General features: G+C 43.4%; 2 protein-coding genes, 1 long non-coding RNA gene and 1 pseudogene across 5 annotated transcripts in view; 3 read left to right on the top strand and 1 right to left on the bottom strand.

Annotated features, from left to right (window-relative positions):
• Nucleotides 1-32,478: 32,478 nt before the first annotated feature.
• On the bottom strand, nt 32,479-97,185 carry GPAM (glycerol-3-phosphate acyltransferase, mitochondrial). 2 transcript variants are annotated; one of them, XM_079137303.1, is made up of 22 exons: nt 96,863-97,185; nt 67,146-67,244; nt 66,032-66,162; nt 64,010-64,132; nt 61,475-61,548; nt 58,750-58,863; nt 54,704-54,850; nt 54,005-54,101; nt 53,240-53,376; nt 49,719-49,818; nt 49,192-49,404; nt 47,422-47,535; nt 46,262-46,347; nt 45,231-45,346; nt 42,869-42,939; nt 41,681-41,945; nt 41,004-41,146; nt 39,834-39,911; nt 39,053-39,193; nt 37,918-38,107; nt 35,613-35,671; nt 32,479-34,982 (listed from the first exon to the last, which is right to left on the bottom strand). In XM_079137303.1, the coding sequence occupies exons 3-22, from the start codon at nt 66,131-66,133 to the stop codon at nt 34,866-34,868; spliced, it is 2,487 nt and encodes an 828-aa protein (XP_078993429.1). In that variant the 5' UTR covers nt 66,134-66,162; nt 67,146-67,244; nt 96,863-97,185; the 3' UTR covers nt 32,479-34,865. The 2 variants fall into 2 exon arrangements, with proteins under 2 accessions (XP_078993429.1, XP_078993430.1); XM_079137304.1 differs by lacking the exon at nt 96,863-97,185 and adding an exon at nt 67,987-68,130.
• On the top strand, nt 82,421-87,397 carry LOC306659549. The gene is made up of 3 exons (XR_013763332.1): nt 82,421-82,590; nt 84,399-86,441; nt 86,741-87,397. It is a non-coding gene; the product is annotated as an uncharacterized lncRNA (long non-coding RNA).
• On the top strand, nt 88,039-96,855 carry LOC306659645 (ADP-ribosylation factor 4-like; annotated as a pseudogene). Its single transcript has one exon. The product of its transcript is annotated as an ADP-ribosylation factor 4-like (transcript).
• A 44,088-nt stretch (nt 97,186-141,273) lies between the features above and the next one.
• TECTB (tectorin beta) overlaps nt 141,274-144,179 on the top strand; it is a gene marked incomplete at both ends in the record, with an annotated part of 12,948 nt that continues 10,042 nt past the window's right edge. Inside the window, 4 exons of the mRNA XM_079138434.1 lie at nt 141,274-141,349; nt 142,023-142,213; nt 143,509-143,651; nt 143,756-143,828. Of these exons, the coding sequence (XP_078994560.1) occupies nt 141,274-141,349; nt 142,023-142,213; nt 143,509-143,651; nt 143,756-143,828 (483 nt within the window). The remainder of the gene's footprint in view (nt 141,350-142,022; nt 142,214-143,508; nt 143,652-143,755; nt 143,829-144,179) is intronic.

The following is a 144,179-nucleotide window of genomic DNA, read 5'->3' as shown; positions in this document are numbered from 1 at the left end:
TTCCAGAAATCCCACAAGTGTTTGTTATCACCTCTGCACAAAGTGCTGGACCAGAGCTTTGAAAGCTTGACTCTATGATGACCCGCATTGCACAGTGCAGGAAGCATCACAGCTGTACATGAGCACGGTACTGAGAGGCCTGCTGCCGTCAGGCTAAAACTACCCGCAACCTCTTGGAAACTGAGCTAAGCTCACACACTTTTTCGGGACTTGCCTGGTTCCTTCAGCTTTTGCCACCAACTGCAGATTGGCAAGGCCTCTCTGCTTCTGGAGGTTGGCTCCTGGTGGCTCAGGGGCCTCACTGACATCCATGTCCTCTCTCCAGAGGGCAAGCTCTGACCTGTTCACAGGACAGAAGTAGCTTTCCAAGAAAAAGCTGAAGTGCACAGACTTCTTGAGGTCTAGCCTTGAAACTGACTATATATATATATATATACATATATATGTATATATATGTATATATGTTATATATTATATAATTTATAATTAAACATAATATATTATGTATATATTATGTATATTTAATAATATATATTATATATATAAGTTTTCGCAGATAATGGGTTTTGAAACCAGGCATGCTTTACTTCTGAACTATACCTTTAACTTTACTTCTGAACTATACCTTTGGCCCTTTTTATTTATTTTGAGACAAGCTCTTAGTAAATAATTGCCCAGGCCAACCTCAACTTGCAATCCTCCTGCCTCAGCCTCCCAAGTCACTGAAATTACAGGTATACACCAATGTACCCAGCAGACATATGACTTTCTTTGCATTCTATTGAGTAGAGCAGGTTGAAAGGGTAGCTCAAATTCATTAGGTGGCAAATAGACTCTATCCCTTAATGGGAGGAGCAAAGATGCAGTGTGAAAGGCCTAGGTTTGGGGAACACTATTAGTCTACCAGAGCTAATAAGGGATGAATCAACTTTGAATCCCAGGCAGAATAGATTCTGGCCCTCAGACCAACCACTGCATGCTCATAGCTTCTCATGCTCCCACCTACCCAGATCCCCTGACTCTAGCTTGATCAAACTCTTTCCTCACAACTTAAATATCCTAGGAACTATGTAAACATGTTCAATGCCACATCAGCAGATAAAAATTGACACCTGAGTCAACCATCCCCAAAACTGGAGCTAACTTAAGAAGGAAATACCTAAATGTTTTTAAAACCAATCTCAGTATTTTAATATCACCCAGCTAAACGTTATCATTGCTGAAACCCCAAGCGCCAACAATATCATGAACAAACTGTACAGGATTGTGTGCTAAATAAAGTGTTAGGAAATAAAGCATCCTTTACATTCAACTGTAAGAAGAAATCCTTGAATGGTATAGACTTTTTAGAATAGTTGCTCTCCCTTTGGGGAACAGAGGGTTCACCCAGAATGAAAAACCCAGTCTCTGGCTGACAGTTCAAATCTCAGACAGTCATTTCCAAGAGCATTTTCTCCCAAAACTCCATCTCATAGAGACTGTTTGATGTACTTGAACTCCCAGAACAAGCGCACTTCATTTTTCTTCAAATTACCTCCAAACAATCACATTTGTATTGCACTCATGTCCAGTAATCCAAATCCCGTTCCTTCAAATTGTCTGCAATATGAAACATGACTAACCCCTTTCCTGCGAGAGTATTATTTTCCCCAACATGTGTGGTGACATCTTTTAAACAGATTCTTGCAAACTGAACTTGTTCCACAGTGCGTAAGTGCTACTTGGGATGTGTGAAGAAGCCTTTGCTGCATCCGCCTGACAGTTCACCCCCAGGATCAATTCTTGCTCCACTCTGCATCTACCCTATTTGGACTATATTGACATTCCAGGATACAGCAAGACGCTTGGGACACCCATGCGTATCCCTGCCCCTGACACCACAGCCTCCCGGGGTCCAAATGCCAGTGAGATGCTATGGGATGAGTGTTCCCTTGACCTCTCACTTTTTCAAAGTGGAGAGAAATTCTGCTGTAGGAAAACAACTCACTCATCTTTGTCACATCTGCATCCTCTTTCCCCCGAATAAAAGTATGAAGAAAATATTGGACTTATTATTTCATTTGAACAGAGCAAGAGAGGAGGAGAAAGACTGAGTGAGGACTCTATTTAGCAGCCAAAAGAACTCAGAGGGCTTTGGATGACCAGGGACTTGAATCCTCTGGTGCTACTGGCATGTTCCTCAACCTAAACATTCTCTTCACGACCCTGCAGCAGGCAGGCCAGCTGCCTAGTTCCAAGGGCTCACCATTCATATTTTCCCCATACTGCTCCCTCCTGTCTCCACCATCAATCACCTTCTCACTGAGTACAGCCCCCCACCCACACCCCCAAACCTGCCTCTTCAGCATAGAGCCTGATACCTAAGTTCTCTTCTAATTTTTTATTTGTTCTAATTAGTTTAAGTGGACAAATAAAAATTGTATATATTTATGAGATCCAAAGTGATGTTTTGATAAGTTTGCAATGTGTATCAATTAAAGCAAACTAATCAACAAACGTACTACCTCAGATATGCACCCTCCTCCTGTGAAGAAGACACTTCAAATCTACTCAGCAATTTTGAAATATATAGTGCATGGTTATTTACTGTGGTCAGCATCCTGTGCAATGATCACTGAAGCCTTTTCCTCCTGCCCTGCTGAAACTTTGCGTTTTTGATCAACATTGTTCTTTTCCCCATGCACCCTCCTCCCCTGCTGCCAATTGGGGTCAAGGGTTGCTATATCTCTGCGGTTTGGGTGAACCTAGCACCAGCACCATTGAGGGAGCCCCTTCAGAATCTCCGTAGAGATGTCCTGACCCCTCAGATCTCATAGGAGAGGTGCTGGGTGGGCATCTGTACTTGTTAAAGTCTCTCCTTATCATTTTGATGATTGGTCAAGTTTAGTAACAAATTAAGCAGAAACCTTCAAAGAGCCAGATACTCCCAAACAGACAGAGAACAGAGGCTCCAACGTGGGAGACTCTGGTTCTCACAAAAGCCACTCTTCTCACGTACCTCCTGAGGACCCTGCTGGTCTAGGACACCAAGTCATTTTCAAGTGCACCAAACTTTACCTTTATTTAATCTTATATCTGGAATTGTCAGGGGCTCATAGAAAAAATCCTCCAGATAGAAGTCATATTCCAAAACAATTTTTTTTTCCAAATATCAGTCTATGATAAGCAATGACCAAGCTCCTTGAGCTCCTTCAGCTCAGATGAAAAGAAAGAGATGACTGCTATAAAATCCCACCATCAAAGTACAGGCCCCTGCAGGTGGTCATAGTAACACGTCAGATAGTCCTAGTAAGGCCTCCTGGACTATTCCCTAAGTCGCCTACAAAAGCCGATGTTGATTTTCACCCCAAAAGATATTTGGCAATGCCTGGAGACATTTTTGTTGGTTGCAACTGGGAATCTTCTAATATCTGTTGGGTAGAGGTCAAAGATGCTGCACAACATCCTCCCACACAGGATAGCCCCTCTCCCACAACAGAATGTCAGCGGTGGCAAAGATGAGAAACCTAGCTTACAACAACATTCTGCACAGTATTTAATTAGCAATTAACAAATTCAATTGAGCTCTGACTCAGTAAAAATCCTTTTCTACTCAGAGTGGAGTAGCCAACGTGACACAGAAACCTTTTATTTATTCATTCAACGACTGTCTTAAATACTAACTAGATGAGAGCAACATGCTGGGAAGAGGGTTTGAAAGCAAAGGAAATAAAGTCTTTGCCCTCATAAAGCTTACAGGGTTGCTGGGGAGATGAGCAATAGAGAAAGAATCACTTAGATCAGGGTGACACAAGGTAAGATCTCTAAGGAAGTAGTAGGGGGAGTAGTAGTGGAATTTCACCAAATCAGGGGTTAGGAGAGGCTTTCCAGAGGAAACCTTGGTTGGGAGAAGTTTTGATGTATTTGTAGGAGTTTACTAGAGGAGGAGAAGCAAAAAGAACTTTCCAGGCAGTGGGAACAGCACATCCAAGGGTCATGGAGGAAGGAGCATAGTACATACAAGAGACTGAGATATAGAGGTAGGTAAAGAAAATGCAAGTGGCACCAGAAGAAGCTTTGGTTTAGGGGACATTAAATGATTGGTCATTGTCTTAGTAACAATGGGAAATTACTCTGGTCTCTAAGCTGGGGGGGGGCGGGTTGTGAAGGACTTAGGAATGTCCATTGAAGGAACCCCCAACCCTGTAGCATATGGGAATTGCCTGGGGGACTTTTAAAAATTACACATGCCCAGGCCCCACCCCAGAACAAATGCACCAGAAACTCTAGGAGTGTTATCCAAGCATCAGTTACTTTTTAAAAGGTGGAGAAACAGTACCCTAAGGCATCACAAACCCCGGGTTCGCATATAGCTCTGTAATCTATCATTTTGCCCATAAAATGTTCTTGCAAATGAGCAAAGATTGAAAAAACTGTTACCCAGATGCCCCTAGGACCTACCGTTTGATGTGCTGGGTGCCTGTTAACCAAAGGCCCCTCTCTCAGCTAGATGTGGATAAGAGATATGATTCTAAGTCTTGCCTTTGCAAAACTACAAATAACTTCGGGGCCTCTAGAAAACAGTGAATCCCATGAATTTGGAAACCTGCAAAAACCAAAGATCCACTGTGTTAAGAAGATGGTAATGCAGAGGCAGAAATCAGAATTGCATGATGCAGGCTAACAATGATAAAAGTGAGAAAGAAAAATTGAACCAAACTCATCTGGGCATGTAGAAGATGTCAGGTTGTTGAATAGTTTTGGGGGAGCAGGGATGGAATTGTTTCTGAAGTTGGTAGTTTCAGTATTGCCTGGAATTACAAATAATTTATAAAGGTGTGCAAGATCCCTTAATATAGTACTCTCAGGCAAGAGGACATTGTCTTCTGCTGACTTAGCCCATTATGATACAGAATAGGCGATTAAACCAAAGTGAACATGACAGAGAGATAATTGCATATCATATTAAAACCTGCTCTAAGCACCCACAACAATAAAAAAGACCCAAATTTCAAACTAATAAAGGCAGGCACAGAAGTGGGACGTATTTCAACACAACTTATTATGCCAAACAGCACGGATAACTCAATAAAACAAAACTAGCTCTATGTCGTCAGCTTTATATCAGCAGAGAATTCATTTGCTCCAGTTCACCACACACAGCAGAGCACTGCTCATTACAGACACCTGGGAAATGCAGTGTGTATCAGTGGATTCATGAGTGTGGCTGCCAGTCAAGGCTCACTGGCAAAAATGCAGCGGGAGATGAGCAATAATTCCTGTGTTCCTGCTCCTGTTAGGGAAGTGGGGAGAGACAAGAAGGAAGGCAGGAGGGAAGCATGTGCCCTCTTGGGCCCAAAGCAGTCAGCTAGACCCAAGTGCCTCCAACTTTAGACCAGAGTAGGTTGTGAATCATTCCAGAAGATTCCATCTGGCAATGCTCTCAAAGTTCTTTGCTGAGCTAACATTCTATGATTCTGAAAACATCAGATATAGAAGATGAAGGGAAAGAGAGGAAAAAACCAGAAATGTGGGCTACTAAGAAATTGAGGATATTTTGACCAAAAAAAAAGAGACTGATTCTTATTTTTCTAATTCAAATTCATTATAAAAATCAAAACAGTAGAAACCTTTTCTTAATCAAGTGTTTCATGCTCATTCGTAAGTCAAATTGCACCAGTGAAATAAAGGCCATTCGCCTGGCATTCACCTCAGAGCTGGAAAGGGGACAGATCCCTGTTAGGGTGATAGCTTTTGATAAGCCACAAGCTAAATAAAAAAATCTCTCCAGGCAAAGGAAAACAGAATAAATATTTCATAAACATTCCTTGCTGTTTTTTTAACCAATCAATTGATCGATAGCGAGTGCTATACAGGCATTTTGGATTTTTATGACAAATCGTGACTTTGAGTATCAGTCAGGGAAATCCCATTTAATTCTGGCCTTCTGCAAGATGTGCATGTGTGGTGTGTTGCTCACCTTTAACACACATTCCTCCAAACTCAAGGGCAGATGCCCAAGGCATTTACAGAAGGCTTGTGCTATAAATTTCCAGACGATGAAATATTTTGTCTTTTTTTTTCTGATTAAATGTGCAGCTCCATTTGAAAATCAATAGATTGTGGGGGTGTTCTGTTTACACTTTATTTACAACTAGTGAAGCAAATAAGTGGTATGTTCCTTGAAGGGGCTCATTTCCCACACAAGAGGTCAATCTCCACTGTATTCAGAAAAGTTTATGCTATGAACCAAATCAATCACCCTGGTCAAAGATGAACTGAACGATGACCTTTTAATAAAACAATTGCCTGCATACTTTGTATTGCATATGTTTCTTGAATAATCAATTCTTAAAAGGTTTGGCAACCAGCACAGTGACACATGCCTGTCATCCCAGCAGCTTGGCAGGCTGAGGCAGGAGGATTGTGAGTTCAAAGCCAGCCTCAGCAAAAGCTAGGCACTAAGCAACTCAGCGAGACCCTGTCTCTAAATAAAACACAAAATAGGACTGGGGATGTGGCTCAGTGGTTGAGTGTCCCCGAGTTCAATCCCCTGTACCCCCCCGCCACCCCCAAAAAGCAAAGGTTTGGTTTTTAAAATATAATTTCATGATTTGAAATGTTTTCCTTTAAGTCAGGAAAATCAAGATCGCTTCCAGCCTGCCCTCCTGAGGAACCAAGAGTTCTAGAGTATGCAGGAAGTGCCGTGCCTTCATCTTCCTTTGCACAGAGGCCCAGAGCATCTCCTGGAAGATCATCTCTTATTTGCACCAATGGACACAGCTTCAGTGGTTTCCCGAGATTCACCGAGATACCACAGGAAGCTGTATCCCCTCTGTTAAGAGTCTACTGTTTCTCCTCCTCTGTTCTAGGAACTGAGGGTTAGAAAGATCAAACTGTTTTCAGCAGGCATAATCTAGTTGCACAGACAGAAGTAAGGACACACTGAGGTATTCCCTGTCTAAGGTGGAACCTTGTTCAGAACATCGTGGGGGTTCAATAAGCATTTGCTGAGGGCTTCCTATGTGCCAGGAGCTTTACATGACCTATTTCATTTAATCCCAAGAAGATTCTTGGGAACGAGGCACTATAACCTTCACACTTCAAAGAAAGTGAGAGACGTGGGCCTAGAGAGGTCAGTGGCTGCCCTGCATCTCACAGAAGATAAGCAGTGATTTCTGAGGTGTAGACTGGGGTTATCCATTTCCAAGTCCGCTGCTCTTCACCCCTCTGCAATAGAACCCCACAGAGAGGAAGGGATGAGTTTTTTACCTTGGATGGGGCTAGACAAAGAAAGCAGGAGGGCCTTATAGAGGAGGTGACTCTTCTAAGGAAGCGTAGAGTACACAGGTGGGCAGACAGGAGAGGCAGTGAGCAGCCCTTTGAGGAAGCTTATGGGCAAGGGCTGGAGGGGTGCTAAGTAGCAGGGAGGGGTCCACAGGGTCAGGCAGTGAGAGTACCATAAATCCATCCATGTTGGATCTGTGAGCAGGAGGAAGCCACCAAGGGTTTTGAGTGGGTGCATTAACATGGTCATGTAGACATTTTAGAATGATCTGGTGACAAAATGGAAGATGGATCAGAGGGGCATGTGATGGGGGAAAAGACCAAGTAGGAATGAATTCATGAAGAAAAAAATCACTATCTTAGCAGCAATGGAGGTGGAAAACGAGGATAAATTCAATAAAATCTACCCAGTAATGGTGATGAGGATTGAGTAGCCTTGGGAAGGGGTGAGGTACAGAAGACAACCAAAATTCCAATCTAGGGGATCAAAAGATGTCAGGTACTAGGTCAAAAAGCACAGAAGACACAGCTGGGGCAGAGGACAGCAGCAATGAACTTGCTTCTGAACATATTAAATACCAGGTTCCCATGGAGTGTTAAGTAGGGTGACGGAGATGGAGCTGCGCTCCTTAGAACAAGAGCATATCAAAAGCAATAAGGAGAAAAACAATGGAAAAGGACCCAGCAGGTTCCCCTGGAGGGTGACCAGGGGAGAAGGTGCACGCTCCCAGTTTCCCCACACAGAGGCAGCAGAGTGCCCTCCACCCTGGGGTCTTGCTTCCCCAACGCCTCATCTCTAATTAGTGGCCAGCACAACTGTGTTCCACCTGCAAGATGGTCCCAGAGGAGGTCCTGTCCAGTTGCCCTGAGCCCTGTCAATCAGGACACAGCCTGGGAGAAGCAGCTTTCTCTTCAGTGTGTTTATAAGTCCTGCCATCTGAGCCTGGGCGATAGCGAGGGTGACCCAATTCTTCTCTGTCTAAATGCATCTCCTAATGGAGACCTACAGGTGCCAGAGGTGAGGATTACAGAGGCTTCATGTCAGTAATTCCACATGCCCCTCCATATTTTTCTTTTCAGGCATTTTATAGTTTTAATTGCATTTGTATGTGACTATTTGAATAACATTTCTCTTGCTATTATGTAATGGTCTGAGCCTGTCTATGTAGCTCACTGCATCCTAGTTGACATTTAAATTTCAGAAAAATAATATTCAATGTCCACTATGTGTCAGACATCAAATTGTGTGATGGCTCAGGCATTATTGTCTCAGTTAGCTAAGGATACTGATTCTGATTCTGTTTAAAAGAAGCTCCCTCTGGTCTCCCTGCACCAAACTCTGAGGGCCTCACAGTAAAACCAAAGACAGTTCCAGGAGTGGGGAGCACCCACAAACCATCACACTAGGAAAGACCTAGAATAAATAAAGCACTCTGAATTGCTCTTATAAATAGTAACATTTTAGTTTGTAAAGAAGGAAGAATTCCTACTTCCTGTAGAGTCTCTTTTGCACCCATTTCCATTTTGGGCTGAAAGATGCTTCCCCAGTCCCTCATCATCAAAAAGCACTGCCCAACACTTCACAGAAGAAGATATGCAGGTGATCAACAAATATATGAAAAAGTGCTCATCGTCCCTAGTAATTAGAGAAATGCAAATTAAAACCACCCTAAGATTTCATCTAACTCCAATTAGAATGGTTATTATCAAGAACACAAGCAATAAGTGTTGGCGTGGATGTGGGGAAAAAGGCACACTCATACATTGCTGGTGGAGTTGCAAATTGGTGCAGTCACTCTGGAAAGCAGTGTGGAGATTCCTCAGAAAACTTGGAATTATCAAATGGTGACATTTGACCCAGTTATCCCACTCTTGGTTTATACCCAAAGGATTTCATATCAGCACAGTACAGTGATGCAGCCACATCAATGCTTATAGCTGCTCAATTCACAATAGCTAGATTGTGGAACCAACCTAGATGCCTTTCAGTTGACGGATGGATAAAGAAACAGTGGTATACATACACAAGAGACTGTTAGTCACAAAGAAGAATAAAATCATGGCATTTGCTGGTAAATGGATGAAGCTGGAAAATATCATGCTAAGTGAAATAGGCCAAGCCCCCAAAAACCAAAGGCCGAATGTTTTCTTTGATAAGTACATGAAAATATATAATGGGGGGTGGGGATGATGAGGAGAAAAGAAGAATGAAGGAATTTGATGTAGAGGAAAATGGGGTGGGAGGGGGTGGGGGACAGAAAGATAGTAGAATGAAACAGACATCATTACCCTATGTACATGTATGATTACGTGAATGGTGTGAATCTTCACTGTGTACAACCACAGAAATGAAAAGTTGTATCCCATTTGTGTACAATGAATCAAAATGCAGTCTGTAAAAATAAAAGATTCTAATAAAAAAAATTTAAAAATTAAAAAAAAAAGCACTGTCCATTTCCCAAAGCCTGCATGGTCTCGTGGAACAGCACTGTCCAAGTCAAGATTTACCTATTTGTCCTTGAAATTGGGAATGTTACATCTTTCTGCTCAATAGCGGAACTTTTCATAAATTAGCATAAAGAATTAGAGACCACCTTTTCTATCTGGTGGCCTCACCCCAGGAAGGAAGCACAGCAGGAGAGGATGGAGAAGCGACTGTCCTTGGGTTTGTGTGTATAACCTCCTTGGGTTACAAGAAACTGTGGGAATCACCTGTCGGGTGACACTGAAACCTGGCCTTCCATTAAGAACGTACATGTTTTTTAATACAACTTTATGCCCCTTTCTATAACATATATTGTATTTATCAGTATGCCCAACTTGTTAAAAAAAAAAATCCAAAAATCCAAAATCACCAGTTAGGATGAGGCTGTCATTGAACGGAACTGCCAATCCAAGCTTATGACAGAGCAGAAGGGAAATCTGAGGCCCAGAGTACTTGGTGTGACCACTGTGTGATCCACAAGCTCTTGACTATAGATCGTTATTCAACAGAGTGGAAAGTTGCCCATCTGAAGCCATCGTGGTCCCATGAGATTGCCCCTCCTCTGAATGAGGCCCCTCCCTTACTCTCAGGCCATGTAGTTGAGTGGGCCTGACCTGAACCCCAGTTCAGGGGAAGCACAGAACCCAGGACTACCAGCGAGCTCAAATTCAAGACTTTAGCTTGGATCGTTGAAAAAGAAAAGGCCTCTCTCCCTACAGACCTTGAATCTGGGCACACTTGGGAAACCCTGGCCCTGGGAGTGAAGTTCCTGTCAATCACTTTTGTCTCTTTTTTTCCGTCTTATTCAAAGCATATAAAAAGGCAAGTGCAGCAGGGAAAGCCACTTGGAAGGAGGTGGAAAGGAGAGGGTTCCGACGGCAGGACAGGTGAGACCAGTGCACGTCCTTCTGTCACTGGGGAGGAGAGCAGGAAAGGCTTCCAACTGGGAGCGTCCAGCCAGGAGCCCCTTCCTCACTCATCTCCCAGCAGCTGTGTTACAGGCCTGAGGCAGATACGGCTAGCAGGGCGGTCAGCTGCGACCAACCAGGACAAGGCCATGGACCACATTTGCATTTTCCTATCCTTCTTTTTAACAAGCGAAAGTGGGATCAGCCTTGAATTATCACGTGGAGGGGCCGGTATCTTGTATCTGTCTTTTGTTCATAAAGACCACCATCCAGACCAAAAAAATAAGTATGCCCCCCACACGTGTACACAGAAAGACATACACACACATATGCACAGACACACAACCACACAGAGACACACTCATACACACACACACTACACAGACAGAACACAAACATACACACAGACACAGGGGCAGTGCTGGTAAAGCTGGCCATGGAGGTGCCCCAACACCCTCTGTTCAGGGCGCACTGGAGGCCTCTCCAAAACCACCCATAAGGCCTTCTAGAAATCAAAGCAACAGTCTCTGCCTTCAGGGAATTTCGAATCTGGATAGAGGGGAGAAGCAGATTCCATGAAGAAAACATATGTAGCCCCTGAACATGGGGACACAGCCACCCTGAGGGCAGGGAAGAGAGCGAGGGAGCCTGGGAGGGCATGTGAGGAGGGCCCTTTATCTCTGTTCACCCTCCCTGCCTGGGCGGTTTCCTGACTTCAGTCTAGACCTCCAGGAGGCCCTGGAGCATCCCACCCTGGAACATGGGAGGGAAGGGCTAAGGCACTGGCAACCTCAAGGCATCAGGAAGGGTCCCTGCATCCGGGGTCCCCCCTCCACACCAGTGCCTGAAATTGAGGGGATTCCTTCCCTGCAGGTTACGGCTGGAGCCAGGGTTAGACTGTGCCATCCCTGGAGAAGGAACCTTTGGCCTGATTGGCTCTTCTTAAAAGGAAGAAGGCACATTTCACTCCAATGAGCATTCTGCAAAAGGGGAACAGGCTGATGGGGCATGGGGGATGTCCTTGTCACTGGAAGGACTTTGGTTCCGCTAGACTTGTGGCAGTGTTCACACATTGCCAGAGCATCAAACACAGAACTGTTCTGAGTTTTGGAGTCAAACAGAATCTGGTTCAAATTCTGTCCCTGCCACTTAATGGATATAAAAACTTTTGCACATTATTTAAACTTACTGAAGTAGATGCCTGATATCTTGGTTTCTCTGTTTATGCAGCATCTAATTTATCCCCTCTGGCTAACAGAACCATGATTTTCCTTCAAGCTAAGTGAACCCAACAAACCTATCCCCAATTCTAGAGGTGAGCACATAGCCCGTGACATCAGTCAGCGTATTCCGACCCCTCAGTCTCAGCAGATGAGTCAGCTTGGCCCAGAACTCACAATTAGAACCAAGAGATTCAATCCTAGGATTTGAGTTGAACACTAATCAGGAAAATCTCTCTTTCTACTCTAAGAAGTACAAACCTAAAGCTGCTGGGGCTGCCACATCAAGAGGGCCCACAAACAGAGTAAAAAGTAGAACCAAGGAATGAAATTGAATCCTGATGACAACATGAAGGTTCTAGATCCAGCCATACCTGAAACCCTAGAATTACTACTTACATGAATAATTCCTTTGTCTTAGATAATTAGACCTGAAGCTTAAACGCTTGCAATTGCAAGTTCCGTATAATACGCTCTCTCTCCACTTCTTTAGAGTAAATGCAGATAATACTAGTACTCGCCTCCGAGTTAGTAACCAGGATATAGTGACAAGCTAAGGTCTTGACTTTTAATGTCAGCTTCTCTTAAGAGACTGAACTAGATTTCAGGGATAATCAGTATCAGGTGTTTTTGCAGAAATTCTCACACACACCAAATGGACTATGAACAGCACTCAAAAGTGGAGTTTCATCCTCCATCTCTCTTAGCTATTGCCACAGGGACCCTGAAACTTCATGAAGTCACGGTGGCACTACAAAAAAAAAAAAAGCGGCCAGATTTGCAGAGTTACTACATGAATGACAGCTGCCAGACCCACGTGAGCTGGAGGAAGCCCCCGAAATGTGGAGTGACTAGTTAACCATAGAGTCATCTACCCTAGTCCTAAGAACGGCTTCTGCAGCCAGGCGGACAGAATGGCCATTTGCACCTCCCATGCAGAAGAACTCACCCAAGGAGATGGACACTCCACCCTCGAACCACACTTCAACCATGTCCTAATTTTTTCAGAGCAGCTGCCCATCCCATCCCAAAGCTCTACCTGAAATTTCAGAAGTACGGGGCAGGCCGGGGTTAGATGTCCACCACAGAGAATCTGCAGCTGGGAGGAGACTGGCATGGGCAATGCTTATCCAGTACCTAATGCTCTTAGTACCAGAATGTCCAACGCTGCCTCCTTCAGGGCCCAGATCACCCACTGCGACCTGGTTCCCGCAGGTGTTGGGACTAATGACGCGTTAACTAACTCAGGCTGACTCCTTACTCCCTGGCGAGTGAGCAAGATCAAGGCCTCAAAGGTGGTTTCCTAGTTAATGATGATGAATCGACCACCGTCAGAATTGGTTAACAATAGTTCCGCCAACGTGATCAGCTCGTGCTTGCCATATAGTCCTATGGGACTCTCGCCTGCGTGAACCTCCCTGCCTTGCTGACCTTTAAGCTGATTGGTTCCCGCCTGGCCCCCAGCCTACATAAAAGCTGTGTGACTTCCTTAAACGAGTTCCTGCTGAGATGGGTCTCCCTGACGTGTCTGATTGTCCTCCACCTGGAGGGCTGGGAGCGGGTGGTCAGTCGGCCCTACCTATCCTGGTCTGACCTTGTTGGGGAGTGTCCCCTTCCCTTGCCGCTGGTCGAGAAGAGCAGGGGGGCTTAAGACCCCAACACGCAGGCAACATGCTGCAGCCCTGCTCACCCTCAGTCATCACAACCCTTCTCCCCTGACTTTGGGACCATCCCACAATGCTCCAGTCCTGTTACTTCCTCTGGGCTTCCTCACATGCTGTTCCCTCTCACTCTCTTCACCTGGATGGTTTCTTCCAGGTTTCAGATCTCACCTTTTTGCTCCATTCTTACAGGGGGCTTCTTGACCATCCTGTTGAATGCAAGTCCCCAGAACCTTGTCCTCCTCAGCATCCCACGTGTTCTCTCCACCCTCCCCACCATACATTCTTCCTCTTTCTCTGCCATCCCCACTTCCTGTTCCCCTTCCTCTTCTTCCTGGTCATAGGCACAGCTAACACTGATTGGGTGTTTCCTGTGTGTGGTGTGGAACCATAAGCTTTCTGCATGGGTCATTTCATGTGCTGACAGCCCTGCGTACCAGTCAAATTCTTGACTTCACACAGCACAAATCAAGGCTGTCAACACAAAGTACTTTCACTGGTAGGATATTGAGTAGCCCACAGAAATCTCTGAAACACCTGGTGGCCCAATGTCCAGAATCCTGGCCCAGTCAAACCAGAGGCAGAAACTCCTACGAAGGATTTCTACCACTGCTGGACACAGGTCACTGCTGTTGTCACCACCATTACAGAGCCTAGACATCCCCTCTGCTGCCCGATTCATCTCCCACTGTCCGTGCACCTGAGGGACACTTGACCATTCAAGTTAAAGTGTTAGGCCAAAGCATCCAATTGTCCCAGCTAAAGCCAAAGTTCTTTCTTAGGCTGTCCTGGGGAGAGAAATACCATCTAGCCACTTTTAGACTTCATGAATGACAATGACCTGATGAAATGGCCACAATGGGCAATTCCCAAAGCATAATGAAGCACTCCAGATATTGTCCAGCTCCAAAACTAAGCAATGCCCACTCCCTCTGAGATAGAACATTCAGGTCATGATATTCAAAAATCCTTCCCATTACTGATGCCATCCCCACCAATGAGCTGTTGAACAAATACTTAGGGACTGCCCATTCTCTGGTTAATGCGCCCACACTTCCCATTCTGCTGAGGAGGGCTGGCTGAGAAGTTTCCCAGATAGACGTCTGCAGGCTGAGGGTCCTATGGTCCTGTGGGTTCTGACAGCGGAGCCAGATGGCTGAGCCCTCCAAGTCTCTGCAGGAAGCAGCAGGACCTGGAGCCCTGAGACATGCTGAGTCTCGGCCCCACAGCAGCCCTGGTCAAAACCTGTACTCTCACCAGATCCCCAGTGACTCCTGTGCCCCGGAAGTTTGAGATGTGCTGCCTAGAGCTGTGTCTCCACCTCACCCGCACGCTGGCATCACAAGGGCAATTTTACAGAGGTCTCACACCCCTCCCAGAAATCCCTTTGTAATTATTTCGAGGTGTGACCTGCACATCAAAATTTTGAAAAGCTTACCAGATAACACCAATGAGAAGCCCAGGCTGAGGGCCACTTAGACAGACGTGACTACATTCAATCCAGAACATCTTTGGAATGAAAATGACTGCGTAAAACCAGAGAATCACTTCTCAGCCCTCTCCTTCCTACAGGGTCACAGAGCCACGTCACTTGCTAAAGGTTCATTCCCAGGGGAGTAATTTCAAAAACCAAAGGGCTTTCATTGGTCACCACCACCCTGAATGGCGTACTCTCCATCTTGATGATTGAATTTGTTTATCCTACAAGCATTCAAGTTCAGTAAAGTAGCACAACAATCCCAGAGGTCACAGGTTCTAACTCTCTCATTTCACAGAGAGGAATCAGGCGCAGAGAGGAGGGGTGGGTTTTCAAGCATAATGGAGGACTCCTGCCTTCATGCCACATGCCACCTTCGAGGCAGTGAGAGCGTCCTGAGGAGAGCGTGCTGCGTGAGTGTGTGGTGAGAAGCTCGTCCCAAGACACTCACTGTGAGTGACAAGGTCCAGACCTTCCAAGCCCACCCAGCAGGGTCGGCGCCTCCGATTCTTTGCATTGGTTCTCATTAAGTACCAGTAGGTACAGTAATTGGTAACAGGCTGTCTGCAATGGGCAGGGCTTCCGGAAATGTGGAATCCTTTAATAGGATTCTGCCTGGGAAGAGTCGCTTCCACCGCCACGAGCATCCGGGACTCTGGCCAGGCTGGCCCTGGGACGAGGGAAAGGGCGCAAATCCAGGGGGTGGAAACAGGGAGGGATGGGATCACCAGGGACACGGGGAGCTATGGCCCCACCTGGATGATAAGCAGGGGCCCCTGTGCCCTCTGTGCTGGGTCGTTATTTGACAAGGGTCATGCAAGACCCGCCTGGCGTTGAAGTCACCCTTGGTGAGCAGTACCGGGCTCCGGGTGGACCCTGCTTACATGCCATCACCGGTGTGATCCCTGAAGCCAGTCTGAGATGGAAACCCTCACTTTGCAGAGGAGGAAACTGAGGTTTCACCAGTGGTTCGACTTGTCACAGTCACACAGAGAAAAGTGGAGCCAGAGCCCAAGTCCACCTCCATCTGAACCCAGAACTCTTGCATCCCCTCTGCCGTGCCGTTCACCGCCTTCCATGGGACAGCCTCTGACCCCAATGTCCTGCCTCATCCTGGGGGTGGGCAGAAGCACAGGGTTCCCTCAAAGCAAGTGGACACTGCAAGGAAGGAGGGGTCCACACAGTGACCAGATGCCCCTCTGGACAGCCCGCAGTCCTGGCAGCCACAAACCCAGGCATCTGCCGCAACCTGTGCTCACTGGGTTGGGACCCTGGGTCCTCCACCACTATTGGCACCATCTGGCCTTCCAGTTGCAGGCTGTGCCACGGGCGCAGCTGAGCCTGAGCCGAGCAGGCCTCCAGCAGACACCATTTAGCAAGTTCATGGCTCAGTGGTTCCCGAGACGGATTACTCGAAGCCCTCATGCTCTGGTGCCAGATTTTCCGCAAAGCCAGCTGCAGGTGGCTTCTCATGGTTGCCATCAGCCTTGTTAACAGGACCTGATCTGCAGATCATCATTTTCCCATCTGCTGCCCACCAGCTGGGCTGCTGGTGGCTGGGGAGTTGGCTCCTTAATCTCTCTCTATTTCTCTTTCTCTCTTACTCACTCTCTCCTTTTCTCACTTCTTTTCTTATCCTGCATTTTTATTCCAAACCAACTTTCTCATCAGTTCGAAACCCCATGCCCTTTTGACCCCATTCTTAGGCCCAACCTCAAGTTTGCTCTGCCCCCCTCACAAACAACATCATCCAAGCGTGAAAGTCTCTATCTTTGATTGGGGTGGTGGGATTGCATCAGCTGGTTGAAGTCCACCCTCCTTTTCCCCCGAGGTTCCCCAAAAGGTTCAGGAAGGCCAGTGCAATGCTGAGCTCTTGTGGGGAGCAGGGAGGAGAAGGGGTCACCCCATGTTAATGTCCTGGGCCCATGCAGGTCCACTTTTGGCCTCGTGAGTCTTTAGAATCAGCTGCTACACTTTTTCAATCAGGTTGGAGGATAAACCAAGGCTGTCCAGGGCTTTCCTTATGGAGACCCATTAAGAAGCCATTTCTTCTCCAAGGCTCTTTTGCCTCCCTGGAAAACAGAATGAGTCCTCCCAACTCACAGATCTCTCTGCCTCAACAGGGCTCAGCCTGGAGAGCAGGAGGCCAGCCTCTACCTGGGTGTCCGCGTACACAGCTTCCCTGTCTGCAGCCCTGAGAACCTTTTCCTAGTAGGGGTAGGAGGAGGGTGTTACTCTCAGGAGTCTTGGGTTTTACAAAATAATTCCCCTCCTATCAGAGTCATTTCTGTCCCCCAAGGGCCCAGGCTATTGAAATTCAAAAGCCCAGCAGCAGAGCTCCTTCCCTGTCTCCTTCCTGCTGTCACAGGGATGTGAGGAAGGGACGGGAAGGAAAAGGAAATGACAATAACAAGAATCAGTGAATATTTTAAAAATAGGATCCTATAACAGGGACTTAGAGGCTGCTTTTGCTGAAAGTGGGTGGGGGCAATCTCCTTTGCTACCTTAAGCTTTGGGACAGATACTTGCTCAACGGTGCACATAGACATAAATCATTTCAAGAGTGTCTGTCAAAAAACTGGTTGTAAGAAAAGGTCGATTAGTACTAAATTTTGCTTCTCCTCTCTCATCCGTCCTGAAGGCTGAGGACAGTGAGATAAGAGTAACTAAGGTATTCTCAAGATTCCAGAAGTATTGAACCTTGCAGGCAGATCACCCCATAGTGGGAACTAAGACTGTCCCTGCTAAGCAGGAATAATCAACCCAAGAAGGGAAGCAAATTGCCACTCTCACAATAGCGCTCTCCCCTGGAGCCAGCTCCTCAGAGAACGAGACCTGAGATGGTGAGCCACAAGAACAGGGTTTGGCCAATTCTGCTTGGCTGTGCCCACTCTCCTGCCTTCTGTCCTGCCTCTGCATATCCAGAAGCTCTTGGCAGCACTCCAAAGACAGGACTTAGGGTGCTGCTTCCGCTGCTCCTTCCCTGTGGGGCCACACTAAACAGAGAGCAATCCCAGCCGGTCTCAAGGCAGCAGGTGGCAGACCCTGGCCTGTGGGACCTTGCCAAAGTCAGGCTCTGGCCTAGGACTCTGATGCCAATCCTGACAGAAGTTAGAGACCAGGACTCAGAGGGGTGACATGTCCTACCAAAGACACTGAGTGAATGTTTGTGGAAGAACTTGAATCAGAACTGAGCACCAGGATTGGAGATACAGGAGAGAATTTCCTTCAGTAGGTCCAGCCGGGTTCAGAATCAGCTGGTCTCCCATGGGAAATCTGACTTTATTCAGAGCCCAAGAATGGTGCAGTGCTCATACTGAGTCTTTGGAAACCATTTCCAGACCACAAAGTTAAGCCCCAGAGAATACATGATCTCGCTGTCAGCTAGCTCACTCCAGCCTATAATCTACCTACCTCTAACGCTGATCCCACTGGTAACTAGTTGGCGGCATCTGGACTAGATCATGATGCCCAGTGCAGGGTTCGTCTGTCCTCCACCTGTCTACCTATCAAGGGAAAAGTTGTATCCACTTCTTCTCATTCGTAACCAATTTATTCAAGCTCCAAAACTGACCCAGGGGGCCCATAAGGTTGAGAGAAATAGAGAGGAGCCCCAGCCCAGCTGTGCCTGAATAAATACACAGTAACATCCATCCGTCTGGTCCAGGGCCTGTGTCCATCCATGTGTTTGGAGCAAACAGACCAAGCAGAGAAAAGCCAAAGACTGATCTGACCAGCAGCTCCTCTACTAGTCCTAAGGAAAGTACTAGAAAACATCATGAATTTGTTTATTTTTTTTTTTTTCTCTCTCTCTCTCTTTTTGGTCAACAAACCCTAACCGAGTGCCTCCTCCATGCCCGCCGCCCCATGCATGGATTGCGAGAGTTGAGAATGCATCATATTAGGCCTTTCTATGTTTTTATAGAAAGATAGACAAAATAGTAAATATGAAAATAAATAAAATAACTGTTAGATGTGAAAAGAAAGGGCCATGAAGAGAGCATGCACGAGGCTGAGCTGGAAGCAGTTGCAGAATTTTTTCAAAAAGGGACCAAAATATAAAGAATGAGGCCGAGCAGCTCATAGAGCACAGAGTCAGCTCTGCCTTTTAAACGCGTTCCATGGGTGGTCACGGAGGACACCCCGGAGGAGGCTACTGTTAAACTGAGCTTGGAGAGAGAGGACCTGAGGCCAGGAGACAGAGTCCCTGCAGAGCGCGCAGGAAGGCAGGGAGAGGCGGGCAGAGGCTGGTGAGGGAATGGGGGCACCTCTGAAGGACCCTGTGCATTGGCAGGGACCCACACATGAGGGCTCTACCCCTGGCCCTGAGAGACATCAAAATTGTACTCCAAGCGCATGGAAAACCATTCAAAGTGTCAAGGGAAGCACTGGCATAATTTGAGTGACTTTTATCTTAAATGTACCACCATTGTTAAAGCTGCTTTGCAAACCATCCTCTGTGGCACAGGAGACAGGAAGACAGCAGGACACAGGTCAGGCCTCACTGGGGTGGAAGACGGGGCCATTGGAGACATGCGTGGAGATGAAGCCGGAGTTCCTGCAGGATAGGGAGTGAGGGAGGAAAGGAGAGACTCCTGGGTGCTGGAGCAGGGTAGGTGGCTGGGGACAGGTGACCCTGAGGTGCTGCATTTCTAAGTGAAGGGGACTAGGGTGCCACAGCAGATGCAGCAAGTCATAAAAAGGACCAGCTGATCCCTGTGCATTCAAACCACCCCTGGCTGGTCACAGCTTCAGTCAGGCTTAATTAAGTCCCAACGGCATGCCCAACGGAGGCTGGGTTTTAAGGCCCAACGTGGAGGCGTAGACTGATAACTGAGGTCACATGCCTCCTCCCTGTCTGAATGACCATTCCCCCGGCACCCCCTAGCCTGTCTCAGGCTCCCAGACATCAAAGATCCCAAAGGGTAGCAGAGACTGCAGAGGGACAGCAATGACCTATCCAGCACTGCCCACATTGCTGAAAAAGCTAAAAAGCTTTAAAAAGTACAACTCTTAAATAAAGTGGAACTGTCACCTTTATGATCTTTAAGCAAGAGCTGGAGCAGATCAACTTCCTTAAATGCCGGGCTGCTGGAGAGCCTGAGGCGGCGATGGGTCTCTGCTTGGGCACCAGAGGAAGTAGGACCATCCAAGGAGGGCTGGGTTCTGGTCCTGCACTGCCACGGAGAGGAGGCCCAGGGTGGGTCCTGGGCGGGTTGCCCAACCTTGGCCTTGGGGGACGCTCTGCTCCCTGAACTGGAGCAGATGGTCTCAAGGCCCTTCTCACCCTGACACCCAGCATCCTGCCTGGGACGAAATTTCTGCTGGTAGGTGAAGTCCTTCCGCACAGTCGCTGGCCCACGGAGTCTGGCTCTTGTCAATCACAACCACGTGCCCTCTGAGAACTGTCAATCACAGACCATGGAGGAGAGTACCTTTCCTGCCCAGCGTCAGGGTCCTCCTCACTGCAAAGCAGAGCCAGGCTCTACCACCCGGTACATGGTGTGGAGCAGTCAGCACCTCCAAAGTTACAATAAAGGGGTGCCCTCCCTCACAGCACATCCTACCCCACGGGCCGTGTGTCCAGCCTTTATTGATCTCTGCCAACACCACGCCCCCTTCTCCTGCCCACACCCTACTGACCTTGCATTTGACCTCTGCACAGTCTCATCCCATGATATATGTCCACGTGTATGGATGTGGCATTCATGTGTTCAGTAAAGATTTACTAAGCACCTACTATGTGTCAGATATGATATTAAGAACTGTGTTCACAGGACTTACAAGACAGATAAGTGTGCCCATAAAGAGCTCATGATTGGGTAAGGGAGCAGGCCTTGTAATTTATTCAGAATTATAGCCTGCAATAAATGCTTGGGGGGGGAAGACAAAAGCAGAATAGCACGGGAAAGAATGGCAGGGCCCTATTTCTGATCAAAGCAGGATGGGGAAAGGGGTGTTTAGGTAAACTGATGTCTAAAGTGAGGACCATGGAATGATGGGGGACTGAGAAGCACGAGGCATGGCATAACATGAACCAGGAGCCACAGGACAGAGGGCGAGGGCCATGCTCGGCCTGGCGGCCACGCTGATAACTTTAGGGTTCATTCTAGGTTCAGTGTTAAATGCCATTTATTAAGAGTTTGGGTCCAAGCCCTACGGCTGCCATAACAAGGCCCAGCCACACCCACTGGAGGCTCCGAACCACAGGAACTCCTCTCAAAGTTCTGGAGGCTCAACCCCTGAAGCAAGGCGCCCACAGCGCCCTGCTCTGTGCCCCTTCCCAAACTCCAGTGGTTGTCACCATCCCTTTGTTTGTTGCTTACAAAGGCACCATGCCAACCTCTGCCTTGTCTTCATGTGGCTTTCTCCTCTGCCTCTCTGTGCCCTCTTCTCTATTTATAAAAGCACCAGTCACTGGACTTAAGGCCCACCTTAAGCCAGCATGACCCTATCTGAATCATACCTGCAAAGGCCCTTATTTCCAAATCAGGTCACATTCTGAGGTTCTGGGCAGATGCAGATATCAGGGCAGTGCTGTTCAGCCCCCGCAGCATCTTCAGTAGAGAACAGGTCGGTTGGGATTTATGTTTCAAAAATAGGATTCTGGGGGCAGCGCAAGGAGTGGATCTGAGTGGGGAAGGGAGGAAACCAGGGGAGGGCAGGGGGAGCAAGCAAAGCTGGGGCATGGCTGGAAGAGGTGCAGAGGAGGCTGTGGACCTGAAATCTGGGGCCCAGGTGGACATGAGGGGCCATGGGTTCCATGAGGGATAAAGAGGAGGGGCCTAGAATGCTCCCCAGTTGCTTGGACACCATGCACACTTTGAGGGCATGAGACAAGTCCCCTCTTCTCCCAGCAGATCGGGCACTCAGTAGTCACCTGCGCACTGGCACATGACTCAGAGCAAACTTTTCCGGGGCCAGGACCAGTACCTTAGAGCTCGTGGCCTCTTTCTCCACTCTGCAGGTGACACCTTCGGGCTCAGTGTCTGGCTTGCACAGTGATTTCCACCCATTCAGAGAGGCACAGAGCAACCTGCACTCCCGGATAGTCCCCAGCACTCGTCCCGTGTCCAGCGCAGGCCTGGGGGAGCACTGGCAGGCACTCAGGTCAACTGTTGTCTGTGCAGTTTCCATGCCGGACCCCGGGAACTTCGGAGGAGAAGCAGAGGTTCATGCCAGCGTTCTGCTGCAGGAGGCGGCAGCGGGAGGATCCTGAGGCAGACACCGAGAAGGCGCTTCTCCCACGGCATCCCAGGGGACTGCCCTCCACAAAGGAACACTTTCTCTTTGCTCCTTGCCTGCTCTTTGACAGGAACTCATGGCCAGGGCAGGAGGGGTGGGGGAAGGAAAGATAGCAGGCTAAAACAGACAGTAGCACCCTATGTACATGTATGATTACACGAACGGTGTGAACCTACATTGTGCACAGCCACAGAAATGAAAAGCTCTACCCCTTTTGTGTACAATGAATCAAAATGCAGTCTGTAAAGATTTTTTAAAATTTAAATTAAAAAAAAAAAAGAAGTCATGCCCGCCGGCTACCCTTTCTCCTCTGAGTACTTCCTAAAGCCTGTGGCCACTGGAGAGCACAGGTTTTTTGGAAGCACTCAAAGGGGAGAGGGTAGCCGGTGGGCACGGGCACATGCGTACACACAGGGGCAGGTGCGCGTGGGCTGCTCCACAGGCTGCCTTTTGATTTGTGCTTTCAAAATGCTGGCACTACAGAAACTCCAACCTGAACCTGTTCAAACCTTCAGAGTCACGCTCCAGGTTACGGAAATACAAGGAACAGAGGAATGTGTTAGGACCCCGCGGGATCCCAGGGATGCCAACAGCAGCACCAAGTACGGGAAAACCTGAAGAGAGGACCACAGTTTTTGAACAAAAACATTGCAAAGGAAAAAAAAAAATGGAGGGGATGAGAAATGACAGCTACAAAGAAACTCAGAAGACGTCACTGCATGCCGTGTGTGGATCTGCTCTGGAACCCAACTTGGAAAAACCAACTTAAAAAAAAAAAAAAAGAAAACAAACGAAGGCAACTGCACATTGAACACCGGCTGGGATTGCAGTTGTGTTTAGGTGTGATAATGGGACTGTGATCATGTTTTTTTAAAAAAATAAAAAGAGCCATTATCCTTTAGGGCTGCCTGCTGAAATATTTATGGATGAAATGATATGTCATGGGAGATTTGCTTTGAAACCATCCAGGGTGGGGAGGGGAGGAAGGGCTGGAAGGAAACTGGCCCTGAGCTGGCGATTGCGGAAGCCGAGGGATAGGAGTGGGGACTTCCCTTCACTCTGCTCTCCACTTTTGTACACGTTTGGAATTTTCCATGGTGAACAGGATTTTTTTAAAGAAGGAAAAACAAAAGGACTCTGCCCAGGAGACTCCCGGTTCCAGCACTGCCCAGCTGGGGCCTCCAGAACCCTCCTGGCCCTCCCTCAGTCTTCTCAGAAGTAATGATTCTTGTTTTGCAGGGACTGGGGTCTAGTAAGGGCTCCATCCACGGCTGTAATGTCTTTAATTTATTAGCTTCTGAATGTGTGCTTACTTGACATCCCACCTGGTAGAAGTGGGCCTTCCTCTGAGTCACCCTGACACTCCGTCTTCGCTTCCCACATTGACTGGGCAACCCCCATGACTCTGCAAGCTGTTCCCAGACCAAGGATGCACTAAGTTCTCTGTAAATATTGTTCAGCTGAAAGAATGAACTCTGGACCTCCATATCTTTGGTGTCCTATTTTCAGAAAGAAATTTGAAAGTCATGCTGCAAACATCTGGCTTCTGAGCCCTCGTTCTGTCTCTGCTCTGCTGTGTGGTTCTGCCAAGAATATCAACCTCTCTGAGCCTCCCCTCCTCTATAAATCACACTTAACTCATGACACACGCTGATACTGACTGGATCAAAATCTGACCCTTGACTGCTACCTACCGGCTTCAAGCCCTTTGTTGTGACACCACCCCTCTGTCCATTCTCATCACACAGTACTGTGGCCTGTCCCAAGGGAACTGCCCCAAATCCCAGCCTGCAGCAGTCACCACTGTCCCCAGCTGTGAGGCACCGCCACATCAACCCTGCCAGTCTCCCCTCTCCATTTGACACCACTCTGCACAAAGACCTAAGGCTCTGGACAACTCCATCACTAAGGCTCCTGTCGTGATGGAAATCATCCACCAGTGCCATTTAAAACAAATATATTAACATTTCAGACAAGCCCATTACACAACCAACCCGAGGAGGAGACCAGCAAGCAAGCAGCAGCCTTGGCTGCAGGGGAGACTCTACCTGCTGGGAGAAGAGAATCAGCCTGGCCATGTGGCTCCACAAACAGCCCCAGCAGGCCTGTAGCCCACGTGGGGAAGGCTGAGACCCCTGGGAGACCTTGGTGCAGCCTGTACCCAGGTCAGCAGTTCGCCCAGTCCCTGCAGACCTGCCACTCCAGACACCTCCGTGGACCCCAGGGGCACACAGGCCCAGCAGGACCCTGAGGAAAGGGCAGGAAGGCTGTGGCTAAACTGTGTCTGGACAGAGATTGTGAGGGGCTCTGACCGTGTGGGTGCCCCTGGCTCCTCCAGAGAGCTTCACAGCGGGGAGTGCACAGCCCAGAGCCAGGGTGGAACAGAAACCTTCTCCCTTCCTGGCCCAGAACAGCCCAGGGGAGAGGGCATAGGAAGCTGGGAGCACAGCCAGCTTCCTGGGTTGGTTTCCTGGTTCTGGAAAACAAGCCCAGTGGACCTGGTGAGGGCCAACTGACTGCTGGATTGCTCCAGACCCTGAGGGGACACAAGAGAACAAATGTGCCCAAGACAGCCACACTCTCTTTCCCCAGGAAACTCAACCTCCAGGAGAAGGCCAGAGAGACCTGCAGGCTCCTGAGCAGGCAGACCGGGCTACATGACCTGATGCCAACACGGAGCCCCTCCGGTGTTCACCACAGCAGCCCAAAGTCCCCAGGCCCGGGACAGAGGTCTGTCCCCCGACTACCCCAGGGGTCAGGCTGGCAGAGGTGGGGTCAGAGCTGGTTTTTGAGATGCCCAAGGAAACAGCAGCCACATTTGAGCAGCACAGGGAAGAAGGAGATTCTGGGGTTGCAAGGCGGTGTTTTCCAGGTACGTGGCATTTGGGAGGTCCCGGAGACACCCCAAACCTTTTACACTCTGAAGCCCCTCCAGCAACTCCAGGCCGCGTTGCAGGGTGCTGGCGCCCTCTAGTGGAGGAATCGCCGTTCTCTTCGGCGCTTCCTGATCCCCCGCGGCAGGGCCTCTTCCCTTCGCGCTGAGCCAAGAGTTGCAGATCCCAGGTTCTCGCCCACATCCAACAGGAACGCAGAACTCCTGCCACCAGCCCCAGGGTCCCCAGCCCCCTCCTGCAGCCTTCCCCGTCTTCTCAAAAATCCCAGACACGAAGTTACGCATTCTCCTTCTGGCCCTGCCCAGTTCACTGTTGGTCTCGCTAATGGGTACAATTTACACTGTAAATGATCAGACCGAAAGTGGTAGCCACAGTTTACAATCTCTGTTGGGAGTGCAGTCCCATAAGGTGACCTGGGCAGCAAGGAGGCGTTTCTGGATGGCAGGGGAGGCACCTACTCACTCCTGTACAAGAAAGTAGGACTGCATACTGTTTGACTCCTGACATCATTAGCATCCACTTTTCAGAAGTGAACAGGTATCCAGGTGGGCCATGAAGGCGGGAAAGAGAGACCCTGACCCAGTGAGACCAAACGGGCTTGGAGTCCCCAGGGCCCTCACGCCTCACTCGGCAGCCCCTGCAAGCATTCCTAGGTGCTCTTAAGACAGCAGGTGGCAGGCAGCCAAGGGGCACTCCTGTCCCTTTGAACCCGCTGCTGCCTGAGCCACGCCCACAGCTGCCCCTCATACCCGACCCGCCTCTTTCCCATTTCTCTTTCCTTCCCTTTCCTCCGTTGAAGAAACCATCCCAAGTCTCATTGTAGCACTCGGTGATAAGCCGCCTTGCTAAGGAGCACCCTAGGGTCGCCTGTCCTAGTCCCATGGTCGGGGAACAGAGGCCATGATCGCTTTTTTGCTTTTTTCTTTTTTTTCTTTTCTTTTTTTTTTTTTTTTTTTTTTCCCCCAGTCCTGGGTCTAGAACCACTTAATGAAGTCCCAGCGTCACCTAGTGGACAGAGCCGGAAAGCGCAGCGTGGCCCCACCCTGCCCCCGGGTACAGGTGGGGCTTGATTGAAGTATGTTTGCATCTGGAAATTCACCACCTTCAGAAAGACTGAGAGGTTGGAAAGCCACAAAGCACTAATCCTGAATTCGGATGGCCCTGCTTCCCCGGTGGCTTGGATACACGGTGGTTTGACCACGCTGGTCAAACACCGTTGGAGGAAGGAGTGAACAGGCAGAGGCAGAAAAAGCAGAGGCTCGTGCTAAGGTCTCCGGGTCATCTGGAGGCAGAACTCTGAGCAGAGAAAGCATCTACTACGTGGCCGACTCGGGGAGGTAGTTGGCAGACAACCAGGTGCACGTGACTGTTAAGTGCAGTGGGAAATTGAGCCCTCAGCCTTAGCCAGCCTGACACTGAGCAGGAAGCTGTAAACTCTGGGGCAGCAGTTACAGGAGCCAAGTTGTGCCTGAAGCCGCTGTAGACAGGTGGCTGCCCCACACTCCAGTGCTGGGTGGACCTCACTACTCAAAACTCAATGTGCTGGTGGTCCCCAGCCTGGCCCCTGCCCCTTTGTCCTGGGGCGGGTGGGTTTAGATCCCAAGGCAGACCCCAGGTTCTGGGAAGGGACTTTCCTTATTTATTTATTTGGTGATAATACAGTTCTATTTCTCAGAACATCACTGTCACTCTCTCCTTGCCCCTCCCAAGTGGAACTTAGCACACACCAACATCATGAAATCCAAGCATGCAAGGTCAAGGAAACCCAGGTTTGGTGGGAAGAGTGTGGGTTGGGGCACCCAGCTACCAGCTTCCCGGGAGAACTTCCCAAGACCTTCCTGCCTCAGTTTCTTCATCTGTAAAATGGGAAGTAGCTGAACCTGAAGTAGCTGTTAGCTTAATGACTAGCAATTAATTTGTGCTCAGTATTGCTATTTTTCCCCTGAAAAAAAACATTGCCCATCTCAAGACTTAAAAGACTTCTTTCCCCCTCTCCCCAGTTAAACAAAGATGAGAATTTAGAGGCATTACTCTCTATTTTGGAAAACAAAACACAACCGTACAGTACACGGCCAGTGATTAGATGATCCTTGACCTTGGCCTCCATGCCAAGGACCCTAGGGCAGGTGCAAATGGGGCAAAGGAAAAAGCATGTGCCCACCTGTTCACCTCCACCCAGGGTGCAGACCCTGGCCGCCAGTTCTTCTAGTAGCTTTAACAAGAGCTAGAATTTTATAGAAAATTCTTCTGACAGCCTAAACATTGACTCCATTGTTTTTAAAATTCCCATTCCCAAGCTGGGCAGGTCTGCCTGGCGCCACCAGTCACCAGTTTGTGTGGCCATCAGCAGGTTTTGCATATTTGCTCTTAATAATTTCATTGAACTCTCAGGTGAGGTTCTGAAGGGACTCCTGTTTCTGCTCTCTGTTCTTATTCTTCCTTTAAGACTCAAAGATTCTCTGCCAGGAGGCCCTCCATCACACCCCAGCTCCCAGAGCCTCAACCAACTGTTACACCTTTGTTAGGGAATCTGCTTGGGTGTGGTCCTGTGTTGCCTGGGAGCACAGCTCCAGGGTGAGGGCCAGGCACACCCTTTGTGTTATCTGTACCCCCCCAGTTCTCACTGTCCAGGTTGGTGGTTGGTAGCCGTAGCACTCCCTGGACATTTAGCACTCTGATTCTCAAATCACTATCCATAGAGGTGGGTCTTTCTCACTGGGGCCAGCAAAGGAACCAGGTCAGTGTCTACAGATCCATCTTCTAAAAGGGATCTCAACCTGCAGTGTTGGAATTGAGGGCTCTCTCTCTATCTAACTGCTCTGCAACCTGGTGTGACAGTGTGACCAAATATTTAAGTCCAACTGAACAGCTGAAGAGCTGCAGAAACTCCAGCTCTTCACATGACCGTAGCTCAGAATCTACTCTAGTGAACAGTCATGAGGACTGTCTTTCAGTTCCCCTAAAAGCAGCTCCAGAGACCAGAGTTTGCCTGCAAATCCTCTGTGTGTAATTTGATATCAGGAAGGCCCAGCAAGACAATGGAAAGGGAGACACATAACAGGAAACCAAGAAGTGGGTGGTAATGAGTGGGCCACTGTTAGACAAGAGCTTAGTACCAGCGGACCCTCCAGATTGCTGCACTGAGGAGCAACGAAGCTGGGCTGTTCCACCCTGCTTCCCGCTCCGTTGCTGGTTGAGGATCACCCTGGATTTTGGCTCCCCAGCACTTTGGACACAGTCTAAAAACAGCCTTATCAGCAGGGAGACACAGGAAGGGGGGTGGGGGGGGTCCAGGGGCGTCCACAGGTGATAGGTATCAGGTACTTAGGCCCAGGGTAACCAAGCAGAAAGAGATAGAATCTTTCAGAATCTACTACAAAACCCTGCCTCAAGAAAGCCCAATACAATGGCAGAAGCCCATCTTTACACTTAGAGAATAAATTACACTTTCAAAGCACCTTCCACTGGCTCAGTTGATTTTCCCAACATTCCCCATGACAGATGTTGGGCCATTGTTATGAGCCCTAATTTACAAAAGGAAGAGATCAGGTGTGTGCCCAAAGTCCCATAAGCAATTATGTACTTTCATGTATAGACTTGATGAACTACAGACCTTGCTATTACAAGCGGCAAGTTACATTTAAAAGCAAAACCTTTAGTCCTTTAAAATTATTTGGTAATTTTTAAAGTTGAATACAGCTTTTCAGGAATGCATCTGATGTGTGGCACCTCCTGTCTCTGGGTGCTTGGCTTCACTCCAGGAACCCCAAACTCCACCACGCTCTGGCTCCTCACCGTGCCATGTGACCCAAACCCCCTTTCTGACAATTGCTCTCTCAACCTTTCCCGGGTGCTGACAAGATTTTATTGTCAACAAAATTGAATTAAAACAACAACCATGGGCACACCATATAAGCTGACCCTCATGGGCCAATGGAAGAGAAGCACAATGAATTTTTATAGCAAAACATCCAAATGCAAGGGTATTGGCAATAAAAATCGTTTCATCCCGAACAGAAACAATGACTGTGTGCCATTGCTCATTTTAGACATACTTTCCAAATTAATTCACCTGCTTCGTGCCTGCCATAAAAGGGAACCTCGATAGGGGAAAGTTAATGAGGCAGGAGACTCCTCAAGCCAGACTGAAAACATTTCTGATCCAAAAATGGAAGCAATTTTCTGTGAATGATGGCTTCAAGCGTGTGGACAGAAAGTATTATGTAGTGGTGACCTGTTGGTACCATGCCACCCCATGCTGCAGGTCTGGGACTGATTCACGTAGTGCCTTGGAGGAGAGGGTTATCTCCTGACTGCAGACACAGGGGCCACGATGGCAGCGGGGTGGGAGAGCAGGGTGGATCTCTTCCCTTGGCCACAGGGGACAACTGCATTTTCCAATCCGGCATACATGGTGGGAGTTTGCAAAACCCAGAGAATCCTGATTGGGCTCCACACCTCCCAAATATGTGCCATCTCCAGACTCGATTTTAATGTCATGTGTTTTCTCTCTCAAGCATGGACCCAGCAGGGATGCTGATTGCCTCCACTGAGCCTTTGCAGAACCAGGGAACAGTCACGGTGCTCGCCAGCAGCATGACCTTGAGTAATTGCCAACACCGAGTTTCCTTTTGGGGTTGCTAAGGACCATCTAGTGGGCCACGTGGTACCTGGCCTATAGGGGATAAAAATATTATCACATGCTAATGATTGCTGAGTTGGGCTCATGCCACAATAGGAGCAATAGCGCATTCTAGCGCTTTCCAACTTCAAAGCCTATCTCCTGCTGACCAGTCTCAGAGGGGCTCTGCGAAGCTCCGAAGCTCCCTGCTTCCATTCTTCCACCCTTTGCGCCCATCCTGAGGTGATGCTCCCCTTTCTGCCCTGCTGTACCTCCCATGCTTCTGCCACTGGTCCAAGGAAAAAGGCAGTTTGCAAACCTCAGGAAGGAATGTGTCACAATGATCAAAAAGAAAGTTGAGCTCTGCCTTGGCAGAAGTCTTCTGAGAACTACTTCTTCACCAGTTTCCGTTTTGCCATTTATAAAATGGGGCTAATGGTACCTATCCCAGAGGGTGAGACGGATGTGTGCACATGCTTAGCATAGTTACCGACCTACAGGGCACAGAGAAGTCCTAGATGGCAAGGGAAGGAAAGCAAAAAGAATCCGGAGAAGAGAGGAAGCACAGTCCAAGGGTAGACGGGAGAAAGGACAATGGGGCCGTGAAAACTAAAAAAGCAGCTCGCAGCAGCGTCCACACCAGAAGTGCCATGGACGGCAATCACGATGGCGCCTCTAGACAAAAAGGCATGTTGGCGATTTATTAGCGAGGCATGCAGAAGACAATAAAGGGCTTAGCAAGGGACTAAGTGAGGACTGAAATAAGCTAAGCGTTTAGAGATCAGGCTTCAAAATGAATATCCACATGGCTATAAAAGTTAAAGAACTCACCTTCTAAAATAGCAAATAGTTGCTAATACCGAGGCGAGAACGACCACTGCCTAAGAGCGAGGGTAGTCCCAGCAGCAGCACCACGCAGGAAATGAGAAGGGTGCAGAGCAAGGGCTGGCTGGAGAGGGGCAGTCCTGGGCATTAGTCCATTCCACAGCTGGGCACACACCAAAGGGCAGGGACACCATCATCAGGCACATGTTTGCCACCATTTCCAGAGGATACACTTTTAGGGCAGGCTGTGCTTTCAAAGGATCCACAAACATCTGTGCTATGAGCAAAGAAATACTTTTCTTATTTGTCAAAAAATAATATTTTTTCAGCAACTAATTATAAACTAGTGAGAAAAACACTTCAGTGTACTTTTTATGAACTTATGAAAAGAAGCACCAAGCTTAATAGAATCTTTGTGGAAACCCAAAAAATATGTGATGTGCCATAGCTGAAGAGGTAGATAACTGTTTCCAAATGCTTGATCAGATGTGAAGAGATCTTGGTTAACACAATCATGAACTGTGGGCTCATAAATTTATGTCAGGTTAAATCTGCAAGCATTTCAATAAAGTTTTATGTAAAATCAAACAATTGTTTGTATAATGAATTGCATGGGGAACTTTTAACTACAAATCCAAGACATCAAGAATAAGGTTCATTTTTTGGTTTATTAAAACAAAACTACATTTCTGTGCTTCTCACATTATCAGGCATAAAAATCAATCACATCCAAGTTTCACTCACAAATCACTCAGCGTTACTTTACAATACTTTATAGTAATTCTTTTTACAACAATCTAACATTTCTCTGTACAACAGGCAATACTTTTAACCCCTTCCGTCAAGACATTTAGCCCTTTAACTGTTTAGAAATAAAGTGAAGAGTCTCTTTCAAGCAATCATTAGTTTACATTAAACTAAAATGCCAGATGGCAATTCCAGGTTCCTAAAAAGAGCATTTTAAAAAACAGATTTACATCCCATAGTAAGTCTTATAAACTTCAGTAGGTTCTACATTTCTAAATACTAGAACTATCTACGGATAAAAATCTGCATTCAGTTGTGCAATGTTTTCTTCTAGATCTGAATTGATCATTTACCATAATTAATCCTTGTATTAATTCTGCTACTTTCAGTAAAAAAGCCAGGGTCATTGACAGCTCATCTTCCCATCAAAGGAAAGCACTCTGGCCATCTATAGTACAATTTTTCTGTGCTTATTCTTTCCAGGGAAGGAAATATATACCATTCAACTCAACATCTGGTGGTACAAAATGCATGCGAATTCAGCCTCGGTGCCATCTATTCGTCACTGTTTTGTCTCCTTATAGAACTACATAACGTAGTGTTTCCCAAATGTTTTCCATAGGCTATTAGTGAGAGGTTCAGAGGTGTCCCAAAGGGGGAAAAGGTCCTGAGGTCAAAGAGTTTGGGAAATGCCAGGTTAAACAGACTGCTCGCTGCAGGAGGCTGAGCCCTTCTGCACTAAAGTGCAAGTTTCCATGTACAGTTGGCCAGCAACACTTCCTAAGAACACCGAGACACATCTCACATGGTACTCAGGCGACATGGAACTCTGCAGGCACTGCCCTCGCCCCTCCAGGCTGCAGGAAACTCCAGTCGGAGCTTCCATTCACTGCCGTCCCAGGACATATTTTGTCCACTCACCCTTGAGACTTCACGAGCCTTAGAGGTGTGACGAGGAAGTGCAGTGCCTTCTTGGTTCCTAGCTTTACACACTTAACACACATTTTGTCATTGTGTTAGAATTCTGAGAGCACAATCCCTTCCTGTCTTCTGAATTTCTTAGGACATTGTTATTTTTAAAAAAACAGGGTGCAGTTTCATATTGCTTATTACTGGGTTGTTTTTAAACTTGACTCACAGTCTTCCCCTGAAGGGCATGCATTTCAGTTTCACAGAAATGCAATAGAGTAAACTGTAATAAATTATTTACAAGCACCTAGTTGGTTTAACCTTACTTGGAAGCCATCCACTGCTGGAAAACAATGACAACGTGTCTATTAGTAAAACAGAGCTATCTGGAAGCCTTATTGTGATTTTTTTCCCCCTCAGTAATGAGGCACTAAAGAATGAGCTGTGCTAAAATTAACTCAAGGGTCAGCCTCTCTGGATGAGCATAACTTTGGTTGAGATTTTTCTTCCTTAAAAAAGGTTTTCAAAGCACCAGTTAATTACAAAAAGCATGCATATTTATCCTCACAGTGAGTTAAGTGGCAAGAGAGCTAGCAAATTGCATTCCCCAAAGCATCTGATCAAATTTCTTGAAAACAAACCAACCAAAAGGAAAAGTAAAGCAAGGGAAGTCATAGTTTCTCTGCTCAAGCTGGTAAAGCAGCAGCTCTTTGCAAAAGTGACAGGCAGAGCAGCAAAATCCACTGGAAAGCCAGTCCCAACCTTGACTTTCCAGCCAACTAACAGAGAGCTCGAATGATACTTGATTTACAACTTAGAGGACAGGAAAAGAAGAGACGAGTGTAGTATTTGATTCCCCGGAGAAGGACCATCCAAGGGAATGAGCAGGCTCCCTGGGTAGTCCCCAAGTGCTGCCAGAAGTGTTCCTCTACTCTAATCAGTAAATTGAAGGTACAAAGGTGACGTCTCACTCCACATCAGTTGCTACAAGTGACTGACTTAATGTATGTGAGTTCCTACAAGATAAAGGAAAGACATGTTTACGTACAGAATTAGAGAACAGTGGACGATCGCACAGCATAGTATTATTGCTACGACTCTCAAACAAGATGATCTCACAGAACGTGAACTATGCGTCAGTACCCCTCCCTCTCCCAATGCACACATATCCATGAGACACTATTAGTATTTAAAATCCAAGCTCGGGAAAGTATAAACTTAATTCTCAGTACTTTTATACTAAATTCAAAGAGTATGCAATACTCATCAGAAAAAATTCCTAGTTTCATAATATTATGGAGATAAGGGACAGTAAATGGTTAGGAAAATGTTTAACATTACATGATCTTTAAGAAATCACCATAATTACCACAGGTAACAAGTATGCTCCCTGCTCACAAAAAGGCACCTACCCATTACAAACAGACAATTTTTATAATTATTTGCCTCTAGAGGCATGAAGGTTTAGGCATACAAACCATGGTTTTTTCTCAAAGGTAAAAATCCATAAAAGCCTCTGGCTTTTCACCTAGCAATAGGGACATGCAGATACCGCACAGTTCAAACACTGCACAACTTGAGTGAGTACCAGCCACCCAGACTGGCGGCAGTGTACGACCTGTGTGCATATGCGAAAGCCCTGGGCCGGGAGCGTGCAGCCAGAGCACCGTGCGCTAACAGAGTCCATCAGGCTGAGCTAGTCAACTCGGTGCAGGTGCTATTTGGTTGAGGGTTTTAGAAGAAACAGCTGTACCTGTGAGTCAGGTACCTACCACCTGAGAGGTGAGAAGGGGTACAGACATAAAACAAAAGGAGTTTTTAAATACTTGCTGGTCATTTAAAACTCGATGGCACTTTCACGTGAGCAGAAGTTTTCAGTGCCAGTTTTCTGGCCAGGTTTACCTTGCATTTTGCCGGCCAAATTTACTTTCTGATGTTGGCTGTTTGATCACAATATCTCAGTTCCTGACCTACACTAATATGTCTGTTTTCATTTAGCTCTTTACACGTTTTCTAAATCCGACTGCAGAGGACAGCGTGGTCACACCTGGGTATGACATGCCTCAGCCCACTCCTCTGTAAAGCACTTTGGGATGAAAGGGCTCCCATTTAAAATTTAGCTACTACTGACAAAGGTAAAACCGAAAAAAGTGAAAGGATGACAATTATTTTTAAGGGGAGCATTAACGATTAATCAGAAAATATACCAATGAATTACTCCACTATGTATGTATACTATACAACATTCAGTTCTACAATACAACTACATTTCTGTTTCCATCACAGTAATTAGTCCTTAAAAGTTGTACTTAAAATGTAAATCTTTAATAAACTCCAAAATAATTTATTAAGATTTCATCTAGTAATCTACTGATTATGAGTTGCAAACAGAGGCTGAGGGCCCCCCAAGTGTTATCTGTAGGCTGCTGTGTCTCAGAGTTGGGAAGATCACAGGTCCACAGAGGGGAGAAGGCACTTGTCTTCCAGGTCACCTCAGTGCAGGACAGGCCGGGCCACGCGAGGGCACCTGCAACTCTCAGGACAAACGCTGGAGCCTGCAAAGGACTCATCTCCAGCCCTTCACTTGACAGAGGTGCCACAAGTTACCTACAGCACCACAAAACTCAGAATATATTCTAGGAGTTTTTGCCGGTTGCATTGAGGTAGGAAAGTGCTGTTCAGTTCTAAAATAGACACTCTCTTCTGCTTGGTCTCTTTGAAAACCTGAAGAGAAAGTGTAGAATCAATTAAAGGCAAAGGAGGGCATATCTGTTACCAACCCTGACCAGTGTTCTAGACCCCAAAGGGCAGCAAAGGCACCTAAAACCACGTCCTGCTTTAAACAGACAAGGACGCGCAGGTGCACGTGAGGCGGGAGTTGGGGACGCACGGTGCAACCAGCGCATCATACTCCACAACTGGAGCCAGAACAAAGTCAGTCCCTTACAGAGGGACATTTGTAGCTCCATGGGGCTCATATTCCACATGAGACGTGAAGGGAAATGACACCTGAGGAGACGTGTAGCAATACCAGTGAAAACACAGGGAAGTAACTGAGAGTCATGGGAATTAATGACTGAGCTCAGAGGAGCATCCTGAAACATTCTGATACCCGTTACGTGTAAAGAGTCTGGATGAATGTGAAACCAGCACAATTCTGGGACATCCAAATAAATCTATACAGATGGGCCTCACTATCACCGTGTCCCTCTCCAACACTCATCCCCAGAAATGCCTCCCCAGTCAACCGGGCAGAAGCTGCTGCTCTCAGGGCCCAGACCCACCAAACAGTGCACCGAACTAGGTCCACAGAGAGCCAGCGTCAACACGGCTTTTGTAAACATGCATACCTACCCCAATATCCTTAAACATTTTCACAGCATTCTTCACAAGACAGTAAGTGGCACTCTCAGCTGTAGAGAAACAAGAAGGCCTTGTCAGGGTTTAGATCCAGTGGAAAGGAAGCCCCAAGGCCGGCAGTAAGAAAGCAGGGGAGGCAGAGGGAGGGCCACAGCAAGTCACACACTGGCCAGCTCCAGTTCTGCCGCTGGCAACAGTGAGGTCTCTCAGATGATCTGTGGTCTCTTTAACCCCTTCTATCATCTATTAAGGAAAAAGGAGAGAGAGAGGGAAGGACAAAAGAGAAAGAAGGACAGACAATACCTAAAGCCTCCATTTTTCAGGGTCTCTGTAGAATCAAACAAGACAATATGTGGGGATTCCTGTAAACTACAAAGTAATGTGTAGATGGTTCCTACACACCTGTGCAGCCAGAAGGAGCACAGGCTACGGTCAGAAAGCAAGAATTCTAAACGAAGACTGTCCATTAACTAGCTGTATGATCCTGGACAGTTTCCTCACCATAAAGTGAGGTGATTAGACTTGATTATCTCTGGATACCTTTTGGCTCTACAACTTGATTCAAAGTAGTTTCAGTTCCAAACTCTAATCATGTGAAATGCTACCTCCACCCCATCCATCCTCTGGTGGAGAGACGTAGCTCTCCCATGACAACTGTAAATGGGTTTTTTTTTTTTTTTTGGATCAAGGATTTCTTAGGATTAAGACCTAGGTTCAATCATCATTTTAGCACCTTTGTTTCATATGCTAGGAGCTGAATTTTTTCCAAGTGCTGTTAAACTTGGGTTTACTCAGAGACACAGAAAAACAGCTCACAACTTAAAATACAGCAGAAAACATTCTATGCTATGGAAACATCCTTAGCTATGGTCTAAGGCTCCTTTGGTATAGGCCTTTGAGACAAGCTTGTTACTACATGAACTGCTTTAAATTTAAACATCTTCATAGCCTCCTAGTGTTAATATAATTTGTAGTATAATGATACCTAAAAATGTACAAACATTAATAAATATGAAATGTTTATGCTTACTGCTTTTATACAACTTTAAAACTGAAATAAGCTGAAAAATTAAACTGTCGTATCTAACCTTAAAAAAAAAGAAAAAGAAAGGAAAGAAACTGTCTAGCAGTATCTATTAAAGCTGAATATACCCATGGCCCATGACCAAGTAATTCTGTTTCTACATGTACGTCACATACATGTTCACAGATGCCCCCCAAGTGACATTTGAACATGTTCATAGCAATACTATGCAAAGTAGCTCTAAACTGCAAATGATTCAAATATACTTGAAGCAGAATGAATAAAATATGGTAAATACTTACATAATGGAACACGTCACAGCAATTAGAACAAAACTACATGTAACATGTATGACTCTCACAAATAATGTTAAGTGAAAAAAGCCAGATTTAAGAGTACATAATTACATCATCTAACTTATATGACATACCAAAGCAAATAGTAGTTAATAATAGATGGAGTTACAGGTCAAGATAATTTTACATTTTTCCAATTTCCTACAATAAGCAAATTTCTATAAAATTTCTTTAAAATTTTATAAATGGTCAAAGAATAAATGAAAACTATTCAACATCAACCAGGAAAAAGCAAATAAAAACTACACTAAGATTTCATTTCACTCTCATTTCATCAATGGCTGCAGTATGGCAGCCATAAGCAATATAAACAATAATAAACACTGGAGAAAATTCTGGAAAAAGAAGTTTTTACACTGTTTTTTGACACTGTTTACAGTGTTTTTACACTGTTGGTGGGATCATAAATTAATACAACCACTGTGAAAATCAATACGGAGTTTTCTCAAGACGAGGAATGGAACCAAAACTATGGAAACAGCCCAGGCATCTGTCAACAGATGAGTAGAAAAATAAAATGTGGAATATATAAATACACACAAAGGAGTTTTATTCAGTCATTAAGAATGAAATTATATCATTTGCAGGAAAATGGATGGAACTTGAGAGCATGATGTTAAACAAAATAAGCCAAACTGAGAGAGTCTAGGGTCATGTTTTCTCTCTTATGTGAAGGAAGAGAGGAAAAAAAGAGAAAAAAAAAAAGAGGTGCATTGGGGAAAAGGGGGTTTTCATGAAATACAAGGGAGACCAGAGGAAAGGGGAAAGGGACCAGAGCAGATGGAGAAAAATTATATCATGTGCATGTAATGAATATAGAGCAATGAATCCCACTATTGTATATCATTATAATACAACAAACTGTTTTTTGGTTTTTTTTTTAATTTTTAAAAGAAGTTGAAATAGCGATTTAACATACCATATACTGCAACGTTTCTTTCCGTTCGGTTGAGTAGATATTTGTGCAGCTTTTGCAGGTATTCAGGCTCCGGAACAGGACCACTGAAGTTGTGGACAAAGATGGCAGCAGAGCTGTAGGCCTCCAGCAAAGGCCCAAGCAGTCTCTGTAGGAAGGTGATGAACTGCTGGTGCTCCTTGGACTGGCTCACCTGAGTACAAAAGCAGAAAAATGAAGTCACCAGCAAGGGACAGAAGAAGTGAAGCAAGCTGATAAGGACTTTATTTGGAAAAAATTACATCTAATTGATGAACCTGAGTTGATGGATCCTTCCACTAACGCTACATAAAAGCAGAATACTCTTCATGCAGACAATCTCTGCTGTAAACAACTGATTCTAAAATGTGTTCTTTGTTGCAATCTTTCACTTTTATAGTATTTGAGGTTGTATTCAATGACCAGCCCCTAGAAGAAATTTTCAACATTGAATGATAATTATGATAGTCTCTCATCATAGCAAACAGCTGGTTCTGAGGCTGGGCCCTCTGGGGTTTGAAGCTTGGGCTCAACAGCCATTCAGTGTGACAAAAGGCCATCAGGTGAGACCACCAAGATCATCTCAGTCCTTCAGGTCCCACTTTATACCTGCCCCCCACCCCCACAGGCCTTCACCACATACAGCAGCTTGGAGAGGACGGGCACCATGAAAGGGAGTTCTATGTCCAGGGAGGCTCTCACTGTGCCCACCCAAAACAGAAGGCTCACTGGAGCCCCTCCAGAGTACGGAAGCAAGATCACTGCCCAATCTTGACACTAGGAATACTCAAATGTAAAGAGAGAGAGATTCTGAATATCACTTGAAATAAAAAAAATACTGCCTCCTGGGGAGCAGGTATGAGGGTGGTTGAGTAAGTATGTGCCCGCAGATTTCATATGACAGCAGTGACAGGGACCCCCATGGCTTTCTTCTTTCTGACTCTTCTCGTTTTCTTTTCTACTTACCAATCCCCAAACTGAGCATTTTGAGTGTCTTTACTAGATGGAGCTGGTTAGTGAGTATTCAGATATAAATGAGCTCCAGAGTCCCAATTTATCTAGTTGCAACATGAACCTAAATTATCACTATAATGTTCCCCTCAATTCTTCACCAAAGTACCTTAAGGTAGCAATCTCGCTGCTCCTCACCAAAATCGCTATCTTCGTCTTCTTCATCACTTCTCCAAGACAATGGTTCAGGAAGCTTCTTGTCCCACTGCTGCTCTGCAAGACCAGGACTGATTTCTTCCTGGTCATCTTGCTATGCCAAGGAGACCACCAACAGTAAACAAATACACCCAGGTACCCAAGTAACTGCCCAGCTGGACCAGAGAAGGCAGTCCTCTTCTCAGTCCCTTCTTGCCCCTTCTCTGTTAGCCTTTCCTAACACCAATCTACCTCCCTTTCCAAGCGAAACTCACTCAGGAGACAGCAGGGGAGGGAAAAGAATCCGGGCTTGGGTGAAGAGCTACCAGACAGAGCAGATGAGGGTGCTCTTATATCCTCTGAATTGACACCCACCTCCCCAGGCCCTCTCCTGTATACCAAATGTACCAAAATTTAAATCTCAAAAGAGAAAAGTACATACATGAAAGCTACAAGCACACTGATATGAACAGCATCTCATCATAAAATGCGACTTCTAGATGTCACAGAACCAGGTCAAAGTATGTCTTTAGACAACAGCACTTATACAAAAGGAAGCAACTTAAATAATTCCAAAAGACATTTATTCTCCCCATCTTTATTTTTCTCTTCTTTCATCTAGATATGACTACATGGCAAATGTAATTATTGGTTAAAATTATTGGTATAAATACTGGTTTATATAATTGTTGGAAAAGATAAGGAAACACAGCAAGAAACTCAAGAGACAAATAAAGGAAGGCTCTTCCTCTTACCTCCGCCACTGTAAGAATGCCATACTGGATAAACCTTCCTACTGTTTCATGGCAAACTTGGTAAAAAGTCTGGCAGGGCTAGAGAGAGAGAGAAAAAAAAAAAAAAAAAAAAAAGTCATTTACGTATAAATGTCACTGTTCCATAATTTTTAAAACAATAGGCACTGAACAAAGCAGCTGCCAAATCCTTCCATGTTATCACCTACTTCACTCCCCAGGCAAGTCATGATTTCTGATGTCCACCCTATTGATAAGTGCCTGGTCATGGACAAAGCCACAGACCTATTTACCTAGCTGGCAGGCACTCCTCATGAGGAACCACCTGCAGAGGGCGCTCCTGAGCTCAATTCTCTCGCAGAGTGGAGCAAGCCCTGAGAAGGGTCACTTCTCAGGCCCCAACCACCTGTTTGTTTAAAAGACAATCTCTCTGCAAAGGCCATCTTACAACAAAGAACGTTCACAAAAGTAGTGAATGAGAAAACAGAGTGTTCCGATAAGACTCTGGGAAAGGATGAGGCCAATCTTAAGATTCTTATCTGTCCCTCCCCTTCCCTGTCACACCTTCCAAGGTTCATGCAAAACGGTTCCCCAACAGAACCACCAATCACTGATAAACAATGAGAATGTACAGGGAACTTCTACTCAAAATACTTTTACCTGTGAATATCCCAAGACTTATTCACAGAAGGGGAAGAGATGACAGAATACAAATAAAATGTGAATTGTACTTGATTGAGAAGGAAATATTTATGGCTTAACATATATGTATCATTTTAAATATCTAAAAGTTCCAGGTTGTTATATAAATGCTCACTCATACTTCTAGGCTTCAGTTTCCTCATTTGTAAATTGACAGGGGGCCAAACAGGTGATTTTTAAGGCTGTTTCTCACTTCTCACCTGTGGTCCATCATCCACACGTGGGTGTGTTCATTACTGACAAACCATGACCTAGACCCTTACACACATCACTCAGTAAGGATTCACTGGGGAGGAGAGCAAGATACAAACCAAGATGGTCAATGCCACATTGGTTTGGTGATCACTGGCAGCAGGAGTGGAACAGAAAGCTGCAATAATGGGTCAAAATTTTCTATGAGAAAAACAAAGGTGGTTTGTTTTCATGCAAATGCTCAAGAGAAAACAGGTAACATGAAGAACCTTCACTCACGAGAGAAATGGTGCCTTCATTGGAGAGTAGATAGCACAGGCTGGCGGCCTTCCGCACCAGTTGCTCCTGGCTGATCAGGCTGCCGGGGGCACCTGTGGGTCCTCCTGAGCCCCTCTTATTTAGAACTGCATAGAGGCTGCAGGCTAGGGACATAAAAGCAAGAATGAAGTCACCAGCACTTGTTCTCCTTGACAAACTTAAACTGGTTCTAATAACTCAGATTACTTTAAGTGTTAGTATATCAAAAATAGTGGCCTGCATTTACTGAGAAAATCTCAAGGATTCAATTCTTATGATTCCACTTGGTCCTAACTCCATGAAAGACCTTCCAAAGGGCTCAGTCCTCTCTGCTCTCCCTCCTCTGTGCTCCCTTCATCACATAAGCCCTCCACTCTCTTCACTGCCCTGTGTGTGTCATGTCAATTAGAGCTTCAGCTCCTGGACAGCAAGACGCTTTTCCCCCTCCAGTGACAAGCGTACAGAAAGCACACAGTGATTCAGTAATACCTGCTGTAGCTGTAACCAGTAACATGGCAGCAGATTTGGAAATTAAAAATATAGCAATGCATTTCCTCCAACAAGAGGCTATCATCTAAACCAAAGTAGAGGCCACTAACATGTTTTAGGCACTGGTACTTTCCAAGAAAATACCTGAAAGTACTCCGGGCCTGACATACCTATGATGGCCTCCATGATGAAGACATGGAGCACCCCGTTGCTATAGAAGTTCAGTTCAAAGACTGATGGCACAGTCGTGCTGGGAGTGATAAAGAACTCATCATTCCTGCTCGTATGTGTGATCGAAACACAATTGCCCAGCAGCTGTATAGCATGCATGACTACGTCTTCTGAATTTCCTGAGAACCCCAGGTCAAAATCACGAGCCAGGACTTCCTCCTTCATCACAAAGAAGTCTTCCACCAATGTGGACAGATTGATTCCCTAAAGAGACAGAAATGATCTCATGACAGGGAAAACCGTCTTTCTAAAAGGCCAAGAAGCCAATATTCCCAGGATTTTCTTCTTGCTTTGGCTTCCCACAGCTTTCTGTTGGTACCTACAGAAAAAGCCCAGATCAGTGATGCAGAGCAAGTCAGGAAACTGCTTAAAAAGCTGGTCCCATAGGAATGTCACCGTATTCCACATGTTAGAGACCCACTCTAGCCACATCACATGATGAGTATATAAGATCACAAAGGGAAGGAAAAGTTTTCTGAAGGTGGGAAGTCTTTAGTTTTGAGGAAGAATTTCCTTCATTTTAAATATTTGTCTAACAAACATTTATCTGGAGGCTATGTACTGGCAGCATGCCTGGTGCTGAGAACATGACTGAACAGGACAGCCATGGTCTACCCTATCACACAGTTAGAACAAGCCTACTGTGGGAAGACAGAGGGGGACTCTAACAAACAAACTGGACTGGAAACCATTCGCTAATAGAAAACGTATCACAAGTCAATAATAATTTACATGAATCATATTAATCAAAGAATATCTACCACTGAGCCACATCCCAGCCCTTTTCGTTTTTTATTTTGAGACAGGGACTCACCCAGGCTGATCTCAAGTTAGCAATTCTCCAGTCTTAGCCTCTCAAGGAGTAGGAACTACAGGCATACACCACCAAGCCTGCCTTCAAAGAATATCTTATTACTATATATTTTAAGTAGTCTGACTTTTCTTTTATATAGATTCTTCCTTCTCCAAGTTTACAAACTCCTTTGGGCAGGGTCCCTAGCTTTTTTCACTGTTTATCTCATAGTACTAGCCGGAAGTGGGCCAAATCTATTCTGAAGATGCTTCTGAACAGCTGACAAAAGCTTCTCAGGCTTTCTAGTGCACTGTGGGCGACATCACGGACATACCTGCCTGTGTCTGTAGAGCAGCAGGCAGGCCACGATGTGGGTGGACATGATGGCACAGGATTTGCTAGCAGCTGGAAGGCAAACACAAAAGCTTTAGTTGCACTCTTTTACTAATACAGCTGGAACTCCTTTAAAGCACCTGAAACAGGAGTATTTAAACTACAACATTCCTCTGCCACATTTCCTATATCTGTGATTTACCAAAAGGAAGTTGCAGCACTACACCATGCTCTGGAAAAATGGAATTATTTGTCATGCCACCATCTAAGACAGGTCCACCTTCAATTCAAGCCAAAAGGTTTGGGATACTTATGACCGAGGGATACCTCTGTTGAAATACCAAGACCCCAAGTTTGAGCCTGCTTTCGGATTGTACGGGATACCATACTCTGAGCATCCTGACTTATACTTGGCCAGTCTATTAGAACTGAAACTCTACTTCACTCTTCTTGCAGGTACTCATCAAGGTAGAGTGAAGGTATAGCAAAAGGAAAAATGTGGATTGAAGTCAGAAAATCTGGGCTCAAATCCTAATTTCTACACTAATTAATTTTATGACTTGGAGCAAATGAGATAAATTCCTGAGCCTCAGTTTCAAAAAATACTATCCAATTCACTGGGTTGTATAAGAATGAACTGTTGGCCTGGCAAGGACGCACAGTAATAGGAGCTCAGTGTACCTTCATTTCCTCTTTTCACACTGGCCCAGGAGTCTACTTCTTCCCTTCTCTTTCTTTCTTTCTTTCTTTTTTTTTTTTTTTTTTTTTTTTGGCGGGGGCGGGTGGGGAATGTGGGGGGCAGTGCTGGAGATTGAAGCCAGGATCTCATGCATGCTGATCCAAATGCTTTACTGCTGACCTATACCCCTGGCCCCTTAACCTGGCCCAGAGATGGGCAGCAGGGAAACAGAAATACATTTGAGAATGCCTACAGTATATGACCCAACACTTTGAATTTATAGAAAATTATGTGAACATCCACGAAATATTTTAAAATGAAAATATAATCTGTAAGTTTTCTGACAAACAACAATGAATTCATGAATATGTCACTCATAAATGTTCTCCAGCGTTGATTTTAAAAAGTGTCCACTACCATATTTACAGTCATAAAAAGAGTATTTATAAAGAATTCTTAAAAACATTAATAAATGTGTTATAAATGAAAATCAAAACAGTAAAAAAAAACTGTAAAAATATTTTTAGAGATTAGACAGCAATGCTACTGGTTACCTGTAGTGGATTTTGCTGTCTATTTCACCTTCACTTTTCAACAATTAGGATGTACTATATTTTGCATCCAGCTCTTAGGCAAAAGATACACATAATCAGCTGTGCTTAAGAAAGGATCTTGTGGACTGGAAATACAGCTCAGTGGTAGAGGGCATGCCGAGCATGTGTGAAGTCTGTTGGTTCCATTCCCAGCACCAAAGAAAGGTTGGAAGGAAGGAAGGAGACTCGTCTGGCCCAGAGTCAAGCAGGAAAATGAACAGCCAGAGCAGATGGAGCAAGGTGATCCTGCCAGTCTGAGTACCTAGACACCATGGTGCTGTCCCAGGATTTTTTTTCCCCCAGTTCTGGAAACTGAACCCAGGGACACAGCTATATTCCCAGACCTTTTCATTTTAAGACAGGCTTTTGCTTAGGGCCTTCCTAAATTGCTAAGGCTAGCCTAGAACTTGTAATCCTCCTGCCTCAGCCTCCCAAGTCACTGGGATTACAGGCATATGCCACTATGCTCAGTGGCTGTCTTGGGTTTTTAAAGCAGCCTCTAAAACAGTACACAACGCTGCAACTTAGAACAAAGAAAGGCTCATAATACCCACAGCTCTAATGCCACTGTGACTTCAATTATTTGTATACAACTATCCCACCAAGAAGAGCAGAAGTTCTTTGAGCACAGAACCATTAATGATTCAATTTGTATTCCCTGCAGCTATAACAAAGCTTTGTGTGAAATAGTCACTCAATATTTACTGAATAAAAATACCCACAGTGTCAGAAGAGAAAGGAACATGCAACTAAAAAACTAGAGGCTGCACCACAAATTAGTTCAAAACACATTCATGAGCAAAACAAACAGGCCACATATCATTTTGACAAAACCTTTCTTAAAAAGCACAAGAAATACCACATGAGCACCTACTGCTTAACAGACACCAAGTCAAATGAATTGCTCATATTCCCTCAAATCCCCCCCAGTATCACCTTCTTTTTAATAACTAGTTTATCACCACCTGTTAATTAGGCAGTTGACCTGGAAGAAGAAAGTATAACCTTAGCAGATTTCAAAACCTGTGAGGTTTGTGCTGCACCATGCCAAATCTGAATCACAGATTTAAAGAGTGTGGAATTCTACTCACTGAATAGAATGTGCTCAGCCAGATTTGCAATCAACCTTCTTCGGAAGAATTCCTCTGCTGCACTTCTGGATTCATTACTGGATATTTCTGTACCTTCATTAGCAGCATCATTAGGTCTGAAAAGATTTTTTAAATCAGCCTTCCACTGCCCCACTCTTTTACAAGGCAAAGTATGTGGGACTAATCTATAAATTAAATCTAAATTTAATTAATTAATTTTTTATTTGTTCTAATTAGTTATACATGGCAGTAGAATGCATTTTGATAAATCATAGAAAAATGAAGTGTAATTTCTCATTTTTCTGATTGTACACATTGTAGGATCACATGGGTCATGCAGTCATATATGTACATGAAGTAATAATGTCTGTGTCACTCTACTATCCTTCCTACCTCCAAACCCCTTCAAATCACTAAGCATTTTATATTTCAACCACAAAAAGAGTATTTTATGGGTTGTTTCCCTCCATAATATACTTAATTATGTCTTGTATCATCTCCTGGACAAAATATGCTATTTAATTATGACTACAAATAGTTTGTCGGTACATCACTTCCAAAACCACTGGCAGACACAGCACAGAAAGCAAGATGTCATGTTTTAAAACATGTTTTCATGTCTGAAAACCCAACATTTTAACATATTAAACGAAGGGCTTCATATTCAATTTATTTGTTATAATTCAATTTGAATTCTGTAAAACTCAAATGGTAAAACCCTTTCACAAGCTTCACTTATGTATAATATGCACAATCTAAACTACTACCAAGAAGAATTCAGTTCAAATATTCAAAAGCATAAATCAAATAAGAACTCCTACATGATTCACAACACCAAAAAGATTTCACATGCAAATAAAAGCCTCCAAACTAACAGTTCAATATCCTTTATCAGATCATGAGAAAAGTCACTCAAAAACCAAGTGGAAAAGGAGCAATATGTTCTTAATAAGATTAACCTACTTTTCTATGCAATGTTAGAAATAATAATCATTTGGTAGTTAATATAAAAACATTTCCACAAATCTTACCGTGAAGGAAGTATAGCTGGTAACAATGCTTGCTCCAGAGAAAGTGGAGCAGACACAGCTTTCTGACTTTGGCTTTCTAAATATTCCTAAAGAAAAAAAAAAAAAAAAAACTACCATCAATATTTTCATTGTCTCACTTTTTTTTTTAATCAACATACAAAACCTATTTTGATCTTCAAAGAGTAAAATGGGTCATGCTATGGAGCTTGGGAATACTTTCTCTATCCTAAACTGTCTTTGGAAATCCAAAATGATTGATTCATAGAAAGTTATTAAACATAAAATCTAAGAACTAAAAAAATAGAACAGAAAGATGCTTAAATAAAATCATTGAAGAATTAAATGGAAAATGTTCACCTTTCTCAGATCTTCATGGAAATCATTCAACATTTATAGTAATCATAGAAACAACCATACTTTTTGAAGGAAATTTGGCAACCTAAAGGTCACATGATATCCAATACAACCTCAATCCAAAAACAAATAATAATAAGCTGTGTTGTAATTTAAAAATATAAAAAATAAAGAAGTGGCAAGAAATGACAAGGCTCCTCTGAGCTGAAAGTATTTAAGATCAGATAGTATGTGGCACAGCACTTAGAATCATCTAAGGTGGAGCCAAAGAAGTACAAAAGAAAGAGACATAACACCTCTGCTCCTGGTCCCCGGATTCCTCCCCCAATCCTCTTTGACCAATCTGAAGATCTAAGGAATTTAAGACAGCAAGACCTCATGGAACTGGCAGTCCCAGACTTTTAATGAAGATGACACCCACCTTGGGATAGATGGGTACTGAATTCCACTCAGCAGGATAGAGAATAACTGTCAATTTTACCCAGTGGGAAAGTGTTTTGAAAATTTTTCCCTAAATGCAATTTTAAGATATAAAATACTGACATATATCTTAAAGCAATATACAAGATTCTCATGAACATTTTAAAAAATAGCAACATTGAGCCCATTACTTCCCAAAGACACACACTCTCCTGTGTAACAGGCACATTTTGGTGGGAAAATTTAGGAAATGGTACTTCTGTCATAGTCTTTCCTGCAGGAGAGGAATCGGCGGCCCGGAGCACACACAGGTGGGGTTAGCCCCCGAATGAGAGCCCAGATCATCTACCTCCAGGCTAGCGCTTTCACACTTCACAGACTCTCACCTTTAAGGAAAATGGTTGTGCAAAGTCCACTCTGACATATCCGTAGTTTTTCCGTAACATTCTAATAACACCTCTTGCTACGCTCCAAAGGCTCTCATTTTTCTTAGGTTTACCCTAAATTCCAGCAGTGAAAAGATAACATGGTGAGAAATAAAGCTAACATACACAAATATTTTGTTTTCCGAAGAATAATTCTGTATAGAAACTGGAGCTTCATCTTGAAAGAGAAAACAATAATAAAGGAAAATAAGTTATTCATTAACTGAGACCTATCAGAAAGTGCTTCATATTCAAAGATACTAACAGAGGTGGTCACGTCCCTGGGAAAGGCAACTGAGCCAATGAAAAACATTTACTACTAGTTCCCTTAAGACAATGTTCACATCCTTCAAAACAAATGCAGCTGCAAGCTGGTGAGGGATAAAATGATGTAATACCCTGGAAAACTGTTCTTCAAGTTCGCAGGTAAAGATAAGAGGTCAAAGAGGCCACTTAAGAGCAGTCTGCCAAATCCTAGAGTCTGAATATCTAACTTCAGGTAACTAAATGCCAGTCAGCCTCACAGCAGCCTTTGAACTGATTATTCATCTAGATAGCACCGCCGGAGCATTTATGCCACATCAGGCACAAGTGAGACTGACACAAGAAGAAAGCATTCAGATGACAATCCAGGTCTGTTGCTTAATTTTTAAAGTCTGCAACTGTCAAGTGTCCTTGAACTTCTGACACATTTGAAGCAGTTAAGTGCAGTAAGTACTCTGCCCAAGGCTTCCACACTAAATAAGACCAAGACTAACTCCTCTGACACACTGCAGCACGAGTGCATGCTGGTAAAAACCATCTAGGTAAAGTGTTTGGCAGCACTGACTAAAGCTGAACATACGTGTACTTTACAGCCTACCGGTCCCACCTCTAAGCACATACTCCACAAAATAAATACCTACAGTTGCCAAGAGAATTATGTAAAAATGATGGCATAGAATAAATTATGGTTTATTCACACACTGGAAAACTATACAGCTATGAGAACAAATGAACTACATGCAGCAACATGAATGAATCTCAAACACCTGCTTGAGCAAAGAAAACCAGATGTAAAAAGAACATGCACTGCATTATCCCATTTATACAAAGCTCAACAATGGAAAAAACTCATCTATTCTGTAAGAAATCAGGTAAGTGGCTATCCTAGAGGGGTTATTGATAAGAGAGGCATAAGGGGATTTCTGGGGTCCTGATACTACTATTCCTTCATCTGGATGCTGTTACTGGTGTATTCACTGTGATAATTCGATCCACATGGTTATGATTTGTGTGTTCTTCGGTAACTACTACACATCAATAAAAAGTTTACTGAAAAGACCGCTGCCATTTCTCAGATCAACCTGTAGTTGTTCAGCCAACAAGACCCCACCAGTTCTTCAGGCGTAACTAAAATCTGCACGTAAACAGCAGGCGCTTGGGAGAGCAAACCACAGATAAGCTGCAAGTTGAGATGATGACTCAGTGACAAGTGCTCTTCCATTTTCCAGTCCCATGACCAAAGCCAGCACCGATACATCTGATCATGCCACTTCCAAGTGCAGGAGGACACCACATGAGTAGTACCCCCCAGTGACACAGGGTATGGTGGCTACTCAGCATGCCCCCAACCACGTTTCCCAGTGCTCTACAGTCAGGGAGAACCTAACAGCAAATCCACTCTCGAATGTTTAAACCTAAAAACAAGACTTGAAAAACGACTGACTTCCATGCAAGCAGAACCCTTACCAGCTGTTCTCCATTGTAGTGACCTTCAATGATCCGATCATAGGCGATTCCAACGGGTATGATCAAGATGTCCGGGATGGTATTGGTAGACAGAGTATCAACCACCACGGACAAGAGTCCTGCCCGAGCACAGGAGGTCTTCCCACTCCTTGAGCGCGTGCCCTCCAAGAAAATCTCTAAGAACTGCTGCTGCCGAAGTAGTTCCACTATGTGCTGGAATATAAAGAGAAAGCAAAACATGAATTCAAGAGCACTCAACTGAGAATCAGATCAGAAAAAGTAATCTTAAGGACACAGAAAAAACTACAACTTCACTACTGACAAAGTATTTTACCCACACCAAGAATAGCAAAGCAGCATTGCAAACATTGTATCTTGGTGATTAGACTCATCAGACTCATACCTAGGCAATAATCAAATTATTCAGAGAACAGTTTTTGTTTAAATCTCAGCTCCATCAATCTCTTCTCCCTTCCACTGTGAAAGCTAATATGATGACTTAAAGGATAATTACAGATCATACACACCCCATGCAACAAAGCTCTGTAGAGAATATCTTTCCGTCCATCTGGTGTTTCATCCAGCCTCCGTCGTATAAAAAAGCCCCCAAGTTTGTGGATCAAGGTACTATAAATTCAAGAGTGCATGAATTATTTATAAGGAAAAATATAAAAAGAATACTCCAATTCCAAGTTACTTCAAAACATTTGCAATCTGATGTCAGCCACACATGCAGTGAGTGCTGACCAGGCAGATAAAGGCAGTCTTTCACCTTCCACATTACTGACACATTTCATCTTTACATGAGTCACCGGTCTATGGATAACCACTACATATGACTGAAGCTCTATTAACGTCAGTTACAAAGAGGAACCTTATGATATACTACCTTGCAAAGGTGATGGCATAGATTTTAAGAGGATTATGGGACACTTCTAATATTTTAAAACCCTAACCAGGGTCGCAAGACACTGATCCCTAGACATACTGAAATTTGTTCATGGCAAATTTATAAATATTCACAAAATGAACATAGCCCCTTGGGGAAAATGTTCTTAAGTAATTATTGCTTAAACAGGTTTCCTTGAGACAAGGATAATTTTATCAAACTGAAACTGAGTATAATCACCTTTATAAAACATGAAACAAAAATTGATTTCATTTACACATACACAGGAATAAAACAATTCTGTTCACGATCCATGTCTCTTTCTACAAATTGATGAATTTTGACATGAAGTTGAAATTTTCGAAGTCATCTTTTCCAAACTCACAGCCTCTTCCTATTCTTTTCAAATACAGTAATGCTACTATAAAAGAAATATTAATGTTTATGTTAGTCTAAACAGTGATACTATATTTAATGTTATTTGTATGTGTGTTATCCTCCCCAGTTAGTATGAGAAGGCCAAGGTAAGATGTTACCAAAACTTAGTATCACTCTTTGAAATTAAAACTTTGCACAATAAATTCATAATGAACGATATGAGTCATTTACAAAAATAATGCACCCTGAGAAGTGGTTTGTGACTATGTAGACAAGAATGCAACAAGTTTTGCAAGCTGCACATAAACAGGCCAGGCGATGTGTGAAGGAAGGGTGAGCTAAGCAATGACTGGCAGTAAGTTTGTGATCAGGAAAGTTCATTCGTGAGAAATCATAAACATTTATTAAGCACTTTCGAAGATCCTAGATGAGAACCAGGCACAGAGGGACTGAACATGTGAGCTATTCTGATTACAAGAGACAAGGCTTTTCTAGAGGCCCTGTGAATGATCCTCTTTACTCTGAAACTGCCTTCCAACACCTCTGATGACTTTCTAATTCAGCTTCCCAGGTTCCCCGACACTGGGAAGCAGCGCTCTGGAGAGTCAACACAGGTATTCTATTAGAAAAACATGTCTGCTCTGTAGGTCCGCTCATACTATATTACAGCTAGTATTTATGTGTCTGCTATTTCTGCTATTTCATGGTAATGACATGTGTCTTATTCGCTTTTTGCCTAAATTCCTGCTGGATAAATACCATTAGTGAATGGCTCCTGCTAATCACGTAGACACTGCTATGACTTAGACATTAAATTCCTCCAAATGCTCAAGTTAAAGCCTTACTCCCCAGGTAACAGCACTATAGGGAGATGGAGTCTGGTTGCAGAAAGTAGGTCCTGGGGAGTGTGCCCTTAAAGGCTTTATTATATCCCCAGATTCTCTCTTTTGCTTTCTGGCTGCCATGAGGTAAGCAGCTCTCCTCCATTACACCTTTACACCATGAAGTGTAAAGCCCACTCACTCACCAAAAGCCCAGAAACAATGGAGCCAAGTGACCATGGACTGAAACCTATGAAACTGTGAGCCAAAATAAATCTTTCTTCCTTCAAGTTGATTTTCTGATATTTTGTTAGAGCAATGGAAAACTAGCACAGCTACAGAACTGGAAACCACAGGACACTGAGCCAAGGGGTTAGGAAGGCAGTCCTTGACATGGGGTTGAGGGCCAGACTTCACAGCACACAAAGGTAACGAAGGCTACCTGTTATGGCCTGGCTGTGAGGAGTTCCCCAGGAGCTCGTATGTGAGACAATGCCAGGTTTAGAGGAGAAATGATTGAGTTATGAGAGTCTTAACCCAATTAGTGAATTCATCCTGATAGAGATTTTCTGAATGGTAACTGAAGACGAGTACAGTGTGGCCAGAGGAGGTGGGCATTTGGGGCATGGCTTTTGGGTATATGTTCCGTATCTGGTGAGTGGAATCTCTGCATCCTTCCACTACACTCTCCACCATGATGTTCTGCCTCATCTTGAGTCCTGAGGAATGGAGCCAGCTGTCTATGGATTAAGACCTTTGAAACCGTGAGTCCTCAAATAAACTTTCCCTCCTCTACAATTGTTCTGGTTGGGTCCTTCAGTCATAGCAGTGAAAAAGCTGACTAAAACACTACCCGTGAGGCTCTACCTGCAAAACCTGCCGGCCCACTTCCTGTTCAGTCTCTCTCCAAATTCATCCTCCTCTTAAGCACCCTCTACTCACAGAGGTCAAGACCTTAGATATACTTCAAAGTTTAAAACTTTAGTTTCTCAAACCAGTTCAATCTACTCCTCACCAATTCCTCATTGGTGATCAGACCCACTATCTGTCCAGTTTCCTAGGTGGAAAACATCCAGAAGTCTCCCCTACTGGCTTTTTCCCCTCTATTGAGCCCCAAATCTGAACGAGCATTAAGTCTTATAAATTTAACTTATTAAATACTCTGAAAATTTATGCCCTTCATTCCAAGAGCACTGCTACACTTTCAAGTCCTCTTACCTTTTGCCCAAACTATTATACAGAATCAGAATTGATCCTACTCCTTCTACTTCAGAATGATCTTTCAGAATGTGATCTGAACATGTCATTTCCAAGGTTCAGAATGAAGTGTCAATTCCGATCTTAGAACTTGTGTGGCTCTAACTCTCACGCCTATGCAGCTACCAGCTCCAGCCTCCGACCCTCCTGTAGGCTTCCTATATTCTCACCTCCTCCAACCGTCCACCACTTCCCCACCACACCAGGCTCTAACTCTCCCTGCCTTTGCCCAGCAGTTTCCTCTAAATGGAATGCATTTCATTATCCTGAAAACCTCTAAAAAAACACGTTTCATGTTGTATTGTACCTTCTACATGCTTCTTGCTCTGTGAGGTCAAAGTCTGAGGAATGGTTATTCTTGTTTACCTTTCTACCACCACTTCGCCTCCCGACTGCCAACCCTGGGACGGTAGTTTACTATCTCACTTTCTAATTGCCTTCTATTCACTTGATAAATATTGCCCATCAAGTTTAGGAATTCACAGTTCATCCATATAAAATACATAAATAATGGTGATAGTCACATGATTCTTTGTACTACCCAAATTCCACACAATAAACAAGCACTACTTTTATAATAATAAAAGGAAAAAAAAAAAGCTAGTATCTTTTTAACTGGCAACAAAAGGTATACCAAAAAACACTCCAAAAATTCAAAACACAATCTTCTGAATAACTTAAATTCAAAACAAGCTGAACTTACCTGAAGATTGGGATGTTGAGATTATTGCCTGAAGCAATGTATGGCGCTTTGATATTATGGCAGAAGAGAATGAAAGTGAGCAGCAAATAGTCAATATGGGATCTATGGACTGGTAGAAATATAAGCGGCAAATTCGTCTAATAGAGAAAAAAAACATCAAATTTAAAATTCAAATGTAAATTCAATTACACTTTACAACTGCATATTTGGTTAGAGGCACTGAAACCCTGGCTACTCAGCAACTCACTATTCAAAAACATTTGTCAATAACATGAACTTCTTTCAAGTTTATACTGACACACCAAATAGAAGAACAACTACAACAACAGAAATGAGCTGGGCGAAGGAGAGGCATAATCAAGATTCAAGTTGGACCTATACCCCTCTGAGAGGCAGCCCTACACATGTAAAAAGAACACAGGTTTTTGGAGTCAGGCTTGGTTTGAAATTCTGAAGAAAATCACTTACTATCTGAGACTTGGGACAATTTCTTTATCTATGCCTCTATTTCCTTAGATAGGGATTGTTCTACTTGATTTTTAGGGTTGTTGCAAGGTAATTTACAAAAGGAACCCGACATATGCTGGTAGGTCCTCCTTTACCCCACATCCACCAAGACACACGGCTACTGCAGTTATCACAAAAGGGAAACCTTTCAAATGGGTTGAACTGCACAGTAATATACAAGAGACTATTTCTCAAAGAACTTTAAAATCACCTATATACAAGAGGAAAATGGAATAACAGATTCATAGAAATTCTTGCCTCAGCTGCAGCTTTAACCATCTCTAGTTGACCCTTGTGAATCTGAATGTTCCAAAAAAAGCTATTGAACAGCTTTAGCAGCACCCACCCAGTAAGTCTGAAAGGAAGAACAAAAATGTAAATGCATATGTGTACATTTATATATACATATAAATATGATCGTAGCTGACTTTTTTGACTTTGGTTTCTGAACTACAACCTTACGAGTACTTGTAAATTACTTCATGAGTGCATTGAATTGCAGAACTAGTGAGCTAACTTTAAATACATACTACTTAGAGAAGTATTCATTTATTATGAACTGAAACCACGTTTTACTCTAATAACACTGCATACTTCAAAGGTAAATGGCCAAGCTGATACTTAATGAGCATAATGCTCCCTCCAATGCACATAAACCACTCCCTTGAGACATGGATGTGAGACTTGGCTCACAACCAGTTGAGGACAACGGGTATCAGCAGTACTGCAATGGCGGTTATCAACTAGCAGAATTTAAAGCACCCTGAAACCTACCACAGTGCTACTTTCCATAGAAGGTGAATAAGAATATAAAGAAGAGTGGGACTTAACATAAAAATACATTAAAATATCTTTGTTCAATCAGCACTGTGCTAGGATAGAAAACTCCAATGGTTTAGTCCTACTTGCCCAAATAAGCTGGCTCCAGGTAAAAGGTTTTGCTTCAACTATTGATACCTGATCATTCCAGGTGAGACAGTGGCAACCATTTCTTGAAGGATCTTTTTGGCTTTCTTTTTCACTTTATGGATGGCTTTGGTCTGCTGCTGAGCAGAACCATCAGGGTTTAATTCAGCAGCCACTTCAGCAATGGCCTCTTGTACTCTGATTTGAAAATGGAAAGACAGACAACATAACTCGTATTACATTTCATTCCATTCCATATTCCATATTGCCTAAGCTGCAGTAATGGATGACAAAACCCACGGTAATATGAGAGAATAAGCTCAATTAGAAAACACTCAAGTTAAAAATGAAGGATATTATATTCCTAAATCAATGAATTCCTGAGGAATCTGGAAGGCAGACTTAAGAATTTACTTCAAATTCATGGGGTGACAACTATACATTTTGATGTTCCAAGTTTGGTGTGAGGGACAAAAGTTACACTCTAGCAAAAACAGAGAAAAAGGAATGTTATTCCTTTAGATATATAATTCAGAGGTACACAAAAAAAACACTGCCAAATAATGTGCAATTTTTCTTTAAAAATCCTAATTTACTATTGACTTTGTATTGGCACTCCATTAGTAGAACCATACCTAAGACTCTCTGGGAGGTATCAAAGAGAAATATAAATATTTATAAATTTTTATTCAAATCAATCTAATAATTTTTAAAAAGCACAGGTCAAGGTCAAAATAGCAGTGAGCAATAAAAAGCGAGATAAAAGGAAAAGTTTAATCCAGTTTTATAAATCCTTCACATGACTTAAGGGAGACAATATGAGGTTAAACCTCCTTAAACCACTTCTAATATCCTAGTTACTAATCAAAACATGTGGAACAAAACAAACTTGAAGTTTTTAACTAGAAAACTGGACATATGATAATCCAGTTTCAAATAATTGTGTTTTCTCCCACCATTGTTACTGAGTTTAGACCAATGGAGTACAGAGAAACTCCAAATCATATCATATTAATTAATATGAAAAGAACAATTCGAAGGACATAACACAACCAGTCTACTCCTTAATAGCATCTTTTGCATCTGGCCAAGAATGTCTTCACAAGTATTTAATGCATTTGTTATTATCAACCACTTGCTCATTCAAGTAATAAATATTACTTAAGTACCTACTATGTGCCAGTACTGTTGAGGTTTCAACAACCACACCACAGGGTCTGTGAATGGCCCTTAGGAATTCTAAGTAGTCTTTCAATCCACCCTATTTCCTGCTCCCCAAACCCAACTGGATCTCTACAATTGGCCACCCCAATGAAGTGAAACAGAATGACCTTCACCCAAACGCCCATATTCTAGAACATGTATGTCCCCCTGGATGGGGCTCAAAAAATCATACCCCAAAGTATGGTTTTGGCGCGCTGAGCAATTAAAATCAACTGGAAGCCCCTGAAAGCTACTTCAGAACCAAGTACTTCCTAATTGTGTTTCTTCCTGATCCAATTACAAGGAGGGGTTCTCTAGAATTCCCTTATTTAACTGAAGAAACTTGTAGATGTCATCTTAGCCAAAAGGCAAAGAAATGCTAAGAAATTTTTTCCAAAAGAAATGTAATGGTCTTAGTCTTAAAACCTCACTCCCAGAATCTCACTAAATAACCAGTGAAGAAAAGTCAGCAGAAAGGAGACTGAGAGTATTTACTATGTCCAGACAGACTTTTCATTCATATTTCTGAGGGCAGCTCCCACAGATTACTTGTGTGTCCTGCTAACTGCATAAGATACTCTGTTCCCAATGAAGTTCAGCCCCACACCTAACTTCCCAGAGCCCAAAAGCAGTTTGTCCCAAGCTACTTCCTGTTCTCCAGACTTATTCACAATCCCCTAAATGTCATTTACTATACTGAAAATTGCCTACATCCCCCTGCTATCCCCCCACAAAGAAGGCTGTATAAGTTTCTCAATCTCGTTGGGTTACTGGGTAATAGTCTTCTTGTGGTGCCCAAAGCACATTAAGAAACCCACATGCCTTTTTCTCCTGTTAGTCTATTGTCAATCTGTTCCAGGGAACCTTTGGAGATCAGAGGGAAACTCTGCCCTGTCCCTCCTCCCCACTTCATTTGGACCTGAGGCAGTCTCCCCTATTTACAAGCTCTTCTGAAAGTAAAGATAGTCTCTTACTCTCTTAAGATTTCTTTCTTTTGTAAGTTGTCAATGGACCTTTATTTTATTTAGTTAGTTATATGCAGTGTTGAGAATCAGCCCCTTTGCCTCACACATGCTAGGCAAGCACTCTACCACTGAGCAATAACCCCAGCCCCTCCCTAAAGATTTCTAACAATGACTTTCCACTCCAAGAATTCACACCTATGTACTCAATAATTGTTTGACAAAAATATCAACTCACTTCTCTTTGGACTATAAAACAGGATCCCTGACATTCATATTACAGAAAACAGTCCTGGAAACATTGGCACCTGTGAACCCCATAAGTCACTAGGTCAGTGATTCGTGACCTGCCTTGCACATAGTAGAAATCCACTAAGTATGAATCCTTAAACCAGGACTGATGAGGATCCAAGATGGCGGACTAGAGGGAGGCTGCACTCCTTGTCACTCCATAACATGGGTTTCAAGCAGAGGATATGTATTTCATGGTGAGGCAGTTTTTGCTGCTTATCGATCCCCTGCTGTTTACCCCATTTGTCTACTGCAATCACCTCCAATCTGCCAGCATATCGACACCTTTTTAGGTGCAGATTGCTCACTGTCAGGTGACTATCATCCACCATTTGCCTGCCTCTTGCCTGTCCATCACCTGCCTTTCACCTACCCATCAACCAATGTCCGAGGTTCACCTCCGATAGTCCGAAAGCAGTCAGCAAACTGACCACAGACCGCCAGTGGAGCTGCCTGCTGCCTGCTGTTGCCTGGAAGTTCAATCACAGTTCCTGCAGGATCCCGCAACAAGACCAACCACACCCCTCCTCCAGGACCCCTGCCTGACCACTGCACCCCACCCCCTCCAGGACCTCCAGCCGACCACGCCCACACCCCAAGCTGCAGCTCCCCATTTGCCAACACATTTCGAAGCCAGAGCGGCCATCTTGGATAATCTTAGAAGCTGTAGCTCTGATCTTTAGGTGGGGCAAATCCCACCCTGAGACTCCTGCTGGAGACTGGAAGCTCATTGTCAAGTACCTCTCATACATCAGGCTTCTGAAGACTGGGAGGTTTGAGTACTATATGACTGTTATAGTATAGGTTTTCTTTTTTCTCCTTATTGAAAAATTTTATGTTTTTATTTCTTTACTTTTCTTGCTCTCTTTTCCTTTTGTTTACCTGTTCCCTCAGAGTCTCTTTCTCCCTTTTCACATGCTAACAACCAACTTCTTTTGATTACAAGATCACTCTATTATCTAGAACTTCTATATATTCTTTTCTTATCCCATTAACAGGTGCATCCTATACCCCTCCACATCCTTTTTGTCCTCCATTAGAAACTGCAGAACTTATTGCAAATCTATTTGTTATACTGAGGATAATAATTAAACTCATTCTGCTTATTATGATAATATTGTTAACGTCCTCATAGGGGTTATTCGGTCTAGGGTTGCATACTGTCTGAACTGGACACTGCTAATATTGAGCTCCTCCTTAAAAAAAGGTTTTGGAAACCTATAGTCACTATAAGACTATAGGGGGGAAACTGCAGCACCCCAGATCTGCACTGCTAGAGGGGAAGATACATGAACAACATGAAAAAACAAGGGAAGAAAATGATCCAAACAAATCTAGATTCTGTTAATAGAAACCAGGGACAGTATGATAGAAGAAGTATCAGAAAAGGACTTCAGATTATACATGATTAAGATGATTCGTGAAGCAAACAGGACTGCTCTGCCTCCATGGCACCATTCACCAAAGCCACCATTCTTCCATCTGTCCTCAGTTTCCTTAATACTTAGTCTGAAAACACAAACACTTCTCGAGACAAAGTCTCAGAGAAATCAAGGGTTACTGAAGGGAACCACCTCCCACTCCCACTCCTACAAACACCCCTGCCTCTCCCCACCTTGACAACAGTGTCCCCACCCTCACCTGCTGCTGTTCAGGACATTTTCAGCCACATTGGTGGCAAACATGCCCTTATGGACATCTCGCTCTTGAACAAAAAGGACGTAAGAAAGGCGTCTTGCAAGCCATCCTCGGTGCCTGCAACGCAAAAGCCATTTAGAAGAACAGTACTCTAGAATACCTGTACTATCAAGTGGTTTCTCTCCCGTAAAAACAAAGCCTGCTGTCACCTATTCCTGAGATTTAGGGTTATTTTATAGCAAGTTTTCCTTAGTGTGTCAATGCTTAAGTACTCTTACTTTGCTCAATAAGAATCCTAATATAAAAACAAAATTTGATTTTATTAATACCACTAAAATGGCAAATACATTGAATGCAGTATATATATATAAGCTATTGTATATAGATATAGACAGGTAATCTATATAGCCTATAATATTATTTATGGGCTATAAAAAGAAAAATTTGGAAGTCTTTCTTAATTATGATAATACTTCTACAATAATCACCGACTCTCAACTGAATTAACAAAGTTGATGAGATGAGAGAAGTCAAGCATAACTGACCGAGACCTTAATATTTGTACTCATGACAGATTCTGGTCAGTGTCAGTAACTTATGAGATATTTAGATAAGGTCAACGGAGATGAGGGGATGCAGACAGGAAATTCAGAATAAGCATGCTGCATTAGGATTATTATGTAATAATTTGAAATCATTAGTGACAATCATATGATACTGCATTATCATTTCCTCCATAGTGATATATGTGAAAGAATTCAAATATGAAGTCATTTACTCTAAAAATAACCAAAAGCCTTCAATTGAGATAGAATAATTTGGAAGAGAAATGTTTATCAATCACTGTTCCTTCTCTTCTTTGTGCCTCTTTTTTTTTTTTTTTTTTTTTAACTTTTCTCAGTCTTCTGAAAATGTAGCCCAATGTTTAGTGTTCATTCTGAACTCTTCTTTCAGTAAGCATTTTCAGGAATATTACTGAAATATAGAGTCGGTTCTCAGTGAAATTCCTTTCCAATTGACTGGGAATATTATACATGTGTAAGCTAGTGCATATACGGGTGTGCATAAGAGAGAGAGAGAGAGAGAGAGAGTATATGTGTGTGTGTGTGTGTGTGTGTATGTGCATGTGTGTGTAAAGACAGTTAAATTTTGTTTCATATAATACAAACTAAAAACCTATATAGGTAGTTATTACACTGAATAGTTAGTTTCATATTTCAAAATCAATATAGCCAATGCTATTCTTAACTGCTTCTGAGAACAACAAACAAACCTTTTGACTTTATGTGTAAAATGTCAATTTCCATCAAGAAGAAAATAACCTACCTCTTTCCTTAGGATCTTAACAAAAAAAAAAAAAAAAAAAACACTTTAATGAACCAGCGTCTCTCCTCTCTCCTTTAAATATAAATTAAACAGAGAGAGAGAAGAGCAACCTAGAAATGGGAAAAAATAAATATGCATACTTTGACTTCAGTTCTATTAAAAAAAAAAAGCTTTAATATATAAAGAGGTATTGTCATTCTTATGTGATCTCATCATCTAATTATGAATAGTAACAATATCAGAAAGGCTTCTAACCTAAGTATTTGATTTCTTACCTTAATTTTTCATAGAATTTCAGCATTTCTAATCAGCTGAGCCTACTTCTTATCTACTTCAGTGGTTACTCTTAGAATTGCAAGAACTGCTAGTTTTTTTGGCTACTCCATCTCCTGCCTCATAGACATTCACCAACCTTCCTTCCAACAACCTGGACTCACAGAAAACAAAGACCTTTTTCTTTTTCTCTCTCTCCCTGGCACTTAGTAGCCTGTGCCCATGTACCTAGAATTTGAAAGTAAGAATTCTAAGAAATGTCTTAGGTAAATAAATGAAAGAAGATTTGCTCAACAGAGAAAAGTATCTTTCAATACTTTATGGAATGGCATAGTTTAATAATTCATATTTTTTTGAAGTATAACATAGTCAAACTAGATTAAGGTATTCAACCTACACCTCATCCCAAATACTTCTCACATTATGGCACACTTCATATGTAAAAACTAGCATACGAAATAAGTTAAGAGAGGAGATAACCACACGCCCCAGGGAGGTACTTGTAAGTGGTTAGTAGAGAACTCTCTTTCTGGTGGCTACCTGCTTCTGAATTTTAAATAAAGCCTTTGTGTCAAGAGCCCATCTGTTGGCAGATACAGTGGTACATGCCTATAATTCCAGTGCATCAGGAGGCTGAGGCAGAAGGACCGCAAGTTTGAGCCTCAATGAGGCCCTAAGCATGAAACCCTGTCTCAAAATAAAAAAATAAAAAGAGCTGCAGATCTAGCTCAGCAGTAAAGTCCCCATGGGTTCAATCCCCAGTACCAAAACAAAAATGAAACAAGAGCTTATTTGTTGGGCATGGTGACACATGCCTATAATCCCAGCAACTTGGGAAATTGAGGCAGGAAGATTCCAGGTTCAAAGCCAGGCTCAGCAATTTAGCAAGACCCTCAACAACTTAATAAGACCCTGTCTCAAAATAAAAAGTAAAAAGGGCTGGAAATAAATCTCAGTGGTAAAGCAGCTGAGTTCAATCCCCAGTACCAAAAAAACAAACAAACAAACAAAAAACAACCCTCATACTCCATTCTCTCTTGAAAATATAAATTTGCCTAAAAGTATATTGATGGATATTATGGAGTTTTTCTTTTGAGATTCATTAGCAGCATAAGAGAGTTCTTTTTACCTTGTGTGAGTTTCATTGATATAAATAACATTCCGCAAACCCAAAGACGGAATACTGGGGTTGAAAAATTTTTCCTGTATAAAACAAAATAAATATAGTCATAAATATGAAATTATGACATTTGCAGGTAAATGACTGAGTTGGAGAATATCACACTAAGCTAAATAAGCCAATCTCCAAAAACCAAAGGCCAAACATTTTCTCTGACAAGCGGATGCTAATTCACAATGGGAAAAATAGAAGTACTTTGGATTAGGCAGAGGAGAGTGAAGGAAAGGGAGTGGGTGTGGGGGTAGGAAGGACAGTAGAATGCATAGGACATTATTACCCTCTGTATATATATGATTCCATGACCAGTGCGATTCTACAACATGTACAACCAAAAAAATGAGAAACTATACTGCATTTATGTATGATGTGTCAAAATGTATTCTACGTTCATGTATAAGTAACTAGAGCACATTTAAAAAAACTGTATTAAAAAAATAATGGGACTAATTTAGGGGGAAAAATACACAACTGTATTGATAGTGAAAAGTTCACAGTACTAGTTCTTATTGACTTCTAAAATTTAAGCCCATAGTTAGGTATTGCTTCAAAGAAGAAAATATGTTTTGTTGAAAAGTAGCCTTCAGAGAAAGTCAAAGTTAAATATTTATTTTTAACACTTTAAAACCAAAGGAAATAGTGCTTGTCCCACTCCTCACCTTCATCCAAGAAAGAACTAATTACAGATTAGTGTAAGTCACTCATAGGGAAGTCAGGGATTTCAGTGTTCCCAAAATACAAAAATATCATGCTAAGTACCATTCACGAATCGTTAGATTACTAAATCTCCCAACACCTAACAATTATCACCCCCCTTTTATAAGTTAGGCAATTGAGACTGGTGGGAGGTTAGGATTCCATCTTAGATCTTCTTCTGAAGAACATGGTACCCTAAAATTACAGTCACTTAAAGAGAAAATGCACATGTACAGTTCACCCTCAGAACAGGTGCTCCTGAAAGATAATCCAAAGATGGTTCTGTTGAAAAGAAGTCTGTAAGTTTATCAATGTGGAAAAAAAGGTGAAGATGCCACACATAAAGGCTAAAACAATATGGCATACACTCAACCAAATATGTAAAAAAATGTTTAAGTGAAATCCCCTTAAAGAAAAGGAAAACAGATTTCACAGAAAGGATAGCATAATACCAAAAAGTTAATAAAGTGTTTTCAAACAAATTATTTTAAATAAACATGCCAAGAATGAAATTCAATTCAAGTTCAGTTCCATCAGGTGCTATACTTTGGCAAAATATCATCAACCACCAACACTAACCACCAAGTAGTTTCCTATACTCTGTTTTGACTTAAGAACACACTGCAAATTGTAATTGAGGTATTATTTTGGTCCGATATTATAGTTAAGGTATTGTTTTGAATAAGCATTCAAAATTAGATTTAGTGAGATGCCAGCTCTAAAAAGAAAATCCACATGACCTTCTCTTTAAATCTTTATTTCTACTGTCCTATGAATCTGAACTGGTCTTACTCCTAGACTAGAAATGTCCATGAGTCTTTAATTCTACCAAATTCTTACAACAAGGTGCTTGGTTGAGAAGCAGCAATATTTATAAGGAGACATTCTTGAGCAGACCTGAACATTTAATGTGAACTGCTTGTGCCCACACGAGTCACTCCAGTGTTAATAAATCCCTTTATACCAGACTCAGGATTCCACTTCATGCCAAGCCAACCCTGAGCAGAAAATTCACACAGCACAGTTAGCTAGTCACATAGGTTATAAGCAACCTCTATAAATGGCAGGCACTTAAGTGGCAGAATTTCCATCGCCCTGTGCAAGGGAGAGCTTAACATTCAGATACACCGTCTAAAAGGTGACTTTACTGTCTCAGCACACAGTAACATGAGACCTTCATCCCCAGGTTAGCTCACCCTTCTCCGACCTTTCACCCAGTCCCCGCTTCTCAAATGCTATACCAGAACGTGGAAGATACTGCCTGGCTTGCATATCTTTTCACTAGAACACAAACAACAAAGCTAAACACACTCTTGAATCTTCATTCTAACATTTTAGGGACTGCATGTATGATAAAACCAACATAGAGCCCTCAGAAACAGAAACTTAGCCAAAGTCAGGAGAAAGCCACAGCTTTAACTTCTGACTATCCCATGCTAGAATTTTAACGCTGTCATAAAGTTTAATAACTGGAAGGTATATCAAGGCTCCTGCCAACTACTTGGAAAAGTCAAAGCAAGATCTAGTTTTCCCCCTAAAATTATATTAAAATGCCAAAAGAATCAGAATAGTGTCTAGATTAACTGTAGGAATAATATTTATTAAATAAATTAATGAAAAAAAAATTAAGTCAACTTCTTTACTTATAATATTTTGTTTATAAACATGGTTCTCAGTTCTAAAAATGAGTTAAGTCCATTAAAACCAAACAATAAAAATTCACACAAAATTAGAAAACTGTCACAAATTTTACTCTATTTATTTACGGCCAACAAGCAGGAATGTACTTACCCAGCTCTGGGGAGTGCAGGAATAACAACATCTTCCAACAAAGGGCCTTTTCCGGCTCATTAGGCTTTCTTTCCATTTTAAGGTTGCAGATCTGAAGACGGTAGGTCTAAAGCCACACTCACCCTAATAAATAAATATTAAGGAAAAATAGTGTCTAAATGGCAAGAGAACTATACTTGCCCACTTGACCTCTAAAACTAAGATATTTCAGTGAGAAGATAAAATTATGACATATTCTCTTTTGGTGGCATAATTATGTGTCTTACATATTGATTTTCACTTATGGTATTCCCTCCCAGTATTAACACTTGGAAAAAAGCTTGGCACATAAACAAAAATTGATTACTTAAGAACAGTAACAGCTGCTAACAATCACTACATATTCAAATGCAGCACCTAAAAGTTTAAAAACTAAGTTGGGGATCCATCAATGGATGAATTAATAAAGAAAATATGGAATATACACACAGAGAGAAATAAATATTATGCAGCCATTAAAAAGAATGAAATCCTGTCATTTTCAGCAACCTGGATAAGCCTGGAGGACATTATGTTAAGTGAAATGAGCCAGGCAAAAAGGACAAACACTGCATGTTCTCACTTATATGTGCAGGCTAAAAGAGCTGATCTCATGGAAGCAGAGAGTACAACAGTGGTTACCAGGCTGGGAAGACTGGGGGTGGGGGTTCATAAAGAAAGACTGCTAAACAGGTACATGTGTGTTGAAATAGTACACTGTATCCCATGAATGTGCATAATTACTATGTCACTTAATTTTTTTAAAAATATAACAGACATCGATAATAAAACTTTTTGAAAAATGTAGATCAAAAAAACCAAAGTTGTAGAAGGGACTTTTGGTCAGTCTTGGCAGTACACACTAATCTCAGCAACTCAGGAGGCTGAAGTAGGAGGATTGCAAATTTGAGGCCAGCCTGGGGCAACTTTGCAAGACCCAAAAACAAAAAATAAAAAGAACTGGGGATGTAGCTCAGTGGAAGAGTACCCCTGGGTTCTAACCCCAATACCAAAAAAGGGAACTTCTGACAACAGGATAAGCAAATGAGACTCCTGGATCCCTATGCTGCAATCCTCCCACAATAAAACGTAAGGCCTGACATAGTGAGCAAGCTCTTTTATGGTTTAGAACATTTTACTTTAAATGAAAAACAAGGAAAACTCAAAAACATTTCTTTATCTATCAAAAGAGTTTAATGCCTGGAATTTAAATGATAGCTACACTGCTCAATTAGGGTCAAACCCTACTCCACTATCAAACTCTTTCTCTTCGAGTTCATTGTTTGCTCAAGTCTCAAAGTGTAACTTTTTTTTTTTTTTTTGGTACTGGCGATTGAATCCAATCTACATATCCAGCCCCCATTTTTATTTTGAGACAGTGTTCTGATAAATAGCTGAGGTAGACCTCAAATGTGGAATCCTCCCGCCTCAGTCTCCCAAATAGCTGGGATTAATGGCATGCACTGCCATGCCCAGCTTCACTGTATAAAATTCTTAAAAGTAGCCCAAAGAGAAACATTTTTATATTGAGATTATATTTAAAATATGCTATGTTATGTTAAAATACAGAAAATAATAAAAGAAAGTACAGCTTTTTAAATTGAATTTATACTAAAATCTGTTTTTAATTTTTTAAAATTTACTTCTGTTATAATATTCATGCTTATTACATACAACTTATGGAAAGTAGATGCCAAGAGAAAGAAAAAAAAAAAAATCTTTTTAATTACACTACCCAAAGTAACTACTAGATTTTCTGTAGGCAAAAGTGTTTTGCTTTTTAACATAATCACTGTATTTAAACTATTAAATTTTTTCTTTCCATAATACCATAAAAAATGTTAAATATTATTAGACTTCATAAACATAACTTCTAATAATTAGTTTCTGTAGCTATTAATCTCTATTTTTATGTTCTGTTGCCAACAATGTTTCTGTCTTCATAAATAATACAGAAATGAGCATTTTTAGGTTGAATGAATTTAGCTCTTTTCTTAAACTTACCAATTCCTCACTTGTGTGTTTGCATCGACCAAGGCTGTATTCTGATGAATTTGGCAGATAAGAAACATCTATTGTACCAAGGCTCAATGCAGATTCATCCATGTCATAAACTGTAATTCCCAAATCATGTGCTAGAGAAAATATATACCATATTAGTTAAAGAGGAACCCAGAAAGTAAATACAAAGAACTCAAAACTGATTTCCACATTATTTTGTTCCATAAAAAGGTATCAAATGAACTGCTGGACGTCTCTGTTGAGTAAGGGTAAAATTTACCCTTGATGTGTTTATATTCTCAGGCTGTCCTGACTGTGTTTGTGTGTGTGTGTGTGTGTGTGTGTGTGTGTGTGTGTGTGTGTGAGGGGCGGGGTGTCATGGATCAATAAGTGTATCCTAAGACTTTCTGAATATGGAATACGTAGACTTTCTGAAAATAAGAATTATGAACGGTCATTTGCAAGGGTAAATAAAAGCTTATTACAAGTATGCAACAAATAATTATTTCATTTTTGTTAGTCATTGAATGGTTCCTGGGAGAATAAAGGCATGAGTTTAATTCAGTATGTTACATGTATGCACACAAGAATTTTTAAAATTATAAGCAGAATTTTCACTCACACCTACCATGCAATGTAAAATAGATAAAGGCAACTGAGGCACTTTTAAAGTTTCCCTCTTAAACTAAATTGAGCTTAATTTCTTATGATGCTTTAAAAAAATATTTGCACTTTTAATACATTTACAAAGCTTTAAAGGAAAGGCACACCATTTGAGAATATTTAATTTATAAGTTTTCATCCTTTTCAATAAGCCTTTTCCTAGCCTAAGGGAAAATATTCACTGATATTAATGTAAAATATAAAATTTTTCTAACTTAATTTCTATTCTGTAGTTTAGCTTTTGGCTACTCAGACCTTAAATGATTCCTTTAAAATCCTGAAGGATCACCTCCAGGTAACAGTGTTCTTTAGAAGGCATATTCTGATTTCTTTACAATCCCCTATAGATTTGCTACAATTACTATTATCCTCAAAATAACTACACATGCCCTTAACAATATATTGTAACCATCTAAGGTAATAGGGCAGGGGAGAAAATAGTAAAGCAATGCACCTGGGATGAAAGTTCTTCTGTGATACAAAAGAAAAATTCAGCACTCAGCTATCAGTTTCTTCTGCAGACTGTCCACACAAGGAGGGAGCAAGCTGCTGCCTGAGAAAAGAAGTGATCAGGAGGTGAAAGAAGGAAAAAGACTAGTGCCAGTAGGAAGTCCATGCTATGCTCCTCCTTCCTCCCCAATGGTTTTACCCAAGGTCAAGGAGTTAAAAAAAAAAAAAAAAAAAAAAAAAAAAAAAAATTCCCAAAAGCTTTGGTCATTAGGACTGAGGCGAGCCAACTGGGGAATCTGAAATGGACAGGGTCAACTTTGACGTTAAATCCCCCACTGCCTACCATATGTGTGGATTTGGTCAAGTTAGTTAATTTCTACGCCCTCGCCTCTCCATCTGGAAAATGGGAATAATACCACACCATCTTATTTGGGTTGCTGGAAGACTGAATAATACACACGGAGCGCCCAGCACGGTGTGAGACACACTGTGAACACTCAGTCGCTGGTGGCTGCTGTTATTGGATTAGCTCCAGTGCCAGCAGCTCTCTGAGCACCCCAGCTGCCTCAACGTCCCCACTAGAGGGGATGACTGGCGGCCCCAGCCCCTCCAGAAGTTGCTTGGGGCACGAGTGCATACGGTGCATACGGACTTCCTCCCCCGCAGGGGACCCTATGCCGCAGCCTGGTCTTCCAGGAAGAACTGTGCCGACCCCCACCCCAGCACGAGCCCGGCCCATTTCTCAGGGAGAAAGCCGGAGCTGGAAGGACGGAGGACGGGGTCTCAGGCCGCCCGGAGAATGGCAGGCGTTGTGCCAGGTCCAGGGGAGAGGGGCGACCACGCACCTGTCCCGGAGCTGGCCGCCGAGCAGCCTCCCGCAGCCCGCCCGCCCTCGCCGCTCCGCCCCGCAGCCTGGCTCCAGCTGCTGCAGCTGCCTGCACTTCAAGTCCCGGCCAAAGCCTGCTGCAGCGTCGCGCCCTGATGACGTACCCGGCGCGCAGCAGTGACGTCTGTCGGGGGGCTACGGCCCCCTCCACCGGCGCCGAGGGCGGGGCCGAGCGCAGGAGGTTGGCCCGACGGCCTGACGCGCGGGCTGTGAGGGTGGGTGGCTCCAGGAGTGAGGTCTGTGCAGGCGAGAGTCGGGGGTGGGGGCGGTGCGAGTACGAGTGACTGAACAGATAGTTATGCTGCCTGGGGAGTGAGTGAGTGAGTGTGTGAGTGAGTGAGAGACTGTGTGTAAGTGTGTGTGTGTGTGTGTGTGTGTGTGCGCGCGCCTCCTAATCTTTAGTGTGAGCTTGATCAGGGGACAGGGAAGCAGGTGGGTTGTCTGTTTTTATGGCTATGTGTGTGTGAACTGCCCTTTATTGAGATTTGTAAAACTGTGCAGAATTTAATTGGGGGGGGGCAGGGATTTGGAAAAAAGCTACATTGTATAATTTTTGTGAAAGTAGCTGAGCCTCTAAGGAGGAAAATGAATGAAAAAAGAAAAGCTCGAAAGATACAAAGCCTCCATCAGGCAGAAAGATACATTTCTTTTTACTATGAAATATGTTGCTCAGAGTGGTGAACACGGTATTGTACGCCTAAGGATTTTTAAATGTACATTTCAAATGCTCTCACCAAAAAAAAGTGGTATTTGAGGCGATGGTATGTTAATTAGGTTGATTTAATTACTTCCCATTGTATTCATAAGTCATCACTTCGTGCCTCAAATATATATAATTATGACCCGTCGATTTACAATTAAAATGATTTTTTTTTAAATAGCTTGAAGAAATCTGAGTCAAAATTTGCCTCTCTTGAGCTGTTTAAACAAAATAACACTGAGCAGGAAGAGGCTCTTTCACAATATTTGTCATGCCAATGGTTATCAAGAGCATAGCGATTTAGAAAGAAAAAGATAATCTTTTACTTGTGCTCACGCAACAAACAACTAGGATCTGAAAGTGCAAAGATAAAGTCTTTGTCCTCCAACTACTGGTCCCTCTTGCACACACCAACCCTAATACTCTCTTAAATCTTTGTGCAAGTCAACCCTGATCAAGAAACATCCACCGCCCCCTAGAGTCCAAATGCCTGAACCTGGCCTATTCCGGCCTGCCCAGAGGGGTCTCTACTTTTCCCACTGCTCTCCAGCAGGAGCTCCCACCTCTCTGGTGATTCCAAAATAAGCCATGGGCACTGATACTCCTAATTCTGTGCATGCCATTCTATCCCAAATTCTATAGTTCTGTCCTGAACTAATTCTCCAGTCCTTCCCTAATCGCTCCAGCCTTCAATGATCACACTTTCCTGCAAAATCTCACAAATTTACTGTGGCACAACTTAGGGTCTGTGTCAGATTTCCATAAGATTACAAATTCATCATGTCATTGATTTGCCTCAGTCTCCTAGTTAACATTACAATGCTTTAGTAAAGTACTCAATAAACAATTGTCGAAACTGAGGAACAAGAAAAACAAGAATGTCTCCTCTTGAACTTTCTGCTTCTGTTTATAAATCCATCTGAAAATGCAAATATTACCCTCTTTTGAAACAACCCAAAACATTAGGAATGTATATTCGTATTTTAAAAATATTTTGATATTGAGGTCAAAGACCCTGTCTTTTATTCAACCCCAACTGCAACAAGCAGAAGTCTAAATACTCAAGGACAAAAATTAACTAGAATAAGATAAATTTTAATCCCAAAACATTATGAAATTTTGTGTGCAGATTATTGATCCCTGAAAAAGAAAGTTCAGGGAAAACAAAGAAAAGCCTTAGGGTTTGACTCATTGCTAAAGAGAAGGTAGGAAGAAATGAAGTAAAGAGAGCATCGGAGGACTTTAAAAATGTAAGCCAGAAGTGAGAATTATCTTACTAAAAATTCATTTGTAGGCCACTCTTCTGTAACACCGATTGCACAAGGGTGGCTCTACTTGTAAATGTGGATTGCCATGCCAGGAATTGCAGGTTACTAAATGTGAATTGTTTTGGAAACAAGTAACACCCTCAGCAATCTATTTTATCAACAGAACAATAACTTTATTGTAATCCAGTCTAGCCCGCCAAGATGGAGCAACAGGACTAAATGTATTGCCTTGCCTAAAACAACAAAAAATCCAAACCAAACAGGCAAATATAAAACAATGGCTTTCAAACACTGGACATCATGGAGCTCTGCGGGACTGCAGTCCCTAAGGGGAGGGAAACAAGTAAACTGAGTCCTATGAGTGCCTTGACTCATCACCCAGCTTCCAGGCTGCAGTACAGTAAGGGGAATCCAGGAAGACCTCCTTCTGTTAAGGAGATGGAACTGAGACCAGGCAGGCTGTAGCGACTGAAGCTGGAAGTATAGTACCAGAGAGAAGAAAGCTACACAAAGACAGAAGGAACCATGGAAATCTGCAGACTGCTCCAGCCTTCAGCTGACCAGCATATAGGCCAGGGAAGACCATATAAACAGAAGACAGAACAATCTTCAAAGCTTACGCAAGATGGGGAATTATTCCTGTTTCCACAAGTCAGAGCAGAAAGATACTCAGTGATCGTACAGGACCATGAATGGTGCCCAATCCTGGCATTTAGGCTGAAAAAACCTCATAATTCATGATGCAAATGGTCTTGCCTCAGTAGCAGGGCAAAATTAGACCTGCAATAAGTGCTACTCTGACTCTACTTAAAAAATCATAAAAACTCAGCCCCCAAAAGGATCAAACTACTTCAAAGAACAATCCAGAATTAAGAACACTTATAGGAAATAAAAAATATCCAGTATTCAACAAAGTAAAATTTACATTGGCATCAAAATGAAATGACCAGGCATGTAAAAAGAAGCTTCTGCCCCCTGCCTAGTGAGGAGGGGTGGAAAGAATCAGTCAATTAGTAAAGTCCTAGAAATGGCATAGATGATAGAATTAAGTAGACAAGGACATTTTGAAAGTGATTATAACTATATTCAAAATGTTCAAGAAAATAGAGGAAAGAGATTAAGCGAGCATGGTACATAGGGACAGGAAAATAATTTTTAAAATAGATCCAAACCAAACATCTAGAGATGGTGAAATCAGCATCTGATATTTTTAACACACACACATACACATTTATATAGGCTTAAGAGAAGATCAGACATTACCACATTACCAAAAGGGGGAGTGAAGAACTCAAAAATGTCATGATAGAAACTATTAAAAATGAAACACTAAAAAAAAAAAAAAAGAAAGAAAACACTAAGGGAAGAAAATGACCAAAAATTAAAATGAACACACTATCAGTGAACTCAGTATACATGCAACTGGTGTCTCTGGATGAAAGGGGAAATGGGAGGTGAGAAAGATGAGGGAGAACAGAAAGAAATAATTGTCTAATGGAGGCAAACTTCCCAAATGTGATGAAAACTATAGACTTGCAATGCAAGAAACTCAACAATGTAAGTAAAAAAGAAAAAGAAAACTCTGCCAAGGAACATTACTAGCAAATTACCTAAAGTCAGCAATAAAACCTTAAAGGCAGTCATGGATTTAAAAAGACATTATTGCATAGAACAATAGATAAGAGTGACAGCAGACTTCTCATCAGAACTCTGTAAACCAGAAAATAGTGGAGGAGTATTTTGTAGTACTGAATGGAAAAAAAATCTAGAATCTCATATATATATATATATATATATATATATATATGTATGTATGTATATGTATGTATATATGTATATATATATATATAGTACTGAATGAAAAAGAATCTAGAATCATATATATTGGTATATATATTTCAAAATAATGCAAAGACATGTTTTGACACACCAACACTGAAATAATTCATCACTGGAAGACTCACAATAAAAGAAATGTTAAAGTTCTTTAGGCAAAAAGAAAATACTAATAGATGGAAATCTGAATCTATATAAAGAATTTGAGATCTTAAAACAAATATGAAAATTAATACTTTTCTTATTTTAAAACACTATAAAAGACAAATACAACAAAATTAAAAACAGTATCTTGTGAGGTTTCCATCACTGTGGAGATACTACATTGAACAAGACAGTACTCTTCCCAGAGTTTACAATCTAGCATACTTACTCTACTCCCGCTTAATAATTATTTCCAAAAAGTTTCAAAACTCAGCAGCAAGTTCTTTGGCCTGTGGCATCTAGAATCCACTAGATGATTTGGAGCAGGCTCTGAGAATTGCCTGCCCAACATCTATTCCTTCTCTCTGATTTTGTTCAGGGTAATCTGTCCAGCCCTGAGGAAAAAATGCTTGAAGGTATCTAACACAATGGTGATCATCTTATTCCCTAATATTGCAACTGTTCCTGTAGCAAGGACAATCACATGACCCAGTTCTGGGCAAAGTGAAAGGCAAACTTGAGGACTTCTGGAATTTGTCTTTCCTAGTAAAAGAGAATAGACGTGGCAGGCACTGCTGCTTTCTTACTTTCCTCCCCTCTAGCTGTGTGACAACGTCCATTGATCATGCACCTCTGAATTTTGTCCATTTAAACCTCTAGAATCTGATCTTCTGTGATTCTCATGCAAATTCATTTCTAATTCATATTTAATTTTGAGCACTATCTTACTGCTGGAATGACTCCAAAATATGAAAAAATAAGTGAATAAAAAAGAAAGTTTAGAAATAGTCCCTGTCAGTGTCATGCTGAGGGATGTCAATGGAAGGAAACTGACTGTCTTTTAGAAAGGACCTTAGACGAGAAGGGAATGGAACTTCTCTAATTCACTTTTACCATGTTTGTGGCAGAACAAGGGCTTCATTTTGACTGAAAGCTGCTACATCAGGAAATCGATTAGTAGATTAAGCTTTAAGAGACAACAAAGAATGGAATATTGGATGTGGTACTGAGTGAATATGTCTGTAGTTGCACCCCATACTTGGACTGCTAATTGCATTACCATCTTACACACACACATACATAGATACACATGCATACATGTATCAAGCAGGATGTATGCCAACATGTATATTGGTACGTATATGTGTATATATATAATATTCATAAATCAAATTTGAGCAATTATAATTCATACCCCAACAATTCAGAGCAGCAAATAATGAATATTCTGCCTTCTGGAGAAAGTATAACCATTCAAAATGCTGCACCATGAAAAGTGTGCTCAGTCTACAGGTCCAAACAACTAATCACTCAGCCTTGAGTTAGTGCTCTCATGCTGAAATATATGTGATATTTTCTCTTGCATATCTACTTGCTCCCAAGTCCTAAAGAACATAGAACGGTGACTTATAATGATGTAAACTTCCTGGGCAAATAGAATGGAAAATGAGGAAATTTCCCTCATTCCAAAGCCAGGTATAGTAAGATGCAATGTCCAAACAATGCATCCAGCCCACATCTAGCTCATGTGCCCAGTGGGATCGGAGGCCCAGGTGAAAGGGCAGGTTAGAGCAATAGCCCTCAGGGTGGCCATCAAATGTCTCCGAGCCAAGCAGGAAGCACTCAAGCTTTGGGGAGACCTCTGCTGGCACCACCTGCCAGATGGGGTAGATAATGAGACTCACCTCCCAGGAAGGAAGCACAGCAGGAACTAGGCAGAATTCTAGGCTTCTAGCCACCAGTGGTACCTCAGGGCAGGACCTCAATTTAGGGCAATTAAGAAATTAGCTAGTATATCATTTTTCTAAATCTGTTAGCTCATTCTTAAGGAATGGAAGCCATTTTCCCTTGTCTCAGGAATGTAGCTAGGCTCCATTACTTTAAATCCAAAAGTCTGTTAAGCCCTTGAGGAAGCTTGAGTAGTTTCAAATAACAACCTTTTTGTGATAGAAAGCCAAAAAATGAGAAATTGTTTAACTGGGGTCAGTAGCCAAGATATGACTTAAACGGGCCTTTGTTTTTCCCCTGCAGTCAAAATGGATTGAGTGAGGAGAGACTGTGTGAGAACAGGGCAGGGACCAACATGGCCCAAACCTGGAGAAGGGACAGGGCTGAGGGGTCAGTTGTGGCTTGGATGTGAGATCCCTCACATGTGACACAGGGCCCTCACCAGAGCTCACAGTAGCTGGGCATACTATGGAGAGACTGGAGCTTCATGTTTCTGGCAGGGCCCTGCCAAGGAGCAGTGATGAAGACCCATCCAAACAGAGTCAACACCTGGGGTAAGGGTCAGGGGCCATACCCCCAAATTATCACTACTAGTTATCTAGGGAAACTTACAAGAGCTATTTAAAGACAGATTGATTCAACAATGTTCACGCATTCCCAACACATTGACCAAGAGCCTGTTCCTTGCCAGGAAACTTGCTAAATTCTGAAGATACAAGGATGAAGATGTCATACCTGGATCCTGCCCTTGTGGTATTGTTACTGATAGCCTACGGCAAGTAGAAATGGACAGCAGGAAGAAAGATGTGAACAAGTAAGAAAAGTGAGACAAGTGCCACAGGGAATCCAAACTGCATCTGTCACAGAGATAGCAGAGGTCACTGACCTCAAAGTGGTGAGGGAGGACCTTGCCATGGAAGGAGCCCAGAGAAGAGCACTCCAAGAGGTCACCAGACATGCCAAAGTCCAGAGGAAGAACAGAGCTTGGCAGAGAGTGAGAACTGAGCAAAGACCAGGGTCACGGGAGTGGAGTAAGTAGAAAAGTGGCAAGGGAGGAAGAGGAAAGCCAGGGTGGACAAATAAAGCAGGACTTTTAAAGCCACAGTAGGAAGTTCATAAAAATAAAATTGTAGCATTTGACATAAAGGTCATGGAGGAATTTGCATACCCTTTACCTTGTAAGATCAGATGCACCGACTTCATCAATCTGGAAGGAGAAGTGGGCAGTGATTCAGGAACTATGATGTTCTCAGGGGCCTACCTGGAGTCAACTCCCTGGGGAACTGGCAACAGAGAATGCCGGTAGAAAGGAAGTACATTTTGTAAGCAACCCTTTATCCAGCACTTACCCTGTGCCAAGCACTATCATAAGTACTTTATAGGCATCATCTCAAGCAAGCCTGTGTCGGCCAGGAGCAGACAGGAAAACAGAGCCCATGCCAGACAGCTCAGCAGTGGGATTCTAATCAGAGAACTACTCAGAAAGGTCATGGAAGAGATGAAAGGACAAAAGGGGACCAGGAGGCAACCCACAGATAGCAACAGCACGAGATCACTCTCCCCCCTCGGGCTGCAATGAAAAAGCCAACTGGGACAAAGGACAGGGGCCTGTCCAGAAGAAGCCTAAACCAGAGTTGTGCCCTGAAAAAGAGGGGTCTACCCTGGCTTACCTTCTTTCTGCCCTCCTACCACTGATGTGCCCTTTCTTTAACAAGCATCAAGGGAGCCTGAGGCATGAGTTGGGAGGGTCAACCCCCACCTCGGATATACTGTAGACCAGGGAGGGTTAGAAAGTGGGTCAGGAGGCAACAGCCCTAGGGGCTAGAAACGATGGGTACTTTCAGATTGGGGAACTGAGGAACCCGGGACGGTCTGATGAATCTAGCAAGTGGCAGAACGCCAGTCGGAATTCAGATCAATCTGATTGTGGAGCACAAGCACCTAAGTGACATGTCGTTTGTCCAGACTAGGTAGGAGCCTGGTAGTTAGGCCTGGGCTGACAGATCCTAAACCTGAAAAAACAGACCTTACTGCGAAGACCCATTCTACCGAGGAGCCGAGGGTACTAACATTCACATGGTGGCTGGAGAACTGAGCTGCTAGCTGCCAGTCCTCTAGCAGAATACCTGAGAGCTCTGTGAGGGCTACGCCTCCAGGAAACCTGTTTCCTATCCCAGGGCTGCCTCTTGCTAGCTGTTTGGAGAAGGTATTTAACCTGAGTCCCAGTGTTCTCATTCTGAAAATAGATTTGCTAATATTCATTTACTTATTGGGTTACTTTGAGATAAAAGAGAATAACCTACATCAAATAATTAGCACAGTACCTGCCACATAGTAAGATTTACTAAATGATAGCTATTATTGTAATTGCTGTTAGAATTTGCTATGGACATTGCCATAGTTTTTGGCAGTGCTTATCTCAGGGCTACACTGCCAAGCCCCTGCACTTAGAAAGCTTCTTGCAGAAATTTTGGGGAAAAAAATGAGAATCCTATTCTTTCAAGCTTGAATTCTGGCAAATATTTTTCCTGAAACCATTGAAACTCACATGAACCCTTAAGGGAGTTTCTGAGAAGCATGTTTATAGATCAGTTAGGATGGGCTAGGTTATGATTCAGTAACAAACATCTCCAAGTCTTAGAAAAACAAAGTTTATTTCTTGCAGATGCTATGGGTTAATGACAGATTATTATAGGGGCTCTGCTTGTGAAGGTCTCTGAGGGACCAAGATTGAAAGAAGCAACATGTTGACATGTTCCTCTGTGGCTGCCACGGCTATGAAAAGGGAATATAGTGAACTATACACCTGCTTTTAATCTACATATCACTTCCACTCACATTTCACCAGCTAAAGTAATCCTGCAAAGCAAGTGGATAAAGAATTATAATCCTACCATTCTGTATCCTGTCTACAATTCAAACTCAGATAAGTAAACTTTTATGAACAGCACTCATGACTATCAGAACAACCTCAGAGACACTTTCAGCAGGGTTGAGGGAAAGCAAAGGCCCTAATTGGAAGGAAGAGATTTAGGAATTTCTAACAAGGCAGGCTACTCAGGACGATATCACCAGAGTTTATCTTCATTGTGCTTAGGATTGCATTACTAAAGACAGCATGTCATTTAGGAAGATCTTTTGTTCCTAAATATTGCTTGGGACCACATCCCTGAAAATCACCATTGGTTCTTGGAAGATATTGTCTAAGATGGCTGGTGGAGCTGAGATGCTGGTAGGAGTGGTACAGAAACTAAGTGTCCTGTCTTTTGGAAGAGGAACTCTAACATGGACTGGAAGTGAGTGGCCAGAACCTTCCTACTGTTGTATAACCCGATGTGAGATTTTTGGGTATTGACATCTTACTGAGTGAATCCAAGCTCTGAGCATAAGCAGCAAGTCCTTTCCTTGACTTTCATGATCCTTTTCCTGCTGCATTCCTTTCTACCCCCTAGATGTTTTTCTCTTGGCATCTTTACTGGTTCAGGGTCCTCCTTCGTTCTCACCCTATTCTCCCTCCTTAGCACAGTGGAAAACCAGGAATTTTTCCCATATCCATCTGGACTTTTTCCCACATCCAACCCAGATGAACTCAGAAATTGCTCTAAGCCAGATATCCACTTGTCTCCCTCTCTACCTGTACTACCCTTATCCAAACCGCCATCTTACCAGGGAGGAGAAACACCTTCTGGGCTCCTCACGTCTAGTTCTGCCACCCACCACCCTTCCACACCTCCCCTGGCACAATAGAAAGTGCAACATGGACCAGGCCAAACACCCGCATCTCTCCTCCTCATCCCCACTCCAACTGATTATTCCTTACAGATTTTAGGATAAACTCTGAAATCTTAAACATGGTATCCAATGCCTGGCACTATCCTTTGCCAGTATCCCTACCCTCATCTCCTTCTGCTTACCCTTTCTCTGAATTAGCCACCTTAGCTTGCTTTTGGTTCCTCAAGAAAGATAAGTCTGCCCTTGCTGTGCACCGCTGCTTCCTCTGTTGGCAAGGGTGTCCCCCACACCTTCCTTTTTGTCTCTAATCCAGGCTTCCAAACACAGCTCAAATCTCACCTCCTCAAGAAAACCTCTTTGACTCTTCAGACAAAGTTGGGCCCCTTGTCATAAGCTTCTCTCTCATAGAACTTATCACAATTATAGTTACTCAGTTATAGAATTAATCATTCTACTACTCTCCCTCTTAAATGTCATTCTTGACTCCTCCCATTCCCTTCTCCAACATCCCTAGCATGGAATAGTGCCTTGATCAATTACAAAACAGATGTTCAATATCTATTTGTCAAATGTCTGAAGCACAAGACACAATTAACTACATAATAAAGAAGAATATGGATGGCATTTACAATTGCCAACTTGCCTGAGCAAGGGCAGGTCTAGGAATAGAAGTATTCAAGGAAGGATAAATCAGAGAGTTAGGGGGACTCAGGACTTTGTGAGTCCTGGGGCAGTCATATATCCATGCCTGACAAAGGAAGGTGTCAGATTTCCCATGTACCCTCTACTCCCATTCACTGCCTGGGTCAGAGGAAAGAGGACACAATAACCATGAAGGAGAACAGAGGCCCAGATCTCTGGTGATAGCCAGCAACGCATGGGGGTGTGGGGGAATGGTCCACCATGGAGAAGAATACCACTGTGTGAACTGGGCAGAGCAGAAGCTGGACCACGTGCTCGAAGGAAGGAATTTGAAAATACTTGAAAGGAAGCAAGAATTGGGCATGCCTGGGGACAGCCTTTCTTTTTTTTTTTTTTTTTTTTTAAGTTTTCCTCCCTTGGAATCAGTCTCTTTTAAAAAGGAAAAAAAATTTTTTCTCATGAAAAGAAAGAACAGAACTACTTTGAACTCATTAGAAAAAGAATAATCTAAATGCAAAGTAAACTAGAACCTCAGTCATTAAGTCTAATTGGGAAAAGGATTCATCTAAATTCAACTAAAGCTCACTTCTAGAACACTTCTAACGAAATTTAGTTTTATTACTTTCAAGGGCATATAGAAGCTCAAAGATTTTCTTTTGGAAAAATGTATTCTCTTGAGAGTTCTAAACACACTCTGTGTAACTGTCTTTGGCTTTTTTTAACTTACAAATTTCCCAACAGAAAAAGTTTCCAAAGTAAAAAATTTTATCAATCCAGTTTCCAATTATCTAAATTATCTGACATAAAACAAAACTTGAATATAAAGTCAAAATACAGTGACTGTGGTTTAACTAGCAGACAGTCATCATCATCCTGCAGAAACAATCTCCAGCCTGAAAGTAAGAATGAGAGAACAGGCTCTCGGTAACCCAGACCCCAGGTGCAATTCCCTTCTAGCTCCATCCTGTCACGCCACTGGTTGGATAGATGGTGGAGCCTGATGCCTCACTGCATGAGGAGGAGTGACACCTTCATTCCATTCCCACTGCACATCAGGTCTACTGTGAGAAGGCAAAACATTATAGTTAATTTTTTACAGAGGCTCTTAATTTTGGTCCAGTGTTCCTACTTCATCTCTAAAACCACTGTATACACGTAAATTACACATGTGAATTAGAGAATTCCTAGTAACCACTATAGGCAATGGAGGTGTTAAATAAACATTAATATCAGTAATGTTGATTTTTCTCTAGGTTACTTATAAGTGATATCCTTAGAAAATAGTCCACTTAAATTTCTAGGTTACCTGCTCATTAGTTGTTGAATAAATACAATCTAGACAAAGAATAAATTATATCTAAAGCCCCATCAACGGAGTAAATCCTGGAATGAAACTTTAACCTCCCAGAGATAAGGTTTAGTTGACTTTCAGCTTTACCAAGTTGTGACATGCCTTGCATACCCAGTGTGAATTTATTTCCATAGTAATATAATGGCTAGAAAAATGAAGTTACTTTGTTGGTTAGGATCTCTATTTTTTTAATCACAGTAACTCTTAGCCAAATTCTAATTAAGCAGAGCTTCCATCTGGCTCCTCTCTGCATGTGACCTGGTAAACCTCTCTTATGCACAAAACCAGAGGTAGCATGTCCAGGAATCCAGTTAATAATTAGGCATGTTCAGGATTACAACATGGCTACTGTTCAGACACGTCCAAATGATAATTATTCTGAACCACGAATTATAGCTCGACAAACTGCATCATCCACAATTGTGAAGGGTCTTGTAATGTTGAATGTAAACTCAGTTTATGGTTTTCATCTCTGTACCCCATTTTTCTCATCTGTAAAACAAAACTAATAATAGTACCTATTTTATAGTGTTTCAAGGATTAAGAGTTAAAATATGTGAGACACTGAGATGGTGCCTGTCGCAAGGTGGATAACTCTATGATGCTTGCAGTTAGCATAAGAGTTCTTAGGAAAATGCCTAGCCTTCCAAGAAGAAGGTTTTATTTGATCCAGGTATCAGTACCATTTGTTTTTCACAGATAATAATTGATAAAGGGGGTCTTTTAAGTCACAGTATTCCCCAGCTTTAACCCCAACATTTTTCTTTTCCAGTTATAAAGTTGCATAGAGTTTTTCTTTGATAACTACATTATTGACTAAGTCAGTAAAACCAGTAAGACGGTAGTTCCAAACTTTCTAGCCTCAAAGAATCTGATCTGATGAAACTCCACAATTTTTCCCAGAAAAACCACATGTTAAAAAAAAAAAAAAAGGTTTGCATCCCTGGGTTTAATCCCCAATTAAAAAAAAAAAGTTTGCATTCCATTTCAGCAGGTTCATAATCACCTTCAAGGTCAATCATGGACCCCAGGAATTTGTATTTGTAGCATGACCACTATGCAAAACAGTATGGAGTTTTCTAAAAAAAAAAAAATTAAATTAGAACTGTCATGTAATTCAGCAATCCCACATCTGGGTACACAGCCAAAGGAAATGAACTGGTTTGCTGAACATCTGCAGCCCCATGTTTACTGCATCATTATTTATGGACAAAATATGGAATTGACCTAAGTGCCCATCCATGAATGAATGGATAAAGAAAACATATGTACAACGGAGTTCTATTCAGCCTTAAAAAATAAAGTTCTGTCATTTGTGACAACATGAATGAGCCTAGAATGAAATGAATCAGGCACTGAAAGAAAAATATAGCATAATCTCATTTTTATATGGAATCTAAGAATGCCGAGCTCATGGAAACAGAGTAGATGTGGTTACCAATGCCTGGAGAAGGGGGTGAGCAAGGAGAGATGTTGGTCAAAGGTACAAAGTTTCAGTTTAGATAAAGAAAAAGAAAAAAAATAAAAGTTTCAGTTAGGCAGGAAGAGTAAGTTTTGGAGATGTATGGCAAGGTGATAATAGTTAAGACCATGCTATGGTTCAGTGGCAGAGCACTCGCCTCACATGCGGGAGGCACTGGGTTCGATCCTCGGCACCACGCACAAAAAAAAAAAAAAAAAAAAAAACAAATAAAATGAAGGCATGCTGTCCATCTACAGCTACAAAAAAAAATTTTGAAAAGACTAACGAATACTTAAAAACTGATGAAACAGTAGATTTTTAAATATTCTCACCCCAAAAGATGTTAAGTACATGAGGCGGGGGATGCATCATCTTGATTTAATAATTCCACAACATATGCATATATCAGAACATCATATTGTGCACCATAGATAATGCATAATTTTTGTCAATTGAAAAAAGAATCAGTGTTTGAAAGCATGGCTTGGAAGAGAGTCATATTTGGATCTTATTCTTTAACAAGGCCTAAAACAAGATGAGGCAGAAACACATATTTACACATTATAAAGGAAAAATTATTACTGAGCTGAGTACTTTTGCTATGGGTGGGTGGATGTGTGTGTGTGTGTGTGTGTGTGTGTGTGCGTGCGTGCGCGCGGGGCACTGGGGATAAAACTCCAGCCTCGCGTGTGCTAGGCAAGTGATTTACCACTGAGCTACAACCCCAGCCCTGTTTCTGCTATGGTTTGAATGTAATTCCCAAACTTACTGCAGGAGTTGAGTCTTCCAAGTCATATGTTCATTGGATTAAAAGGGTGGAAATTTAATCCAACTATGGTATTTAGAGGTGGGGCCTTTGGAAGTGACTAGGATTAGATAAAGTCATTAGGGTGGAGCCCCTGATTAGATCCCTCTGGCTTTTACAAGAATAGGGAGGGAGACCACAGCTATACAAGCACATGCTCCCTGTCTCTTGCAGGTGACACGCTGTGCACCTGGGACTGTGCCAGCAAGAAAGTCATCACCAGATATAGACCCTGGACTGAACTGTGAGATAAATAAGCCCCTTTTCGGGGGGAGGATGTTATGGGCCAGGCTACATGGGCAATGACCAGCCTCTATTTTACCCTAAGGCCCCATATCATATAAGAAATGCTTCCCCCATGAGAAAACTCTGCCTCTGTACCCATCAACAGTTGCCTAGCATAACATGTTTGGCAACACAAAATGGCAATTCTTACACAATGTGATATTTTTCTCCCTCTGGGTTCCATTTTTCTTGGGCAGTGTACACTAAAATTTGTTTAAATTGTAGTAACCATTCTTGGATTATCATAGTGACAGTCATTTATGATTAATGTACTGAGATGCTTTACTTATGGTATAAAAGTTGTGCTGTAACCCTTGGAGGGAGTTGAAGGGTGCACACTTGCAGCCTTCCATCTTGCCAGCTGGTGACTCTGCACTGCCAGCTGATGAATAAAGATGGTTTTATCTCCTGCCTTAAAAAAAAAAAAAAAAACAAAGCCCCTTTTCTTTATGACATAATCCTGCCTTAGGTACTTTGTTATAGTGATAGAAAACTGACTAATATGTACTGCCAACAAAGGGTTTTGAGGATGATGAAGATAATAGAGGAAGAGGATGAAGAGGATAAAAAGAAAAGGAAAAAGAGATGGAGTCATCCAAAAAGGTCAAAGGTAAGTAAACCAAAAGTATACTTTCACCTTAAGTGAACCATGTATGCAGTAGTGCTTTGCTGCTCTGGTGACTATGTTGCTATTATTAGCAACCCCAGAGGTAGTTTGAGTAACCGATGGTATCTGAGGCCTTCTTTTAAACCTCAGGTAAAATATTATCACTAAGGCTTTTCACCCCTGTTCAACGATTCGGACATAAAAGGAATGGTAATTACAGGAATGAGCTATGAATTTGGAGTGACCCCAGGGACAAAATGCTTATCTGGTGGTGTTATGTGGCTGGAAATTTATTAGAGGTTTTAAGATCATGTGAACTGATTTCCACCTTAAGTGCTCTAACTGGAGGAGCATTAAAAGCTCCTGATAAGGAAGAATTTCAAAGAGGTAATAGCACTGGCCAAAAGATCTGTCAAGTGAATTTGAGGGACTATAAGGAGAAAGGCCCAGTGAAGGTGTCTGAATGCAGCCAGGGTGGTGTGATGGGCTTGCCACCGCCACAAGCTGCCACCTTGACTAGGCTTACAGGACGTCTGCTCATTCTTGTTTCCAGTGGTGACCAAGGAGGAGGAGTAATCCTACCATTAAGGAAGATGGCAGAGTGAGGCCCGGTTTCGTTTATGCCCCGCCGTGATCTTAGACTGCCCCTGACTCTGAGTAAAACACCCTCCCGGGGCCACAAACTCTGACCTGCTTTCAGCCCCACCTGCCTCCCCAGCCTCTCTGCCCTTGGCCACAAGGCCATCTTACTGTTCCTGGGCCATCCCAAGTTTATCCCTGGCTCAGGGCCTCCGTGTTTATGGTCCCTCCTGCCAGGAACATTCTTTCTCTTAGATATTTGTATGACGGATTCATATATTTAGCTCTCAACTCCAGTGCAACTTTCTCTCCCCTGCCTTGCACTTTCTTCTAAATCATTCTATTTTATTTATAGCATTTAACACTATCTGAAAATAACCTGTTGATGTCTCTTCCTGATCCTTGCCTGTTAGAAGGTGAGCTCCGTGAGAACAGGAGCTTTCTGACGTCATCCCTGCTGGAGCCCCAGGCCAAGCAGAGAAAGCACTAGATACGCCTTTGCTAGCTGGAGGAATGAATGGTGCCATCACAGCTGCCATTTTTTGTGAGCAAGCACTTTGCGCCAGGAACAGGGCTATAGGTTTTTATGAATGCTGTCTCATTGAGATCTTAGCACCCCTCCAAGGAGGTATTTATCCATTATTCCTGTGTTGTAGATTAGATTTCACAGAGAGGTTATGTAACTTGCCCAATGTCACAGTGAACAAGAACCCAAGACCTGATTTGAACCCAGGCCTGTCTGATTCCAACACTCGTGCTCTAAATCAGGAGTCAGCACATTTTTTAGTTAAAAATGCATGCCCTCTGGTCTCTGTCACAAACACTTAATTCTGTTGCAGGGTGAAGGAGACCAGAGGCAATACATGAGCAGATTGCTGGGACTGTGTGCCAATAAAACTTTATTTTCCAAACAGGTGGTGGACAGGATTTGGCTCTGGGGACAGAGTTGGCTGATTCCTCCTTTCAGTTCCCATTCTATACATGCTATACCAGGAAGGGGTTAAAAATGGGAAGGATGGAGGTTAAAAAAAAGCATTTGATGTGCTCTGTACATGGTGAGCTGCCTTTTAGTGAAGAAAATAAACTATTAAGTTAAAGAGACAAAATAAAAGAGAGGGTTTTGAAAGGAATTATATGACTCTACTGATTCAATAATCTTTTGACTGAATTATAACCATCACTTTGGACTTTAGTAGACTTCAATTCAAATAACTTATTCCATTTTAACCAAGGTTCCATTTATATTGCAATTACACATGATTTCACTGGCCAGCACCCTTGTGCATCCGCATAAACTTTCATCCCAAGAAGGCCTAAATTGTCAGTATTGAAGGAGAAAGTGCACTGAGTCACTGTGGGAAGACTGAGCACCTGGGAAGAGGCTTTCGCTCTCCAGAAAACTCAAGTTCTTGGCCAGAGGTGAGAGGCAAATCAAGAATCAGTTCTGAGCCAGACCAGAGAAAGGACTTAAAATGGGATTGGGAAGGTGAATTTCAATTGTGCTGAGTTGTCTAGTGATTGAGAGTGACTGTCAAGACTGAGAATCCACAGGAAAGCAGATGACCAACTCACCAGTCCCTTGGATGTGAACTGGGAGGCAAGGGCTGAACAGTGAGAAGGCGGGAGACCAAGGAGAAAGGAGACGGAGATGATTTTAGAGCGCTTGGCTGTGTGTAAGCAACGGGCTGGTGTGGACAGGCCTCCCCTGGGCCCTAGGCTTTGAGAGACACTGAATTTACTGGGTGGGGAACACGTGGTATGTATCAGGGTATGCAGTGGAGTTGGGGTCAAGGGTAGGTGTGGGAGGGGGTCTGGACTGTGTGGTGTGTGCAACAATCAATCTCTTCTTCCTGCTTCATCTAGCTAAGAGGGAAAATTAGAACCTCCCTCCCCCAGGTAGCCCCAGGTAACTAGACGCGTATTAGAGAATAGAGAATATCCCCATTGCTCTCTCGCCCTGAACGAAGGGTCCCACTGGAAACAGCCACCAACCAAGACTACCTCTGCAAATTGCACATGGTTCTTAAGTCTCATTTTTTTCAACTTTTTTCCAATTTTCTAAATCTAAGCTTTAAATGTTTGAGCAGGAAGGCAGCCCCAGCGTGGGAAAAACAGTATCTGTTGGTAATTCTAGAGATCCAGTTCCTGTCCCAGCTCTGCCATTAACCAGCATTGAGGACCTGGGACCCTTCTCTACCTCTTCCCCTTTCTGAACCTATTTCTTTTTTCTTTCTTTCTCCCCTTACCCTCTGCCCCTTTCACAATACTGGTTATTGAATACATGCCAGGCAAATCCTGTACCACTGAGGTACATCCCCATTTACTTTTTTTTTTTTCTTTTGAGATGAGTCCTCACTAAGTTCCTGAGGTTGGCCTCAAACTTGAGATCCTCCAACCTCAGCCTCCCAAGTTGCTAGATATTCAAGGCATGTACCACGGCACCCGGCCTCAACCTGTTTCTTTTTATGAGTAAAGGAATGAATCAATTTCAACCCTTTTCATCTCCCCAGACTCCCACTTTTTGTTGTCTGTTTGATGTCTGTTATGTTTATTAGGGTTGATAGTTACTATTTAAGAAGATACATGTTATTAATAATGGATTTCTCTTAAGCTCTTGTGTCCACCAGGACTGTGGTAGCTATTGTGTGCTCTCCACGTGTTCTATTACTGGATTCTCACGACTGCCCAATCAGTTGAAAGGAGGTCATAAGGAAAGGCGCTTATGACCTCAGGCTTCTCAGGTACAGTGGACGACTGAGATTCAGGAGGGGGACACCAACTTCCCAATGGGGAAGTGGCTGGCAGAGCTGGGATTGAAGCCACAGCCTAGTTTTTCAAGAATAGAGTTTTCATGTTCCCTGCAACCCTAGTCAAGATTTGACCCAAAAGGAAAAAGCAGTTTCAAACTCCACGCCCTGGGCTTACCAGTTGGCTATAATGTCTCCATGCCAGCTTATCAAATGCCTCCTCTTCTAGGGAGGTGCTGGCGCAGCTGCTGCCGTGCATATCCCAGGCGTGGTCTTTGCCCTAGGACACTTAGAGCCCAGGGGAGATGATAGAACTCCTGGCCAATCAGTGCTCCAGGAGGAACAGGTTGATAATGCACATAGCAGGCGTTCCCTTGTCCTTAGTTTATTTTTGTCTTCATGGTGCACAAGCAAAAAGACCAAAGGATGAGATTTGCAAGGCTCTGGTGCAGGAGAATCCCTTCAGGGATGGCCCAAATCAACCATCCAGGGACACGAAAGATTTGGGAGCTCTCCCCAAAACAAACGGTAGGGAATTTTTAAGAGGAGGTATCAGTACTGGCTTGGCCAGGAGAGGGCAAGGGGCAGGTGGAAGAAGATGGGTGGATTGGTAGAGATAGCAGAGCAAGGCTGGCAAGTTAACAGTTTTCACAGATTTTATTCCCTCAGAGGTGGGGGGAAAATGAGCAAGTTTAACATTAGTGAATCTCTAGTAGGATCTAATTGCTTTCCCTATACACTGAGCACTAGGTCTTGTGAATAATGTGTAAAGCTAATTTTCTTTTCTTTTCTTTTCTTTTTTTTTTTTTTTTTTTTTTTTTTGGCAGTACTGGGGATTGAGCCCAGGGCCCGACACATGCTAGGCAACTGCTCTACCACTGGGCTACCCACCATGCTGATGTTTTATATATGAGGAAGCCGAAGTTACATAGCTAGTAAAAAGCTAAACAGGGATTCTACCCGTTTTCAACTCTACCCCTGGCCTGGGTTCTAATATAGATTTTCAAGAAGTAGATGGTTTTTTCTCAATAAGATATATGTAAACAGATATTTAAGCTGCAGAATTTAATAGTGTCTAACACATAGTAGGCACTCAATAAAATAGGAGGCATTAGAGGGTGATTTTTGTCTTCAACCAAAGGGAGATTTGGAAATGTCTGGATATATTTTTGGTTATCACAAAGGAAGGGACAGGTCCTATTGGCATCCAGTGGATATAGGCCAGGATATTGCTCCATAACCTACCATGTACAAAATAGTCCCACAGTAAAGAACTACCTGCTCCTTAATGTCCATAGTGCCAGGTTGGCAAGATTCTGACCTAATGCAACACACTCTACAAATGAGGAAACCAGACCGAGACAAAGTGACCTGCCTGGGGACTCACATCTGGTTGATGGCACAGCCATGATGAGAAACATCCTAAAGCCTTCTACAATGATCGTGCCACGACTCAAGCTGCTAGCAAGTCAGCTGCTAGAAGAGAGGCGGGGAAAGATCAAGAGCCCTGGCAAACCACGCAGGATTAAGCAAGTCTGAGTGGACCAAGCCTATTGCTCTCCAGTCTGGACCAGTTCTGCCTAAGCAGCCATAGTAGGTTGCAATAGTAGTAGCAATCAAGACATCAAGACTGGGGACACAGAGTCTCACCTGGAGGCCCTTGCTGCCTACCAGCTCCATCCTTCTCTTTTTTTTCTTAAGGCTGCAAACCAAACACAGTATGTAGTCAATAAAGTTTTAATAACTAAATATTCAAGCTAAAATAAAATATGAACAATTATTTTTGGCCTCATATGTGCAAAGGGGATGTGCTGGTGGGCGTAAGAGGTGAGCAGGGAGAGAGACTGTGTGTGCCATTATGAAGCAAAAAAGTGTGTCTGACCTCACGAAGCGCTCAGTCTAAGCATGAGAGTTTCCCTGGCAGTTGCTATCACAGGGCAAAACCAACACTGGAAACACGGGTAAAAGAGGTCCTTGACCCGCTAGTTCCTGTCCCAAGGCTTCATCTGCCACACCGGGCAATGAGCCATCCCTGCAGCCCCCTTTCTGCCTCAGCTCTTTCTCTTTCCTCAAGCTGTCTTTTGGGAGTGTGAAAGGAGAAGGCCCAGGGACGCTCTGACCCCTTTTTCGGCCCATCCCAAGTGCCGTGACCACCTTGGGCCTCACTATCTCCTCTCTGTTCTCCCGCCTCTTAGGCAAGAAGCAGATGCATATTTTGATGGTTGGATTGGCTGCTGCTGGCAAGCCAACCATTCTGTGTAAACCCAAGTTAGGGGAGAGAGTCACCACCTTTCCTACCATTGGTTTTAATGTGGAGACAGTAGAGTCTAAGAACTGTTGTTTCACAGTATGGGATGTTGGTGGTCAAGATAAAATTAGGCCTTTCTGGAGGCTTTACTTCCAAAGTGCCCAGGGTCTTACTTTTGTGGTAGATAGCTTTCATGGTCATGAAAGAATTCAGGAAGGAGCCCAAATACAGCAGAAAGTGCTTGAGGAAGAGGAGCTGCAAGATGCAGGGCTGCTGCTTTTTGCAAACAAACAGGATTTGCCAAATGCTCTGGCCTTGAGCGAAATGACAGATAAAGAGAACTTCCATCTCTTCACAACAGAACATGGTACATTCAAGTCACATGTGCTATGCAAGGAACTGATGTGTATGAGGGACTTGCCTGACTGTTAAATAAGCTTTCAAAATATTAAATAAACTGGAAATCTAACCAAGGACACATTTTGGTAGAATGGGAGGCTTGTTACAACAAAATTAGTTTGCATCTTGGTTATTAAACTGTATCTGGGACTGGTTTGGGCAGAATATTACAAGCGTTTCAACTTATTTTGTTGCCCACTATTGTTTATCAAGTATAATGTTGCTCCTCAGCAATATGCTTGGTTTTGAAGAAATTCTCCTTGGAGCAAAAAAGTATCCTGTTTAAATTTTTACTTCTTTTAAACCTAAATGCCTGGACAAAGCTATTGTGACATTTTTAAATAAGTCCATTTTGAATGTTTTATGAGCCCACAACAAATAGTGCTACTTCACTGATACCTACATCATTCCTGGGACAGTCTGCTGACTTAAATACGTAGCATTCCATTTGCATTTATTTCTATCCCTGGCCAAAAGGATTTTCTAATACTGCTGTACCAGCCGGGGAAATGCTCCAAACCACTATTTGGCTCTCTTGCACTGAGGAACTTATTATTTTTTTTCCCTATTATCGACTCCTGACTGCCATCAACCAAACTTAACCTTGGTGTGGTTTGAATTCGAAAGCTAATTCTGTGCTGGTTGCAAAGAGTTCATATTGAGATGGTTTTTAATACTGAGCAGATTGTCTTCCTTTATATTGTTATCTTTTTTATCTTGCATGTTGCTTTTGTATCATCCTGACTCTTTGCCCAGTATATGATAGTTCTGCTGATGTTTTGTTTATCGGCAAACATATCACTGAGTTTTTTTTGAAAACTGATCAAACACAATGACTTAGTTTTCTTCATACCATTTGAAATTATTCCTAATGAATGATAACATATAAAAAAAGAAAAGGTGGGTAAAACAAAACCTTCCCAACAGATAAATATCTCAGCTTAGCCAGACTTGTTTATTTTAAAAAACTTCTAACACAAAGAAACCTCCAACTATAGCCCAAGAACTTGAACTTCGCCATTTAGAGAATTGGATTGGTCTTGCCTGGTAGATATTTTCTCTTATCCACCAAGCATTGTGGGGAACTTCCAATGTCATATATATATATATATATTAGTTGAAGGTGAACCCAATACCTTTATTTTATTTTTATGTGATGCTGAGGATCGAACCCAGGGCCTCACGTCACACATGCTGGGTGAGCGCACTACCACTGAGCAACACCCCCAGCCCTTTTTAAAACTTTTTTTCTAAGACAAGGTTTCTCTACATCGCCCAAGCTAGTCTCCAACTCCTGGGTCAAGAGATCTTTCTGCTTGAGCCTCCTACATAGCTGGGACTACAAGCATGAGCCACCCCCAGCTCTTCCTGGATAAATCTCAAGTACCAGAATAACCAGATGCATTCTGAGATGTCTTATAACAGAGCGGATCCCATGATCCCAAGATTCCCTAGCCCAAGCAGGTGGAAAAAAGCCCTTCATTTTGGCTACCCCAATCCAGAGAGAGCATCTTTTACGGCAGACACTAAGCTGCATCTGAGTGGAAGCTGGTGACCTGGGTTAACACAACTCTGAAGATCAACTTTAATCTTGAAATAGCAATGAAAAATTAAACATTCTGATAACCCCGAGTACTAATGGTTTTTATTTCCATTGCAACTGCCTTCTGAGATGGATAATTCCTTTTTAGATTTTCATGAGTCTGGCCCAGAAAGCAGATACTTGAGGCATTAAACATACAGGAGCCTGTGACACCAAGAGAACAGTAGCTTCTATTTAAGAACTTGGCTGCCACAATTAACTGAGTGTCTTAGGGAAGTGAGTGGAATTTGAATCTATCAACCTCACTACTACTGAGTGGGAAATTAGAAACTATGAAAGACATCCCAAGGGCTCCTGGTTGGATTTGGACATGGGTGTTAGCCTCAGTGATAAACTGCTTGATAGCCAACACTGTCCAGACCCTGTGCTATCACCGTGTAGTACACGAAGGGAGACCAACTTCGAAATTCTGCCCATTGCATTAAACTAAACATAAGTTGTCAACTGACAAACACCATCACTTAATAAAAGAAAACACACTTTAACATCCCACCAAGCAGAAAGAATAGACTCTCAGAACAAGGGGAAGTTCCTCAAATTGAATACCTATAGCTGTCTTTAAAACTTGCAATTTGTCATACATAATCGTGCATACCTATAATCCCAGTGACTGGGGAGGCTGAGGCAGGAGGACAGCAAGTTCAAACCAACCTCAGCAACTTAGTGAGGCCCTAAGTAACTTAGCGAGACCCTGTCTCAAAATTTTAAAAAAAGGTGGGGGGGGGGGGGGCTAAAGATGTGGCTCAGTGGTTAAGTACCCCTGAGTTCGATCCCTGGCACCAAAAAAAAAAAAAAAACCAAAAAACAAACAAACAAAAACAACAACAATAACAACAAAAACCTGGAAACCTTATCTGTAGTTCTTATGTCACCCTAGACTGGAAAAACACACAATAGGCTAGTAGCCATGCAGTCTAGAATGTGGTACCAGGAGGGTAAGGAACCTCTGGGGCTGGCTGGAGAATTAGCTTTGAGACCCGTTGCGAATGAGAAGGTATTCTAAGACAAGGGCAAGGACGGGGGGGCACAGGACTGGGTGATTAAACAGGCAGTCCAGGGTGACCTTACAGAGAGGGGAGTGTGGCCAGGGAGCAGTGCAGTGCATTCACAGGGCAACCCTGTCCCCCCCCCCCCGCACTTCCCCTGGGCTGTGAGTTTCTCCAGAGTAGCAACTGTGCCTTCCTGCAGAGTCACAGGGCTAATTAGAGGTGGGGATGGTGGTGGAGCAAGGGGACACTGAAGGAGCAGTGCCAAGGCACCAGGGACACACAGTGCTGCTTCACAGACCCATGGGATGTGAGCACCAGAGGACACATTCTCTATCACCCAGCAGTGCGTGCCGTTCTGCCTGGTGTGGGCGGCCTCCCACCCTACCTACCAGGCTCACCAGAGCATCATGGGTAAGATAATTAAATGTGCCCCAGGGAGCTTGACGGTCCCGACTGCTGCAAAAGCTCAGCTCCTCTCCTGTGTGCCCTGCGGAGGCCTGGGGAGCAGGGCAGTGCGGGCAGCAGCCAGTCCTCCAGTTTTCCATTGCCAAGTCTTGGCAGAGCTCTGGCTCCCAAGGCTTGCCATTTTCCCAGGCCCTTGTCCTCACAGTCACTTATTGGAATTGACTCAAGAAACAAACAAACACAGTGTTGCCAGCAGCCTTGAGGGTTAAGTTCCTCAGCAACCACCCCTCCACTGCAGAGAAAGTCCAGCCCACAGGGAAATGGAGGTCCCAGGCTTCCAAGATCCAATAGGGCACTTTTTGTTTGGTTGGATTTTGTTTTGTTGCTTTGGCCAACCTGGTTTCTGACAGGAGGTCGAATCCCAATGCACAACTGCACCTGCTACTTGTCACGAGCGATCGGAGCAGTGCAGGGCCCTGGTGAAGGGTAAGGGCAAAGCTCCCCGGGCAAGTGCACTGGGGGAAAGGGTACCTGCCTGCTGCTGGAGAGCCCAGGATTGGTGATGGAGTGTTCCTATTAGTGTGGCTCAGCACAACACCAGCAGCCCTGTTCCACATCTAAGATGCTACCAGCAGTTGGAGAGCTTGATCCCACCAATGTGGATTAGCAAGCCTGTAGTTCTGGAACCGGAAAGTAGTGATGAGCTTTCCACTGCAGCGCTATCATTTTCCTCTTCTGACCTGGGGTGGGAGTTTCCTTGGGATCTTATTTGCTATTCAAAGTCATCTCTTTGGAAATGCTCTTGGTCTAGTGGGGGTACATACCCCCACTAGACCAAGAGCATTTCCAAATGGAATTGAACCCAGGGGTACTCTACCACTGAGCCACATCCTCAAGTCCCTTTATTTTGAGATGGTCTCACTAAGTTGCTGAGGCTGACCTTGAACTTGCGATCCTCCTGCCTCAGCCTCCCCTGTCACTGGGGTTACAGACATGCACCACGACACCTGGCTCAGCCTAGTGTTCTATTGCAACACATCCCCATTCTTTTCTCAACGTCCAATCCTCGGAGTCCCCCCTTCAACAAGGAGTCTTCCAATCCAGAATTTAAGTGAAGAAGAGCTGTGTGCCTGGAAATCTCAACCCCACTACCTGTCTTCCCAAATTATTGTTTCCCAGGGACATCACTGACTAAAGCACTAGTGTCCCTGGGAGGCCCCACTACACCTGTGTCCAGAAAGCAATAGGCAGGAAATCACCAATAGACAACGGAGGCAAGAGTTAGGCCCCAGGTAGAAAAGAGCTGGAGAAAGAGTTGATATGCCTTTGTAGGTCAAGGGAGCAGGGTTCCCCACAGGCAAGGTAGAAGACAATTAAAGATGCTGACATGACAGTCCTTTCAGGAGCCTGAGGCTAATCATTTCCTTCTATCATTCTTTCCCAGCTTAGCCTTCCCACCACCTTCCAGAGCCTCTGGCTTTGTCTGGAAAAAATGCTAACCAGTTTCTTACAAGAGCTGTCATTACAGCCCTGGCCTGAGCACTCACAAAAGACACTGTGCAGCTGCAAAGGGAACACGGTGCCCCCGCGGGGAGGCTAGTGGGCAGCCTTGGGCGCACTCATGGGCAGCCAAGGAACTACGGGCGCATCCCCAAACCCTCCGTCCCCTGCTCACCTCCCAGTCTTCCTGTTCTGAGAATTATGCCAGCAGAGAACAGTGCCCCAGGTGGGTTATTCACTCAAGCTGCACACATAGGACTTGTGGAGGGAGGACACAGTTCCTGCCAAGGGACAAAGAGTTTTTTCCTAAGAGTAGGGATCCCAGTGAAATGGATGTCATTTTCCAATAGGGGAAGGAGGAAGGAGGTGCTGAGCAGAAGGAGATTCCAGGAGAATAGGCCAGTTCTTCCTCCTGGGCCAGCCTGACTCCAGCAGCAGAAGCAGGGAGAGAAGCCCTCAGCAGGGAGTCCCCTGGCTCTCTCCTGCCCTGTGCTGCAGGTCACGTGATGCCCGGGATGGGCAACTCAGCCTTAGTGATCATTCAGGACAACCCCTTCATTTCGTTCTCACAGACTCTGAGCCCCAGAGAAAGCAGGTCGCTGGCCAGGCTGGCACACTCTGTGCCCCTGCTGCATTCTGCTGGAGGTGGGGTGTTAGGTGCTCAAATGCTGTTGGTTCACCACGCAGCCTTTTCTTGACTGGCTCCCGCCCCCATCTGAATCAAGCCCTTTGTGCTTTTTCTCATGACAGAGGAAATGACCTACTTATTTTGTGATACTCTTAATGCCCGTTGCCCTATTCAGCTGTAAATGCTTTCTCTGTCTCACACGCAGTAAGTACAACCACAGAATCTCTATTCTCAAAGTCACTTGAGGACAGAAGTAACACACCCATTTGACAGATGAGGAAAGTAGGGTCAGGATTCAGCTGTGGATCCAAATGGCCCTTTTCTCCATGTTTTACCACTTCTAAAAAAAGATTGACAGCTTGATGAGAGCCCCTTAAGCTGAGGATCTTCATGGAGGCTTTTATAAATACGACCATTCCCTGAGAGAGGAGGAGGGGAAAGGTGTCCCTTTAGGACTGAGGACAGCTCAGACTAGGGTCACCACACAGGCACCTGGCCTGGCTGAAGTGGGTGCAAGTGTGGACCCACAAGAACCAGCAGCCAGAGCAGGTGCTAGGTCCAGGGTCAGTGCAGGGAGGACTAGGCTGAGGACCACCACAGGGAAGCAGTCCCCAGAGGCGAACAGAGGGGCAGGAATGCCTGCGTGACAGGAATACTAGGGACCAGGATGCACTGAACCCAAAGTTAAGGGTCTAGTGTGAGCCCTGCTACATGGAAAGGGCAAGGGTTTTGAGGCCAGACCAGTGTGACCCTGAGTCTCAGCTCTGGCTCTCGCCAGCTCGGGCAAGACACTTCTGCTCTTTGTCTTGGTTTGTTCATCTCACGTAAACAGTGGTGCTCACCTGCCCCGTACATCTTAAGTAGGAAACATGAGCTCCACCAGGGCACAGCATATGCTTTAGACACAGTGAGCTCCCAAGCACTTGCCTAAAGCCTTTCCTTCAAGAGCAGATTGCAAGCTTCTCGGGGTTGTTAGGAGGCATCCTGAGCCCTTCAGCTGGCTACCAAGGCAGGTAGGAGGCTGATGGGGAAGAGGATGCAGCTCAGCACGAACGCATCTCAGATCAGGGTCTGCTCCCACTTACCAGAGCATCCTCCCAGGTGAGCTCCCAGTCTGGCATGTGGTGGGTGCTCATAGACTCAGCTATGTGAACAGGTCCCACCCAGCATGTGAGAGATTCACCTTGTTCCCATCATTAGCCTGTAATCATTACTTTGCTTTTCATTGGCTCATTCAGCCCTTGGCACCATGAAAGCATGGGATCTGAGGTCTGCCATTCACTGTGCTAACAGATATTTTCCTTAACTTACAGTATGATTATCTGTTAAATGGGTTGATATCCACCTCACAAACTTGGAGTAGGAATTGAGTCAATTAATGAATGTAAAGGAGAGTGCTGGGAAGGTAGAAGGTACTCCATCAACGTTAGCTGTTCTAACCGGTAAGACTCTACTGCTGTCAGACACTGCTGGGCTCCAGGGCCTGGCTGGCAAGTGAGGCATGATCCCTGCCTTCACAGAGCTGCCAGTCTAGTGAAGTTAATGCATCAGAAACTCATGATCACAAGGCAACATGGTAGTGGTCCAATAAGGGGAGTTCAGGGGATCCTAACCTCGTAGCAAAGAAGTGGATTTACTCAGGGACCTGATTTGTCTCTTGTCCTGGCCAGACCTGGATGCAGGGTCTGCATATAAGAACACTCTAAGCACAAAGGGTAAAATGAGACGCAGCATCCGGGCAATGCTAGTTTCCAGCATTTGACTGTGGTGGGTGCAAAGAACTGAAGGAATATCCACATAGTAAGAAGAGGAAGAAAGGTGAGGGCAGAGGCAGGCAGGACCCAAACCACCCAGATGATGACAAAGGCAACAAATTCTCCCCAAAGAGCCCAGAACACTGAGGTCCAGGAGGTAGAACCCCCTGCAGTGACTTGCACCCCACACCTCCTGGCATGTCCCTTAAAATAATGAAAGGGAGTGGGATTCACTCTGATGAACTTCTTGGACCTATTACTCTGCATTCCCAGCCAGTTCAAGGGGACTCCAAGGAGAAAATTCCCTTGGAATCTGCAGCGTGGTGAGCAGGAAGAAAAGTTCTCCATCCACGGGGAAACACACAGGACAGAGCCATGGTCTCCTCCCACCACAGCTAACAAACGAGGGACAACCTGGGTGCAAGTCCTTGGGAATCCAGACAACACTACGCAAAACCTTGGGGATGAAGACAGTCAACCCAACTAGGACAAGGAAATGCTGTTGGCAAGGTAATCTCTTGACCTACAAGATAGGGGGAGATCAGTTTTTAAGAACACCAATATACCATCAAAGCATTCTTTCCCACTAGTGTTTTCAACACTAAAAAAAAAAAAAAAAAAAAAAATGGTTTTCTGTGTTTTTACATCATATCCTCCCCCCCTCAGCCACCTCCCACCAAACCTAAGAGAAAGACAAAGTCCATCTTTGTCTTTCAACTACATTCCATACAGTTAAATTCCTGCCATTCCTACCCACCCAACATGGAACCCAGTTTTTACCTGTTGCAGGAAGTTCTTTGGCACAAATCTGTCTAACCAAAGCAAGCCCAAAAACCCCCACTGAGTCGGGGATATGGTGGGGATAGGAGTGGACTCTGCACATCAAAATCAGATCTCAGGCAAAGTGGTGAAAGAAAAAAAAAAAAAAAAAAACAGAAATGTGGTGCTGAGCTCCCTCCCATATCAAGAACAGACGGAAGGATCTGTTCCACCTGCAGAGCCTTTGAAGGTCATGTTCCAGTTACAAATCAGATTTAATGGTGTTACAAACTAAAGCAACTGGATTTTTAAAATAAATATCCAAGTTTCTCTTCAGGGCTTGGGTTTCTGAGTCAGAGTGAGGGATTACATGGAAGCCAGAAGAGTAGCTAGACTTCAGGAAGAATGTTACAGGGACCAAATGGGGTAGATGTGACAACTACCTCATGGACATCCTTCAGCCTCTCACAACCTGCAAACAAGTCACTACCAGGAGTCCCACCTGTGCCCTTCCAAAACTCTGAATTCCCTCTCCTTCACCTGCTTCCTCCACCTGTGGCCTCTCCTGTGTTCCACTTCATTCCCCAGCCCTCCATCCAACCCCCACATCCAATGTCATGACGTCTTAGAAAATTGGCTCCACACCCCAAAATTCTTTAAATACCTGTATTCTTGACTCTTGGTGTTTGAGGAATTCTTTCCAACCGGTTGATTAACAAAGCTGACCCAAGCTCTGGAGAAGACAGCCCCAGGCTGTGGATGAATTCAAAGCTCCTCCTTGGCGTCCTGTTGTCCTGTTCCTGTGGCGTGAGGTCGCAGGACTCTGGGTGCTCTGCAGTAACCTCAGATAAAGCCCCCTGGCAGCAGTAAATACACCCAGCACAGTTTTGAAACACCACGGGAGGAGGAAGGCCGTTTCATCAAATAATAACCAGCCGAAGATAAGGCCTGCTAGGCTGAGCGTAGCCAGCCAATCACACGCTTCCTTCTGACCACAAGGACAAGCAGACCCAGGCTTCTGGACTGAGTTTCAGGGCTTGTTATAATTTAATGATGCAGGGGGTGGTGTCTTCTTGGCATTGCCTGGTGGGGATTTTTCAACTGGGGAGTCAAGCTCCAGGCTCAATAACCTGATTCTCACTGGCAGCGCCTGGCCCAGAGGCTGCAGCTGAGCATCCTGAGCTGTCCCCTGGTGCTCCAGGCTCCCCGCCTGGCTACTTCCAATTTTCCAAGGGTTCTCACTGCAGGCAGGAAGCGGTACTAGAGTGGGGCTGACCCCTGCTGGGGTCGCCAGGGGGTGAACAAATTTAACACCAGATGTGCAGCTGCATGACCGAGACCCTATTGTGGAAACCCTAGGGACTGGCTCTCACGTGTTGGAAAGCTTTATGTGCCATTTCTTATTTGTAGTGACTTTCCTATTTGTAGTGTGACTTTAGGCTTCTCTACTTCATCCTTTCTAGCTGCCCCTCCTTTCCAAAGCTATCATTGCTCATTTAGGCTGGAAGAGCTATTGTAAAGACCTGGAAGTAGCTCTGTGTCTTGCTAGTCCTGTTGTCCAGCGTCAAAACAGAACACCCCAGATTCCTAGTAGACTTCTACAGTCCCCAAGAAGTTGTAAACAAAAAAAAAAAAAAAAAAAAACCCTAAGTAGTATTGATACATTAGAGTTCAGTATTTAAAGGAACCTAAGGGGAACACTTTCGTTATATGAATAATCACTCATTCAACCTTTAGAGGCTATGCTCATCACTAGAGGTACCAAAGTGAGCCAAACCTGCCATGGCTCCCTGCCCTCATGAAAGAGATCACAGCACAGGAGGGAGGAGTTAAAGGGGTCCTTCATGCAGTAGAACCAGTAGCAGGGGCCAGTGAAGCAGGAAGGTCATGAAGGTTGGCCTGTCCAAGGAGAAATCCTGCAGTGGTGGACAGAAAGTAGAGCAAGTCAGAGAGCAGAGCCCAAACAAACTCTCCTGGGGAACTCCCTGCCGGGCGAAAAAAGAAAAACTGGGGAAAAAAAGAAAAACATCAGACTTGTTTTTGCATCCTTTTAAAAAATATGTATAATAGCTCATTGAGATATACTTTACATACCATACAATTCGCCCATGTGAAATGTCTCATTCAGTGCTTTCTAATGTATTCAAAGTTGTGCAGCCATCAGCAGAATCAATTTTAGAATATTTTCAAAAAGAATATTAAGGAAAAAAAGTCCCTCTCCATTAGCACTCACTCCCCGTCCCTCTCTCTATCCCCCACCACCCTGCACACACAAAAAATTCTTTATCCAGCGCTAGGCCACCATTGATACTACTTTGTGTCCCTGTGAATTTGTCTATTCTGGATATTTCATATAAATGGAACCACAAGTATGTGAATTTCTGACTGGCTTCTTTCACTTACTAGGGTTCTTTTTAAAACTTTGTTTTATTTTTTTAATTTTTTGTGATGCTGAGGATCAAACCCAAGGCCTCACATGTGCTAGGCAAGCACTCTACCACCGAACCACAACCCTCGCCCACTAACCAAGTTTTCAAGGTTCACTTTTTTCCTTTTTATTGCTGATTAATATTCCATTGTATGAACATGCCACAATTTCTTTGGACATTTGAATCATTTAGACTTGTTTACTACTATGAATAATGATGTAAGGGATGTTCATGTACTATTCTCTCCTCCCTTTTATACACAAATTCACCGACCCACAGCAAAGAAACAAGAAAGAAAGAAAGCAGATGAGAGAGCTAGCTAGCCATGAAGTCCCTCTTTTCCAGGCAGGAGTCCGTAGCGTAGAGGTTGCTGAGTCCGACATTGGTGCATAAAGCACAGTTGCACTCTTATCTTCCCCACAACTACAGCAAGAGGAAGGCTTTCTTTTTCTTGCCATTTCAAAGAGGAGGTCATATAAAATCAGTAAGTTTGAATATTATGCTGAAATCTACTGGGTTAGGAATTGAAGCTGGAAGTTAAGTCCTAAGGACTTTTAATGATGGTTCTTTATTGACATCTGCAGGCTTGGCTTTCAGGAAATCTAGTTCAAGGAGAGAAAAAAAAAGAGAAAGAAATTTTGAAAAGGACAAATTAGGCCAACAAATAGTTGTTATTATTGACATTTTAAAAAGTTTTACATAAGGTTCATAAAGAAGCAGGGCTGCTAAGCCACCATTGATGATTCAAAGGCAGGGTGACCTGAGCCCCAGACTCAGGGCAGACTGGCTCTCTTTCTTCCTCATAGTCAACGGAGGGCAGTGCCTCTGCTGGTGTCTTGGTTGTTCAAGTGAGAGGAAGGGGGACTTTGCTTTAAGTCACTGCAGCTCAGGGTGGACCAGGTAAGGATGGCTCCGTAAAGAGCAGGAGGCGTGGAAGGGGATCAGGAAAAGATGGCTGTGGAGATCAGAGGAACAAGAGAGAAAACAGAGACTGTGGGGAACTTTCCATTGTCAGACTGGCCACGATCCCAGCTGGCCCTGTGGCCAGGAATGTTCATCCAACCTTGGGTTCATTTGATCAATAATCTGAGCAGAAGTGCTGTGTGGAATGGTGTGGGAAGACTCGATCAGAGACAGCAGGTACAGTGACTGAGAGCTGGAGAGCCCTCCCAGATTCTCATCCCCTGGCCAGTCCCAAAGTCCAAATCCCTGGCAGAGGTTCATCAGAGAGAGACCTTCCCAGAAGTAGAAGAGGAAAGTTCTCCATGGGGGAGAGAGGACACCAAGCAGGCCTGATGGACACAGGTTGCAGGGCAATGCCACAGGTCACCTCTGAGATGGCACTTCCAATGAAACGTGCTTCTCAGGTAGGGTAGGGACGATGGAATGAATGCATAGCAAGGGCATGGGTGTGCTGGGGGCCGGGGACCACCAGGCATCTCGCAACCCCTGGATCTTGATTCAGTGCACCGAGATCACGCCACTTTTGTTTGACTTTCCTTTTATTTGTTTGTGCTCTTGACTTTGAGAATTTAGTACACATCTGGCAAATCATTGTGAGAAAAAGTTATAAAAGCTCTCTAAGGGTAAGAAGGGGTTCCAAGCTAGTTCCAGGCCCTACTGTTGTCCGGGCTGTCTATAAAATGCTCTTCTGGAAAATCAAAGAATGCTTTTTAATCTTCTCCCACTCCACGGCACCAGGAAGTAGTGGGCATCAGGATGAGGAATGAGGAGATGAACAGATTCCACCTAGCACTCAAAACAAACAAACAAACAAAACCACTCTTGGTACCTACCAGGGGCCAAGCCCTGGATTGATGTTTCTTGGTCACATTTTCTTTCACAAAAACCCTACAGGATAAGGTGTATGTATACCCATTTCAGATAATGAAAGAGTGGAGCTCACAGGCCATTAACTTGATTTCACACAGTCAATTTGATATGTGGTGGAGCTGGGACTTAACCTGAAGGCCATCTAACTCTGAAGCCCATGACCTTTCCATTTCTATTTTATACTGCTATGCATAAAAGAATTCTTAGATTCATTTTTTTTTTTTTTGTCTCACAAGCTCACACTTACTCCCATACTCCAGTGACTTTTCTAGCACCACCAAAATTGCTTCTGTGTGTTCCTATATGACATCCATGCATCTAGATCTGTACACCTGTGAGAATATATCTCTGTGTGCACATATATTTGCATGTATAACTTTGCTTTTAGCTATATGTGTTCTGCTGCCTTCAGAGAAGAGTACATGTGACTTTAGTTTAATTTCCTTGAGGCTGTGTAAAAGCCTGTCCTGGGACAGCTGGCCTATGGTGGGTTTCCCATTGTATGTCAATGCCTGAATAGAGAACTTGGCTCCTGTGACCCAGGAAATTACCCTATTGCAAGCATTTCTGAATACCTCTTCTGGGTTTTGATCCCAGAGAAGAGTTTTTGTACAGATTTCCATTAATGGAGGCACCCAATAATGGTACCTTTTGATGTACATACCACAACCAAACAAATATTTTGATCTGCACTGCCAGATCACACACTTACATATACACTTTTGTCAACTGAATGTGGAGACTGCCCAACGTGTCACAAATTCAAATGCGTCTTAGCACCAGGCAGTTAATGTGAAGGGTTAAAAATGGGTTAGATGTATTAATGGGGAGTACTGGAAACTGCGGTTAATAAAGAGTCCTTATCCCAACAAAGGGTATCCTCATCTCCAGCCAAATATTGCCATGGGACAATATAGACCCAGTGTAGAAAGATCTTTTTAACTTCAAGGGAGACTAGAAATATGGATTAATGTGAAAGCTCCTTTTTTATTTATTTATTTTTTTTTAATTTGGCAAGTGCTCAAAGAAAGTAAATACTTTTTGGGTCAAAAACTCAAACAGATTTGCAAGATAAGTTCAGCCTGTGGGCTGCCAGTTTACGCCTTCAGATGTGGACAAAATATTCACTTGCAGACATTTATTTACAAATTCTTGCACAGTGACCAAAGGTTCTAAATGAACTGTGAGAATCAGCCCTCCAGGTGGCTTGTGGGTTTGTCTCTCTTGTTTCCTTGGTCTGGAGTCATCAAAGTGTGATCAGAGGACTCCTGATCCTCTGATCTAAATAAGCCCAAATTCCTAGGGACCATCCTGAAAACCTAGGGACAGAACCCTGAAATCTGCATTTTTAAGAGGACCTTCCTCACCCCTGCCAAAGTAATTTTGATGCACACCAAAATCTGAAAATAATTGACTCTAGGTCCCAAACAACCTTGGGTGTTAAGATAAAGCATTTGAGTGCATCCTGAAAGTTCTGGAAAATCACAGGGAATGATTTGATCTAATTTTGTTTTGAAAAGATCGCTCCAATTAATCACTAGGTCTCAACATATGGTCCAGGTTCATCTGCATCAGGATCACTTTGATATCTTGCCGAAATGCAGACTTTTAGACCCTTCTAATTCACAATTTCTTTTATGTGTTTTAATCATACCAGAGAATACAACTATGACTTGAAACTAGGCTAAGCACTTTATGTAAAATGTAGCTGAGAATCCTGCAGAATAGATACCATTGTGTCCATTGCCCAGAGAAGAAACTAGTCTCTGGAAGGTGAGCAGGCAGTGGGATTGTGGATGTGTTTTAAAATAGTGTCTTTATCCTTCAGAGGTCCATACCACAACATTCACCAGTGAAAGTACGTGATGTGGAGAAATTTGCAACACAGTCACATAAGAGGGGAGAGGAGGGAAAAGCTGAAGATGAAACAAAATCTGCCCTGAGTTGATCATCTTCAGTTGGATGATGAGTACTTTCAGGGTCTGTTATGTGATTTGTTACTCTATATTGTTCATGTCTTTCTATATATACTTTGTATACTTTTTCATAATGAATGGGAATAAAAGACTTCCTATTATAGCATTACGCATCTCAGAGTTAAACAAATATGTGGTTTCTAGATGAATGGCTTTACCCCATTGTTTGTGCCTCACCTGAATATTAGCAGGATTCTAGTCATTAAGAGTCCCACAAAAGCCCACACAAACTTCTACGTATTTGTTTTTGTAAAATGACTCATCAGTACCTGTAAGCCCCTCCATGTATTCAGGTTGTTTATGGTCAGGGATTTGCTAATATAAATCACTGCACTTGGCATGGAGCCTTGCACTTGATAGATACTCGATGATTGCCCATTGGGCATGGGGAAGGCTGAAATGATGCAAAACACCCTGCACACATGCCCATCCAAATGCCAAATAGGAACAGCCCAAGCTGTCCTTCCATGGACCCTCTTTGAACCACGGGAACACATTGTTTCCAATAATCTCAGACTGCTGCCTTTTATTATTGCTTTTGCCATTAATTAACACATATCTGCTTGGTCAGGTATATGTGCTTGTTCTTCTCCCCCACTAGGTCATGAACTCCCTGGGGATGGGAACAGTGTTTGTTAAATCTCTGTAGCTCCCAGTACCAGCACGGAGTTTGGCCCAGGGCGTGTGCGCCGATAATGTACACCATGACAGTCCCAGGGCACTGCCCGGAACCCCTTCAGGAGCACCTGCTGTGGAAGCACAGATGACTGATGGCCTCTCAGTGCTGTGCCTTTCAATCCACCGTGGCATTGCTGCCAAGGCCACACTCCCCAGTGTTGCTGCACATATGGCTGAGCCTGACGGGTGACAGAGCCAGCCCTTCCCTGCCACACGCGGCGGTCGGATCAGCCTGGCAGACACATCCTCTCAGCTGCCTGTGGTCTGAGGCTCCTCCTACACAATCCTTCCTTTATCCTCTCCCTTCACAGGGCTCAGACCTGAGCTGTGGCCCGAGTCCTGCCTACTTCTGCCCAAGACTTGTACATTCTGCACAAGTCTCTCTCCCTCCCAGCTGCTCTCTTGACTCCTTAGCCTCTACTTCTTGGTAGACTCAAATTGTTGAACCTCTGATGTGCTTGAATGTCACTGATAACCAGGGACCTCCAAGCTCCCTTTCCTCACATAAAACCAATTCTATTGACCTCCCAGTTTACACATAAAGACTTGGCATGAAGTTCTTGTCCTAAAACAAAATAAAGTCTCCTGCAGCAAATTCGAATGTTCTATTTAAAGTCATGCCTCTCAGTGGAATGACCTGGGGACTTTGGGAGCCCTACACACACAGATCTGGCGCTTCGACTTGCTCGTCTCATGGTGCCTCACTTTTATTCTTAAAACAAGACTAATAACACCTTTCCTCCTCCTTTATGAAGATGTTGGATGGACATATATTTTAAGTGCTCTCAACTGCCCTAAAACTAGTTTGGTAAACTTTTCCACAAAGAGCCAAATAGTAAATATTTTAGGCTTTGCAGGCTACACAGTCTCTATCACAATCACTCAACTCTGCCATTAAATGCAAAAAAAAAAAAAAAAAAAAAAAAAAAAAAAAAAAAACCCTGCCAGAAATAATTCATAAAGAAATGTGACTTTATTTCAACAAATCTTTATTTAAATAAAAATTGATGGTAGGCCGGAATTGGTCAGAGAGCTCTAGTTTGCTGACCCCTGCCCTAGAGTCATGGAATCTTATGGTTAGAAAAGAAAATGTGCATCATGGGGTCTCAGGTTCCCAGATCCTTCCTCTTATATTCATGGCAGCCCCAACTAGTCGATCAGGAAAGCGGCCTGCAGAGCTCAGTGGTTGCCTCAGAGTCTTTCCTGACACAGGGCTACAGATCGAGCTCAGCAGGGGTGGGTAGTGATGTCTACCATTCCCCCCAGTGTGGCCCAGTTCCCATAACACCCAATTGAGAAAACTGAGGCTATCATTATTTAGTGAAGTATTTTGAATGTATGAAACTCTTCTTCAATGCCAATCATGTTGATCTAGAGCTAAAATTCAGTCATTTGTAATAAAATTTAAAATAACAAGAAGAAATTAAGCCATTTTGTACATAATGATCATGATTATTTTCTGCAACAGGAACAATTGGACCCAAAGGACACTTTTTGTCATCTCCTAGGAGGTAGGATTCATTGTTACAGTTTGAGCGATAAATGTTTTTCCACAGGCAGAAAATGGGCCGAGTTCCCTGGCGCTGGAGGACAAGTGTTCGGCCTGCAGGACAACACAGTGCTGTCTGTCTTCAGTTCCTTCCAGGCCAAGGTCCTGGGTTTCAAGCAAAGCCACCTTGTGCCAGCACACCGTGCTCCCCGCCCTCTCTCCCGCTCTGAGCTGTTTGTCAATCAGGAAAGGCAACCTTGACATTTCCTCTCTTTTCTCAGAAAGATCAAAGCCTTGTGTAAAACATCTGAACATTCAGGGCTGAAAGTGTGCTCTCCTGCCCCCAAGACCCTAAGTTGCTTGGTCATTTGCGGGCCAACCATCCCTTTTGAAACCTAATAACAACTCTAAAGCTTCTCTGCAAGGAAGACACCCATACCCAATCGCCCCAATGGCCCAGTTGTTAGGATCCCCTCTTTGTTTATATTCAAACAATAATCCCAGCTCTGTTGACATTATAATTTCTTCAGAAGAATGCAAATTGCCCTTCCTGTCATTAAGCAGAAGTCTTAGCAACTCGGTTAGAAGCATATGCCTTAGGATGATTTCACCAGGTTCCGGCCTCCCCGGTCACCCCACATGGGTACCAACCTCACTGCCTAACAAGGAAAACTTTGCAGAGATTCCTCAAGAACGGGGTGGATCCTGCTCCAGAAATGATGTCACTTCTAGTCTGAAATGAGCACTGCCTTGTCACAAAGTGGCACTGTCCAGGTTCCCCCACTATGCACCGCCACAAACTTGTCCCCAACTTCAGAATCCTAGGAGAAAGCGCAGGAGTGGATAAACCCACCTAATGATCCTGCCTGGGCCACTGGCTTCTGGAGGGCCACATCCCGAGGGTGGACAGCTGAGTCATGGCCTGAAAAGTCAGAGACTGAAGCCCAAAAGCTTCCAGGTCTGGAGTCACCTGAACCCCATGTCACTACGTGTGTCTTCAACCCACGATTCCTCCTCCCAGCTGTGCTGGCCTTCCAGCCTGACGTCTCTCCCAGGATATTCATGTGGGGAAGCAAAGGAAAAGAATGCTCTAAGGAGCAGTGGGTTGGGGAGCCTGCGGAGGAGCAGAGCAGGTTTTGTTTGGCTCCTGCAATGTCCCTATCATCAAGTAGTATGCCTGGCACAGTAAGTATTTATTAAATCCACTTCCTGAATAAGCAAAGGAATCACAAGAGGCCATGTCTCTGGAGCCTGGCCTCCTTGGACATCTCCCCTGACTGCTCTGAGGATCACTCCATTGTTCCCATAGTGCTCACTCATTTTTTCAAGAAGCTTGTGCTGAGCCCCTACTGTGTGCCAAATCCCATTCTAGGCCCAGGGTTCACAGGAGACAAAGTAAAGCCCCAAAGCATCCAGTTGTGGTTACCAATTGCTTCCTTATGTAGTTTTTCTCCCCCAGGAACAAGAAGATGCTGAAGAAGGGAGGAGGCAGATGCTGCCTAGCCACTACCACATTCCTAGCATGCAAAAGGTGCTCTTCTATAGCCAGGAGGTTCTGGGAGGCAAAGAGCAGGTGGTGCCTGCAGAACATAGGGGTCAGGCCATGGAGGCTAAAGGGCAGTGGGAGCCATTTTCCATGGGAAATATAAAAGGTGGCTTGGAACGTCCCTGGGAAGGATCACCAGGCATGTAGCAAAGCAACCCACAGGCACCCTGGATCCTACGGCCTCGGACACTCCACTCTTCCTCTCATGGATGTTTCCACATCAGTAACAGGCAACTGGCAGCCTAAATAGGCCGTCAACCTCTTTATGTACACACGTCTCTGTGGCTCACCAACTCAGGGTCTTCCTCCCTCCCTCCCTCCCTGCGGGCTGTCAGGTACCTCGGTACAGAAAATGACCATGGTGTTTAAAGTGGTCTTTCCATCAAGGAGGGTCTGTTAAACTTGAATTTGACCTTGTAGGCAAAACAGTCTGAGGAAGGAAGGGGCATAAAAAAGCTCAGTGCTTTTCCTCTTCCAGTCTTTCTCACTAAGCCTAGAGCCTCTCCCTGGCTGCACCTCCTCTGCCAGGCCTCCCTGCCAGGGCTTCCTCTTCCCGGAGCTCACCCATTAGCTATCCTCAACCTTCTCTTGCTGGAGTGACTTAACTGATTACCCTGAGGTCCAAAGCCCATTAGGCTGCTGCAGCTACCAGGAGGTCTTGACTTCTGTCCCTTGGACCTCCGGCAGGCAGGAACCAACAAGAGTGGCTTCCTAAGCAGCTTCTCCCTCCTCGTCCTGGTCCCTGTTACTGAAGTTGGATTTAGTCAGGAAGCAACAGGAGCTCAAGACACACATTAAGCAATGTCTTGGGACTTCAGATGGAGAAGTAGAGGTCAAGGTTCCCTCGCTGCTCCCAACCCCAACCATTACCATTACACAAGGAGAGCTGCATACCAAGTACCTGGTGGCCTTTGGAACCACAAATAGTCCGATCAATTTGTCCTGAAGTGTCATCGGGTGACTATACTGCCCTCTTCCCTCTTTGTCTACCTGGCCATGAGGCTCCCTGCTGACCCACAGCCTATCCAGATAGGAAGAACACCAGCCCCTTGATTATAAGACTCTGGGTTGTACACTTCAATTAATCAACCACATTCCATTTGCAATCACGACATGACAACATGAGCAGGATCATTGCCTCCTCCCTAATCTTTTCCAGATCTTTCCAAACACAACCTTTCTTTCAAAAATGTCATCTTGCCAAGCACAGTGGCACATGCCTATAATCCCAGTAGCCAGGGAGGCTGAGGCATGAGGATGGAAAGTTCAAAGCCAGCCTCCACAGCTTAGCAAGGTCCTAAGCAACCTAGCAAGACCTCCTCTCCAAATAGAAATTCAAAAGAGCTGGGGATATGGTTCAGTGATTGAGTGCACGTAGGTTCAATCTGTGATACCCCCCAAAAAAGTCATCTCACCCTCAGACTGAAATTTGTTGCCAATAACGATAATTAAATGATGGACGAGAGAAAGCTAAAAATATTCTTTAAATCAAAGAATATGCCAGTGTTGGGCTGAGGTTGTGGCTCAGTGGTAGAGTACTTGCTAGCATGTGTGAATCACTGGGTTCTATCCTCAGCATCACATAAAAGTTAATTAATTAATTAATAAGTTATAAAAAAATTTAAAAAAAAAGAATATGCCAGTATGCCAGTGTCATTTTGAAAGTTCTAGTCTAGTACTTTAAAAAAACAACATTTTGTGTTTGTGGGTTCTGTAAAAATGCCTAAATTCATAGTTTCAAAAATCCTTACACATTCTATAACCAAGAACTCAGAGTTAAAGGCAAACAATCAAACCACTAATATTTACTGAGCAGCTACAATTCACAAGGCTATGGATTGATACAAAGACATATCCAATTCAGTTTTTAACTTGAGGGTGGTGATAGGCTTACTTTATTGGTCTGTTTTCTGTTGCTATAACAAAATCCTTGAGGCTGGGCATTGTATTAAAAAAAGGTTGATTTAGCTCAGTTTTGGAGGCCAAAGTCCAAGACCAAATGGTGCCATCTGTTTGGTCTCTTGTGGGGGCCCCTGGCTGCATCACAACATGACAGAGAAGTAGGAAGGAAGCCAGCCACTTGCATAGAGTCCAGGTGGGTGGGGTGGCCTCATTTCATAACAACAGCCGCTCAAGAACCAACTCCACAAGAACATCAATCCCTTCAAAGGGCAGTACCCCATGACCTAATCGCCTTGCACTAGGCCCCTCCTCTTTAAGGTCCCATCTGAGCACATAACCACACTGAGCACATAACCCCTGGGGTACAAATCACATCCCAAACCATAGCAGTCACAAAAGGGAGGGTGAGGACAGAGAAGCTTCACAGCCTATGTAACAAACGGGCAAGTGAAAACAGCCGATGTTGTAAACTCCCACGACATGAATCTCTGAAACAGGCACCTTGCTGGATCAGTTGTGTCCTTGTGAACATGGCTCCAGAAGTTCTCATCTGAGAACTGATAATTTGGCATGGAGCACGGAGAAATAAAGGACAAACACAAATAATGCCAGATTTGATAAAATATCATGAATCTGGAATCAGTGCAGAGAATTCACCTGCAAATAACAGAAGAACAGAAACTAGTGGCTTCAGCAAGGTTGGGGCATATATTTGACACTCATCAAGAACCGTAGAGATGGATAGTTCATGACAGCAGAAGCTGCCATGGAAACCATCAGTGGTTTCTGCTATTTTCCTGCTATATGATTCTCTGCTGTGGATTCCATCCTTGTGATTTCAAACTGGTTGTGACATCCTGGGCATCGAGTCCTCATTGCAAGAAGAAAAAAAAAAAAAAACAAAGAGGTGTGTAAAGGGAAAATGTCTCCTCCTCCCGCCCGCCCTTTTCTTAGTTGGCAAACTCTTTAAAAGTTATTGTCTTTTTATTTGAGAGGACTTCCTCAAACACCTGCTTTCGTCTCATTTTCCGGAACAAACCACATGACCACCCCCAGCTGCAAAGAATTAGAGTAGTTTTCACTTTGCAGGCGCCAGAGTAAAGGAAGGTAAGGAAAGAAGTGATTTAAACAGGCTTACAAGACAATTGCATCTGCCACCACTCATCATGGAATACCGTGGAATTGTAATAAATGAAATGTACTTGATTTTACATGGTTCTAAGAGGCTGTTGAATGTGACCCTGTTTTTATCTTTTTAAGTCTTTTAAAATGTTTTTAAATATAATTATATTTTTAAGAATATGTTTTGAGGAGCAATTATATACTTATTTCATAGTAATTATCTCCACATGGCAAAAATATAGGCACTTTCTACTTATTTCTGTGCTGTTTTTTCCTTTCATTTTGCTTTTTAATTTTTCTATAACAGAAAGAGTATTCTTTTATAACAAGAAAGCAAAAAGAAACACGTTCTTAAGACTGCTCATGGTACTTTGTGCTACAGGGTCAAGGGGCACAGCCATGCATATGATGGGCTCCCAGTTTTCATAAATATATACTAAAAAAGCAAAGCCTGGAGAGTTTCTCCAAGGGTTGCAAATATAGATGGCTTTCATTTTCTTCCTCTGGGTTTTTTTTTTTTTTTTTTTTTGGCATTTTTCAAATTGATCACAATAAAACTCTATTAGAAATAAATAGCACTTGTGGGTGAAGCAGCTCTCCAACCAGAGGAGGGGGAGTCTTTGAGCAGAAAATGAAAAACAGGCTCTGGGAATGAAAAATCAGAGAGGTGGAGGTGGGAAGAATCTACTGAGAAACAGGCCTTGTTTGTTGACACGGAAAGGATTCAGTGAAACACCCCCATTGCCCCACCCCCATTTCCTTTCTCTGAGGTAGTTTCTGCTGAGGAACATTAAACCCCATTAACATTCTTCAGGGGATTCTCATAGAGAGAGGGCTGTTTGTTCCTTCTTTTGCGGCAGCTGTGCAAGGTGGCTCATGGTTTTGGGAAACATGGCCTCCAAAAGGGGCCCTTTCATGGCCTCTGTTCTTCCTAGGAGCAGGGGAAGCTGGGGAGTAGGAAGATGGTGTCTTTCTTTACCTTTCAGGTGGCCCAATCCACACATGGACCCAGCAGTCATTTCTTTATCTTTCAATCTCAATTTCTTTCTCTTCTTCTGTCCAGTGTACACTCAGTTCATCTACAATAACTTCTGACTTTGAAAAACCAATAATCTCAAAGATTATTGAAAATTAACTGATTAATGGAAAATTAACACTCTGTGTTAAATGAACACTCTAAGAAAAGGGTCCTCCTACTGGATCAGTCTCAAAAGGAGCCAACTGTTCCTCAGGTATTATCATTCACTTATTATTCAACCACCCATCCATCCATCTATCTGTCCACTTGGCAACAGTGCCTGGCCTGCAGATGCAGTGGGAACAAGGCAGACTAAACTGGGCCTTCAGAGAGTTTATCTTTGAGGGAAAAGGGAGGTCAGGGAGGCAAAGAAAAAGAAAAAAAGGAAATACAACAGTAAGTAATTTCAGAACATGGTAACCAGCTCTAAAGAACATAAAGGAGGTAAGGTTCTAGAGCAGCTGGGTGGCCAGGAAACACCTCTGAGAGGCTGACATCTGAAGGAAACTTGAATGTTAAGAAGGAGGGAGCCATGTGGTCAAGTAGGACACAGGAAGGCTACAGTGGGGTGCTGGACAGGGCGAGTGGCAGAGGCGAGCCCAAGGAGGAGGCCCAGGCACACAGGGACTCAGAGGCTAAAGGGAAGAGTTTGGATTTAAGAGCAGGTGGCCTCCTACGGGGTACTGGGGTGCCAAGCACAGGGCAGCGAGCCTCCAAGCAGCCATCTGTCTTAACCATTTTCCTGCCTGCTAGATGAGCAGAGAGGTAGGTTCAAAGGTGTCTGTCTTTTCAGAGCTCCTAGTCTAGGCAGGGAGACAGCAAGAATGCCTAATGCAATCCTGGGACAATCCAGGGCTACGTTGGATGGTTCTAGTGCTACACAAAGCGTTTGGAGAAGGTGAGCTCAGCATGAGCAGAAGCAGTCAGAGGTCTCCACAGGGAGAAGCAGGCTAGAGCCAAAAGTGGGGAGAAATGTATCAGAACAGCATGTGCAAAGATCTGGAGGTGGGTAAACAGAGAGGCGAAGGATTTCATGTGACCTGAGCCGGGGTTACAAGGGCAAAGGGAGAAGGGGCCGGTGTGATGGTCACAGAGGGCAGTGGGTGCTGTGTGGGGAGTTTGGGCTTCCTGCAGTACTTAGCAGGGATGAGGAGGCATAACCTCTAGGATGAGGAGGGAGTCTAGCTGCAAACATCACCCCAGCTTCTCTGCCAACCAGGGTGCACACAGGTCAGGAAGCTGTTACAGGAACCCAGGGGCCCCTGACTCAGGTGGTGTTTGGAGAATGGCATCAAACCAGTAACTTGGAGCCTAGTAAGGAAATGAGATTCCTCAAAATCAGCAACTTAGCTGGACAGGTAGAGAAGGGAGTCAAGGATGGAGTCCAGCTCCTCACATGAGCCTCAGATCCTCGCTCCCTGCCACCACCCCCAATGAAGAGGGAGCAAAAGAAACTGCCAAGCCCAGCCGGGTTGTGCTTTCAGATCTGAAATACCCACAGGAAGCTCTGCCTGAAGCTCTGCCCAAATATGTTCACCTCTCTAATGAGAATTGACATGCAGGTCACAGCTATTTGTCAGGTCTGCATTTAGGTCTCAGGCAAGTTGTATACAAAGCCCTGGAGGTCCAGGGTATCTCATCTGACCCATAAAACAATAAAATTGTGTTGTTTCAAACCACTGTCTGGGATAACATGTTACAGCAGCAACAGAAACTAATACACATACCCATCAGTTTCTACTTCTGCATTTAAAAATGGATTTGGTACCAGATATGGTGATGCATGCCAGTTAGTCCCAGTTACTTGGGAGGCTGAGGCGGGAGGATTCCAAGTTCAAGGTCAGCCTTGGAAATTTAGTGAAACATCACTCCAGCTATCTCAAAAAATAAAAAGGGCTAGGAATGTAGCTCAGTGGTAGAGCACCCCTGTGTTCAATCCCCAGTACCAATTTTTTTTTTTTTAAAGGGCTCTGCCTCTTCGCAGGGGCTACTCACATCTCCACTTGTTAAAATGTGTTTTAGTCAGTTTTTCCATTTCTGCAACTTAAAGATCTGACCAGAGCAATTTTAAAGGAGGAAAATTTTATTTGAGGGCACACAGTTCAGAATGCTAGTCCATAGAAGGCCAGCTCCATTCCTTGGGGCTTGAGGTGAGGCAGAACATCAAGGAAGAAGAATGTAGTAGGGGGAAGCAGCTCACATGGTGATCAGGAAGCAGAGAGAGACCACCCACCGATACAAATGTTACCCAAAGCCACACCCCAATTCCCACCTCCTCCAGCCACGCCCACCACTTCAGTTACTGTTCAGTTAATTCCTATCAGGGAATGAAATCACTGTAAGACTCTTACAACCCAATCATTTCTCCTCTGAACCTTCTTGCATTGCTCACACGTCAGCTTGTCAGGGACACCTCACATACCAACCATAACAATATGCTAGCCCAGCTTCAGTGAGGATGAAAAATTTGCAAAGGAAAACATACTTAGATGCCTAATATATGTATAATATATTCCAACATCATTCATACTTCCATAGATGCAAAATCAAATCCAAGAAATTGAGTGGAGTGGTTATTAATTCAGAGATCTCTAAAATCAGAGTTGTATTTTAGTTCCAGCTTTGCTACATTAATGGCTGGGTGATTTGGGATAAGTCACCTCACCTCTCTTGGGTCCTTGTAATGGTCTGATCTTGCTCTTTTGGTGCTGTGGATTGAACTTAGGGTCTCATACATGCTAAACCTGTGTTCTACCTCTGAATTACACCTACAATCCCTCTTGTGATGATCTTTTGATGTGTCAGTTTGGCTAAGCTACAGTCCCTAGTTATTCCATCAAACACCAATCTAGATGTTTCTGTGAAGGTATTTTGCAGATAAAAGGTCATAATCAATCATTGTGATACTGGGGATTAAACCCAAGGCCTCACATGCACTAGGTAAGCCAGCATTCTACCACTGAACTGTCTCCAACCCAATCAATTGACTTTAAAGAAGGATTCAACCAGCTGAAGAGCCTTAAGAACAGAGTGAATATTTGCCTGAGAGTGGAAGAAACTCTACCTATGTACTGTCTTTCAGATTAAGAGTCCCAGCCTGCCCTTTCAGAAGAACTGCCCCACAGCATACAGCTCATCTCTTGCAATAAATCTCTTACTAAATGTCTCAGAGAGGTTCTGGAGTACTGGCAGAATGTCAACTGATAGCATCCTCAAGCTCTAAAATAGAGATAACACCACTTACCTCCTGGGATAGTTGTGAGGATTCAATGAGATAATGTAAGGAAGGTGTCCAAATACAATTAACTGCCCAACGAACCTCTGGTCCTGTTCTATTGTGTTTTAATAATCATGATGGATTGGAAAAATAGCCACAAGTTCTTTCCCTCTTGCTATGCACACCTCCTTGCCGTCTAACTGTGGGCATGCTCCGGAGCCAGCACGACGTGGCCATGTGACTCCAATAGCCAATGGGATATTAGCACATGTGATGCAGATAGAGACTTGGAAAGTATTTGTGCTGGGGTTGTCTTTTCTCAGAACTCCTTCCTCACCATGTGAAGAAGCCCAGGCTAGCTTAAAGAACCATGAGAAGCATATTATCCCGTCACAAACGTCCCTGCCCATGATGCCAACAAACCAGCAAACACCAGGAGTAGAGCCTGTTAGCTGGCACCACAGATGCATGAGTGACCCCAGCTGAGATCAGCAGAGCTGTCCCAATGTGTCCATCTCAAATTGCTGCCCCATGGATTGTTTGTTAAATAGAAGATTGTTTTTACAAACAACTATATTTTAAAGAAGGGATGATTTGTTATGCAGCAAAAGCTAACTGGTTCAGAAATAAAACTGAGATTCTTTCAAAACTTTCAATCTGGACATTTCTTTTTCTTTACCAGGGCCTCATGCAGGAGTACTATACCACTGAGCTACTCACCATGCAGCCCTTTTTATTTTATTTTGAGACAGGATCTTGCTAAGTTGCCCAGGCTGACCTTGAACTTGCCATTCCCCTACCTCAGACCCCTGAACAGCTGGGATTGCAGGCCTGTGCCACAGCACCCCATGAAACAGATATGTCCCTAGATTTCTTTTGGACATATATGTTTCTACAACCTTTTAAAATGCAGTTGATTAATAGGCACAATATATTTAAAAACTTTATATACAGGGGCTGGCATTGCGGCTCAGTGGTAGAGCGCTTGCCTGGCAAGTGTGAGGCCCTGGGCTCAATCCTTAGCACCCCATATAAATAAATAAATAAAATTAAAAAGCTCCATTGGCAACTAAAAAATATTTTTAAAAAACTTTATATACATACCCTTTGATCTAATAATTCTAACTAATTTATTATAAGGAAATTAGAAAATGTGCACAAAGATTTATAAATAAGGGTGTTCAATGAGGTGATCATTTTTAAATGTCAATGTAGGTCTATGTAACAGTAAAGAAATGACAAGAATTAAGTTTCCAACAATAAGATATTATTGAATCAATGCTGGTGCAACATAATTGAACAATTAAGCAACAAATAACATTAACATGTCAGAGATTAGGTCCTCTTAGAAAAAGTTCACAATTTGTTCAATGAAAACTGATAACATAAATCTGTGAAACAATTTCATCCAAGTTTCATATTGTTTTGTTTGTGAATATAGGGAAAGGAAAATATACCAAAACATAATTATTGACTGTCTCTGAGCATGGGATTATGGGTAGGTATATTTGTATCTTTTTGTTTAAAAGCATTTTTATAATTAATATATTATTTTTAAAAATTAGAACAATAAAAAGACTTCAGAAGTCCTGTCCATTCTTGAAAACCCATTGCCAATGCCAGATCAGCAAAGCCTGTCACTGTCCCTGACCCAGGTAAGAGCACTGCCCTTGGTGACATGCTCCTTCCTGTGGCACTTACCTGACACCACCTTGTACTGCAGTTATCTCTTTACTTTTCCTATCACTCCATCTTCAGGGTGAGTGCTCCAGAGTTTTACTGTATTTACCTGGGTTGTAGAAAGCACATAATGCATGTTTGTTAAATGAAACCATATCGAATGATTTGTTGTGACATCACCTTCAAAGGACACTCAGTGCCAGACCCCTCCTCCCGCCTCAGCTCTGGTTCCTGGTACCATGCTCACCTCATGTCCAGTGCCTTTCACTAATTCATAGGTCCAGCCATGCTGGCCTCCTCCCCACTCTTCTGTCTCCCAGGCAGGATCTGTCCTCTAGAGCATCGTGCTTCTTGTTCCCTCCATGTCAAACAATTCCCCACAGTAGTCACTCTGGCCCACGCTCTGACCTCCTTGGAGCCTTTGCACAGCAGGAGAACAATTCCCTTCCTGCAGTTCAACAGCCAAAAAGAAACACACACACCGCCCCACATCAAAAAACCCAGTTTACAGATGGGGCAAAGGACTTGAACAGACTTTTCTCCAAAGACGACACACAAATTACTATGAGCTATCAGCTCACGTCTGTTAGGGTGGCCATTATTAAAACACTAAGGGCAAGTGTTGGTGAGATTGAGGAGGGATTGGCAGCCTCATGGGCTGTCGGTGCAAATGTAAACTGGTACCACTGCTCTAGAAAACAGCCTTCTCCAAAAGCCAAAAAGAGAACAACCATTTGATCCAGGGACCTCACTTCTAGATATATGTCCACAAGAATTGAAATCAGGATCTTGCGGAGCTATCTGCACTCCCACGTTCCTTGAAGCATTACTCACAGTAGCTGAGATATTGAAACAACCTAGATGTTCATCCACAGATGGATGGACAAAGAAAATGTGTTGTACATGGGAAACTAAATATTATTCAGCCTTAGAAAAGAAGGAAATGAGTGCAGCCCATATAGCCCAGCTCATAGAGTGCCTGCCTCGCATGCTCGAGGCCCGGGTTCGAGTCCCCAGCACTATGGGATTGTGGAAACAAACAAAAGAAAAGAAGGAAATGCTGTCACATGCAACAGCTGGATGAAACTGGACAACACTGAGCCAAAGTAAGTACGCCAGACCCAGAAAGGCAAGTATTGCATGAGTCCATTTATGTGAGGTCCCTGAAACTGTTAAACGCAGAGAAATAAAGTAGGAGGAGATTGCTAGAGACCAGGGGTGGTGGGGAATGGACACTAAGTTCAATGGATATTCAGTTTCAGCTATACAAAAGGAGTGAGTTCTAGAGATTTGTCCTGTGATATTATGCGTATAGTTAATACCACCATTACAAGCTTAAAAATTTAAGAGGCTAGATACTAAGTGTGTATATATCTCCTCTCCTCAGTGAGGTCTGCTCTGATCCCGAATCTCCACCCCTAGAACTTCTTGTTACTTTCTACTTCTTTGTTTTTCTTTCTAGTCCTTATTGTCCCTGTATATTTGGTTACTTGTTTGGTCCATCTCCCTCCACTAGAAAGAACCCAGCATAGAGTAGGCTCTTTATCCATAAATGAATAATTGGTATGTCTCTTACCACAGCATATGGATCTAGGCTGTACTTTACTCCTCTGGCCTATTAGGACATAGCTCCAGGTTCAAGTTCAACCTGGGCTCTGAGGCCAGGCAGCATCTCCCAAAACTAATAACATCCAAGTGGCAAAGTTCAGTCGTGGCAAAGCATTTTTTGCTCATGTGAACATCAACTTTTCCAAACTCTACCTGGCTCTGCTTTCCTAAGACCCAGGAAGATCAAGTCCGGGGCCTCAAAGCAGCCCATCGTGTGTTACAATCATTGGAGCGATGCTGGAAAGTCTGCTACGTTTTCAATGACCCCTGAGCCTCTCACTTGAGCAATGGACTCAAAAGGGATCTTACTCTTCAGTTTTCTTTTCTCTAGACGGTCACAGGTACACACAGAAGCATGGAAAAATGGTGAAATGGAACAGGTCAGATTAAGGACTCAGAGAGTTGACTTCTAATCTAGCCCCCTCTCCTTTGTACTTGAGTTTTGGTGTGTCCCCTACCTCAATCTTCTCGTTTTATTTTATTTTATTTTTATTTTTATTGTACTGGGATTTAACCCAGGGTACATAACCACTGAGCCACATTTCCAACCTTTTTTTTATTTTTCATTTTGAGACAGTTGCTTAGGGCCTCACTAAGGTACTGAGGCTGGCTTTGAACTTGGGATCCTCCTGCCTCAGCCTCTGGAGCCACTGGGATTACAGGTCAATGTACCTGGTAATTTCCTCATTAAAAAAAAAAAAAAAAAAAAGAATTTATTTAATCATTTCCATATTCCCCTTTGTAGGTCTGAAATGCTAGTGTTCCATGACAAGCTGAGTCTCCATAGAGATGCTAAAGAGACCCAGGGTTCCTCTCTTTCTCCACTTGACCCGTCTCCTCTCCATTTCTCTCCACCCTCTTCCACATCCCAGGGCCATCCAGATTATGAGGTTCTTGGGGCTGGATGCATATAACATGAGCAGGCTCTTAGTAAACATTCATTTTTTTCTCTCTTAAGTCTTCTTCAGAGTTCTATTCCAAAGGGCCCAGGGACGGAGAGAACACAGGAAACCGTGAGTCCAGCCTCCGTCTGCTCATTTGCTGTCTCCATCTTTCACCTCTGGTCCATACAGTTCAGGCCAGGTCATCCTGCTCTCCATAGGCACTTTGTGGATCATGAACAATGGGTTTCTCGTTTGTTTGTTTTTGTTGTGCAATATATTCTCTCATCTAGCCTTCACAACAGCCCTGTGACGTGACTACTATATCCCCATTTTACAGAGGAGGAACCTGAGGATCAGGTGTTTACTAACTTCTTAAACTGGTGAGTGAAGGGATGAGGGCTCAAGTTCAGGTTTCCTGCTGCATTGTTCTTTCCTCCTTTTCAGAAATGTTGGATGAAATGGGTTTGAAGGAATGAGTCCTTCCCCATAAAAGCTGGGCAGACATGGATCAAGTTGGGGGCACTAACATTGCCCAGGCCCCAGACTTGTTTTTTCTTTCAGGGATTACAACTAACAAGACTTCACCTGTGAAGACTCACATGCACACTGTTTTATATCTTATTTCTAATTTTCCAACAATGCTATGAGGAATTGGGGGCTCAGAGAAATTAAGGAACTATTCTGAGGCCACCAGGCAGGAATGGGTAGAGCGAAAGTTCCTATCCAAGATCCCAACCTCCCTCAACTCTGCAGTTCTTTCTGGTAATGTTGGTTGTTGGGCCCTAGGGGCACAATTTAACTGCCCACCTTATCTGAGTACCTATCCTATGCAGCACAGAATCCTCTTTACCCACCCTGAGTTCCCATCGCAGGAGGCGACAGCAGGCAGTCAGTCCCATCCCCCTTCACCTGAGCACCACCTGAGCCCAGCAGGTGCCCCTCCTTGTTCCACACACCAGTGATCCTCATCAGCCACCCCACTCACAGGCCCTGGAATTGACATCTTTCGTATCACTGTCCACACTTCCTAGTGGACAAAGGGCATTTTAGGGGCAGAGCTGAGCTGTGTCTTTGTGTCTCCCACAGCACGGCCCCTGGCATCAAGCCTCTCTCATGAAAGCTCGAAAACAGATGGGTTGCCTGTCCCCGCCACGGGATGGATGGGAGAGCGGCACGCTGTGCTTCAGTAACCCTTATCCCGAAATGGAACGGGCGGGCTGTGAAGTGTAAGGGCAGAGCAGCAAGGAACTAGGTTGTGAGTGACTTGAGAACAGAGACGGATTCAAGGTCTAATGCTTAGGCCAAAGGTCCTTCCCCTGGGGCCCGTGACCTACATGGACAGACTTCGACTGGCCCAATAACAACCTGGAAGTGAATACAGATGTTTTCAGGATGTTCATGTGCCTGCCACAGGGATCTGTAGCTTTTTGTGTAGCAGAGTAGGTTAAGAGCCAGTCCCTAAGTGCACGGCAGATGCTCACTCAAACATGCTCCAAATGCTGAAGGGTCACCTCCTCAGGCGCCATTTGCTCCATGGATGAAGGAAGAAGGAGCGGCATCTAGTGTAAGCAGTTAAAGCGAGGTCTGTTTCCTTGGCCTCAAAGTCTTAGAGGGCGAGTCCTTCTTCCCAGGAAAAGTCCCCCTTAAGTCAATACAAAAAGGCCAAATCTTAAAAGTGGCAATGTTTCAGTTTTCAACTGGGAACAAATACCTGAATTCTGATTTCAGAGTTATTACTAACCAGTCAAAGAGGCTTTGGGTAAGTCCCTAAAAGCAACGCAGTCTGAGCCAGTTCTCAACATGTACTCAACCACAACCATATGACAAGTGACTTTCTCATGGGAGAATAGAGTTTTTAAACACATAGGAAGATAAAATAGGAAGATACAAAAATATTATATTAATGACATGTTCTAGAACATTCTTTATAATACCACACAATCTCTCAATGCACCTATATTCCTCTCTTACTGCATGTCCCTCTTTCATTGCCACACAAGAAAGCAGTGTTTTTAGTCAACTTTTGAATCACTGTGACCAAAATACTCAATGAGAATAACTTAGAGGAAGAAAAGTTTATTCCCGATTTCACAGGTCTCGGTGCATAGACCGCTGACCGACTCTATTGCTCTGTGCTCAAGTGAGGCAACACATCATGGGGGAAGGGCCCAGCAGAGGAAAGCTGCTCAGCTCATGATTTGTTCAGGGAGCAGAGTGAGGCAGGGAGAGGCCATGGGAAGATGCCACCTTCCAGGCACATCCCCAGCGCCCCGCCCCCACCTGCCTACAGTTACTACTCAGCCCGTTCAAACTGGATGGACTGATCAGGTTGCAACTCTCACAATTCAATCATTTCACCTCTGAATATTTCCACATTGAAACAGAAGCTTCAGGGAGACACCCCCTATCTGAACCATAACTGCAGGTAAGCAATAGACAACCTTTCTAATTTAATTTAAATTTAATTGTTTCCCAGGCATGAACACTTGGATGATTCTTTGTCATAAATTCCTGTCTTACCTCCCAGCAGATCATGAGGATATTGAGGTCAAGAATCACAGTGTGGGTGGAGAGATCCTTTACGGTCAGGTTGATTGGAAAGTAGATCTCAGCTCTGCTTATTGAATAACTTTGGGAAGCTAAATGACTTCTCTGAACCTGGGTTGCTTCTGAAAAATGGGCACGACACTCATCTCACAGGCTCTGAGGATTAAACTAGGCATGAAGGAAAAGGGTTGTATAGCCCTGCTCCCAACCACGGTGAGGGACTTTAGGGTCCTTTCCTATTTACTCTCTCTGGCCCTCAGTTTTCTGATTATTGGCATCAGAAGGTCAAATTAGACCCATGTTGGCAGGGCCAGTATGGCCCTGCTCTCTCCTGGCACCAGCTCAGCTCCCAGCTACCTTGCAAGAGAGTTTAGTAAGATGAAGAAAAGAGGCAGGAAATAATAAGCAAAGCTATTCATAAATTTAAATAATTAGCAAAATAAAGCATTGAAAACTTGCTACATAAGAATCCATCAATATTATCAGGGAAAACTTCTTTGTAGATATTTCTCTCTGAAGGACAGAAAAGATTGGCCTTTGCCCCTTTACCAACCACCAAGGGAAATCTGAAGGGAATGGACTGACTGCCCTGGACTTTCAGGATAGAATTAGGCAGTTACAAACCCTTACATCTCTAAGACAGGGACAGGCACACTTGCTGGAATGCAGCAGGAGCCAGGAACACCCCAAGCCAGGAGGAGTCAGCTCATCATATTGTGACACCAGCTGTATTTCAATTTTTAAAAATTATTTTTATGTTGTTTCCTTTAAATGGCAACATAAAAACCTTAATTTTTGCTTTTATTAAAACAAACACAGAAATATTATGGTGACACATTATTTTGTGGGTTTTTACCACCAAAGTGAGGAGGGGGCATAACCCATTCACATACTGTTTCGTGAGCTAGAAAAGTTTAAGGAACAGGGGCTGACTGGCAGCCCCACATCTCAGGTGGTTGGGCATCTGTGCCAGTGGCAGTTCTGCCTCTCCAAACAAGACGGCCAGAGCTACCAGAAATGAGTAACTGAATTAAAATATAAAATTTAGTGGGGAAAAAACTTCAAGTTCACCTTGAAAAGAATCAGCTCAAAAAGCAAGCAAGCTAAGGACAGCTGACAAAGTGCTCCCTGGCACCAGGCTGCAGGGCTCTGTGGTCCTGGGGGAACATTTGCATTTCGTGCCCAAGACGAAAGGCCTTCATGGATATCCCTGGGGCTCAGGCAGGCGCCCACATGATGCTGTGGGCAGATAGAGAGTGGGCAGGTCCCTCTCAGTGTGTGAAAGGAAACTCAGAAGCTAAATGCTCCCAATGCAAATCAACTAAACATCAAGGATGGCAAAATTCTTTCGTCTGACCACTGCTTACATTTGGAAAGTGACTCATTTTACCACACAAAGTTGAAGAAATGCAGGAAAATATAAACCAGAGGTGAAAATGACCCATAATACCCAGGAGATAATAACTGAATACTTATTAGCATTTTGGTGTATGTAGGTGTGTCTAATTTAAATTTTGGATCATACCATCTACAATTTTGTGTAGCCTATTTTTCACTAAAGATGACCTTACTTGTTCTAAATAATTATGACTTGTAATTTATTGTATTCATTGTATTTACATATATGTATTCAATATATAGTAAATTGTATATGCATATTTCAGTTATGCAGTTGTCTATACATTTCAACATGTACATATGTGTATATGTATGTATGATTTATGTAACTGATGGTATTGGAAATTTATTTCCAATTTTTCCTTATTAAAAACAGGGCTAGGATATAGCTCAGTTGTTAGAGTGCATGCTTTGCATGCATAAGGTCCTGGGTTCAATTCCAGCACCACAAAAATAAATAAATAAATATGTATGTAATATGCATATATGTATACATATATATATAATAACAGCAAATATAGATCATCTTTATTGTGGTTAGCACTTTATAAGGGTTATTTTATTTAAGTTTCATAATATTGCCAGGAGATAGTTACCACTATCGTTCCATTTCGCAGATGAGGAAATAGAGACAGAGGGAAATTAAGTAACTTACTTGCCCAAAGGCACAAAGCAAGTAGGGGATGCAGCCAGGACGTGAGCTCTGGCATTTTCTTAACCACTGTGCAACTTGGCTGGGTCTCAGTTTATTCATCAATAAAATATTTATAAAGGTTTCCTTCCAACTGCACATTCCATTTAATCCTTTTTATTGCTAAGAAAGATACGATAGGGGTAAAAATGGAGACTTAAAAGCCAGCCTCATCTGAGCCTGTAATCCTAGCACAACCACTCATCAGCCTAAATTCTTAAGCCTTAGTTTCCTCATCTGGAAAATAAGGGTCATAGACATACCCACTTCACTGGATTGCCTTGAGAAATAAATGAGATGATCCTTGCTAAGTGCCTCAAACCATGCTTCACAACTGGTCACACTCAGAAGTGACTTTTCATGAAGAATTTTTGCCAATTTAGCCCCCAAATTCCCCTAGTAATGCAGTAGCAGTCAATGAGACCCTGACCAAGGATGAAGAGTTCTGTTACACTAGAAGGTGGAAATGGATCCATGTGGCATCTAAGCCACACCAGGACCTTCACCTGCATCCCATCACATACTGGTTGGGATCTGACAAAGAATCTGACTGAAAGCTTCAGGCCAGATCTGACAATCAGTCCATTTCCTCAAGAGCAGGGGTGGGGGTGGGTTCTGCCCTGCAGGAGCCCAGCCTGGCCAGTCACAGAATCCCACCAAGACTTCTCAGGGAAGTCCTTGCAGAGCCTCAGAGGGGCAAGCAGGCCAGGCATCACCCATTTATGCGCTGGGAGTGAGGCTAGGGACAAGCAGGGACCAATCACCATCTCTGTCTTCTCGAAGTCCTCAGAATATCTAAAGCTGGGGTCTGTTTACAGAAAGGAGTTTATTATATTTCCAACCAATAACAAGAAGATAGGAAGCCTTCTCCTTGGATGTTGTCAAGGCCTCAGAATTCACCATCCCAGGTGGGCCACCTCACTCCTCTCGAGGGACAGGGGTGTGTGCAGACGGTGCCTCACGATGGTGTCATAAAGAAGCGAACAGGTTCACTCCCAGCATCCTTTGAGCTTCCCTGGTGAAACTGAATCAACTCACCAACTCCCTGCTTCTTTTAATCCTCCCAACCTACCTGAAAAGGTAGATGCAGTCTGTGTGTAGGGGCTCCCGAACCCAGCCAAGAGGAAATGCTCGGCTCTGTCCCGTCGCCTACGTCTCCGCCACCGAAACCCCCCCTCCCCTGCCTTGTACCAATCTGATAAAAATCCTGTTTGTCTTTCTTCCAGTTTCTCACATTTTCTTCCAACACAGGAGACTTTCAGAGGCTGGAAAATAGCTACTGTGCCATGAGCCTCCCCTGCCCTCCCACCAGACCTTGAAAAGAGCTTTTCTGTTCGAAGCCTCTGTAGACCTTTCTCTGTTTTAGCCTTGAGAAAGAGAAGGGAGGGGCTGACCGAAGGGCGGCCAGGGAGCAGGCCTGTGATGACCACCGCCTTTGGTGATCGAAAGGGGGAGTTATTTAGAAGGTAGCAGAAAGCCTCTGGGAATAATGCTCTCACTGTTACAGGATTGCGGGGATGCAGTGGGGGCAGGGCCACATATTAGAATGGAATGTTCCATATGTTCTCACACATTTCCCCCCAATACTGTATCCATTTGCAGGGGAAAAAACACCCAAGTGTATTACTACTCAGTCTCCAGTCTCCACTCCGTAGCTCTCGGTCTACCCAACCTGGGCAAATTAGACGGCTTACAGAGAGTCTAAGGGACTCTCAGACAAAGTACTAACTGCTTTTTTACTGTGTATTTGACAGTTTCTTCAGTGAGAAACAGCACAGACTCCTGGGTAGACAAACCTCTTGAAACACACTGAAGCACCAGTTCTCTTTGGGAAGTAATGAAATGTCAGCTCTAAGAGATGTAGATGCCTTTCAAGAACCTTCATTCCAAACTTCTCGTTCAGCAAATGAGACCTGAGACTCAGAGAGAAGCGACTTGCTCCGGGTCAGACATGGATGTGGTAACCAGGAAGGCGAGGTGGCGCCTACACTGCGGGAATGATTTCCCTCCCCAGCTGCGAGGAGATTGGCATTGGCACTGTGACAGCAATCCCAGCCGAACCCCAACCCCCACCCCGTCTCCAAGAGAGTTTTTTATTTTTTTTTAAAGAGTTGTTATTTTGTATTTCCAAAAAAGCAATAAAAATTCAGAACTGTTTGGATTCCTGATACCTATTTTGCTACTGAGTGTTTATATTTTAAATGATAAATAGGAGAAGGGCAATGTGAGCTCTTTAAGGCTTTGGGCCTCTTTGATCTTGCTTGGCACCGAGTACCCCAGACCACCCCCCCACCCCTGCTCTTGCATTGCATGCTCCCTGCCCCCAAACACATTCATACCGCACTTCAGTGGTGCGATGACTTTGTGTGACATTTTACCCTTTCAAGAGGCTGTCCTTGACACTCCCACTGACCTTCAGACTTGGAAAGAACTGGAAGCTGGAGGGCAGCGCGAGAAGAGGAGGGCTCAGGGTACCTCTGCTGGCCCTGGGTGGGAGGGGTTAGAATACAGAGAGAAAGGAAGGCACCGAGGTCTCCAAGGAGCCTTCTCACGCGGCACAGAGGGGGACACTGGAAGGCTCATGCTACCTGCAGGCAGGACTCTGCCGCCCAGGAGCAGTGTGGCGCCCCCTTCAAATCTGGTGCTGAAGAGAATACCAGCTCTGTGGACCTCGTAACTGTTAGAGGGCAAGACCCGGAGCTGTTGCTTAGGAATGGCTCTGGGATAGAACTTTTGAATTCCAGAGGAGAGAGAGACAGACAGGCAGAGGAAGGCCAGGTGGCTGGGGCAGCCCCTCCAGTCACCACCCAGCATACTGGGGAGAGGCCAGATCGCACCCGCCGGGATTATGTAGGGCTCTTCCCTTACCAGCCCCTCTGAAGCTCCCTAGGGAGGGAGAGAACTCTCCCCCTCGCTTAGCAACTTTTAAGACTCAGGGAGTCCTTAGTCCCTTCCTCTTCCCTCCACACCCCAATGCATACAGTTCCTTGTAAACAAAATCCCCGGAAAAGGTCACCCAGGAAAACTACGGAAAAATATGTGCCCCCGGGCCGCTTGAAGGTCGCCACAACCATTAGCTGGTTACATTCTGCCAAGTCACAGTCGGGTGTGCCGCTAACCTGAGGGTGGGACCCAGTGTTCAGTCCCACAGCCAGAGCTCATTCTGAGACCAAGAACCAGGGCTTTGGGTTCAACTGGTCGTAAGATGAGGGGAAGAGTGGCGAGGACAGGAGGACCTCAAAATGAGGCCCAACCTCATCTTCACCCATTCCATCTTCAAGGACTTTACTTCCCAATAAGGGCACATTGTGAAATGCTGGGGTTTAGCTCTTCAGCCTGTTTTGGGGAACACGATTCAACTCATAAGAGACGTCAAATAGGAACATCCAAACTCACAGGCTCATGGCCAGGCAGGGGATTCCCTCCCAGCCGATTCCCATGCTTTTCCCTTCGTCAGTAAACAGCGACTCCATGCTCCTAATTTCAGCAGGACAATCTGGGCGGGGCCTCTGACTCCTCTCCCTCTCCCCGTCCCCACCTCATCCCTCACTCTCTGCCCCCGTAGGTGTGATGGCACCCCACTGTTCCCATTCTTCTCAAGATCACAACCTAGATGTCCCACTCACAGCAGTGCCATCCTCTGGGCGGCATTTGGATTTGTGTATTTAGAAGACTTTGTGTGCATGTCTATCGAATCATTCATTTATTATTTGTAAAGTACTATTATTTTATTTACAGCAGTAGTTTCCAGCACAAATGCCCACAGAGCCCAGGCAGGAAGTAGGAGTGGGAGAAGCAGTAGCAAGTAGAAGCAAACTCTCGGGAGTGTTTCAGAGAGTGTTTGAGCTGCCCACTTCCAAGGACTGACCAGCCCTTGGCTGCAGAAGGGTCTCCCCTAGAATCTCTTTTTTGCAGTATGAAAATCCCTCTCTCCCTTAACTGAACTCGTGGGCAGGTGATCACAGGCAGAGCTGGGGTGCACAGCAGCCCTTTCTGTGGTCCTGGATTAGCTGAAACTCAAGCCAAACTCAGCTCCAGTGTTCACTGACTTGACTTTGTTCTTTTTCCTAAAGCCACTTTCTTGTCATTCTCTCACTTGTAATGTGTAAGTCACCTCTGAAGGGCCACCTCCAAGTTACTTAATATGGGTTCCAAAAGTCCTGGGACAATGAGTCCTTCTCCATGGGGGATGCTATCAGCTCCCTTGAAATCACTAATGTAGAAAAAAATGGGGATTGCCCAGTAGGATAATGGTTTCGGTGTACAGAAAAGGAGGCCCTGGCACGAAGTCACAGGCTTGAGTAAAGTAGAGAAAAGAATTCCGATTCCACTCAGGATAAGCTCAAGAGAGGAGGGGAGAGGTCAACATTTGCATTTTTTTGCAATGGCCATTTGATAGGGGATCTCTGCTAGGTCCTGATGAGAGATTCTGGTGGGTACCTTGTGGGTCACATTGCTGCTAACCCCACCTAAATCCCTTTCAGCAACTGGAAAACAAAGATTTCTACCATGGATGGCAATGAGGCTAAGTGAGGTAATTCTCCCAGGCTCCATTTATGCGAACTCCACCTGGGAGAAGATCAAGAAGGACAGTAGAGACAATCTCACACCGTATCTCTTACAGTGTGGTGGACAGGCACCTTGGCCAGCACGCATGGCTTTACACTGCTACATCCCCTCCATTACTACTGTTAAATATTTGAAGCCTAAGCTATTCACAGGTGATCCCAAAAGTCCAAGACATGAGTCATTTTTTTCTGGTCATGTGCATTTGAATTTCAAGCAGTAAGAACTGCACTGTGGGACCATTTCCATAGCCAGTGATGAAGCCCAGTCAATGGGCCATAGAGCAAAGCAATTATTATCATACATGTCCTAATTCATGCACAGAGAGCCAACTTCTGATGAAAGAAAAGAAGGTAATGTAAGGAAGAGATACTTTATTGGGAAAATTATTCTAGACAAGTGTTAGCAGACCTGGGAATTCAAGGAGACCCTGAGATTCATCCCCAAGATCATCTAAGCCATTCTACATTGTAGCCAGAAACAAGAGTGGCAGGATACCAAAATTTCATAAGCAGTAAGCACTCAAACATGCTTCTAAAATGCCTAGTTAAAAATAGTAACAACAACATGAGAAGGGAACTAGGTCAAATTTGAATAGAGGTTGTCCCAAGGAGATGGAATTGTGAGTTTGTCTCCACTTCTTTAATATTTTATACCCTTTCTAAATATTCTAAAAGTGATCCATTATTTTTTTAGTAAGAACCAGAAGGAAAATACAAAAATGGGGGAGGATGAGGGCAGGAAACATGAAAGGAAGATTGGTAAGAACCTAAGAGGATGTCTTAGCCTAATGTGAGCCGCACAGACCATAACTCAGGTCTTGCACCCCAATAAACTGTGGTCAGCACAGTCTTCTAACCAGTAGATTTTCCTCAAGATAAAAGTACCACCAACCACAAGGCCAACTTCACTATTAGAACTGGTGATTTCTAATAATGCCCTGCATGGTGACCCTGTGGGTTTGAAAATGCTTTCACAACCTCCACCCACCCATCCATTTCTCTACTTAATAGCAAGAGAGAAAGTAAATAGGCAGACACATACATACATACTCACTGGCATAGTTCTGTGTATGTGATACACTGATGTACAACTTCTAATTTTTCAAAACACTGTTTTGAAAGTCTCTCCTCTGAGTTCACCAGAACTTTATATGGAGCCGGGAGGAAACGAATGACCACAGGAGAGAAGCCATTTGCCCAAGGTCCTACAATGCGTTAGGAGCAGAACCACAGCTGGAGGAGAATCTGACAGCTTCCCAAGTCCAGGTCCTTTCTCAGGTCCTTTCCCTCTGCCTCTTTGAGGGAAGCCCATGGTGTGGCGTGGTTATCTTGGAGATGCACAGAACTGTAAATGGATTTCCTATTGATTCTAACCGTCTTTTAAATCTGCTAGTGAGGTTCAATTTCTATAGCTTTTTAATCCTGCTATAAGAGAACTGAGAATTGATTTCAAAACAGAAGCCAAAGTAATGTGAATAGTCTGAGGTAAGGCATAAAGGTCAGAGAGCACAGAAGTCAGGACAGGAGAGCACAGATCTAACCAGCATTTGCAATACTTGGGGAAAGTTGCAGACCTGATCGTGCAGCTCCCAAGTTGTTCAAATTCAACTTACTTGATTATTCTGTTTCTCTTTCAAAAGAAAAAAAAAAAAAAATCACTGCACTATGTTCTCCCATGAAGGACTTTGCAACACAATTCTGGATGATCCCCCCAAAAAATCAATGTCGTAATTTGGACCAACCTAGGTAAAGCCCTTCAGTTGTGAATTGTTAGTGAGATGGAGAAATATTCTGTAACCACAAAATCACCAAATCAATTGTAATGACAGAGTCGGTCAACACAAAAGCAAATGAGATTGCAACCAGAAAGACACTTGGCCCACAACCCAACATTGCAAGTGACAGGTGGAAAGGGCTGGCTTAAATTTCTCCTACAAGTGAGATCCTACATGTTCTTTTGCTTTCACCTGGTTTCCCAATATATAAGCAGACACAGGCAGATAAGATAGAGTTAGTGGATGATTTGGGATGGGATTTAAAAGTAAAGTTGGTATTTGAAAGTCTAATCTGTGGTGCCAGAAACACCTTGGGACTCTTGAAGCACCCAGACTGTTGACAATGGACTCTGGATAGCTGGCAGTGTGATGAGGTGAGATGGCATTTCCCCATATATGGTGAGTCCCTGAGAACCTACCCAGAAGAAGCTCCAGATGAAAAAATTTCATGTAGATGAAAGATGTCATCTAAATGGTTTAAATGTCCTTTCAGTGCTAAGTGCCTTATCTGCCTTCATGTGTTTATCCCTCCTTCATGCCTGGGCTCCTAACCATTGCGCACAGCTTCCGGCCTCTCTGCTCCCCGCAATCCTTACTGAAACAATTGCATCACACTCATGGACCGAGGCTATGATGCTTTCTCCTGGCCAGCTAGAGACTCAGGCAGCAATCAGCACATTTTATGTCATCATTTAGCAAATAGTTAGTGTTAAATGCTGGCACCAGGCTGGGTAATGGGAATTCAGCTGTAAATAAGCCAGAGATGGTGCTCTGTCCTCAAAGCCCGACAGCATGGTGGGAGAGACAAGCATTCAACAGGACAGCATAACATGACCATTAGCACAAACTTGATAGCTTCAAAGTGCTTAGAAAATAAGAATGCAAGAGGGTTTTTTTGTAATTAACTTGGACAGCAGTCCTCAAAGTATGATCTACAGGCCTCTTTGAGTCGCCAAGATCCTTTCAGGAATTCAGCAAGTTCAATCACTTTCACAATAATAAGACATTATTTGACTTTGTTTGTTTGTTTGTTTCAGTGAGCAGACATTTACACTAATAGTGCAAAGGCAATGTTGGCGAAAACAGTTGTTGCCTTAACAAGAATCAAGGCAGTGACACCAAACCACATCAGGAGTCAAATTTGCCAAAGTCACACACTTGCAGTTTCTTAAAAGTCATTTTCATTTAAGAATATCTTTGATGAAGCAACAAAAATGATTAATTAATAGATTTGTACTCTTGACTACACAACTACGCAACTTTTTAATATAAATATTGTATGTAATAGGTTAGAAAGTATGAAGGACCACATCTAAAGTATACTATCATGCTCATCTTGCAGAAAAGCACTTGTAAGATTGTTTGAAATAAAGGGTAAACTGACCACTTGTTTCTGAAACAGCATTTTCACTTGCATGAACAATTAACAGACTATGGTTATTCTGACTTAGATATTTGACAGATGTTTTCTCTAAAATGAACAAAATAAGCCTATTACTACAAGGTGACAATGTTTGTTACCAATGATACAAGTTGAACTTCCATTAGAAAAGCAGAATTCCCTAAATCTGGTATCCACCACTACGATCTTAACAGGTTCTCAACATTCATTGAATTTTCTGGATAAGATTTTGGTATTAAGAAATGTGACTGTTCAAGACTAATGAAATATGTCAACTTTCAGAAAATTTGCACAACTCGGCAAACCAATGTTTTCTAAAAGACCAACATGTGGTGTTATAAATCATGCATGAATAAAAGATCCATCAGGATGCAAGAAAAAGTGATGAATTTTGGTGTCACGGAGTACAGAGAGGGCATTGATATGGCTTTAGATTCCACATTATCACTGATCTATAAGAAACTGTTGAATTTGGGGGTAGTTATTAAATAAAAAAGAATATCCACAATTACCCAAGAAGTCTATTAGAATACTCCAACTTTTTCTAATCTGTATGAAGTCACATTTTCTTCCTGTACATGGATCAAAACAACATATCACAAAATACTGAAGGCAAAAACAGATAAAAAAAATCTAGTTGTCTTCTATTAAGGTAAATATATTTGTAAAATAGTAGCACTGATGAATTTTTTGGTTAGGAACAATATAGTTATTTTTATTAAGAATACATTATTTATGTTAGCAGTTAGTAGGTTTAGTATTTTTATGTTTAAGTAAATAATTACTTTTACATTTCTCGGCTTTAATTTCTAATATAGTTAAATATCAATAGGTATAACCCACACAAACCAAAGCTTCTCAACAATTTTTAAGATTATAACAAAATCCTGACAGTTTAATAAATGCTGCTGAATATCTAGAGTTGATAACAAGATTATTAGCAAGATGAATAAAAACTTGAATACTTAGTTATTTCTAGTCCAAGTCTCTCATATTTTTCTTATTTCATTTGCTTAATAAATATTTATTAGCTGACAAACACTGTGATAATTATTAGCTAGTACTTCTGCTGCTGAGATCTACAGGGTTTTTTTCTTTCCTTTTTACTTTATGAATTGAATTACTAACCATGGGCATTAAGCCAGAGAGCCTCACAGGTTAGGGTCACAGTCAGACTTCCACATCCTAGCTATGTGTTGTAGGTAAGAGTCTTCATCACTCTGTGACTCAGTGTCCTCTACATTACAATGTCCTTTTTAATGTCCTCTACATTAAGGATAACAGTACATACCTACCTTATAAGGCTGCTGCGAAGAATAAGTGTGTCGATGTATAGAAAGTGTTTACAATCATACCAATAGAGTAAACATTGCTATCAACTTGAATTCCAATATTAAAAAAGAGTTTAAAAGTTATCATTGTGATTCAAATTTTAATAGTCTTTTATAATGGCATGTTTATTTTGCTGATGAAAACATCAAGTCACTAAAGGGCCTGTCTAGATGTCCTGAGTGTACCATCATAAAGACTTCCCTCAATCATGATCCCTCTCTTCAGAAGAAACAAAACTCTCTTATACCTGATCACCAAACTTTATCTGGCTAAACTTGACTCTTTCATCTCCGCTGATTGGACCAGGGACTAAAGGCTGGTTCACCACCATTAAGGTGCTGGCCTGGTGAAAGAGCTCTGCCATCAGACCCTCTCTTGGAGTCAGACCAGGGATTGGAAGGAGGACTCGTCTGGCAGCAGAGTGGGCAAAAGAAGGCAATGCCACAACCTTGAGCCAGACAATCGCCAGAGTCCCTGCCAGTTCTTAAAACCACTGACACATCTAGACCCAAACCCCAAATTCTTTTGTGTCCCTCTACTTCCCCAAGACTGGAACCCAGGACCCAGGGGTCTGAGGCTTGCCTGCCTTGGGTCAGAAGGCCAGGCCACTCCTAAATGTGGACAGTCTTTACACTGAACCCCCCTCCCACCATCCCCACAGCATCTACTCTTTAGAGGTTAGCAGGGGAGGGCAGCAGGGGAGAGTGGCCCCTTGTTCCCTCTATTTGAAGTTTTGCCCTACGTAGTCAGCTGCCATCAAAGATACTACCACAGTGTCTGCAGTTCTACTAGCCCAAGGCCAAGAGGTGGCTCTTGCTGGACACTAGCAAAGGTAGCAATGGAGAAGGAAAGCAGAAATCTCAGCACTGATTTCCTGGACAGTACAGCAAAAAAAAAAAAAAAAAAAAAAAAAAAGTGGGAGGATTGGGGCAACCACAGCTTTCTATAATCCACGTGAATATTTCAGTCTCTCAAATGAACAATGAAGATTATGGTCAATCTTATGTAAGTTGCCCTTAGTCACTCAAATACCCCTTTTTCCAGCTAGATTGCTACCTTAAAGTCCTTTCTTATTGAAAATTTGCTACCACCATTGTGCATAAACTAGTTTTTCCAACTGAATCACTGGATTAATAAATTAGAGTTCTTTCACAGGCACAGAAGTCCTCTGTTGACCCTTTTCTTGACAACATCCAGTGTAGAGGGTGGTGTGAATAAATGGATCCAAGAAGAGTTGCGTGATTGTTTGTTCTCTTCCTTGAGAAAGCCCTGTGTGTGCCTATACCTGAAGATTTCAAATAAGATACCTAACCATTCTTAGAACAAGATCAGGAAAGAAGTTGTTCTTTTTTTTTTTTTTTTTTTTTTTTCTCCTTTTGGCAGTGCTGGGGATTGAACCCAGGGCCTCACCGTATGATAGGCAAGTGCTCTGCCACTGAGCTATATTCCCAGCCCAAGGAGTCATTCTTTAACCAGCCCCAGTCCACGTTCTTGAGCACAACCTTCAGGCTTCCCCGCAGAGTGTTAATACATTCTGGTATTCAGTGTACACCACCACATAGTTTCCAGATAATTCTCCATCTGGGGCCTTGAATCCAGGCCAAGGCCTGTACTTTTTATTTGTTAGGAAGTCTGTTAACAAATATTTACTGAGCATTTATGGAAGGTTTCCGGGCTGTCAGTTGGTAAGGTCAGAACTGTCTTTTAAGAAGACTGATCTGTCCATAATTTGCCTGGTCAACTGACATCAAGAAAAGCAGCTTGGGGTTATTGCTGCAGGTCACTTAGGATGCTGTAAATCCTAAGTAAGAATGGTGACAAGAAACAGAAAACAATGGGATAATGTAAGGAACCAAGTTCATAAGCAGATATAGGGATCTAAGAGTCAGACAACCATGCACTGACCCGCAAGGGGCTTTATTCTTCCCAGGTGTTTTCTTTTCTGTAAAATGGGAAGGGAAAAAAAAACCATTCTCAGAGAATTTTCCAAAAAAAAGCAGATATATATTTTGGACATTTGTTTACCAGAACCCATTTCCTCTTCTCGCTAGGCAGACAGTTGAAGTTATGCGTCACCGTATGACTGAGTTCAAGCCGATGAACTGTGAATGGAATTGATGTGCCACTCCCAGGTGGTAAATTTTTAGATTTACTATTGGAGATCCTTCATACCTCTTTTCCATGTGCTGATTCACAGAGATCTCTGAGGACTCAGAAAACAGTCTCAGGAGATCCAAGAGACTCAAGTTCCTGGGTGACCAAAGGAAGACCACCTACCAATTCTGAATTTCTGTTTATGACTTCACATGTAAAAAATGAATTTCTGCCATATTAAGCCAAAGATTTGGGGCTCTGAATCTAGCTAGCTAGTTAGCTGCCTATCCACTCTTGCACAGAATCTAACATAATAATCTCTCAATAAACAATCATGACTTTTTTTAGTGTTATGAGATATTAAAAGATACAAGTTTCTCAGGTTAATTAAGACAGGACATAGACACAGCAGACTCATACCAGATGTTGATAACAAATTGAAAAACGTTCAAAGTCCCTAGAAGTGGGAAACTGAGATGATTTCAAATAGAAGCAATTTTCTGCTTGTGTGTGAAGAATGGATATGATTGGATAATGGAGATGCTATTCAGTCACTGTTTTAGTTAGCTTTCTTATCACTGTGACCAAAATGCCTGAGAAGAACAACCTAGAGGAAGTAAAGTTTACTTGGGGCTCACAGCTTTGGGGTTTTCAGTTCATTGACAGTTGATTCCATTGCTCTGGACCCAAGGTGAGGCAGCACACCATGGGGGAAGGGCCAGCAGAGGAAAGCCACTGAGCTCATGGCAGGGTCAGGAAGCAGAGAAAGAAGTGGTGAGGGGATGCAGGGCAGATGTACCCTTCCAAGGCATGCACCCAGTGACCCAGCTGCTCCAGGCACACCCACTTGCCTGCAGTTACCACCCAGTCTAACAGCTGTCATAGCCTAATCATTTCACCTCTGAATATTCCTGCTTTAGAAGGAGATCCCTTATCCAAACCATGACAGTCACCAACATTTAAAATTATCAACAAGAAACCCCCATCATTCAGTACCCACCATCCATACTCTGAAGGACATTGGCCCTTACCCAATATTTACTCCACTGCTCATGTCTTCTGTCAATGGCTTCCAATATAGTCTGGATCCTGGTTTCCATGTAATGACTTTTGACCATCTGCAATCTTCTGAAATCACTCAACATTCCTATTCTCAATTACCAGAAGCCCAGGCCCAAGAAAAAGAAAGGACCACTGGCTTCGGGACTTTTGATATCCTACCCCTTGGGTCTATCATAGCACTGAGTTTGTGGCTTTAAGAAAATGGCTGGTAAATGAGACCATAAGTGTATATTTATATTGCTCCAAAATTTTGCTGTGCTCCTTATAACTATTGGTCAATTAATCCATTTTAATTAGTATTTCTCTCTAGTTAAAACTTCAGGCTGTAAAAGCAAAAACTTCATTTCAAAATAGTAAGGCTGAGTTTCATATGTTAATCGATACCATGTGAAGAAATTTTTACCATAAACTTGGTGCTCATATTGCCCTTTATCAATAATGAATTATAGATGATATGATGAAAATTCTGCTATAACTTATAACCTGATTTTGCTTTAATATCAAAACTATTGTCATTAGTTTTTAATCAAAGTTGGGGTGCCTATTTTATATGAACTTAGCTTTCCAATCTTCAACCTTTCCAGAAATGCTTAACACAAGCATTGCAATTCTCCAGGGTCAGAAACCAATGATGTTTTCATTGACATGGGAAATAGATATGAAAGTATCACACATCATTCTGCCTGTGTTTCAACAAATGAGACCAATAGGTGCAGGTCAGGGAGAACCAAAAAATGGGACTACCCAGAATTTGATACATGAGATCATTTAAAACACATTTAACCACAGTGCTAAGTGTGCATTCTTCGGGGAAAGTGCTGATGGAGCTGCAGGACTTTGAAGACACTCTTACCTCCCACCCCAAGACGCAATTTGGTTCTTGGAGCAAAAGGAAACTTTAGCCAAGTTCATGCACTACAGTTATACAGAAACCCCTTTGATGTCATGTGGGACAAGACTTCTCTTCAGAAATATTTAAACAGCAGTGCTATAGTTATCAATGCTATAATCAAAATCAGCATTGATAACTAGTATTAAATGCAAAGAGTTAGTGGAAGAAAAATCAGAGAGGGCTTCAGGAGTGGGTTTGAGTCTCCATTGAACTCCACAAAGAAATATAGAACAATTAATATCCTTCATTGGAGGCAATCATAAGGGGCAGTTTTAATCCAGTTTGAAAATTAGTTTATGATTTGTTCTAAAGAACAACTTTGTGTCATTCATTCAAGCAAATAGTTTGTTAAATCAAATATGTGCTAGTTGTTGGATTGAGAGCTAAGCAAAAACCTGATATAATCCTCCCCTCAATGAAGCTTTCAGTCTATTGGGAGAGACTTCATGCCAAAAAGTCACAACTATCACAGCTCTGACAAAAGCAATGAAGGAAAAGTGTTGCTTTGTGAGTGTATCTTTCAATCCCAGAAGCAATACAGTTGCCAATAAATCCCATCATTATGTACAACTATAATGCACCCTTGTTCTAGATGGATACCAGGCATCTAGAAAGAAAAAGGTGGAAAAGAGAGGGAGGGGGGGGAAGCAATATAGTTGCTTCCATAGAAATAGAAATGGGTTTCAACTCATAAGCTGATTCCAATTGATTAATTGTATCTGTCTGGAGTGTAGTGTTGAGAATGCTTCTGAGGTCATTTTCAGGATCAGAGAAGAGTGTCTGGCATGATGAAGAATAGATTAGGGATGTCTGACATGGATGCAGAATAGATTAGTGATGTCTGGCATGGAGGCAGAATAGAGAAGTGGCAATATGTGTGACTCCTGGACTTTGTATGTGCCTGGTGTAGTACAAAGCTGCTCCCCAGCCCATTATGTTGCATCACAACCTAGCTTGTCAGTCTGAAAGCTGCTCTCCCCGCCCTTTCCGGTGCAGCCATTTTCCCCGCCTCCCAACCACTTGTCAGTCTGTGAACATCCTAGCTAGCTATTGGTTCATCAGTCAGCTTGCAAGCGTCCTTCTCCATTATTGGTCCCCTTAAGCAGGAATTCAACTGCTTAAGGATAGCCTCCCCGCCATCTTTTCTCATGCTTTCTCTCCCCGACTCACTCTCTTTCTTCTCCTCGCTTTCCACACTCTTTCTTGTGCGCATCTTTTCTCTTTTCCTCTCATTTTCTCTCTTACCCTGCAGGGAGACACTCTGTTTGCTTAATGAACCCCCTTATGTGATTTCCCATGTCCGGTGTGGTTTTCGTGGGTTTTCTTACACCTGGAATCCATCTAGAACATGTGGGCATTCGAGAACAAAGTGAAGAGGAGCATGACTGTGGCTGCCCAGTCTGAGTGCTGGTGCAAAAGATGGTTATGTTGGTGCTTTTCTTCTGCTGCTGCTTCCTTCTACCTATCTGTTGGCTGTCTGAGCACTCACCTTACCTTCCACAATAAACCATCAGATATGAAAGAAAATGAAACTCACCCCTTGTCTGGCATATTTACAAAGATATCTGACTTGGTTAGACTTTGAGCATGAGGAAGAATCCTGGAGTGGCTTGAACAAAAGTTCAAGCAAGAAGAAATGTGCTTGCTGTTTAAAATGTATGTGAACCAAGCATGTGGTGCATGCTTGTAATCCTAGAGATGCCAGAGGCTGAAGCAGATATCCCAAGTTTGAGGCCAGCCTGGGCAACTTAGAGACACCCTGTCTCAAAATAAAAAATAAAAAAAGGGACTGAGGATGTACTCTTGATTTGAGGAAGAGCTATTTTTTGTTCTCTAGCCTTCCGATTGACATTGGAGATGAGGAGGGTGATAGACGAGGGACAGGCCGATGGGGTGATGAGAGACAAGACTGAGGGTCTCCTCTTCTGAGGGAGGAAGGTTTTCCCTGTTTAGAGATGAGCCAGAGAAGACCCCAAGATCTCCTGGAGGTGCTAGCTGATCTGCCTGGGGCACTGTGGTTCTCTGAAGCTGGTGGCTGTGGGGTCAGGTGAGGGAGGTGGGGCTGCTGATTCTGAATTTCTAACGTGCTATCAGCAGAGGATCTTTTCTCACTCTCAATTGTGCTCTGTGAAGTGTACCTTCTGCCACTTTCTCTGGAGAATTGCTAATTCCCAGGGTTTGAGGCGAGAGCCATTGAAACCTGGTGGTTTGCTCATTTGCAAACAAGCAAACAGAGCCTCCCACCAAGTGGAAGGAGGGTTGATTCAGAGCCTAAGGGAAACAGTAGTCCATTTAACAAATCCAACATTGAATGAACCCAACTTGCCTTAAAAAATAAGTTGCTAAAGCAGCTTTTAAAACTTGAATGATGCTTACTAGCTTTATTTTTAAAGTCTCATCTGTTACCTTGGTGAGAGTTCACTGGTGTTCGTTATTGTCTGACTCACCACCTAGATATGATTTCTGAACTGCAGATGAAAATGTTGATTGGAGTTTTGCAACACTTTTGTGTCTGGAAGCTTTCACAAATCATTCGGGACCTTGGAATATCACAGGTACCGTCTATTGCCTGGCAATCCACTGAACAAAGGTGCAGGACAAGCAAACTCATCTTTTGATGATTCTTCCATAAAAGCCTCTATCTTGGGTTCTTTCAAAATTCTAGAATCAGTTTTACATACGTGTTTTTGAAGAAACAGCCAGGGTCTCAGCTGGAGACTTTGCTTTTGAATTCTGTCTCCCTTTGGTGCCCCTCTTACTCCATCTTCATCTCAGGAAGGGAGAGGAGTGTTGGAAAACAGAAAGGGGACCGGGTGGGACATCAAACTGGTGGGTAATTACCAGACAAAAATAGAAGCCTCCTGCCTTTTATCAGAGTTAAGTATCAAATACTGTTTGGCCCAAGTACTCTTTGTACCATTCTGTTTCTTATGCAAATTAAACATCTAGAGACCAGCCTACCCAGAAGTTGAATCCACTTCCCCAACTTCATTCAGCTTGTCCTTGAAAGGAGTATCATATACCCGACTGTTAGCTGGATCTACACTCCAAGAAATTGTAGGAGAGATCGCTTTGTCTCAGAATCTTATCATTATTGGGCTTCTCTAGAAATCAAAAGCACCTGCTCTTTTGTTAAGGTGGGCTTCTAAAGGGACAACTATTACCATTAGAAAAAACCCAGGTTCATACGGGAACACTGTTGGCATGCACTCCCAGACTGAGGATGCCAACCTTGGAGGAACACACTACAGCAGTGAATCTTCATCGCTTACTATGCATCAGGCACTGTGCTAAGCAATTCCCACAGCTTATTCCATTCTGCCCTTGTAAGACCCCTAAGAGATGGGAGGCCCCATTTTACAGATTTGGAAACTAGAGGCTTAGAAAGGTCAAGTTACTTGCCCAAGAGCACACAATTGAAAATGTGACAGACGCAAAGCCTCTAATCCTAGGACCTGTGCTTGTAGTGACATGTTCTGATAATCTACAATAATCCAGCACTGATGGCAATAGTGTGTGCTCTCTGGTGACAATCCACTCCTAACAGGCTCCCCTTTTTGGATTTTCTAAGTAGAACTTCACATAGAAACAGAGACTTCTTTTCCCTTGCCCCGATAGAGGAAAAAAATAAGTCAATGTTAACAGACAAATATCTAATATTCTGAGCAACACTATGTCATTGACATGATCATATCTTCCAGAAGAGGAAGTTTAGGCTCACGGAGGTCAAGTGGCCTGCTTGAGGAAGTGGAATTCCAGGGAGGAAGTGGATTCCAGGCAGATGACAGAGCACGTGCAGCCCAGCCTTACCCCGAAGCATCTTTCCAACATCCATGAGACATTTCCACTACAGACAGGAAAGGCGTTAATTTCCACTGCAACCCTCTCCCTAAGTGAACTCTGACCTTCCAGGCTAGAGATAAAATGATACTGTTGACCTGTCTGGGTCACAGTTGGCTGAAAAGAAGTGTTTGAAGATAGGTCAGAAGGATCTTCTTGGAATGGGAACAAGTATACCAAACCACGCTGAAGAGCAATACCAAACTGTGGGTATTGATGGTTTGTGTCAGAACAGTCCAAGTGCACCAGAGCTGTTCCAGGCCCCCATGACTTGGCTCATCCTAGTTTGTCCTTCCTCCATCAAGCACTCCCATCCTCCCACGCCACATCCCAGGTGCAGACTCTGGTCACTTTCTGTACTGCCCTCCTCCGAGTTCCTCCGGGAAAGAATCAATTTCTGAGCCGCCTGTGACTTCCAGGGCCTTGTCCAGTACCGAGTGTACCACAGAGGCTCAATAAATGTTTAATAAAAGTGAGGGGAGACAAAACAGAGAGTTAGTGCTGTGCCCAAGAAAAGTCTTTTTTCTGCCCAGTAATGAACTATGGAGAACAGTATAAACTGTTGTGCATGTTTCCAGGCTCAATAAACCTAATCCTACTGTTAAAAAAAAAATTGTTAAATGCGTTCTCTCCTCCCCCGCCCCCTTTCAGCTCATTTTTTTTAAACCACACAGGACATTGCATGTGTGTCATGCAACATAGATAGGCCTCATGCTATGTCAATCCCGGGTCTGCAATGGGCCACTTTGTGGCACACCTCAGGAAGGGAAATGCAATTCATGTGACAAGTGCATATTATAAAAGCTGTTAATTGTCTCTTCATGTAAATCTCTTTATTTATCTAGTACTTCACAGTCTATAAGAGCCTTTACATCATGGCTCTGCTAGTCTATAAGGTCAGTCCAGGGTTATAGCGTCCATTTTATAGAAAAGGAAACTGAGTCACAGAACTTCTTAATGGCTTGCCATCTAGCTATTAATTTTTTAACACCATTATTATAAAACATACCATTGATTTAACTATACGGTTTGAAGAAATAAGTCATCTCTACCAAATTATGAAGGCATATTGCTTACAAGATACAGCCCAGTGTTTTTGAAGTGTGTAAACTATATGTGCCCAATAATATATTTGGAGTCTTCATAGGCTTGTTGTTTTCAATGGGATCTTCTTGGGGAACTAAGGACTGACTTAAGGAGAATGTTTCTTAGTTCCTTCTTCCAACAGAAGCCTGGAGAGTGTCATTTAAAGCCATACTTCAGGATAAAGTTCTAGACATCAGAGTTCATTTTTTAAATACTAGAGAAAAATAATCTTTAAAACATTCATATTAATACAGCCTAATTTTTGTTTGACTGTCAGACATAATAATGCTGGACCTGAGTCTTCTTAAAGAGTTTAAATTCACCTATCTATAAAAGAAAGCAAGAAATAAAGCAAAGAGAGGAAGATGCAAAAGAAATAAAATTGACCCCTGAGAGTTTGCCTCCAATTAGAGTCATTTTTTGTACTAGGGGAAAATTCAACTTTTTATTCCAGTTCTGGTTGAAGTGGTTAAGGAAAAAAAAAAGTTTCTGACTCTATGAAGTAAAAGAAATTAGGCTTAAGTGGTAACTGAGCTTCCCATCGGATTATTGTGCGAGGTCCTTTTCTTCCCACCACAGTGGATAATGTGTGCTCATTGTGACTTATCTGGAGCCGGTTTCTTTTACACCCTCGGGCTATATAAAGTGGACTGAGCCCTGGGGCTGGAGGTTTGGGGAGCATCTGGGAGGCAGCATCCACAGTCCAGAGAGAATGAGACAGTTGGGAACATGAGCAACCTGCTGTGTCATTGACGCTCCCTGTGGTATGAACCCCACTTCATGCTCTCTGCGCTGACAAGGACTGAGGACAGGAACTGAGGACAGCATCGTTGATCTCCCTTGACCGGTCCCTCCAACAGTGTGTGTGCTGCTTTTGTCTTACCCTTGATCTGAACTGTTTGCTCGTGTTTCTGACCTAGAACAATCACGGCCCAGGCCCTGGAAGGACCATAACCATTTGGTCTCTTGGGTTTGGCCATCTGCAAAGGCCAGGTTCTGAGGAGCAATGGTGATGAGGGCCTTTGTCCTGTTGGCTGTCTTTGCAGAAGCCTCGGCGAGATCGTGCACTCCAAATAAAGCAGGTATGCCTTGGGACCACACTGTTCTCCTGGACAGGGTAGTTGCCTGAATCTTCCTTTGCCATGATCAGAGGCTGACTTGGTTCCACAAAGGCAAAGATATAGCCTAGAAAACACTTAAGCCCCCCCGGTGCCAGCAGACTGTCTCCACAGGATGCAAAAACGTATTGGATGATCTGACTTTTTTGAAATTAGAGAATGCTCTCTTTTCCTCCCTTTCTCTTTATTTATAACATCTCTACTTTTTTTTTTCTGTTTGACTACTGAATATCTGTCCTGTGCCTTAAATCAATACTTTACAATATTTTGCATGAAATGAACATTTTAAAATTTTAAGCTATGTGCTCATTTTCACAGCTGTGTGTGTGTGCGTATGTGTGTGTGTGTGTGTGTGTGTGTGAATTCTAATCTGTGGTTTCATGGATGTATTCCTTTTAAAATAAAATGGAAGTTTAAAAATGGACCAATTTTAAATATATAATACAGTTATTAAATAGATGGATATAAACTCTAAAAGTAGAACTTCAGTGGCTGAAATTTGGGGGAAAATACTGAATAGCAGGGAAGGTGTTTTTAATCACATGCCGTGTGTTCAGGGGTGGCTGGGATTCGTGCTCTTTAAAGTAGGCAACTACCATGACCCTGTGTGGTTCAAACCATGTGTGTGTTCTTCCAGATGTCATTCTCGTGTTTTGTTATCCTAAAACCATCATCACCAAAATCCCTGAGTGTCCCTATGGATGGGAAGTGCATCAGCTGGCCCTCGGGGGTCTGTGTTACAACGGGGTTCATGAAGGAGGTTACTACCAATTTGTCATCCCAGATTTATCACCTAAAAACAAGTCCTACTGTGGAACCCAGTCTGAGGTAAGGCTAAGCCACATAATGCTTAAGATTAGACAACTAGCCTAAGAATGCCTTGACTTTTTTTATTTTTATTTTTACAGAATGCATTTTGATTCATTGTACACAAATGGGGGACAACTTTTCATTTCTATGGTTGTACACACTGGAGATTCACACGATTTGTGTAATCATATATGTACATAGGGTAATGATATTTGACTTTATTCTTCCTAATTTGTTGTTGCTGGAACCCACAAGCCCTTACCCCCATGGTTTTTTGTTTTTGTTTTTGAGACAGGATCTCACTAAGTTGCTTAGGGCCTTGATAAGTTGCTGAGGCTGGCCTCAAACTTGTAATCCTTCTGCCTCAGTCTCCCAAGTTACTGAGATTACAAGGGCCCCCTCTATGAATAGAGCAAAGTACATTTCCCACTTCTGACTAACTTCAAATTCTTAGCTTATGCTCCCAAGCCTCTGTCCTTCTCAGGTTGGACAGGCAGTTGAATGGACCAGCCTTTCCCCAAGAATTGGAAGTGATATTAAGATGCATTTGGATGAGTATTTTAAAGGAATGAATAGAGCGAAGCACAATCTTCAACTGGGCCATGTGAGGTTCCTAAGGCAGGGAATCGTGGAATTAATAGCAGACATTCTCTTGCCAAATGTCCTTGTATGCCAGAGGAGAAATTCCACACCTCCCATAAAGCCACAGTTCAAGGCCACAGAGCCAATAGGGATGTAGTCATAAAGGGAGGGTAGGTCTCCAGACCCTCCTGTTGAGGTCCAACTGCCTTGACCAGCAGATGATTATCCATCTGCTGTGGATCTCAGTATCTAATATTCTGTGATTTTAGAGTCCAGAACAATCTCAGAAATAGTGCTTATTGTTGGAAGAAGGGAAATGCAAAGAACTAGACAGTGATGTTCTAGAAATGGGAGAAGGAAGAAACATTCACTCACTATATTTCGACAAGGGAAATGGATAAAAACTTGATACTGGAAAGTAGACATTCTTGAGTAGGTTCTTTTGGGTTGGAAGCCCAATGGGTGTATGAATTTTTTTTAAGCATACAACATAATCTGGGTTATTTTAAACAATCTTAGTTGAAGGCGCTCAAGAACTCTTCACAGAATTCTTTACCAAAATCACCAGCTCCCACACAGACAGGAAGAGTAAGTTCTACCATCAATGGCAAGCACAGCACTCGTGTCCCCGCATTGGGCTTTGTCTGAGCCATCCTCATCCACTTTTCCCAGAACCCTCATCCTTATTCTGGGGGCCCCGGCCACCCTAACTGCCTTCTCCCTCCCTCCAGTACAAGCCCCCCATCTACCACTTCTACAGCCACATCGTTTCTAATGACAGCACAGTGGTCGTCAAGAACCAGCCGGTGAACTACTCCTTCTCCTGCACCTACCACTCCACCTACTTGGTGAACCAGGCTGCCTTTGACCAGAGGTAGGTTGCTCTGCGGAGTGGAGGGCTGCTGCCGTGTGTGTGTGCTGCAGCCCTGCCAACCAGGCATGTTTCAGTCCTTATGCAAAATTCTCTCCCCTTTTCAGAGTGGCCACGGTTCATGTGAAGAACGGGAGCATGGGCACATTTGAAAGCCAATTGTCTCTCAACTTCTACACTGTAAGTCCAGGTTCCCCTTCCTCCCTGTGGCCTTTCCAGGAGATGATGGGATGCTTCCTCGGGATTCACTCTTCCCGGGCTCTATGCGAAGCCCCGCTGAGAACTCAAGTTGAGACCTAAGCTGTGGTTTAGTTTTCGACCTCTTTAAAGAGTAAGTGTAGCAGAAAGTCAGATGCATCGACTGCATGGAAGTGCTGAAAGGTGCCACAAAGGTAAGGCCAACCTGCCCATTTCACAGGTGAGAAGCTTGAGGCAATGTCAGTAGACAGTTAAGACAGGCGATGTCTGACTCTTAATCAAGATTAATTTCCATTACAGCCTACTCCGGAGATTTATTTATTCTTAAAATCT

The sequence above is a fragment of the Sciurus vulgaris genome, assembly GCF_902686455.1.
Source record: "Sciurus vulgaris genome assembly, chromosome: 4".
Lineage (NCBI taxonomy): Eukaryota > Metazoa > Chordata > Mammalia > Rodentia > Sciuridae > Sciurus > Sciurus vulgaris.
This window is presented reverse-complemented; position numbering and strand designations above follow the sequence as displayed.

Bases quoted from the DNA above. Each gene is read 5' to 3' on its own strand.
- GPAM (XM_079137303.1), bottom strand. From the start codon at position 66,133: ATGGATGAATCTGCATTGAGCCTTGGTACAATAGATGTTTCTTATCTG. The intron at 41,147-41,680 runs GTATGTCAGGCC...TTATGTCCCTAG, and splicing joins CATCATGGAGGCCATCATAG to CCTGCAGCCTCTATGCAGTT. The intron at 34,983-35,612 runs GTAGGTATGCAT...CTTTCTCTTCAG, and splicing joins AAATGTTTAAGGATATTGGG to GTTTTCAAAGAGACCAAGCA.